This window comes from Gymnogyps californianus, chromosome 17 (genome assembly GCF_018139145.2).
Source record: "Gymnogyps californianus isolate 813 chromosome 17, ASM1813914v2, whole genome shotgun sequence".
Lineage (NCBI taxonomy): Eukaryota > Metazoa > Chordata > Aves > Accipitriformes > Cathartidae > Gymnogyps > Gymnogyps californianus.
The window spans coordinates 8402863-8546231 of record NC_059487.1 but is presented as its reverse complement, the minus strand read 5'-3'; the positions used below and the strand labels follow the sequence as shown (position 1 = coordinate 8546231).

General features: G+C 44.6%; 3 protein-coding genes across 5 annotated transcripts; 2 read left to right on the top strand and 1 right to left on the bottom strand.

Moving 5' to 3' along the window:
* Positions 1 to 69425: 69425 nt before the first annotated feature.
* Positions 69426 to 70844, bottom strand: CEBPB (CCAAT enhancer binding protein beta). Its single transcript, XM_050907355.1, is given in 2 exon segments — positions 69426 to 69908; positions 69911 to 70844. Coding segments are annotated over 2 exon segments (984 nt in total). The 5' UTR covers positions 70632 to 70844; the 3' UTR covers positions 69426 to 69645.
* A 9197-nt stretch (positions 70845 to 80041) lies between these two features.
* On the top strand, positions 80042 to 103960 carry PEDS1 (plasmanylethanolamine desaturase 1). 2 transcript variants are annotated; one of them, XM_050907066.1, is made up of 6 exons: positions 80042 to 80215; positions 83670 to 83789; positions 95202 to 95284; positions 96839 to 96983; positions 97644 to 97856; positions 102105 to 103960. In XM_050907066.1, exons 1-6 carry the CDS (start codon positions 80068 to 80070, stop codon positions 102224 to 102226), a joined length of 831 nt encoding a protein of 276 aa, XP_050763023.1. In that variant the 5' UTR covers positions 80042 to 80067; the 3' UTR covers positions 102227 to 103960. The 2 variants fall into 2 exon arrangements, with proteins under 2 accessions (XP_050763023.1, XP_050763022.1); XM_050907065.1 differs by having other exon boundaries at positions 95202 to 95293.
* Positions 103961 to 109119: 5159 nt separating this feature from the next.
* On the top strand, positions 109120 to 129041 carry UBE2V1 (ubiquitin conjugating enzyme E2 V1). Of its 2 annotated transcripts, none has more exons than XM_050907069.1 (4): positions 109120 to 109153; positions 121287 to 121435; positions 124786 to 124911; positions 125304 to 129041. In XM_050907069.1, exons 1-4 carry the CDS (start codon positions 109138 to 109140, stop codon positions 125448 to 125450), a joined length of 438 nt encoding a protein of 145 aa, XP_050763026.1. In that variant the 5' UTR covers positions 109120 to 109137; the 3' UTR covers positions 125451 to 129041. The 2 variants fall into 2 exon arrangements, with proteins under 2 accessions (XP_050763026.1, XP_050763025.1); XM_050907068.1 differs by having other exon boundaries at positions 109122 to 109159.
* Positions 129042 to 143369: the final 14328 nt, after the last annotated feature.

Here is a 143369-nt window from a genome sequence, read left to right as displayed (position 1 = left end):
TAAAATCAGCTACTGAAGTGTTTTAATGACACCCATGATACAGGTGACCTGGTCTCTATTCCCAGCGTCCATCTGGTGTGTGACCACAGGTAGCTAGCTAGAGTTAACTTCATGACTCCTTTCCCTTCTTTCCCTTTATCTGTTTCCACTGTAAGATAAGGAGCTCAGTATTTGCCCAGTGCTTAGTGCAGGGAGCCCCTTTGACAGGGGCTTCTATACGCTACCAGAAAGAGAATGGAACAGAATCCCTATTTCAGCACACTTTTGATATGAATGCAGATGTTAATCCAAGCCTTTATGCTACAAACTAGGAACAGTTTCTCTAGTTTTATAAATGGATGTAATCCCACTGAAATTAATACAACTAGTCCCACCTGCAGAGTTAAGCACAGACTCTTTGCTCTTTTAAGATCAATACTATTAATCAGTACCTTGTTTTTACTAATAATTGACTAGGACCCCAATCCTGTAAAATTTCACCTAATTTTGACAGCAATCTCCTTGGCATACATATGCTAAAAATTTAGCTTAAGTGCCAGTGTTGGCCAAATCAGGGCCCTAGACTGTGCATGCTTGGGAGCAATGTCCTACCTCTGTTTAGCTGTTTCATTCATAACACCAGCAGCCCAGAACCTTGACTAGGACTAGAGATGCTGCTGTAATGCAAGTAAGTATGAAAAGGAAGCTGCCCTGTAGCTCAGTGAAGCGTTCTTTTGCCTTTGGCCTGAAAGCCTGTGTCTCAATTCTCCTGCCAAGCCTTGGAGCTCACACCCCATAGACAGACGCACATGGTTTTTTCCCATCAGTTTCATCAGAATAAAACTGTTTTGTGGTTTCTTGTTATAAACTCTTTACAGAAGCTAATTACTGTTGGCACAGAATTAACCACCAGTTGTATAAGTGAAATTTTCCTCAGCTTTGTATCCTGTGCTGCATTCACAATATGGTAAAAAGAATGTGCTGCCCAGCTGTGTGTGCTATTTGGCAGATGCTCTGCTAATGCAAGATCAATCCATCTGCCCATCAGGTAGAAGTTAAAAGTCCTCTTTTACTTTTTAAATAAAAAGGGAGTAAATCCCAGTGTCCTTGTCAACATTTCCCCTCTAAACAAACTAGATTCTAATGCTCAAGGCTGCAAGCAAACTACAGAAGCCTGCAAATGCATTGACATGTTTACCTGAGTATTTAATATACTTTGTTTCAGTGACATACATGTGGTATGGAAGACTCTATGTAAGACCCACTTGCAAGCTATTTTGCCTGCTAAGTGCTGAGCAGGTGTTTTTACACCACTTTGAATAGTTGCTTTAACTGTGAAAATGAAGGGAAAAAATCTGTCCTGTGGAGACCAATAAAATCTGTGAGGTTTGCATTTTATTTATGGAAAATTAATTCAGCAGGGTCAATGGGGCATCAGTTTACAGGATGCCCTAGCTCCACTGATGAGTAGTCTGCTAATTAATAGCTTTGGAAATGCTGCCAAGATCCTGCCAGAATGATTGCAGCACACCAACAGACCTCGCTCAGCTCCTGAACAGACATTCACATAAGCAACCATAGCTGTTGGGATGAGCAAGATGACCTCTTACTATTTCTTCCAGTCTGTTTTCTAGGCTAAAAGATGTTAGATCTTTTATCTGTCCTCAAATATAGATCTTTCATATTCTTGGCAGCATGAATCTCAGTAGCTGAAAGTCAGACTCGACTTCTGTTTAAGCAAGACCTCAGTGTTTTTAAAAGCTATAATAAAAATGCAAATAATCTGACAGCTTCCTCTTTGACCAACAGAAATTTAACAAATACACCTGCGCACTGTATCTTTAAACCTAGGAAGTCTTTATACTGAAGTTGAGGTAAAAAAGCTACCTGTTTATATAGGAAATAAGTTTGTACATTATGGCCTCTTATTTTGTTGTTCTCTTATTGTAAAGTAAAGGCAATACTGATTCAAACTGAATCTGTCAGTGAGACATACATACTTGAAGGATTAGTTTTATCGGATTCCAAGTTATATTGCCAACTGCTGTCTCCCCAGAGTCTTGAATATTGGGAAAATCTGTTCCAAATCTAAAAATTAATTTAAAACCCCACAGCCCCTTGTATAGTATCCTCGTTAGCAACTGATCCTGCCTCCTTGTAGACTGTACACTCTTTCTGTTTAGACCTGTGTTATTTTGTGAAGCATAGGTAAATCTGTTAAGGGAAGCCATATCTTAGATGTGTGAGAGGCTGGTGTAAGAGGTCAGAGTCCAAATCTGTATCAACCACAACAGCTCTATTGGTTTCAATAGAGAGAATCTGATTTATGTCAGCAGAGGATTTGGCCCACAATAGGCACAGTGTGTTCTGTTCTTCTGTCTGTTTGGGGTTAGGAAGATGAAGGTGTCTCATATCCAAAAAAATACATGCCAAAGAAAAATAACAAGCAGCTGCTCTGAGATGTGTCTGGCTTGTAGGGGTACTTCATATTTACTCCTGTTGGTAAGACTTATTTTATTCTACTGTGGCTTTGGCTTCTATACAATGCACTATTCCCAAGTTTGCTAATAAAAACCATTATAAGACTCTAAATTCTAAAGCTTGGGAAGTGGTTCTTGAGGAATAAGTGCAAGGAACCAAAAGCTATGTGCTTTTAAATGCTTCACTCTTCCACTTAGAGCTGCTGGCAACCAAGGGGCTATTCTACATAACAGAGTTTACTACTCTTGGTCTTGAGAAGAGATGCCTTCAATGTCTCCCTTTCCATAGTCCTCCTGAGAGTAAAGATGTACTTTCCCCACTTCCTCAAAGCCCACTGAGGATGTTGGCCTGAAGAAAGAACCCCATTCCAATGTTTTCTGTCACATCTGTTCAAAATTCACCCCTTCTTTTTTACTTTAAATGTGCTGCTTTTGTGCCAGACCTAGCTGCTGTAGAAAAAAGAATTTAAAATGGAGAAGAGTTCATGTATGGGGTGCACATAAGTTGGCACAGATTATCTGTTGTCAAGGACTTTGCAGGAGAGGATTAGCCATTTGATGCTGGACCTGATGGCAGTCATTTTCCTTTGTGAGTGTACATATGGAAATGTCCCATTCAATTTCTCATTTACTGTTGCTGTCACAGAGGAGCTAACTTGTCCTTCAAACCATTATACTAGATAGTGTGGCACTTTCTTCATGTGTTTCCAGATGAATTAAATTTTGCTTGTGTTCTTAGTGGGTGTGCACCTCATGCACTTAATCTTCCTCAGTGTTCCAGTGCATTTCTGTAAAGTGTTGCACTGGAAAACCTTGTGAAAAACAGTTTTCTTCTAAATGTAAAGTGGAAACTCATATTGTCAGAACTGGCTTTTCTTCTTTTAGTAAAAGACACAAAATTAACAGTAAAGTCACCACGAGAAAGCACACTATGCACCTTCCCTGTGGGAGTTACACTAAGCAAAACATGGCATTCCTTATGTAGGGACAGCTGAGCCATTAAAGCTGGAGAAGTGCAGTAAATGGCACACAAAGCCACAGCAGAACTGCATGGAGGGTATCTCCTTCCATCCTTTTCTCTAACATACTGCTCTCTAGCTTCTCAATGCTAACTATTTCTGATGCCTTAGTTTCTTGATATTAAAGAAGCTAAGGAAATAAAAAAAGGGGTCAGATGGTAAACAGAAAATCTAAAAAGAGCAGGCAGCAGCAGAGAGTCCCAAGAGGTTCCAGTTAGGATTTCAGTGATTTTTTTCTTTGTTCTTCCAAACTGTCCTGGTTTCGGCTGGGATAGAGTTAATTTTCTTCCTAGTAGCTGGTACAGTGTGTTTTGGATTTAGTGTGAGAATGATGTTGATAACACTGCTGTTTTTGTTGTTGCTAAGTAGCGCTTATCGTAAGTTAAGGACTTTTCAGTTTCCCATGCTCTGCCAGCAAGCAGGTGTGCAAGAAGCTGGGAGGGAGCGTGGCCAGGGCAGCTGACCCCAACTAGCCCAGGGGATATTCCATACCATGGAACGTCATGCTCGCTATATAAACTGGGGGGAGTTGGCCGGGAGGGGCGGATCGCTGCTCAGGCATCGGTCAGTGGGTGGTGAGCAACTGCATTGTGCATCACTTGTCTTTTCTTGGGACTAATTTATCTCTTTTTGTTATATTCTTTTTCATTACAATTATTATTATTGTTATTATAGTTGTATTATTATTGTTATTATTATATATTAATTTAGTTTAGTTATTAAACTGTTCTTATCTCAACCCACGAGTTTTACTTGTTTTCCTGATTCACCTCCCCATCTCACTGGCAGCGGGGAGGAGTGAGTGAGTGGCTGCGTGGTGTTTAGTTGCTGGCTGGGGTTAAACCACGGCACAGACCTACACAGGGAAGTATACGTTACTGCCTTCTAGATGTTTAAATGTTTGTCTTCATACTTCCCCACTCTCTTGATGAAATTCATTTGACAAATCAGGACTATGACTTTGGTGGAATTAAGATTGGGATGTAGAATATAGGTCCACAAATTAATGCTTCATCTGGAAAATATGTTCGGCATTTTGAATGTCAAATAGACCAAGGGCAACATCCACTTCTGCCTTGAATGTCCTTGTCACCTAGGAAAGTCCTGAAGCTTCCTAGTCTACAACCACTGGATAAGGAAGATTTGTACCTGCACATAGCACTTTTATGGATTAATATCATACTGCAAGTCAAAGCACTTTTGGAAAGTTTTAATCTCCATTCAGGAGTACAAAGAATGTCAGCTGTTTACTGGTCCTTAATAACATAATGCTATCATCAGTGACAAGAAACAGGCTACTGAGCCTGTTCTCAGTGGAGTTTTTTCAGGATAAAATTACCTATTTCATGGTTGTCTGATACTCTCCATCTAACTGTCCCAAAATGGAACTGACCAAAACCGGCTAGTCACTTATGGAAAAAAATGGCATCATTTAATTGTGAAGTTTGCTTGTTTGTGTCTAGTGAGCTCAGGAAGGCAGACAGATAAAAGGAGGATCAACCCTGTGAAAGGGTTGAGTCTATGCAAAACTCAAGCTAGTTCTGCTGAATCTAGATCACATTCACTAGAACCTCCTCAACCACTTCTTTCTTCTTTCATTAGTGGATGTGGGTCAAAGTCCCTGTTGATAAACTTTTCATTTTTATCATTGAAGTGCTATCTTTTCCTTGCTTCTGTCACCTTCAAGAAAGCTGTTACCCAATTCTGGGGGCCATTTGAGGAAGCAAAGATTAAGTAATAGGCAGCAACAGGGGATGTATGACACTGCACTGAGAAACTTCATCTCTGATTAACAGCAGGTTCCGTAAATGTTACCCATAGCAGAGGGACCACTGGATGCTTCCCTGTCTGAAGTTCCTTTCTGGACGCTTTCCCCACTCACTTAGTGTTTGTTCTTCTGCAACAGCAAGGAAATGAAGAAGAGGAAGGAAAAGAAGCAATGAGCACACATCTAATGAGGAAGGGGCAGATTAAGGTACTAGAGGTACCCTTAAAGCTTATGCAACTGGCCTGTGCTTGGCAATCACAGTGTCCAAACAAGGCATAGAAGCAGCTTTCCTGTTAGACAAAAGCCGTGAGAAGGAAAGGAGAAGTGGAGCTCTTTGGGTTACAGGAAATCAGTATGGACCAACCAACGCCCTGTCCAGACAGCACAGGCCCTGCCCTTTCCCCTCACCTACCATACTGTACGTCTTTATCAGTCATAGAGCAGTTTTGGGTGTTGTTCAGCATCAGCTAATGACGGGTATCTTTGTCCCAAGTGAAGCAATCTGAAGACCCATTCCTTTTGTGTGACTTACCCAGAGGCCTGGAGGCAATTCCAGAGACCAGTTTTTCAGCCTATTCAGACTGTTATTTTTGCTAAATGAGAGTCTAAGAAGGTAGTAACTTCACTTCAAACAAAAAGATAGAAAGGGCCAGAGTCCCTTCTACACAGAGACTTTAGCCAAGTTTAGTAAAAGAAAAAAGTACTGCTTAGCCAGGGAGGCTGAAGGCTACAGAGCAAGTGTGATGTCCAGCTGCCCACTGTCAGTGAGCCCCTTATCCCTCATCAGGAAGAAACTCAAGCCGTTGGCTGATTTCTTTGCACATTGCATCTGGACCCTGAGGATTTTCTAGCGTATTAATCACCTCCTCATGTGGACCTCTGAGCGAGATGAAAAACCTTTCCTCCTCTAGAGGTTCAAGCTGTATATAGTTGATTTGCGGTAACTGCTGCAACCATACTTTTGAATGGCTAATCAGATGTTTTGCCTTAAATTACATGATTTTTATGCACTGGGGTTTTTTTGCCCAAGTGTTTGAGCTTTCCAAGTGCCATGAATATCAGATCCAAAGTAAACAATCTTTTTTTTTTTCTGTTGTATATGTCACCGCAAAGTTTAAAATGGACCTGGGAACACACCTGGAGAACCACTGTTAAGACAAAAGATGTCAAACCTTGTATTCTCATTGGCTTCTTAGATGTTTTCTTTATTTAATTGTGTTGAATACAGTAATTCTTTGAAATTCTTGCTGTATTTAATTGCCACTGACAGAGCTGATGTTTTAGTTTCTGGGCCTGATGTTTTTTACAGGGTATGGAGTGTTATGTTATACTTGAGCTCCCTGCTCAGTGCGAGGGAATCTGCTGAAGTTGAAGGGCTGTGGTTTGAAATGAACTTGTTCGCAGCTTAGAGTTTCGAAAAAAAGAGATTAGTTTTGCATGCTGCTAGAACACAAGCCATCTTTATCTCCCAGTAAAGTCTGTAGGGCTGAGCTTCATACTGGGAGTGGTCAGCATCTTGCTAAGTTAAATTGTCATATATGATTGTATGCCGAGACTGGAGAATACCCTCCAATACACCTAAGCATGCATTTAAATTATTTGTATGTATTATAATGGTGTCTAAGAGTCCCAGCTGTTGAACAGTTGTGCTGGGTGCAGTACAAACACAGAGTACGAAAGCTGGTCCCTGACCAACTGGTTCTGTAAGCGTGTGCTTTGTTTTTGCACTAGGGAGATATATGGGGGTTTTTGAATGTGTCAACCCCAACACTGCCATTCAACTGAGTCAAAGGTACCAGCTGAGTGGGTGGATTTTTACAGAAGGCCTGGCTAATTTTTAGACCATTAGTAACATGTAGTTGAGGAAGATAAGATAATGAACAGTATGATCCGGTCTCATGCTGCAGAGTGCAAAGAGTTCAACTGCTAGAGTTAAGAAAGAATTATTTTCCCCATCTATGCCATTGCACAATAGTAGAGGTGCTTGAGCGAGGGGATGTCTGAACTGTTGGGTGTGGGGTTACAGCAGGAGGCAGGGTATCGGACATGCTGTGGTTTATTGCCGACCAGTACAGAAAATACATTTTTTCTTATGTTTCAGAAGTGGGAACTGTATAACTAGTTCTGGAAAGGTAACCATGCCCTTCAATTCCTAAACAGCCAACAAAGAGCATTAAGAGAGGAGCTGCAGACTGGGAACTGTATTGCAAGAGCAGGAGTCTATTACTATCAGTCTGTGCTGAGAATGGGCTAAGAAGATTGTCCATGATGACTTTGCTGAGGTGGTATGAAACACCTTTAATGTTTGTGAGCACTTCAGATGAGAAGGACAAAAGATTATAAAGAAAGTGAGCGTTTAATATTTGGATGCACAAGTATCAATTGCAGGGCTTAAAATAAGGGAGTCTTTCCACAGTGTGGTTTAGGTGGATGAGTGTCATCTCTTGAAACAAGTGATCTTCTAATTTCAGCCTTACCAAGCGTTAACATCAACAGTTACTGGGTTTCTGTATGATCATGGAGCTGTTATGGACTCACAGAAAAGGACAGAAATGTCCTTTGTTTTCTGTACAAACCTCAGTAATTCTCTTCTTAATATGTGTGTGTATGATTGAAAGTAACAATTATCGTGCAGAACTCTAGAGATGTTTTCCCAGCCAAGAAAAATGGTGTCCTCTACTTCAGCTCTAATTTCACCATCAAAAAAAAAAAAGGTAGAGAAGTTGAGTGGCGCAGCGCACATAACTCTCCCTACAATAAATATTTTGTAAAGGCAGGCTCCATTTGGGTACTAATTTATTTTAATTTTTGTATGCAGTACTATGCAGACCCTAGATTTCTTTACTTCCTTTGGATACACTGAATATATCAGCTAATACTCATATTTACAAGCAGTATATACATATGTGTTTAGATGCCTGTATATACTGTTATAGCACAATTTTTCTTTAAGTTAGATTATAGCATAGTGCAGGTAATTAAACAGTGATCTCTATACAAATTAAAAGGGTTGGTACATACTTTAATATGGAAGTACAATTACAATAATTTGATGTGCATACTGGCTGCATAAAAGCGCGCATGCAGTTCTGAAAACTTGGGCCTGTGTTTTGTATGTGTTAGTGCTGTTTGCACATGCAAATGTGAGGCTTACTCACATAGAGAGGCTGCCTTTGAAGCTCTACCGCTGCAGAATTGCTATGTAAATTTGCCTGCACTCCAAGACTCAGTAGATTTTCAAATGGTTTGGGAAACACTACTTGAAAATTAAGACTCTTCTTCCCATTTCCTGTTAAGCGTTGCCAGATCTGAGCAATACACAATACACAGCTGAATAGATGCATTTCCTTTTTCTTCTTTCCAGATCGTGCTGGAGTTTCACTGGAATGCCGCAGCGCTCCAAGCTATGGCAGTTACAGACTGTCACCAAACAAGCCACTTGTTCAATTTATTCCTAACTCACTTACTGTTCATTATAACTTAACCATTGTGCAGACTCAAGGTGAGCTGATTATATGAACAGTTCATTCCACATACTTCTGTGAACATCTGAGATTGGCGATCCAGTAGATGTAGCGTATGCAGTATTGGAAGGTGCCTTAATCCATTCATTTGGTGTTTGAGCATATTTTGGATTTAACTGTTCCTCATCCTACTTTCCTTGTGATAATGTGAATGCTTGCAACCACACTCACAATATCTTTTTCGTCATGATCAGGCTCCAAGCCAGAACTGATGTCAAGGATCAGTGTAACGAGAACAGCAGGTTTCTGTAAAAGGGATTGCCTGAATGATGGCATGCATGCGGCAATCAGCAGGGACATTAGAAATATTAAGACACTGTTTTGTTTTTGAAAGTCTGAACTCAAAATCAGCTGGGAAAGCAATGTGATTCCAAGCGACTGCTTACAATGTAGGTCAGTTGAATGCAAAAGTGAAAGCACATGTACCATCAGATTCCCACGTCTGGAGGGGGAGGGGATGTCAGCCTGCAAGCGCAAAAAGCCCCAGAACTCATGTGTGACTCGTGTCTTCCGGTGAGTAACAAACGCGGCCATCCTGCGTGGATGGGAAGCAGCAGAACGCAAGTGCTGGTGTGGGTGTGAGAGTACAACTGGAGGGGCTGGATGCACGGCTGGGAGAGATTAACTGCGTGTGTGTGTGCATACACGTACTCTTGAAATCCACAGGCTTTGCCATGTTGAGATTTGGGTGTAGCACCACAACAAATGTCTGCGCCAGCAAGGCTGTGACTGCCGGTAAGCCCACCGGCTGTGGGCTGCCTACTAGGGGAGCACCGGAGCAAGAGCCCCCCGCAGCAGCAGGCCCTCGGCGGGAGCCGCTCCGCTGCTGCCGCTGCGCGCAGGCTCCGCTCAGCTCCTTCCCAGGAGCGGGAGGAGGGAAGCCCGCACCGCTCTCCTTTCCCCTCCGCTGCTGCCCGGCCTGGCCGTCTGGCCGGCAGGAGGGAGACGGGGAGGGCTCGGGTCTGGATGCGGCTCGCCAGCCGCGACGCGAAGGCCGTGTTTTCTGGAAGCAGAGCGCGGCTGTCAGCGGCTGCCGGAGAGGCCGAGCCCTAGGCGTCGCGTTGCAGGGAGTTGCTTTTCGTGCTGCTCTAATTAGGCGATGCAGTTTCAGTTACCAACAGACTTAATTGCAGTAACAGTAAGCAGCCTCACCACTCACAGTCATGTGTTTCTGGTTACAAGAAGCTGAGTGGAGCTGGGCCGAGGGAAATCCCCGAAAAAGGCCAGAGCGCGGCTGTGCGCGCCGCCGCCGGGACCGGCAGCGCCGGCCGCTGCGGGGGCAGCCGGGGCAGGGCGGCTCGGCAGCGCCGCCATCGCGCCCGCCGCGGGGCCCGCCAAGGCCGCGGCTGCAGCCGCCGGGGGGGGGGGGGCAAGCAACAGGCGGCCGAGTGGGCTGCGTGTGCCCCGGGCCCTGGCACCCACGGGCTGCGGCGCCCGCGCGGGGACAGGAGAGGGTGCTGCCGCGCCGGCCTGGCGGGGCTCCGCGGGGGAAGGACGGCTGCGGGTGGAAACCGAAATGGAGGGGTCCGGGACTGCGGTGTCGAGATACGGACGAGGCGAGGGGGTGGTGGGAATGGCCGGAGTCGCGAAATGGCGTGGGGGATCATGCTGAGCCCGGCCGGGCTGGGCAGGAGAAGCCCGGGACCGGAATAGCAGAAGCTGCTCCGGGGCATGATTGAATTGCATGAGCGGTTGTCAACAAGTTTGTACTGACCACACTACGCCTGCTTGCCCCACGCAGACGTGGCAGGGCTCACTGGTTCGAGAGGTTTTTTAAAGTCACCTATGAAAATGATTTGGAAAACAAGTTATGTTTTTTTCTCCCTGTGGCTGAGTAAAAATGATTTGTTTATACGGAGTCATTAATTTGGATTAAGTCTATGTATGAATTTTAAATGGATCGCTATTCCTCAGTGGCATGGATACTCTTCCAGGATATGTGTTGTAATGCCAATTAATTTCACTTACTTCCAAAATGGATTCCAAATTAGCATCTACACAGGGAATTAATCAGGAGTAGCTTTTGCCTCTACAAAAAAAGTCCTGAATCCCACAGTTTTTCAGAGGTCACAGAATGCTGCTGCAAGATGGGAGTAAGATATTTTAAATGTACCGCTTACATCATAGTCATTGCTTTCAAAAAGTCAGAACACACCGAGCATAAAGGCTTTCTTCATATTAAACCAGAGAGATAGATCACCCTGTTTTAAACTTCTAGACAGCATAATGTATTATTAAAAATTCCTAAGGGGGTATTAAAAATAATTATTTCTAAGGGTATGGAGATGTGAATATGTTACTGTGGGGTGGGGTAAGGTAAGGTAAGGTGTGAACTTGCTGCATATCATTATGCTGTGGTTTGCCTTGCGTGCTTACTTTTACCCTGTGGTAAACGTGAAGCTACCCCAGTGTGAAAGAGGAAGTATCTCTCTAACTTGAGACGTCTTGGTAAGCACCATCCGAAACAGTAATATTTCTCCTTAATGACTTGAGGATGTTTCTAATACACATACATCTAATGCACGAGTGCTGTCAAATTCTGACTACAGTAGTATCCTATGGCAACGTGTTCCTCCATTTGACCAAAAAGAGCCGTCAAAGCAGGTGATGAATGAAGAGTTCAAACTTCAGTGCTGAGAGAGGCCAGCCTGTGAGTAATGGTCTGTCACTGGCCTCAGATCATGAGCTGTTTGCATAACTTTGGCTCAGGACAAACCCAAGCCGAAGATGACAGATGATGCCATATAAGCTTTCCCAGTTGCTCCAGTTGGCTCATTCCAGTCTGATCCAGATCAGCTGGGCCCCAAGGTCATTAGCACTCTAAAGCCATTTATTGGCAAGGGTGATAGAGTTTGTGGCCTTCCTCCCACTGTTCTGAAGGATGACAAAAGGGAAGGTAAACAAATAAGGAGTTATCTGCTACTCATGGCCTACTCTGAAGCTTTAGCAGTAGGGAGGAGAAGGGATGAGACCGTGGTAAGTAACGTAGGCTAGTGCTGTTCCTTCACAGAAGCCACCGCCCAGCTGATGTTCCTGGTGTGCATGTGATTGCTGAATGCTCAGACAAGAGCAGTAGCACACTCTCCTCAGGATTTAGCCACTTCCTAAATTTGTGGTTTGGTGAGCAGAATAATATGTTGTGTTTGATGGCCTCAGAAAGTGACTAAAATTAGAAATTGAGCTGGATGCGATTTCCAACTTTTTTGGACCAACTCTCATGGCTGGCATTTCCCCCTTATCCTTCCTCCTTGCCCTGCACGTTAGCTGCTACTTACTCATGTTGGGGGGCTCAAAGGAAAGGCAGTGGTGTCATTGTACCTGACCACTAATTGACCTCCTATGAGTATACAGGAGGAACATATATATAGGACTAGAGTGTACTTGGACATACAGGACTAGTGTTCAGCTAGCTAGCTCATGTTGTGCCTACCAGTAATAGCAGGAGCCTGACTCAGTGACACGGGAATACTTTCCAGTCCTGTGTTCTCTGTGCTCAATTCCATTCTGCTCGGCATAGCGTTAGCAGTTTTGACAGACACACCTTGCCTTTTCCCCCCTCCCTTTTATGTATTTGAAGCATTCAGAGACAGTAGCGCTGAGGTGAGCACACATTAATTGGGTTTAGGATCTCCTACAGGTAAGGTGTTTTCTTCATCCTTAGGGGAATTCTTCCTGCTCCATGCAGAACCTTTTTCCTTGGCAGATGGTAGCAGGCTGCAGTACATCTTCCCTGTCCTTCCCTCTCCCTTCCCTTTGGTTTGAGATTCAAACAAAAACAGACACTGAAGTCACATAGACCCCGATAACCCAATTTTCATCATTAATCCCCGCTCCTTATTGCCTGGCTGCTTTCTCTGTACTCCCTTGGAAACCATCACATGGGAGAACCATGGTCATGGGGGAACTGTCTGAGTCTCACAGAGGGTTCTGGTAATGTACCCACCCCTCTTCCCCATGGTCAGGCTTGGGCTACTCCTCTTTGCTATATTTTCACTGGGGGAAAAAAAAAAGGAAACTGTTAGGTCAGCAACTCAAAAAATGAGGGAAGGAAAAGGCTTCTCAGTAAAGGCAGGGGCCTCCAGCAAATGAAAAGGAGAAGGAAGAGCAACTGTACACAGCCTGTGACTTGGTGAATGCTGCCACACATGCGTCTGAGTTTCTTGGCTGAAACTGTGCATTACAGTGGGTGGGGAAAGTTCAGAGTGAGGAGGGCACCCTGTTGTTTGTTCACACTCTAGTGTTGGTAAGGGTCTGTCAAATCATCTTTTCCTCATGCTCACATCCGCTCCTTTGGGCACAGCACTGATTGTCTGCAGTCAGTGTCAGGACAGCTATGGCCTCCCTCCTTTTATCTCTTTCCCATTCTTTCATGCATCTAAATGTGGCAACACTGGTTTGAGTGTAATCTGCTCCTAATACTCAAGTCTAGGACCTGTTACAGTTCAGTTTGTTTCTTTCAGGATCCTGCATGGCATTATTACCATTCTGGAATTCAGGCAAAACCTTCTCTGTCACACTTTCCTGAGGAACCTCCTCCTCCTTCCAAGGATGCCTGATGTTCTTGGGACTGAAGGCCATCTCATCTCAGTTCTGCAGTAAGTCCCTCTCCAGACTGTCTGACCTGAACACTAAAAGATACTTGAGGGGAGATTTTTCATTCTGCATCCCTAAGTGTCAGTAGGGTTTCATAGTCCATCTGGATTTAATCCCTCCATTCTTCCCTTAGCTCTCCACCATCCATTTTGTGTTGAAGGTCCCAGTAAATCCAGAACTGCAGTTCTGCTCAATTCTGTTTAGATGGGAATTTCTATCAGATCCTTTGGACTCTGAGGTTAGGTCCTTTGGAGAAAGGAGCGAATTTCAGTCAGTCTTTCCAAATCTCTGAAATTTGTGCTCATGTCAGGACCCAGAAAGGAAGCAAGTTTCACATGGATGGGGACTTTGCTGAAAGAATGTAACCTGTCTCTTACCTCAGTGACCCCATATTTGGGGGAGCTGCAGTTTGTAAGCAAACAGCAGCGCTAAAAATAAGTATGTTTTGCCCCCATCTCCACGCTCCTGGTATTTTGTGTGAAAGGATGGCTGAGTGGGTGGACTGACTTTTCCTTGTTCCTTTTTCTTTCCGTTTTCTTTTTTTTGTTTAGCTTAAAAATACATTGTTGTCATTTTCACGAGGCATGACCCAGCCTGAGGCCTTTTCACTTCTTTCTTTGTTCTGAAGTGGGGCCATAGTTTCCCCCTTTCAGGCAGCCTTGGCTTCAGGCATCTTAGTAGAGTGAGGGTTTGCTGGTCCAATTTATCTGTGCAGCTTCTTCTTTCCAGCCAGTTGTTCTACTTTTGGAATACCAGTACAAGTCTCCCCCATTCTCCTCCCCACTGCCTTATCGGAAACCCAGCCTAAGACCGGTATGGGCCACTTGCCAGCACATAACTCTGCTCTAACATGGGATGAAACTCTTGATACTGCCTTTTTTAACTTGTTTTTCAGGTAGTTCCTACCCTTTGAACATTGATATTTTCAGACTGTCATTCAAACAGTTCATCAGGTCTCAACCCCAGCATCTGAACTTAACAAATCTATATGCCTAATTTTTGTGGACTATAATAAAACAGAACAGAACTTTCCAAAGTGCCTGAGGTATTCTACCCCAGTGAATTCCTCTAGGAACTCCTACACATGTACAAAACATCACTTCCAAAGTTTGGGCACAAAAATGTTATGCTTCCTCCATGAGTAATTAAGCCTGGATCTCCCTGTGACAAGACCTCTGTGAGTTCCAAAAGCATGCTGGCATGGCTGCATGTCCTAAGGTGGGCCAGGGTTATCGGAGTTAATGGTAACAAATGGATTTTGCAAAGGATATAAAATCTTACATTTTCCAGTTAGAATCAATCTGTAGGAAATTGGAAAGGTCCCTTATGTGGAAGATCATGTCTGCCTATGATGAGAATCATGTCAGCCTTTAAAGTACAATACTACACTCTGTGATTAGCATGTGCGTTTCTGGAAAGAATGAAACAAAGCCCTGTTCTAGCAAATTGCCAGCCTTGGCCTTGCCGTCCTCCATCTTCAGCCTCATATCCCGCAGGCCACAGTTCTGTGGCACTGTTTGAATGCTTACTAGGTGCATCGGTGGTGGAGCACATCCCTTCATGAGATTCTGTTGCAGAATGGCAATTACTGTGTTCATCTGAGACAGGGAGGCCTAGATTAGAGCATGGAGGCATGAATCACTGCTGTCCTGATCTGATGTCCAGTGATAATGCTAGTTTCAGTTCTGCTTGTGTGTCTAGCCTGTAAGTGTCTAGCCACTAGTTCTTTGGTCTCCTCCCAGAAAAAATGATATTGCTTTGTTTGTTCACTCAGACCACTGCCTGCTTTGGGAATAATGCACAGTAGAAAGAAAAGAAGGTGTCCTGTCAGTTAGAAAATGGAGTCTTTCAGTGAAGTAGAAAATAATTCCAGAGAAATGTCCATATATGTCGAAGACTTCTGAACAACCAGCTAGAACAAAGCAGTGAAACCTGATCAAAGAGAACAAACTCCATCATTTAAGCTGGTTTTGTAATTGTAGTACTTTATCAACAAGTAGATATTGCTGGAAGGGCTGGCTGACTGGGTTGTGCACATGTGTAACATCTGTGCACATTTGGCCTCTGGAAAGTGTCCTAGTGACGATTCATTCCAAAAATGTTATTGGTTTTCTAGCTTTTCTCTTGACCGGATAAAGGAAGAATGCTTTTTCCAAGGTCATTTCTGGTGAAAGTGTTTTCTGGTTCAGATCCAGTAGACCAGGGGAGGCAGACAACAATAGCAGAATTAGTGTTCAGTTCTCCTCAGTAAAGTAGACCACCAAAGCCTTGTCACAAGGTTATGTCATTGATGACAGTCTACCTTGGGCACACAGTTGTGAGCGCTGCTGGTTAGCCGACAACACAGAGGGAACAGAACTCCCAACCCACTGTTTCAGTTTAACTTTTTTAGAATGTAAAGAAGTCAGGAGTCTTGGTCAAGAAATGAATGCTGCTCAGAGATGAGCATTTTGATATATTTTGAACAGCACTGGTGAAGGTTAGGCCTCCATCCCAATGTGCAGGGCTGGCTATTACAAGTGCACAGGATCAGAATGAGAAGGCAACAGCATCAGTTGCGTGCCATTCCAAATCAGATCTGCACGTAGAAATGGGCAGCAGACCTTGCTAGCTACATTCAGCAAAATAGGGGGTGTGAAGGTGATATATCCCCTCATTGTCATGATATTGAAATGTGACTATGTCCCATTGAAGTGTGACATGGTGCCATTAGGACAAGCTTTATGTTCAGTAAAGAGAATTTCTCAGCTCTGCTCAGAGACATGAAGCCATTTCCTGAGGAGGGGAGGGTATTTCACTTTTGTTTTTGCTGTGAGGATCCGTATTTGTGAGGCGCTTTGAGTAAATGACTGTGCTTTCCCTTTGAGTCTAGATTTTTCCCTGATGTAAAAAGAAGAGGCCAGATACCAACTAGCATAAGAAAACCCTACCTATTTTTTCTCCTTGGCTACATTGTGATCTCAATATGTTGACCTTCAGAACCCAGGGTATGGTCTGTATTTTCCTGAGTTTTACCAGTGCAGACCAACTGTATAAAACATGCATTTGTCCACATACCTGCAGGGAGGAGAAGAGACAATGCAAAAAACAGTGATTTTGCTGCTCACCTTCTTTTTGATGAGTATGTTCCGTGGTTTCCAAATTCCTTCCACGTGCTAAGACAGTGGACAGGTCCCTCTGTTAGTAAAACATGTATAAAGAGGTTTTATTCGTCTGTGCTCGCCATCCAGGTTTGGATGAGTATCTTCTATGCAGCCCCAAAGGGATACGGTTCATGACAGGCCTCTTTCTCAGCTCCAAAATTCAGGGAAACCTGAACTTTGTACAGGGGAGGGGAAATTTATCCCCCAACATGTTCTTCCCTGACAAAGTCTGCTTTCCATCCCCCACTAGCGGTAAGCTGAATGATCTTTTATGAAATACAGACTTTATGGGTAACTTGGTTATTGATTGTTCAAGATGGCGTTTTTTCAGAATGTTCCTCTATGAGCTCGAGGTGGGGAGAAAATAGCAACATATAGGCCAGCTTAATGAATAATTTAATACAAGTAACTGTTTTAAATGTGCACACTTAACTTACATTTAATCCAAACAGCTGTAAGTGCTTTATAAAAGGTGATATTCCCCCATTTTGTGGAAAGAGAAACTGAGGCACAGTTCAGCTCAGTTATTTGTCCACTATCACTTGCTGCTGGGAATAGAAAACAGAGTTCAGTCTCACATGAGAATCATAAGATAATACTTATTATAAAGGAAATAGATTCCTGTCTGAAATATTACTGAATTTTGGATCTTAGGAAGAGGTAAAAGTTTTTTAAGTTGGGCAAGGAAGTTCTTAGCTCTTCCTCAGCCCTCTCCGGTATGTAATGTCTAGTTTAAATACAGCAAGAATATTAACTGGAACTTAACTCTGTCCTTTTCCTCCTTTTTCCTTCTCTTTCAAAATCCTTAGATTTGGTCTTGTTTGTATGAATCACCCCTTGCACTTGAGGCATTTATCAGCTGCTGTAGCCTTTTTGTTTCTTGTTAGTTTTATTCATGGCGTGCTGATTTCTTATAACTCATTTCCCTGTACTTTCATTCGCACTATGCAGTTCAAACACTCGGGCATTCTGGGAGCACGTAGCCTGCGATCCAGGGAGGGGGGTATATATTCAACACCTTTTGAACGGCCCCCACCTCCTTGCAGCGGCTGCCCATAAGTTCTGTGGTTTCTTTGTTTTAGCCTGGCAAAGTTCCACTGCGGTGAAATCAGCTCAGCCCCGTGAGCTGGCAGATGGCATGGATGGTCTAAGGCTGGCCTTAGCTTTTGCCTTGTTTATTTTGTTTGCTGATGGATGAGCACTTTGTCCCCTTTGAAAAGCTGACCACTTCAAAATCCAACCACTCTCCAATACCTGATTGCACCACAAGTCCTGGAAAGTCCACTGACATTAATATGCATCTTGAAAGAAAGTTTCAGGAGGTAACTTTGAGCTGGTTTTTTTTGCAATTCATGTATGTACCAGTGAATATGACTCCAAAGACATCCTGACTGTATCCATATTTGCACAGTAGCTAGTTTGCACAGTGAGTTTTCAGATCTGTTTGTCACCACTACTACACTATAAATGTTAAACAGTAATGGTAATCATAAAAGCACCATAAAATAGGCTACAAATTACTTTGGCTTGGTCAGATTCATTTTGGGTTTTGGATGTTTTGGGGTTTTTTGACTTAAAATGGTTATCTTTCAATATTTAACATCTCTCCTATTTTAGCTGGCTTCCAGCCAAGACCTCTTCCCACTGTAGATAAAACAGACCCGCCGTTGGGTTGACAGCCTGCTGTACTCCCTATGAAGAGTGTGGCCATCTCCCCCTCTGAAAGTGGGACTTTATCTCCCTAGACACAAACATATGGCACAAGATCCCATTTTAAATGCCACATGAGATTCTGGGAATACTCGCCCTGGTCCCAGAATACTTTTAGAACTGTTTATCTAAGCTCTCTAATGGTATGCCAAACCACCAGGTGTTCTGTATGCCTGGGGCCCCACTTGTTCTGGAAGGCTTCCTTGTTTTTTGTTTGTACAGACAGTTATCTTGGTCTGGATAGTGGGTTCAGTGTGCCTCTCCCAATGCTATATGCGTATTCCTATTGATTGAGAGAATCTTTTCATTCTTCCCCACAACGAGCCATGTAAGGATTACTATGACTGCATTTCAGTGTCCACTTCCAAGGACTGCAGTGGATGTTGGACAGGACTGCGTAATGGCTCTTTAAGCTGTGTCTGCCTTGATCGTCTTAAATACTACCTGTGGGCATTTCTTGCTTCTATACAGCCCATTCCTTCTCAGGCACGTGGGACCTTAGCTGTGCATTTCTAAACATGTTTCTGTTTAATGTTATACAGCAGCCACCATGTTGTTGTCAAGATGAGCTTATTACAGTGAAAACTGGGTGAAATTCCATGGCCTTGTGTTATGCAGAAGGTCAAACAAGATGTCCATCACATCCAGGAAACTATAAATAGAAACTGTACAAAAATCAGCGGAGAATGACTAGAGGAGAGGTGGTCATGTGAAACTGCCCAAATTTATGTACCCAGTTTGGGAACTAAAGGTTATGTTCCCCATATGGAGAGAAATAAATTTCTTTTGAATTGCCCTCTGGAAGATAATTCCTCCTCTCTTTCCCTAAGTGCTTAAAGCAAAAAACCCCACCCTAAAGTATACAATAGAAGAGTCCAGTTCAGTCCACACATCAGCAAAGTCATTCTTTTTCAGCTCCCAAATGAAACAACCATCTCTGTGGTGCTGTCTTTCTCAGATGGTTCTCATACCAAATTGTTACCAGATAGAAACCAGAAGAATTATGAGACCAAGAAGAACAAGTAACACCTCTTGGGGTACCACATCATGCCCTTCATTTTTGTCCTTTAGAAAAACAATTAACTGCTTAATTGTTTTGTGCAGGTGACCACCACATGTAATAGACACAAGCTGCCCTTTGATACCTGGGCTAGGTGGTGGTTTTGATGGCAGTGCTCTGCCTGCTCCTCCGTATTTACACACATGACTAGTTTGTGCATTTGCAGCGATTACTCTCCCTTTTCAAACAGAAAGCAATGACTGGATCAAACCCAAGCATTGTTTAAGAGTGGCCTGTGACTCTGTGATTTGTTTTCTTGTTTTGTTTGTAAAGGTCAAAGACATAATGATATTTTTTGGAGGTAGAAGTTAGCTTGTACTCGGGTCTTTCACAGGGCTGAGCTGGAGAGGAAGTGAAAAAGTAGGTCTTGGTCAAAAGCATGATATTTCTTTGGTAATTTCTCTCATCAAATACATGCTCGAAGTGGAAGCTGATCATGTCTCCCTGTCAGGCCACATTACCTACCTTTAATAACACAGTCTGCCTGTCTAAACGTAACCACCTGGATTTGGGTTTAAATCTAATACAAATTTCTGTTTCTGACCTGATTTTTTAGGAGTGCCAAATTGCTGTAAACTTCAGTGAGGCGTGTTTCATAGTAAGCACTTTCCAATACTAGACCCCTGCCGTATCTGGGATGTGAGCGAGCCAGGCAGGAGGATTTCGCGTGCTGGAGACTGGAAGGTTAATCTGCGTCGCAGTGTGGATTTTGAATTGAGCAGCCTCTCTTTAGGTACCTGGCAAAGTGACAGAAGGAAGAAACTGGTCGTGACTAACAAATCCTTCCTACTTCACTGGGGTGAAAGAGACCTTCAGTGGATTATTCTTAGCTGTTTTTCAAGGTAATAGCCAGTGTGACATTCTTAGTAAGGGATTGGTTGTTATAGGCAAGTAAGTCTAAGTGCCAGCGAAATGTTCTGCAGGGTCTGATACTTCTGTGAGGTCTAGGCTTTCAAGGTTGTTTACTTGGAAATATCATAGACATTGTACATAAACACTGGTACAAACAGGCAAGAACTAAACCCCCCGTTTTTACAGCTTTCTGTATGCTCAGTTAAATGATGCAGACAGACATTCAAAATAAGAGTACAACTGTTACTGAACAGGGCATCTTACTCATCTGAGTATGTCAGATTTTTAAAATGGAAGTATTCAGAGGTACAGAATTGGTTTCAGTGAATGTTTTGTCTTGGAAAAAAGTAATTAAGAAAATGTTTTTGAAACAAAATTTTTAATTGACCCATCCCTTTTTTTCCCCCTCAATTTTCAGTTTGTGAAAATCATTTTTCCAAGTAGGTACCAGGAAGGTTTTTGAAATCTCAAAAATGTTTACAGGAAAGGAAAAGCATTTCCTGCTGATCTCAGCCTGGATGCTTGGGGGAGTATGACATTTTCTGCAAAATTGACAGAAACCAGGTAGTTTTTCACTGCCTGCCAGGCAGGTTTGAAAACCTGCTTGATTTCCTTCCAGCTCACCTGCCCAGCTCCTAGGGAGCCTGCTGACAGACGGACAGAGAGCTGAAAGCCAGAAACCCATCTCTGTAGCTCTTCAAATCTCTGGGCTGTCACCTGTCCTCTTCTGGAGGTCTAATAGAGATGACTGCTATAGGTCTACGCAGCCCATCACTGGACTATTTCAAGCTAGGTCTTCCAGACTAATGGATCTCCCATAACCTGCTGGGTTCTTCAGGATCTCTGGCTCCTGGGCAGCCTGCCAGGCTTGGGCTCTTTAGCAGTCTTTAACACTGCCCCCTCCGCAGCTCTCCAGGCAGGCTGCATGGGACCAGCACTCCCTGAGGGCTCTGAGCTCTGGAGGCTGGCTTGCTGGTTCCCATCTGTCGTCTCCTCCAAGGGTCAGGCAGCCATTTCCCCTGGAGGGCAGGTATGCAGACTCTCCAGCTGCCCCATGTCATGTTCAGCTTCAATTCAAAGTATCAGTTTTTTGCAGGAATGTGAATTTGTCCACTAACTCATGGCAATTTCACTGAAGTAACTTTTGAAATTGAAATGAGACCAGTTGGGGAATATTCTTTATGGTGTAACGAGGAGTGTTCTGTGAGAAATATTCGTCCTTCTGGAAGTTATAGACAAATTGAATCCTGGATCGCTCTGGGAGCTGATCCTTCCCATCTTTGAACACCGTCTGCCCTAAGCAACAGTGTTGAGTCAAAGCTCATGTGGGTCAGACTTGCAATATTCAAACCATGGTTGCTGGTTCACGTGGAATACATCATCATCAGTAAAAAATGTTAGGATAAAGAAACCTGGTCGTAGGGCAGTGTAAATCCTTGATTTCAGACGTGAAATTTTAAATTTGAGAAAGTTATCTGATGGAGAGCCTGGTAGGTCAGGGTTTTTTTCTGTCTTTGTTACACCTGTTTTGGTCAACAGAATGGCACACTACATTGCCATGAAGCTCATCAGCTTTCAGGCAGCTGAAGTTCTCTTTTTGGGTGTCAGAGAAGGCCAGCTTGTGACATCTCTGCTGAGCCTGTGAGCTCTGGCAGAGGCTTTGCCACATGCTCAGAATTGTGTTTGGGACCACACTAGCTCATTTTGTCCAAACGGTTTCATTAGCTACTGAAATGAGCTGGAGTGAAGGGTTGAAGCCTAGAGACAAAATTTCTATATAGCTCTACCACTGAGTCACCGAGATCCTGTGGAATATGGCTTGCATTCAGAAGGTTGACAACATTTAACCTCACAGAGCTCTCAGGCACTGGGACCTGAGTGCTTTAGCCTTTACTAAACAAATACTTTTAATGATTTAAGCCTTAACAGGAAAGTCCCATGGGGGCTGTTGAACTCTGGAATTCGCTGCAGGGGGGCACAGGAGAGATTAGACGCCATGGCTAATCAAAGAAAATCTGCTTTACATTGTACTGCTGCTTGCACAGCCCCCAATTCATATCTGTGACTCCCTTCTGCCTTGGAGGGAGCTGCATGTGTAGACTGACCCTTTCTTTGCTGAGCTTTCCTATCAAGATCTTCCAGGACAACCGCTGTTTCTCAGGCTGTGAATTCATGTCAGTTTTTTCAGTGACCCCTTCTCTCCCCGCAGCTAGTTGTCCCAGTTTTTGCACTGCCCCTGTTTTGAATCAGCACACCTTTTTCCATGGTTATGGGGTAAACTGAAGTGTCAGCTGAAAGGAATTTTTCAGCTGTTCTGGTCGACTGCGCAGCCGCACAAACAGCAGTGCCAGCAGCATGGTGAGTGTGGAGGGCGGAGGTTGCCTGCACCACTGAATGTGAAACCACAGCCTCCCTCATTACAACTGAAAAATGCTGTGATGCCAACAAACCACTAACGGCAAAGGCATTGGCTAGTTCTTCATTTTTCTTGCAGGTAGTGGAAGATAAAGATGGGCCTTCAGATTCTGTAGAGCCAGTAGCTCTTCAACCCAGTAGGTCCAGATATTTAAAATAAAACGCCTCCAAACTGAAGTGTAGGTGATCAGTTGGTTTGTTCTGAGATTTATTCCAACCCAGCTCTCCCTAGGGTCTCATGTTAGCATTATGGGCCTTGGAGGCCTTGGATCTGTGCATGATCGTGGCAGATAGAACTGTGGAGATGTGAAACATCACTGCCCACAAGCTGTTTGTTCCCACATCGCTGCCAAAGCTCATGCATCTGGAACTCAGCTGGCAGGACTTTGTGGCATTGCTGCACATCCACTTTGGGCAAAGTCAGCTGCCTTACTTTAAGCTGTTTGTGATAGTTGGAGGCAACCTGGATGACTTTGTACTGAAGCAGATGAGACAAATGCACGCTGTTCTGCTAACTCATCTTCCCTTAAAGCACTGTGGAGCAATAACTTTCAGAAACAAAGTGGTAAGATGTAGCCAGAGTGAAATAATATCTCAAATAGCTTCCTCTCTTTCTGCAGTGTTTAACCATGTTTGCAAACAGGTTTGAAAACGCTTAACCTTGTGCTGTGCACCCACGCTGATCCCCCTTAACTCTTCATTGCTCCTGTGCAATATTCAGATTGATGGACCCAAGCACCAGAGCACAACTACACTGACCAAACTATCTTTTGGCTGCATCTACATCCCAGTTGGAACACGTCTTTTAAAAGGAAGCCTTTTGCAGTTTCATACTTCAACTACCAACTAAACTCCTTATCAGTGTGATTCTATCAACAGGAAACTGGTAAGAGAAAAAGAAGTACCCAACCCATACACCACGATGTTATCTAATCTCTATCCAATCTGCTTTCTGCTTGGGGACACATGCAACAGACTGCAGTAACTGTATGTCAGAAGGTCAAAGAATACAGGCAGGGGACAACAGTACAAATAACCAGTTGGGACTCAAAGAATCCAAAGTTGAAGTGGATTTTTAAAGCCGCTTAGTAATCCAAGTATCTCACTGTGCAAATCAGCATTTTTCTTGTGGTCTTAGCTCCTCTGTTTTGTACTCATTGGAATGTTTGTCACTGTATCAGAGATGTGACAAGAGTATTATGAGCACAGAAAGAAAGATGGAAATAGGGTTTTGTCTTAAACCACGTACCTGTACTTTGCAGATACGGAAGAAAGTGGTTTCACTTCTTGTGAAAGAGACTTCTTTGGAGTGCAAAAGTCAGCTCCTGAACTGTTCAACTATTACAGTTGTGTGGGGATATAAGACTTAGCTAAAAGCTCTTATAAAAAAAAGACATAAAATGATATATACGTTTACAGTTGCTACAAATTGGTAATTGTTACTGTTTGTAATTACAGTAGACTGCTCTCGGCACCTGGAAGATGCTATAGAACTACTTTGATTAGAAAAGGTTCAGACTACCTCTGGTGCTTCTTTTCAGTTGAGGTTGTGCTCACCAGAGACTGAATGCCAGCTACAATAGTTGAAACAAGGCCCTGATGTCAGATGCAGCCCTGGCAAAAAGGAAGACTCAAACAGCAGATCATATCCCTCTCCTGCCCTCCAGAAAGAGGTGCAATAAGAATAACAGAATACATGCCAAGGCAACTCTGCCAGCTGAAACAGATGGCACAACAATCTTGTCATCCCTTCCCACTGACCCCAGGGTTGCCTAAAACCTCTGCAGTCCCATTATTGGTTTTAAGCTGGTTGTGTTATTGCACTAAGCATATTATTTAAAGACTATACAGGTATGGTTCGCTGGAATATGTGTAAGGCTTGCAAATTAAATGCATTAATGAAAGTGGACATGGGTGCATGTCAACAATCCATTTACGAAGAGAGTGAGGAGCAATCCAAGTGGGAAGACTGAGAGTGAGAATTTAGAGTCAAACAGTTTCTTAGCACTTTCTTTCATAGATTATGGAATTAACTAATTCCTGGTTCTTGGACCCTTTTGGAACTGGTGGGGGACATCCTGGTAACAAAAGAGGCTAAGGCCAAATGTGACTCAGCTGGGTCATGTACATAATGCTGCTGCACTTAAGGTGTGAAAAAAGGAAGTGGGAATAGGTCTTAAGTGTATAAAGACCGGGGAAGTTTTTATTCGGAAAAAGTAATAATTGGAAAAATTTCCTTAACTGGTCTAGGAGTTTAGCAGACTTCACTAGGAAAATCTGTTACTGCAAAAGCAGCAATCACACACTCTGAAGAACTTTAACCCACCTGTCTCTCCTCTACCTGGAAAGACTGATTTTTTTTTTTTTTCCTGGCTAAGGCACTTCTTAGTATGCTATTTGTAAGCAAGTAGTTATTTCAGTAAAATATGCCATTGATATCTGTTTTAGAAGGAGAGATCTTAAACATTGAAGATTGGTCCGGTGCAGAGATTAGAAGATGCTGCACTCCACATCATTGTGATGCTGCTGCTTTCAGCTCTGCCAGTATCACAGTCACAGTATGAATACACAGTGGAAATCACTTCTTATTTAGTTTGTCTGCTGTTTCTCAGTGAAGAATTGTGTACACAGAGAATTGGTGCTTTTCATTTTTAGATGAAGTCTATGAGCTGAACTCATCTGATGATGGACTTTAAGCGGTCCTCATATTATTTGGATAGCAGACCATCTGGAAATCTTGGGTATAGCAGATACAAGCCAAGGTATTGAAAACGTGGCCATATTAGATCAGGAATGGAATTCCAACTTGTTGCTGAGTTGGGGAATAAAAATGAAATGTATGTATCTTAGAAGATGCAGCAAATAAATAAAGATGATTTAGCCTGCAAATGCACTGCTGCTCCATATGTAGAGAACGGAGCTGACACAGGGATTTAGGTATTCCTGCCTCCTTGATCGCTGGTGTCTGAATGAACTGGAACAAATCGCGCTGACTTTTTTTGGCCTCCGTTGCTGACTGCAAATGCAGATGGTGCATGTTTGAGAAGTTCTGTAAGCTCTGCAGGAGCAAGAGTATAGGCATTCTAGGGGGGTGTGATGTATATAATCCCAGAATGGATGTTAGAGCAATGTTTATGGGCTAAAAAGGATAACTTTTAGCTTTAAATATATGTGTCTTTCTAGAATTTTGGCCTTTTGTCTTACGGTTTCTTTAATTGCATAATTGTTTTCCCATTTCTCTCTCTTTTTTTTTTTTTTTAAATCAAAAACTCCACAGGCTGTTTGCAGAAATGCCCTGAGTCTATGCTGGATAGACTTAGGTTTTGCAATCACTGAAACCTATGAAAATCGTCTTGTTGTCTGTTGCTGTGTTTGACAAGCAACGTTCAACCTGTGTTACTGGTGTCATCTCCTTGGCCTGGCTAGCTGTGTACTCACTTCCCTTCAAGTGGTTAAGTTAGTGGTTGTTTTGTGTCTATAATTGAGCTATGGGAAACAGATCTTCCTAGCAATGTGGTACTAGAAAAATCCCTAGAACTATTTCATGTTTTTTCTTCCCACTCAGTATTATGAAACATTCATGATAAATTACTGAATGCTACCAAATGCTGTGTTATGAACATGTGTGCACAACAATACCAGTATATGCTTTTTATAGCATATAGGTCTATAACAAGAGCATGTAAGAGAACCATCTGCTGTGGGTGACACAGCGGGGTGGCACCTTGCTCTGGCACCTTGCTCTTCCCATTTACTGCTGTTGTTTCTGCTTGTTCAGCCCACTATAGGTAAAGGAACACCTAGAAGACATGAAGAGGGAGGAACGGAATTAAAACAGGGATCATTTGTATCGCTTTAACTTAAAAGTTACACAGCTAAAGCAAGGATAACTCTCATTACACTCATGTAAAGGTGCCTTTATCAGTGTAACTTACCACGAAAAGTTAATTTAGGCCTGGTCTTTGCAGAGCACCTGCTCTAATTCAGCAATGTTTATGGGTTTGGATATGAGTCTTTATGTAGAGATAGTTGTATGGGTGTGAAAATGTAAAGTGAAATGGTTATACTAAAATAACTCATACAGCTAATGGTATCGGAAACAGCTCTTTCAGACTAAGGGGTAGGATTATATCCATGTCTTGGAGGAGGAAAAGAAGAGAAGAGAAAAAGCGGTATCATTGCAGGGCCTAGCTGAAGCATTTCAACTTCTTTGTGTAGATTAAGCCTTTTTAACTAATGCAGTATTCTGTGTGTAACACATCCTTCCTTACTCTTACTTCTTGCTCCTTACAGCTTGGATAGACTCCCACCAGTCAGAGCAGCACGGTTTCACAGAAACTGTCTGCTGGTCGTGAGAATCAGCAGAGTCAGAGCCGGTCCTGGGAAGCTTCCATTTCCTAAAGCATCCACAAAGACTCAGGGCCAGCTAAGGTGAAGAGAAAGTTGAAGAAAATTAGGTGCTAAACTGTCACATTCCAGCTTAAAGTAGGTCTTTCTGAAGTTACCTCTGACTGAGGTTAGGTCCTTTTCCAGAAATTCTCCAAGCTGTGCTGTTACCCAGAGTAACTTAGAAGCATGGACCTCCTCAAAAGAGCCTCCTGGAGAGAGATGTGTTGGGATGGTTTGAGCCTCAGCAAAAAGCAGTGGTTATATAAACAAAGCATCCTGTCCCCTGCATTTGAAAGAGACTATTTATGAAAGGAATGTGCCAAAACCCACAAGAGGTGAAGGGACATGTAGAGCCGCCTACACCCTCCGTACTCCTTACACAGTCACTGCAAAAACAAACAAACAAGACAGGACTGGCTTTGCCAAGATGGTTATAGAGACTGACTCAAACAAGCCCAGTGTCCCGGCTGTAAACAAAAGTGAATATGCATTATTTGGAAAATGAAACAGATTGATACGAAGAGCTGTGTGCAAATAAAGGATTAGGAGAAGGGAGGAGTGGCGGCAGGGCATATACATGTTACCACTGAAAAGTGCATAATGGGATAAGTGAGACTGTGTGTTTGTCTGGGCTCAAGCCTGTGCTCATATATGTGTCTAACTGAGTGTGACTGCCTACACACAGATAGCCACCCTCTCTGAAGGGAAGGACCGCAGGACAGGCCTTGTCATAGCAGCTGCAGGGACGACTCCGGGTCTTGCAATCTTTTTTTTTTTTGGCTCTGCCATAGGCTGATGGTGCTGCCTTGAGCAAGTCATGGGTGTGTACTCGTATCCATGTGAGCACATATGTGTGAGTACCCATGTGCATTTCTGAGAATGCTGCATGTCTAAGCTTGCATGCAAGTGTGTTTATACAGGTGCGTGCATAAACACGTGTGATGCATATGTTTGTGTGCACACACTCTGAATAAATATGGGTGTATCTGTACATTTATGTGTGACTTTGTAGGTCAGTGTTTGGTGGAAGTTGTGTGTTATACATGTGAGTATGCAGGCAGCTGGTTTTGTGTGTATGTGCTTCCTGCATGTATGTAGGTGCTTGCCCATCTGTGGATGGGGCTTTTCCATAACAGGGAATGCTGTTTCATTTTCTACAGACCAGTGGCAAAATAATAGTGCCAAGTGAAAAGCTTATGCAAATCTGAGCTACTGATTGGAGCAGGATACTTGCAGTTCTCTAATGCAACAGTGAGTTTTTGCCTCACTTGCTTTGTTGAAACCTTACCTGCATTTACATCAAACTCTTTGCAAGAGTGGAAGGTGTCAGTTTTGATTCCACCTGCACTGGGATTCTTTAATCTGCTCTAAATGCAACATGTCCTTTGGATACAGTTATACCTCAGATGTTATGATAAGGCTGTATCTTTTCTGCATCACTTATGATCAGTTTTATGATCAATTATATTGGCTTAAATATAGAGGTCCAGTAGCAGCCCAAGAGCTGAAAGCAACTGGGAGCTCCCTAGCACTGGACAAGCAGACATTTGGCCAGAGTGCCTCTTAATCTCATCTGTGACAAATAGGATGTATATACGGAAAGATCGCGGACTCCTTGGGCACAGCAGTTACAGTGATTGAACTCTGAATATGGGTTGATAGGGGTATTTGAAGTTATTGTTTTAAACAGGCCTGTGATTCACCTAGCCCATCTTAGTGATAGAACAGGTTGCCTAACTAGGATGCTTAAATTTATTTCCCCCTCTTGTTGTTGTTGCCATTTCCTCTTTTAGGTATCTGGTTGTTTCAACGTCTCTAAGAAGCTTATATTACAACATCTAATTTTCAAAGAAAAACACTTCTCTATGCCTAGCAAAACTGTTCTTCCCTTCAGACAATACTCTGTGTGTGTATATAGATGTATGTGTATATAGATGTATGTGTATTTATGAAATAATACTCTGATTATTATCTGCACTATGCTGTGTACTGCAGTATCCAGTTATTATGTCCTAGCCACATCTAATAGGTGCTGTGCTCAGCAGTGTTGCATTTCATGGCATTGGTTGCTCTTGTATGATGACACTGCCTTGTTGTGGGTACTCAGTGGTACCTTCTGTTCACAGATGGAGTGCCATCGTATATTGTTTCCTGACGATGTTTGCTTTTAGCAGTGGTATCATCTAGGGCCAGTACAGGTAACAGAGTTTACACAATTTGCACTGTTCAGCCTGGCCTGCTTTGTAGTTATGCTTGTTGCATCGGATTATGGAATGTATGTTGAGAGTCCAGGTTTGCCATGTAATGATGTCCCTGTCCAGTCTTGCAATTTCTTATTGGAGCTGAGAATTCTTCTGTTTGAGAAATTAATCGTTGAACTTCATTTGATCTGCTGAATCTGTTTGTATTGTGCTATATTTTAAGTATACAGTGCCACTTTGGATCTGAGTATAGATCTATATGGTTTTGGACTTCTTGTGAAATAGCTGTGATTTCTCTGGCAGAAGGGTTTCTTCCTTGGTTTCCCCAACTATAAAATTAAATAAATCCTCAAAAATAGCAAGTTAATTGCCAAGGACTGCATAGTAACTATGATCAGTGTTTAATTGGCTTTAGATTCCGGACAACGTGTAACAAATTAGCGTCTGTCTAAGGAATCCATCTTTCTGCAGGCAAATTAAAAAACTGTACCAACATCCTAATGACATAGCAGTGATGTGGTGTGTCTCTTTTGTGTCATTTAAGTGCACAGTATTGTGGTTCACTTCTGACTTTATAATTAAAGCAAATCAAAATAATTTTTAATAATTTTAACTATTTTACCTGAGTATTTGTTCAAACAGTACCTGATTCTTGAAAAAAAGAAAGTTAAAAGCATGACCACGTGTACAAAATACTTATTGCACAATGTTGCATACACAATTACCCTGATGGCAAATGCAATTACACACTATGTATCACAGCTGCATGCACAAATTGGCATGCGCTCAGCTCAGGATTTTTACGTAGTCTGGTGAATTTATTTGGCATGAGAAGACTTCAGGAATGAAGTCTCAATCTGTGGACACAAGCTAACCTTTCCGTAGGATAATGCCTCTATCCTAGCTTCCCTCAGAAGTGAGAATTGAATTCCATCCCCATTGCCTGTTCAGACATTGACCTTTTCCCTGGAAAGCAGTGATGAGTTTTGAACTTCATTATATGCCCATCTGTCCCTATGGAGCAAACAGCATCGCACTCTAAATGATCTGATTACCTCTGATATGATTTGATCCTGCTGAAGACTGTGTCCTCCATTAGCAGAAATGACCTAGATCTGTTCTGATCTTTGCTATATGCTCTGGGGGTGTTATTTAAGCTGTTTTCATGGTTTCATTAGCTCTTGGTGTTTTTCAGGGTCCTCGTATTCTTTGCTGGTCTTTTACTCTGGCTTAGTCAGGACGTTTTTTTACTTTGACCAGAAAAGCCTTGTTGTTGCTAATGCTCTGTGGCTCTTGCCCAGCCGGCGTAGTTAAGTACTGATAGCCCAAATTTCAGAACAGGCCAGATCCAGATTTCTAGTGTTCAACAGTTGCAATTAGAGGCCACATTGTCAAAGCAGCCCCCCTCTCATTCTGAGACTTTTGTAATTGAGTGTCAAAATGGCCAGTGCCTTGCAGCTCTTTCTGCAATGCTAGTGGCTGGATTTTTCCAAGGGCTTGGCAGCTTCTTGAAAAGCTGAACGAGGTCCTCAAAATATTTAAATTCATACTACTTCTCTTCCAGAAGGTAAAAAATACTGTGTGACAGCATGAGTGTCCACAAAACTATTTATTAAGTCTATCTGGCACAAGCTGGTAGAAAGCAGACTGGGCTATGGGTGAAGCTGCAGCTTCTCTTCACCCTGCAGGTCAAACTGAAGATCTGTAGCAAATCAGTAACCTGGGGGGGAATTCCTGTAGAAATCGCTTCTGTCCCTTCAGTGTATTGAAGGAGATGAGGTGGGGAAGCATCATTATTATTAATTACTCATCTCTTACTAAGGTAGAACTCACTGACTTTTGGTGACCGATTTCAAAGGGAATCCTGTGTAAGTAACAAGTGAGTAAGGAAGCTTTTAGAGGGTTGAAAGCTTGCTATGGGTTAAACTGTGTGTGTTCGTTTGCTGCCTGTGGCTGAAAGGAGCTAGAGGGGAGCCAGAAAGTAATTTTGCTCCATGGGAGAGCTCTAAAATTATTTTTCTGGCTTACACAATGGATCTGATTCTCCTGTCACTTATGAAAGCTTTGTAGCTATGTAATCTTATCTGAGCTGCTTAATTTACTTCAATGCAAGTGAAAAGAGAATTCAGGGTATTGCTTCTATGAAAAGTGAGCAAGCAGGGGCAATATGCATTTGTCTCCATGTTAGCCTTGTTCCTTTTACTCAGACCTTTTGTTAAGCTCTTACTTCTTGAGCGTCTTCTATCAGTAAATAATTGTTTTCAATATGTGAAAAGAACATGATTGAGATGAGTCTTTGCACAAGGATATGGTAGGAAGAAAGTCCTCCCGTTTGTGAAATGACCTTAAGCAGTCAGGCCTAGTGATGGACTTCTTAAGGGAAAGAGGAAGGAAATTGCAGGGCTACAGCCCCCCTCCCATGTTAGAGCACTCAGTTCCCATGTGATGGAAGAGCATCTGGTTGATTATGCAACCTTCCCTACCAAAGCACAATTCTATATGCCCTGAGACCTGTGCTATATGATTATTGCTGTGGTCTTACTGTATATGCCTTACTTTGTCATTCTTCCCTGCTTGTGACTTGCCTCTATACATCAGAAAAGCAGAAACATCACGTTAAAAACTTGCATCAAGTCACTGTAGGGGGGCAGTGTGAACTGGAGACTCAGGGTGTGAATCCAACAGACACAGGTGTGTTGTGGAGGTGACACTGTCTCTGTCCTAAGGGGAAGGTTTGTCGTTTGTCTTTCTGCATGGTGAATCATGGAGCAGCACTCCAGCTGACAGTAGCAAAAGAAGTCAACAGGGCGAGAACATGTGAGAACAGAAAAAGTTATTTAAAAGAGGCAAACAGTAGACAATCCCTAACTTAGCTGCAATTCCCTGTGGCTGGCAATATGGAGGGGAAAAAAAGACACTATTTTTAATGCTCTCCCAGCTCAGCATTATAAATCAGCAACTGATCTGATTTAGTTATAGCACAAGTAGAAAGTTTTTTTTCTCTTGTTGCTGTCCCAAGGAATTCACTCTGAGATCTAAATGTCAGCGTCTGTCTTCTGTTTCTTGCTTGAAATCTGCACTTATCTCCAGATCTGAATGGGAAGTGTTTTGCCATCCTGACAAACTTCTCAGAAATTAGAGAATGTTCCTGTATTCACACTGAGTTGAAACTCACATCTTTTCATGCTTTCTGCACGAAACCCGAAGAAGACACCCATGCCAGTGTAAGTAGTAGCCTGGTGATCTGGCAGCCATTTGGGGTAAGGAAGTGCTAGGTGCCGATCTCGGTTCTCCCCTACCCCTAGCAAGTGCCTGGCTGCTGGAATGCTAACTATTCAGGGGCTGCTCTTCCTAATCCAGCTGGGATCTGGGAAGCCTTTCTTGACAAACACTTCCTTAAAAAATACGTACGTGACTGTGAGTACCCACAGGGGATAGATTGCCAGGTGGAATAGGTCCATTATGACCAATAGGTCATATCTGTTTTCTTTTCTATATAATCCTACTGCTGTAGCTCTTCTGGTCAGGAGTGTCACAAGTTGTAACCCTGACCAAGACAGCTAGGCTGACAAGAGTCCCTAGTGTAAATACAGTCCAGCTGAGACAGAATCTGAGTTCATGCTGGGCATGTGTTACTGGCATGGTAGGTTGACTTAGCTGTATTAGTGAGGTAACAGACCCAGTTCCTTAGTGTCTGAATCATACACAGAGGATTTGTTTACAATATGAACAACAAAGTCTTTGCTTGTCCTTTTAGTCAAAGAAGAGGCACTATGTCAATTGAATAATTTACCACTATTTAACTATATATCAGTTTTTCACCTTCAAAGACTGTCCAAGTGGTTTATTTACCATAAATTTAACCTTGGACTAAAGCTGAGATGCTTAGATACCACAGTGATAGGTACCTTGGAAATGCTAAGGCAGAGATAAAGAGAGTACCGTCAGATTGAGTGAAATGAGAAGAACTGTCTGGCCCCTTCACAAATACCGAGGATAAACAATAGCGATCTTTGTACTTGGGCTGTAGGCGTGTTGTCAAGGTAAATGAGACCTGGCAGAGGGCCCTATTGTCTCCTTTCCCACAACTCATTAAGATTTACTTGTTTTATCATCAATGAGTATAATAACCAGAGCTCTGATTATGCCACAAGGACATCCCAGTGCCAATGATTCATGAAACAGAGATTGCATTAGTCATCACAAGGGTCTTCTCAAAGGTTTCCTCCTTGTCTAGTAGGAGGTGGGAACATTATTTTTAGAGTGGGCTGCTCAGCAGGGAACACTAGGCTGCTTTTGCACACTTGCGTGAAGTCCTTTGCATCCTTTATCCAGCCCTCATCCCCTTAAGTTTATCCACCAGTGACACCCTTCCCTAATGTGCAGCATCAACACCCACACACAGAGGTTGAGTTGCAATAGGGCTGGAGGCTACTTTACTTCAGAGCCTTTGCCAGCAAGGATTGCAGCACGTAATGAATCAGCTGGATTATGCTTACCTCGAATAGGTCTGCCAAAAACTCTGACCTGATTTCCTCTCCCCCCACTCTCATTTCATTGTGAGGAGCCAAATGGGCTCTGGATGCAATACGGTGCCACTAGCTAAGTTGCCAACCCACAAAATTTTGCAATAATACACCTTTGTCTTTCAGTAGCATCTCTTATCAAACAGTTCATAGTTATTGTTACAGACCTCAGTGCCTCAGTGGAGCAGATAAGTGTTATTCCCCAGCTACAGAAGGACCAAATGAGATACTGAAAGATGAACAAGATCTCAGAGCAACTCAGTAGTAAAAGTAAGACCATGTTGGGCTGCTCTGCCGCATTAGATATTTATGAACGTACACCTAGTGATTCCCAGGTGCAAATACAGTACATGAGATCTCAATACTCTAGTTCCTCGTGCTACTCCACAATTCACTTCTTAAGGAGGCAGTGAAAGATCTGTGATACTTAATACAGTAGGGCTTGTTCCTCAACAGATGGAAGTTCAAGTACAGTTGTCCCAGCACTTTCATCTTGAGCTCAGTTCAGGAGGACAGTTACCACTGGCCATGTCAAGCCCTTGACAGAACCCATTATAGATGCTAATTTAGAATACATTCTTGGACATACATCCTATGATATTGGAATACTGCATTTAAACATTACTCTGTCTGTGGAAGAGTAGTAGACCTATTAAGACTTTAGTCTGTTAGACTGTATTTGTATTCCTGGTGGTTGTTTTGCTGGAGATAATGCTTGCAAAACAGAAAATATAACATGCTTATCTCTCCTAGTTTCTAGTTGAACTAATGGATGTACCCTAGCTATTGGAGAGTTAATTGCATAAGTAATGTGTTGTAGGGTTTTGTTCTCATTCCCTTCTAACACGGAAAACTGTGTGCAGCAGTGTCCTGTTTCATGTTTATTTGTTTTTAATATACGTGCAATACATAACAACATTCATGTAAGAGACAGCAACATCAAAGTGGAAGAGAGTGGAACATAGTGAGAATTGTGAGGATTCTTAGTTCCCGGGGAGTTTTTTCCATACTCTTGGACTGGACCACAAAACCCAGCACTTCAGGGTCTCTCCAATTCTGTGGTCCCACATACCAGATACAGGGAGCTGGAGAAAGCCTGTGGCGCTGTGCAGGGCAAGAAGCATGTGATTCTCCCTGTCTGCAGTCCTGTGCCTGAGGCCTGTGCCTGTCACACAGTACAATGTGGAGCTTGCCCCCATCATCTTGTGGTATGGGATAGGACTCAACCCATTCCACTGAGACCTGGGATGCAACCACCCCTAACTAAATTCTTCATCTTTAAACTCTGGGCAGTCCTTTGCATGCCTGACCTCGGGTCATGGGCTCACACAGAAGAGGGAGCAGAGCTAGTATTCCCTTCAGAAGCATTGCAGACAAAGGACAGGTTCAACGTGTTCAATTAAACAAGTGTTAACCCGTGTTTGAGTGCAGAAAGTTATTTTGTGATACTACTTCAGCATGGAGGAACTATGGAAGTAACTCTTACAGACTGATTTTTATGAGAGACGTGGAGGATATTTTTTTAATGAAATGAGTATAGGATTTCCTTTGGTGTTTCTTTATTTAGAGGAGATATTTAATACGATGTATTGCATACATCTAGCTCATACATTGAAATAATATATGGTGTGTTAGATATAAAGACTATTTTTGAGGATTAACTGTCTCCCAAACATCTTTAAGATCATGTAAGTGTTCATAACTTAATTCTTTTCTTGAATAAGATAAATTACTTATTTGCATATATTTGGAATTTTAGAAACAAGTTAATTTTTGAGGCCAGTGCTGCATAGCTTTGCCAAAGAAAAAACTGACTAATCATAACAGCTTTTTCATAAGTGAATTTCTACATCAATTATATCAGCAGAAGTGAAGTAACTATCTGAAATGGCCATACTGCCACTTGCAGAATTTTACTTACTATAAGCCAAGCACTTGACAGTTTCATTGCAAGCATATACTGCATTTGGACCTTGTCAAAATTAGTTCAGAAACTGAATGTGAGTATTTTATCCATAGAACCTTAGCAACACAGAGCTTTTTAGAATAAATGTCATCAAGACTATCTGCAGTAAAATCATAACAAGACATTTTTCTCCATGTACATTCTAAAGTGTTTTTATCAGTAAGACTCTATCAATGTTTTTTTTTCTGTCAGTTGAAAAACATATTGGTAATAATATGCAAACTATAAGTAGGCAACACCTTACACAATGCAGTATACAATGCACCAACCACCTTAGCTCCCAGGATATCCAAAAAGGCTCTATAAAACAGTGCAAACTTGAGGCGTGTTTGCAGGACAAATCAAATGAAATTTTAGGTAAAGATTCTGTTCAACATAGGGCAGAGCAAAATTCTTCCTGATTTTCCACGGGAAGAGATGGCCTTTTGACCAAGCATTCTACCAAAAGTTATAATTCTGGTGAAATACAACAATCAGTCTTAAATACCATCTTTTTAGCACCTGGGTAGTTTTTGCCATTTCATCCCAAGTCAGATATATCTGTATATAGTACTCTTCATTGGATGGTTAATATGAATGTGTTTCTGCCTATGGATCACTTTCAAAATATTTGCCCCAGCTTAATTAGTGGTGTAATTTACACTGGTCATCAAATACATGGCTTTGTGGATGGATAACTCCTAAAGACCCTTCAGGATGGCTGCCAGAATATTGCTAATAGAATATGCCTTTGCCAGAGTTTTAATAATGTGGGTATTCCTGTGCATAACCTAATGAATCTCAGATGTTTTGCAAACTTAAGAGAGTTCAAATCAAAAAAGTAATAGGGCATTTTGGTGGGGAATGGGGACCTGTTTTGCGAGGGACCTTCCAATCTGTTGACTCCTCAAGGTTTTGCAATCTCCATGATGCATCGCGTACTCTTTTCACTGTCTTCTTGTCCACTGACTGTGTTTATATGTGAAAACATAGGAAGAGTTCTGTACTGAGTCACCCTGCAATCTGCTAAGAACATCAGGCTGGTATGCCAGGTTGGTTAAGTTCTCCTCTTGATAAGGGTAATAACAGAAAAATAGATAGCCAGAAAAATGAGGGACGGGGAGTGGGATGGCGAGTGTCAGGCTTGCAAGTGGTGCAAGACAGATGGCCCAGCTGGCTCCTCAACTTCAAGATGAAGATAACCTGGATCGGACTTGAACTGGTGACAGTCTGTCCCAGGCCAACTCATCTTATAAGCTGAATCACGATGAACCCCAGTAACAAGGTTTCATTTGAGCCACACAAGTCAGCTCCATAAGTGGAATGAGATAAAACAAGATTGAAAATGCCATGCGGAAAGTGCAGTGAGGCAACAGAAACAAGGCAGAGGAAGGCAGGGCAAGATCATGCTGACCCAGATGGCAGCAGGTCACATCTGTGACCGTCTGGCATGTGTCTGGCCACGGGGGTGTTGTTAACACTCCAGCCTATCAAACACCTTCCCTTCAGGTTAGGCCATATGCCTCAAATTTGTGCTTTTTATTCTCACCCAATTGTAATTTGAATTGTTATCCTGAAAACTAATAGGAAAATCCCAGCCAGCTCTGTAAGCTGAGGCAAGGTACTGGTTGGCATAGTGAGACAGAATCAATTGACTCTTTTAGAGTTGCACTCACTAGTGCCAACAATGTGATTTGTTTTATTAGTCTGTATGGGCTTGATCTAACTCTTGCTAAAGTCAAGGAGTGAATGCAGAGCCTGTCCTGACAGTCAGCCTTATCACCATCAGGAGAGATGGGGCTCATAGCATTTTATGTCTGCTGCCAAGAATTAATTGTGTTCAAGTTAATGCCTGAGTTAAGATTAAGCTCTGCTTGATTGACAACCATTGCTACGGCAGGAAGCATAAACCACGAGGAGCTAACTAAGAAATTAGCCGTTTTGTCTGGATCACCTGCAGATGGGAAAAAAAGAAATGCTTTGCTGTTCTGTTGAAATGCAACACAGTGTGCATCAGGGCTGTAAACAGATGTCCACTGCACAGAAAGTGTTGTCACGATTAACAGTAAGTAGCTGTTGGAGCTGTGCTACAAAAAGGCAGTTAACAAAAAGGGCTCCTTTGGTGACAGCCAAGAAATGGGCAGAGCGTGTTGGCAGGGGTAGAGAAAGGAGGGCATGGGGAAAAAGGCAGGGAGTTCAGCTGGTGTAGCCTGTGAGCCATCTGGGAGAACATGGCAGGCTGGGAGCGACTGGCCATAAAGAGGCAGATCAGTTGGGGAAGAATTAAGACTTGAATCATCAACGTATCTGTGTGTATGAACAGAATCCCCAAGGGATAGCATAGGGCCTGGCTGAGGGCTAGGCTAGGAGCCTGGAGAGAAGGAATGGGAAGAAGTAGCAGCAGTGGTTTAGGAGTGGGCAGTGGGTGGTGTGAACCTTTATGCTGGGTGTCCAGTGAGGTTTCCTCATTGCCTTACAGGTTCTGTCATGAGAATTGCTTTGGAGTTCAATAATAATCAGAACATTAACATCATATCCCTTAATAATATATTAGGTGTGCCCCTATTCTTAGTATTTTCTTGGGTTTGTGCCAGGTCTAAGATAGGACAAATTAAGCATTCAGAAACTTCAGCAGTGTCTGCTCAATGTCTTTGTGACCAAATGGTCGGAGAACGTTAGAACATTGGAACATAGAGCACTGGAGGGAATGAAAACAGCTGCACTTCTGAGAAATGTTTCCTGCATTGTAAATGTATTTTGTTGGGTTTTTGTTTTGGTTTGTTTTATGAGTTATGAATATAGATGCAGGGACAGCTTCTGGCTCAGAGCTTTCTGTTGGTAAAAACTGGCCAGGGATCCCTCTCTTGTGCTTAGACACACAAAGGACCTAAAGTGGTCCTTGTCTTTGTTTTGTTTTGGTGCAGTTGTTCAAAATGATGCTAGGTGTACACAGGGCGTGTTGATGCTAGGCCTTGTGGGTGAGCTTGTCCAGAGGCTGAATAAGCCTGCCTGACGCCCTAGTACTACCTAAGGTGTCTATATTGGAATAAGCAGGGATTTTTTTTTTCATTAGAGATTACTATTAATTACAAGTATTACTACTTCATTTCAAAGCGCAGCTTAGGAATTGCAACATTTTCCACGTCTCCCTTGGCTCGGTATCTCATGGCATTTCAGATTAGACTGGGAAGCACTGTCAGGAGGGAACAGAAGGGACCTCACAGGCGAGAGAAGGCATCAGTCTCAGTCAGAAGAGCATTTATGAACCACATATTCCTCAGTGCTTCCCAGCAGTCAGCTGTGTAAAGGCGTCAGCACACTATGCGCTACCATGCTCCTGTTTTCTTTTGAGCATTACAATTCCACCACCTCGGTTGAGTAGAATGGTGCATTTGAAACAACGCCTGTGGGATGGTTGTCTTGTACAGGAGCAGGATGGAGCAGCTCCTGCTGCATTTCTGCAGGTGGTACCGCACCGTCTGGCTCAGACAGAGGCAGCATTGCTGATCAACTGATTGACAGCAATTCCCTGATAGCGCCTGTGAGAACTTGGCAGGAGCTGGGAGCTGCTACCCCACCAGGAACAGCGGGTTGGACATTGCTTTCTGAGTGGTAGGTACCAGCTTTGAGCTGCAGCTGATTTGAGAAGCACACCCTCAATGAAATCCCATTTCTCCCAGTCCCCTGCCTTGTGAGTGTGACTGCCAGCCACAAATCTTTCTCCCACAGCTGCTGTGCATAGCAGAACACGAGCTGAGGCACAGCTGGAGGAGCATGCTGTATCTCTGATGCTGCCTGGTCAGCTGCTTGTTGCCACGTCCCATATCCCTTCACAGTGTCCAGCTGCACTTGAAAGGAATTGAGAGGGGAAATTGCTGTAAAAGGGCTGCGCCTTCCCTGTCTCTCCTGAGGGATCCAGTTCAGAATGTCCAGCCTGTTTAAAGCCTGAGCTCTTCAGGCAAGGAACGTGTATTATCTAGTTTGTATTTTATGGCACTATATGAATGTTTTGTTATAATAACAACAACAACAATAATAATTAGGTCTGTGAGAGCCCTGGAGGGCTGGAAAGGAACCAAGCCCTGCAGGTTCTCTCGGATGTTCAAGTTTGACGAGGTTGAACCATCCAGGTTTAACCCCCATCATTGGTGCCCTCTCTCACCCTACCGGCTACCATTACGACCAGGAAGTCTGCTCCTGTCCTCCACATGTCAGCTGGGAACTGGGATACCCTGGGGCTTCTCGAGGGAGGAACCCGCAGTCACTGAGGAGGATGTGAGTGAAACTCACTGAACTTTCATGAATGTGGGCTGAGGGTCGTGAATCATCAGATCTTCAGCCGAGGCCAAGCCTGAGTGGGTCTGACAGTCTGCGCAGAGCCATACTGTGATTTGAGATTGCAACACTGTCCTTTGTCCGTAGAGCGCTCTGAGATCTCCGGGTGAAAGTCCCCCTTCTATGTCATTTTAAAAACACTGTGAAGGCACTAAAACTGAATGTGTTAGGTAGTGCTATAGGTAATAGAAGCCGTCCTCTTCCAGAACCTCAGTCCCAGTGTCTTTCTTTGGATCTCCTGTCTGGGTGACAGCAGGATCTGGAACTGATACTGCAAGACAAAAAAGAAAATTTTTCCAGATCTCCACGCAGAAAACATACATGGACCTGGAAGGAAAAGATGTTGCTGATGCACCAAAGGGTCAGCACTGATCGTGTTCAAGATACTGTGCTGAACTGAGGCACCATGTGCATTTCCCAACGAGGCAGCCTGGCAATTATTGCGTGGGATGGGGGTCCAGGCACTCCTGAGTTCTCCTGAGCTCTAATCCCAATTCCCACAGTGTTGCCTCAGCTAATCGCTGCCTCAGTTTTCCTCACTTGTAAAATGTGAGGGTAATAACTGTGCATACCTCACAGAGGGCTGTGAGGATTCATTAATTAAACGATGTTCGGGAAGTGCTTTGAAGATGAAAAGCCCTATATAAATGCTGGGTGTTACTAGTGCTTAGTGAGTACCTTCACAGCCACAAGCAGGGTGTGCCTGCAGGAAGCAGAGCTATAGGCTGAGACTTATGGCTAAGTGCCTTTAAAAATAAATATGATCAGTAAATGCACTGGAGGTCAGCTTCCCTCTCCTCACCCTTGGGGTGAGCTCCCACCTCAAAGGAACTAGGGTTTTTCTTTGCCTCCTCCACTTCTGGAAAACACAAAAGAGGATTGGGAGTGCTGAGGAGAGAATTGTACTTGTACTTGTGGTGGTGATGCTAGGAGTTAAGACATCACAAGCAACCAGTTTACTCTAAATCAAACAGGTACAAAAATCTGCATGTTCAATGAGAAGTATTGTCCTAACAGGTACCAGAAGTCTTGGGCAGCACGGGGTTAGGAGAACAGCAGCTCTCACAAGTCCACTTTGCCAGGAAAATGTGTGTTTCCATATGTTTAAATGCTAGAGTTCCATGCACAAGCATTGTCACTATTAAGACAACCGCCCAAATGACATGCAGGTGGCCAGTCATGTATACAAATCTCATGACTCCCTGTGCAGTCATACTAATTACATGCATACTTTAGGTATACGAAGGCGAATCTGTACTTGCTCCTTCATACGCATGTTTGAATGAAAACATAGATGCTGATTTCCTCTTCTCTGTGCCCCTGGAAAATGTAGTATTTAATATTCACCTGACTAAGCAGAAATAAGAGAAAAGGGATTTTTGATTAGGTTAATTGTTTTTAATGACAGCCTGCCACATTTGACAGATCCCTCTTGTGAAGCCTCAAGACAAGCAAACTTTTCTTTCAGATGTGCATGTTTCTGTATTTAGTAGGCTGCGCTGAAGTTTCTTTTTCTGAATTGGGCAGGGAGGTCACTTCTTTCACAATTCTCCTCAGGTTTGTCTGGGAATGACATACCTAAGCAATAATGTGTGACCTAGTGGAGATGTCCAGGTGGAACTAATGGCAGAAACTGATAAGGTAAAAGCTGCATTTACTAGCCTAAACGAGACTTGATTATAGAAAATTAACAACTTAAGACCAAACTTTGAACCAGACTCAAATGTTCCTGTATAAGAGATTGAGGCAAAAGCTGGAAATTCTTCTGAGACAGATGTATAAAGTGCTTCAAAAGCAAATGCTAGTTATTAAATGATTTATAACACTAAAATTCATCAGACGTATCATTGGTTCTTTATATTCTAACATTATCCAGAAAAGAAGATGTAAATACCTGAGTCATAGCTAAGGCTGAGGCCAGAGTCTATCTGTCACGTCAGGAATACTGTCGGACTGCTGAAGGGAACATACAGAAAGATCAACAGAAACGTATCGATGTTACAAGGGGAGGACAGACGTCGTGGATTTGAGAACACAGAGACCTGCAGGGAGCAGCTAGTGATTAACAGGTTCTGCTCTGTGTGCAGTCTGGAGGGAGTTTTATTTCATTCATCCTGGAATGCCCTCTTGGTTTGTTCCTACTTATCATAAAGCATATCAGATAGCTTGGCCATACACTGTAACACACTGAACACCAGGCAGGGACACAAGAGGACTGCCGCTGGCAGATTGTGATACTTAAATCTTTGTGCCTCAGTTTACCCATTGATTAGAATGATAACCTTCCCAGAGTGTTGTGGTGATTAATTATTAATGTTAGTAAAGCATTTTGAAGATGAAGAGTGCTACACGCTGGCTAAAGATATTAATTACCTCAGACTCATGATGAAATTTTTATATTTACATAATGAACCAGTCACGGAAGAGGTGCAGAGATGGTCTCTCCTGGTGAACAGATTCTTCTAATTCAGCTATCTCTGCCATCGTCATTATCTAAATCAAATCAAATCCTTTTTTCCATGGGGAATCTGCTTTTGGAGCAAGCAAAGCCCACATGCTCCATGTGAGACTCCCAGGATGGCAAGCAGCCACGGTACCTTTGCTAATTTCAGTCCCTGCCCATGAAACTCACCTCACCCAGAACTTGTTTCAACTTCTCCAGCTGTTCTTGGCATGTGTTGAGATTTCATAAAGTTGATGCCATCAACTCCCACACATATGGCAAGAGAGAGTGAGAGAGAAAACCCACACACAGTAACTAATATATAGGGAGAAGAGGTATTTGCATGGGAGAGCACAAACATGAGGCTTTTCTAGCTGGCTCCAATGGCTCTTGACTGTTAATGCCAAGATGCAAAGGGATATGCAAGTTAGGAGGATGACTCAGAGAGTCCTTTCCAGTGCATAACTGCAGGAGGACGCATGATGCTTCAAGCAGGGCCACTCGATTATTTTTTATGGAGGTCAGCTGGGTAATTTTTACTGCAGTCCACACAGTAGTGCGAAGCAGTGTCATCACTTGGACTCTGCCAGACTTGGCAGGTAGCACGTGATGGCTTCACGGCTGGGAACTGTGGTTGCACATTACAGCTGCTTCCTGAGAGACTGGTGAGGAATGTAGAAGGTGACACATGTCTAGGCCACTGCAGAAGCTGGGAAGCTCTTATTCATGGTCCAGATTCAGAATGCAATCTACCCTTTGAGTTAGTTTTGCTAAGACATTATACCTGTGATACAGTAGTTTTATTCTCCTTATATGTCCTTTTTCTTTTTCCTTTTCAGGCAAGTGCATACTTTTTTGAACTTTCTCAGCCTATGAGACTTGTTTTCAGTCCATAATTCATTATCAGGATGATACCTAATTGTTTGATAGATCCTCTAAATTTATAATCTCACCCTAGTTTCAATAGGAAAAATCTGGAAACTGCAGGCAGGGGAGAGTTTGAACACAAACACAGAGTGCAGGCAATAACACCCATTTCCATACTCACATTTAGATCTGGGCAGATTTCCAGGGGAATCCACATTTGTCTCCTAGAGCCAGGACTTCAGGAGGAGCATAGTTTTTTCAGCACTGAGCAGTCACACAAAACTTTTGCTTGGGGTTTGGTCTGCCTATTACAGGACAGCAAGCTGTTGTACTAGGGATAAGGCAAAAATGGAAACAATACCAAGACTCAGTGCAACACACAGTTTCTTACACTGAATGGGGATGAATCTCAAGTTCCTCTGCTCACTTAGCCTGAAAATCATTGGGTGTGAATAGACACTGGGCATGTATCGAGACTCACTGCCTCTGTGTTAATGTGGCACTTGACAATGTTCATCCTTGCCAGTCTCTTTCACTAGCTGAGAACAGAATCACTTCTTTGGAGCTTCTCAGCCTCTTATGCCGGCCGTGCAGTTTAGCACTGGTTATCTTCTTTGCTCTGCCTTTTTTAGTGCAGGATCCAGCCTATCAGCTGCAGTTCCTTCATTAGTCACTAATGGGCTGCACACTTAGAAAGCATTTAAATGTATTTTATAGTGATTGAAAGACTACAATGACATTTTGCTAATTATCTAATTGCATACCCAGAGAGCCCTGCAAAAGCTTGGCCACATCGTGGGGTTTATTGGACACCAAGTATCGGGCCTTCCATTTCCTTTTCTATTTATATTCTCTGTTCTAATGAAAACCACAAATCTTTCCAGGTGACTTGTTTATTAAGTGAATTTAGAACAGTTAACATTTGCATTTATTAATTTTCTAGAAAAACTGGTATTACTAGTTGCTTAGGACTCTAACTGCTATCTCAGATTTCGTTGGATACCAGCTGCAAATCTTGGTAATAAGACTTTGTTGATGATTAAGCCAATGACGTGATCTTCAGTGGCATGGAGCACCTGCGGCTTCCTTCAGCTTCACAGTGACCTGAGGAGGACTCAGCACCTCGGACAACACCTCTGCAATGCCTCTGCAACGCAAAAATACATGCAAAAAATCTTTAGGACCACATTTTCACAACTGCGCGCACAGAAGGGTAACTGTATAACCTGAGCATGCATCTGCTCTGATTTCCGATACCTTCAAGGTAATGGCACATCTGAATTATTCTTACGAATTGCATGTTTAAGCAGGATATGAGAGCCAAGTCCTGAAGCTACTCATGTCCCAATACATGAACATGAACAGATTGTATTTTTAATGTGAATGCGTTTCTGAGCTCAGGCACTGAATTTTGATATGCCCTTATCTGAAGAAGTATCTGTAGTACCTTCTCCCCAAGGTAGTACTCACAGATCCCTCTGTGCCCTGGAGTTTTGTTCTGTGTTTCCTTGATTGCATGATCAGAAATGCACTTTCAGTAATTTCACCTCATTTCTTTTCACTAATGACAGATCTTTTGTCTCTGCAAAACCACCTTCAAATTCTTGATTTCTTTTACTGGGTCACTGTTAGCTCTTCTATGCTCTACGTAATAATGCTGGAGATTTTTTGTAGATAGGCATTATGCCAGTCTCCTTCATAAAACTGAATTACATCTTGAGCAGGTATGAACTTGGAACAATTCCTACCTCCCAGGTAAAATAACTCATCTGATGCATAGGCATACTATGAATCCTGCAGAAACTGAAGAGGCTGGGAAGGTGAAAGGAAATTTTTCTAATTCATAGCTAAATTTCTACTGATGAAGGATATGTACAACCAACTGCAAGAAAACAAATGATTGTTCTGATTTATTTTCCACTGTAGGAATAATTGGGAACATTGTTCTTCTTGGCAAAGATGAATAGTTGGAACCAGACTATTTCACAGAGACAAAATATCCACAGGGAGAGATTTTTGAGGCAGTCATAGGATGCACCCTACAGAGTGTGATTCTCATGACATTAAAGCAGTGCTAATGGCATTGCGATTAACTTCTAATGGAAAAAGAAATGAACCTGATAAACACAGCATAAATGTTCTATGGAAAGGACAATAAAAATGTTAAATTTTAGGCAAGGTCTGGCTTTCACTGAAGCCAAAAGAGTTGAGCTTACTGAACCCATCCAAAACAGGAAAAAGAATTTATGACTGTGGAGGACGAAGAAATACTGCTATGAATCTGAGCTCTCTATACCACAGAAGAGATCCCCCAGAGTTTTGCAATAGTAACTGTTGTGTTACTTTGTGGAATTTTCTGATCCTTTGATATTGTTTCCTCCTTTTAACAGCAAAATCCACACTGCTTCTTGAAAGCTTTTAGAATATTTTTCCTTATGCTTTTATCCTAGAGGAGAAGGCAGGACTACATTTGGTATTTAGGACAGGGAGCTGGCAATCTGGATTCTTTTCAGCTTTGTCACTAACCCGTGGTATGACTTTGGTCTACTCATTGTACAGCACCATGGCTTGGAGAAGCTATGGGGAGTCTCTCTGTGCCTCAGAAAGGGTTCTGTTTGTGCCTACTAAAGGGACCGCCTTTGCAAACTTGGCACTTGGCATTCCCAGCTCCTGCGCTGGTTCTTTGCAGCCTGGCGGAAAGTACTCCCACTTGCAGAACCTTGTGAAGCTGTGCTGAGGTACAGGTTCTCAGGGTTACCCACACGTGCTTCTTTGAGTCAATCTGTGATCTCCATGGAATTGTAACACCATAGCTTTGTTTTCATTTACCTTACCCCCAATGTCAGACACGCCTCATAGTAAAGCAAGTGTTTATTTAGAAACAATTAAAATTGAACATTTAGATACTAGACTGGGAGGAAGTAAACAAGTAAAATGTAGAGTAAACAAGTAAAAATTGTTTCAATTCTGGCTTACATTTTGCAACTAGAGGCCAGTGTTTTAAGCTATCCTCCCTGGAATCTCAAAGGATGTCCACACGCTCAGGCACTGGGATCCATTAGTCCCAGTCCTGCACATACACCATGCTCCATCCTTCTTTGGGCAACTCTTTGAAGTTCTCCACACTTTTATTCCCTAGAAATTAGGTTTTATAATATAAATACGTCTCTAATTGGCTTTTACCAAAGCCAGCAGCAATGGATATTTTACCAGTGGTTCCTCTGGGTTTAGACCTAATTGACCAGAAGGTGTGTGACCTCTATAAATATACCTGCTGGCCTTTCCTGGGAACTAGGTGCCTTATTATTTCTCCCTTCCTCCTAGCCAGCCTGCTGGCTACTGCTTCCCACCCACTCTGAGCTGCTCCCTTTAGTTCTTTATACAGAGTTATTAGTGTTATTCAAGACACTGGTTATACACAGATTCTATTAAGTTATGATTTGTGATGTGTTACCGGTTTCCTATAGAGACCTGTATATGCTAATCTATAGGAATACAGATTATTGATTGATAACAAGTTGCTCTGAGAGGACTTGTCTATGAGAACAAGAATTCCTCAGCTTCATCCTCTGTCCCAGTCACTTAGGCTAAAATTTTCAAAACCCTTCAAAGATACTTCATTTTTAATGTCTGCCTTGAAATGAGTCATTGAGCACCTCGAGGTTCAATTGACCTTATTTGATTTTGGGTGCTTGTCTTGAAGTGAGGCAACCATCACTGGGTACCTCGAGATTCTCCTGACTTTATTTGGATTTTGGGTGCTTGCTCTGGGGGATGTACACACTGGAAACAACAAGCTAAATAAAAACATGGGGTTTTGGTAAATGCCTTCAACTTTAAAATGGGACTTTCAGTTTCTAAAGGCTGGCAGGGAGTTAGTTTTGAGTCAGTCTTTGTGTGGTCATTTTTATTCTGGAATGAGAGTGTTCTTGCACAGAATTACACTAAAAAGTTTTGTCAAGAGACATTGTCTTTTGTTTCCATGAGTCTGCAAATATTCCCAAACAAGTTTGATGTAAGCCAGCAAGACCCAGCTTTTATCCTACTGAATAAGAGCACCTCCCTGAACAACATAAACCCTCAGCTAAGTCAGAGCACAGGGAGCTGCCAGAACGAAGTGCACTCCTGACCTCACGGTGCCAGCAGCCGTAAGGCCCAGGCTTTTTGCCATGGCCCAGACAAGGTAGTTTACGGCTGCTTCAGGGGGTCTCCGTATAATACTGTCACAACATCACGTTTTGATGAGCCTTTAATAAACTTTCTAAGTTACCTGCATTCCTCTGATGAAGGGTATTATATGTGTACAGTTTGTTTGTATTGTTGCCTAATTATGAACAGCAATTAAGAATTCACACCTACAATTTGTATTCACAATTTGTAAAATTCCCTTGCCTTGAGTTCTCTACTACTACTACCAGCAAGGCATACAGCAAATTTTATTCTTTATCCAAGTGCCATAGAACAAGCCACTTCCATCAGCCTCACGTCTTCAGCTGACAGCAAAATGGCCCAGACCTGAAGCAGCTGACTCGATGCCACTGTGATTGTGGCTTACGTGTACCTTAACAGAGATTGTACACACCTTAGCAAACTAAATTAAAATGATAGTGCACAGGCATCCAGCACATACCACCAAGCCTGATTCTGCAGATCCTCAGACCATGAGTGAGCTTACCCACAGGAGCAGTCCAGTCTGGGGACTCCCACTGATTGCAACACTGCAGTGAGATGATTTGCATACAGAAAATTATTCGTGTGGATACATTCTTGTATTTATTCCATCCTGTAGTCCCTAGGTACCATCAACTTTCAGTGACCTTCCTGGGAGTTGGCAGTGTTTAGGACTTCATCATATCCCATGCATCAGTCCTAATTCAGCGATTCATTTAACTATGTCAGTGAGATTCATACATATCCTTAAGTGATTTGCGGAATGGGGAACACATTGAATATGTTTATGCACCTCTAATCTGCAATTTAATTGCACGTTCAAAACATTGCTTTGAAAACACTGCTCTTGGTGAAGAATAAAGCCGCTGCTTTTTTTTTTTCCCCCTGATGCTATTAGGATGGGTCAGATTGGGAAATCTGTGTGCAAGGGAGTGAGTAGGCAGGTACAAGTAGTCAGTCCAGCTGGCTTTAATGGCACTATTTCTGAGAGCTGCCCAGAGCTGTGCACTGAGGCCGGCGATGTGTGACACACAGCAGCCAGAACACAAATGTCTTACTCAAGCGTGGCAGTTACTCATGGAAGTAGTTACCTTGGAGCCAGAGGGACTGACCAGGGGTTCTATGTTATATTATTATTTTCTTGCTTATGTCTGTACATTGCGATCAGAGTCGTAGGCAAACCAGAACACGGCCGCATTGTTTGGACAAACAGAACAGCGACAGCCCCTCCTTCACAGACTGCATCTCTTGAAAAATGCTCGTTTTCTGACTCTGCTGGGGAGTTTTGCAACAGTATGTAGTGAGTATATTCAAATGGGAAAGTCTCCAAATGGTGACTATAACGTTAGTACAAAGTATTATTAATAAATGAATTGACTTTGTTTTTATTAGCTGGAAAAATAAACCTAGGCTCATGTTGTTTGAGTGAAACTCAAAATAGGACAGACAACATTAAGAAGACTACTAGTATAAAAACTACCACACAGTAAATCAAAGAACAAGAAAAGTACACGGCTATTAACGTTCTACTATAACATTCCTCACAACCTCTCTGCAGTGTGGAGAACTGCAAGCCAACATTTTTCAACTGTCCTAAAGAATGTGAAATGTAAATGTTTAGAAGAGTGTTTTTCTTGCCAAGCTGAGAGCAATCATAAACATCAGCTTCTAATAGAAACATTTTTAAAAGATGCACTCCTTGCTGCCAGCTTTTGAGAGCAACACCATTTAAATTAGATTGGAGTCTCCCTGAATTCTTGACACTCCATCGCTGCCTTTTATTTGCCAAAAATTGTTGGATTGATGTTATGTTTTAATTTAAAGTATGAACTGCAACTGTATTAAATATGCTGTTTAAAAGTCATGTGTATAAACAATAAATTACCTGCCTAGGATTCATTTTGAGGACAGGCCTAAAGAAAATCTCGAGGGAAAAGAACCATTGTTTTAATTATGATACTTTATTTCTGTGGCATCGCAAATCTGCATGGTATTTTCCTGTCAAGTGGAGTTTACGGATTTTTTGGGATGTAACTTTGCCATAGCTAATAATATACTAAAAGCGAGCCATGACTTACTCCTTACTGTACCCACTCCACCTTTCAGCTGAGAGGTCTGTAAATATCATTGATAAAATAGTGCAGTAAACTGCCATTATAGGCCTGTATTCGGTAATACTGAAATCCTGATTCTGACAGCACGTTATTTCTTCACAGTAACATCATCCCATTATTTATCCTCAGATAATCTTAGCCAAAATGTTCACATCTAGGAAAACTGAAATGCTTTGTGAACTAGAACCAGTTTCAACTGACTGTTGTAGTTATATCACCCTGAAATTCCAAACAAATCAAATTATACAACTTTAGCATTTTCTAAGTGAAACGTTTTAGCTTTGGGATTCAGAGTTTCCATTTTAGTTTAGTGCTTAATTATATTTTTAGAAATGCTTAAAGCAAAATTAAATATTTGAATCAAAGCATTTCCTTATGAACCAAAACATCTTTTTTGTCACTGCTGCTAGTGAATCAAATTCAGTATATTTTTAGAAGAAAGAGCCATCTCTGATCACAACCCAAAGCATCTCCTTATATAATCAGTGTTTGTATTCTTCAAACTCCCTCATTTTGCACTATGATAGCAGATCGACTAGAGATGACATGGTTATTAGTGGATCATGGTTATGCATCTTTGCAGTTTTTATTTTGATAAAGACTTTGAAATAACTTAGGAGAAATCTATTCTTAGATAAACTTTCCGGGTTTTATGTGTCGCCCGCCACTTGTTTGGAACCACTTTGTTAATTTAACAGAGGATTTTGAAAGGCAGAGAGGGCAGTTGTAGGTACCAACCCCAGGGAAGTAGGTACTTAAAGAAGGACCACAAAGTTAGTACTGTTTTGAAAACCACAGTACTGAAATAGCAGTGCTACGTAGTGAAATCATGAGATTTCATTTTCAAAAACAGTAATACATTTTTGGTTCATTCTTTTCTTCCTTTTTTTATTTGTGCTTTGGAATGATCACATGCTACATTTACAGACTACTTCTGCAAGTATGGCAGCTAGGACTGTCCAGCTGCCCTATTCTCCTCCATAAGCCCCATCTGAGAAAGCTGAACTTGACTGTAAGGCTTATGATGAAAAGCAAGGAGAAAACACGTTGTCACTATAAGCAGGAGATGTCTTGAATGGATGCAGAAGACAGTGTTTGAATCAATTGCCTCTTTTTCTGTTTTGGTTGCTACAGGAACAAACATGATCTTTAGACGGAGTTAACAACTGTTACCTGTGTCAAAGAAAGAGAGACCAGGAATGAGCATGAGTGGGGAGAGGACCAGTCAAGCCTCACAGCATGGAAAGACGTGAAAAAGACCCAACAGCAGAGAATAAGAGGATGTGAGCTGTGCTGTGCTCGCAATGAAATCATTGGGAATTTTGCCATGAAAGCAGAACGGAGTTGTTCTTTCAGGTATGAAAAGTACAGCAAATTACAAATACAGAACTCACATTAAGAGGTTAAGACAGGAAGCTGTCTTCTTCCTAGGATGAGCCAAGAAGCTGCGAAAGCTGGTCCCTAAACTTGTGTATTCTAGCCAAGCCTTGGCAGAAGTCTTGCTTCCAGCATCCCTTGAAGGTGTTTTTACTTCCCATTAATATATATCGTAGTTCTCCCACCGCTTCCTTGAGTTCTAGCGGCCTTCCTTCTCTTTTCCATCTGATGAAGAGCCTGCAATGTAATCTAAAGTATACTGGAGTCAACAGATGTCTTTGCGTTGTCTTTAATAGGCTTTGAATCAGAGCAGAGAGGTCATAGTTCTTAGGTTTATAATTTGTTTTGCAGATAAATTGGGACATTTTGCTATTGTTTTGATTTGAGCCTCAGATAGCCCTAGAAATAACAGAAGTGGCAAATACATAAAACAAGGTTCACGCCAATGGGACAACCAAAAGAGTTTATATATGTCATCCCAATACAAACATGATCTTGGTGGCAGAACCAGGAATGAAGGCTAAGAGTCCTGACTTCTCTCCTTGTGCTTTCACCATTCGATCATGCAAACTGCCCAAAATTATCATAAAATTGTGCGAAGAGTAACATCCAGCAGAGACCAGCTCTGCTTGGCTCCTATGAGCTTGCCAAGGCTGTTGGGATAGTGAGGGAAGAGACACACAATTCATTTTAAGAAGGTTTTTTTCCCCCTTTTTGTCGTCGTCTTTGTGGTGGTTTGTGAAATGCTGGGAAGGAACAGTACAATGAACAGAAAACGTTCCAAGGAAACCAGCCTTCTCCATGCCATTGCCCAACAAGCACCCAGTGTACCAACTGCGGAGCTTTGCATAGGAGTGTATGACACACATGGGGACTATGATTTCTGCTGGCATGAGGCCTCTCTTCCCTTCTGAATTCACAGAGCAGAGAAAGGGCAGAAAATCAGAGCCTCTCCCTGCCTGGTTGAGGCTCTCCCTCACCTCCAATACAGATGCAGGTGCAAAATTATCAAGTCCATAATTTTTTTGCATAATTTAGAGCCATAAAATGGAAGCTGCCTTTGAGCATTTGGCTCTTCCTCCCTTGCAAGTTAGGGCCAGATGCAAAAGAGGACTTAAGCACCTACAACTCAGTAGGTTCCTCCCTACTCAGGATAACATTTCTTCCAGTACCAGCAACTTTATGTCCAGACATGCCCAGAACTGCTGTGATCTGAGCAGCTTAGTACAGAGTTCCCACCTAAAACCCACTGGGATCCTGAAAGAAGTAAAGGAGCATCTATTTTCTCAGGACAGCCAGTTCAGATGGAATATTCTGAACAAGACTAATACGCACCAGCAGAACCAGTACCCTCACATGATACAGTCGTAGCTACTTTCTTTTAAACTTGACCAGGTGGAAGAGGTGCTATCTGGCTGGACGGTTTGGTTTTGACTGACAAACCTGAGCAGAGTGAGAGTCATCCTTAGCCATTTTGTGTAAGGGTCCAGGCCTGCCCCAGTCTTGTGGGGATTGTCTAGGAGAATAAGCATTCCCTCCGGGAGTGAGATTGTAAATCTGAAAGTTTCCAACACAAAGAAGAAACAAAAACGCAAGCCCCTTTCAAGGAAAACATAAATGTAGAGAATTTAAAAAAAAAAACAAACCAAACAAAAAACTGAAGAAACCACAGTTATTTTGCTGGCTAATATCATGAAGACATGATAGTACTTGCAGCTTCCTGCTTGGACCTGGCTTGCTCCAAAGTTATTTTGTGTGTTAATCATGTGGTTTAGATGATGAAGATTAGGTCTGAGTGAGCTGGTTCAGATAAAAGGGGGAAAGGCAGCAACCAAGCCTTCACCCAAAACTCCAACCTAAACTTTTCTAAGCTTTGAATAATAAAAAAAAGTATTAACTTTTCTTTATTATTCCTTTGTTTTGCAATTAAGATTTTATTTAAAGGTACTATTATTCATTAGCTACAGTTATTCATTCAAAGCTTTGGAAGTGCACAATGCTGTAAGAAGGACTGCTGTTATCACTGCAAACACAAAAGTACACATTTCAAGTTCACAAAAGTACATTTCTGTCCCTTTTCCTGAACTCAGCCTTTTAATGTAAATAGGTTTTTTAATTCTTTTTACTGCTTCCAGTGTAACTACCACCAGTGTAACTACCACCATACTGTACAAGTTTCTGCCCAGTTTTGTTTTCTATGCATCTTGGCCTGGAATGCTCAATTACAGATTTCCTGATAAAGACTCCAGCTGACAGCTAGCAATTTGGCCAATGTTCCTCAAAAAATAGGTATATAAAATCATGTTCCAAAACCTAAATGGAAATGTGAGAGTGATCTGATTCTCAAAAAAACCCAAGAGCTGCTTGCTGTTTGGCAATTTTGAAAATTAAAACTATGTTCTTTAGCACTTTACTACGTAATACTTTTAGATATCTATTTTTAAATGGTTGTCGCGGCTGATGGCATACTTCTGTGCTTGATTTGCACATATTCGGCATGCGGTGCACAAGGGAAATACACACCTACTCCATTTATGCACAAGCTGGACAACTCTTTGCAGATGTCAAACACATGCATAACAAGCGCGATATTTGCTCATGCAGACATTAGGCATATAAGTACAATTGTTGTAACTACTGGCCTCATCCTCCATTGCTTTTAAGTTATGCAGACTGAGAGCCTGGCACTTCCAGATGTGCTAGACAGCATTTTACACACCCTGTGGACTTGCTATGAGTCCATGGGTTTGACTGCACAGTCATAAGACAGTGGGGAATCAGGTATATTGTATATGAACACTTCTGTTTAGAGAATCAAGTCTCCTGTGTTACATTATCGTACACCAATGTGCAGGAAAGCTGAGCTGAAATATCCCGTAACGGACTAGCTATGGGAGACGGGTTACCGGTCAGGGAGATACCGTAACATCAGGCATTTCACAAGACAGCTGGACCTTGATCCTTCCAAAGTACAGGCAAATAAATGAGATGCTCAAATTAGGAGTCTAGCTCCTTCACTGTAGTCACTGGCAAGAGGCAGGTACCTTCAAAAAGAGATTGAGCTTCCCAAATGTTAAGGAAACGGGGATTCTAACAGTTCAGTAAGATTAATCCAAGCCTTCAAGCCTTAGAGCCGAGTATATGCAAAAGTAAAATGTCACAGAAGGACACAAGGCTGTGGCAAGCGCTGTCTGGAGCTTGCTGCTCAGTCGGTTGATTTTTCTGCACACCTGCAATTACTGATTTTGAGTGGGTATGAAGGAGGGAGCTGCTTTTCGTGACAGCTGCTGTTTGTGCAGCGGTTCAAACCCAACTTCAGTCAGGATATATTAAAAACGGAATGAGTAAGCCAGCTCTAGAGAGTGACTTCCATCATTATAAACTAAAGAGGCTTGGATTAACATTTGAACTTTTTGAATGCTTATTCTAATTCAACCACAGAATCCTCTGAGAGCTTCAGCCATCACTAATTAAGACATGCAACCATTTATCTGTGGTTCATCCGTGCACTTAGCAGTTTTTGCTTTAGTGGGACTTAGGGGTGCAAAGTGTCTGAGCTGGGGTGAATGCCACTCAGAGAAACACACGGACTAACAATCTCTACACTTTTGTATTAACTCTCTTACCCCTTCCGTAGTTGGGAATACTACTGTGGCCTCAGATTTAGAGTGAAAACAAATAACCCACTTCAAAAATAAAGTGCCCTAGGAAGTGTCTTTGAAATTTTTTTTAATGCTGAATTAAAAAAACATAACGTGAATGTAAATAATTTTCCCTGCCATGAATGCAGTACAAACATCCCAGTGTTTTGCTAGTGCCTGAGAGCTGCAATATAAAACTGTCTATAAACAATAGCGAATCTGACAGGTCTAGTTTTATTTCTCTTCCTCCTCCATCTCCCCCTGGTGTAAATTAATAAATATTAATGCAAAAGAGAAGCAATAACACTTATCTATTAATTTTTCTCCTTTTATTTTCTGATCATGCTTAATTTAAAAGTGTTTTGGGGTTACGTTTAGTCATATATATGGTTGTTTGAGCCTTTTATTAGCCATGATTCATTCTGCATATCAGCATAAAGAGGTGCTCATGCTTTCAGTCTATATCTGTTCCATGATGCTCAGTTATCTGTCTGCCCTTGAGCTATCGGTAGGTATGGATTTGCATGTACACTGTTCTCCTATGACAATAGTATGCCAGGAATGACCGGTCTGGTATTACCTGGTCAGGTGAGGTTCCATTCAAATAATGTACATGCCACCAAAACAATTCAGATCAAAGGCCTGTCTTTCAACAGAATTAAAATGTAAGGACTTCTAAAGCAATTTTAGCAGTTGGCTTTACAAATGAACTTATGTCAGCTGCTCTGTATGATGACTGACTAAATTACTTATATATCTAATCTTATCTAGCTATCTGTCTGTCTGTTTTTCAGCATTTCAGTACCCATCACCATATTATCTAGGCGCCACCATAAGATTAAGAAGCTCTGCAGTGACATTCTCAACATGATCTGTTCAAAGGTCATTAGCAGAGCCTTTCATACTGGAAAAGATCGGAGGAGAGTACAGAAGTGAGCCGCAGAAGGAGAGAAAAAGGAAAAGGAGGCGGTAAGCTGTTGGAGCCATTTTGGTTGTGCTCGTCCTGTGTGGCTTGCTTAGCTAGTACTGAAGTATAGGAGCCTCATGTCCGCTGCCTTTATTCTGCTACGGGGACTATAGTACTTGTACGCTATTGTCACCTCAGAAAGTTGTCTCACATGGCCTTGAGATTGCTGTCCCTGTGCTTTCTTCGGATGCTGTTTATATGCTTGGTCTTTATGATTTCTGTATATTACTGCCTCAGAGCAGGATATTTCTCTCAAAAATTCCTAGTAGAGAGCAAGCACTGCAACTCAGGGAACCACCTTCTCTAAACTAATATATTAGTTAAAATTTTATTTTTAGCTTAGCGTGCAAATCCTACAAACTCTTTGTGTTTGAAGAAGCCAAAAAGGGTGTTTTTCAGTGTACACAAAGTTACATAGGACCCATGGAATCAGGAGAGATGATTTTGTCCCACGAGGCCCAATCCTGCTTCCGCTGAAGTCGGTTGCTGTAGTGTCTCTGATTGCTGTGAGCGTGTGCTGAGGACAACCTGGGGAACATGCATTATGGAAAGGTGGCACTGGCCATACTGTGTTCACTGATGCAGTCTGTTGCTACTGTTTCAAGAAGTATACTGGTAAGTGAAAAATTTGCCAAAGCTCTTTTTTTCACCACTGCAATTAGGAAGCCTGGTTGAGTCCTGAGGAGGCCAATGACCGTATGCTGACGTGTTGCTCAAACAAACCCCCGGAGATCTTTTGTACCCCTTTTGGTACAAAAACATTAGGGGATTTACACTAGAGGATAAATAGGTGGTTCCAAAGCGAGAAGGAAAGAGCCAAAGTTGGAAGCTAACCACAATACGTGGGTGTAAACGATTACCAAAGGCTTCCAGTAACTCTGCTATCATCAGAGACTGGCTTTATGGGTATGGCCTCAAGAAGTTTCCCTCCACTTAATTAAAGAGGCAGATAAGTATCTAGGTGGAGTGTGCAGATAGGTTCTGAATGAGTTATCCACTAAGGCTGGTTCACTGCACCTATTGTTAAAGCCAAAATATAATATCAGATTAATGCATTATATTTGCCTATTATAGCACTATGTCATCATTATATGACATGTTATAATTAAAGCCCTGCGTTAGAAACAAAACTATTTGGCTTGGGATAAGTTGCCTTTATGACTTCTGTGGTTATGATTTCCTCCTTTTCTTAACCCCTTAAAACTGCATAATATAGCTATTTGTAACTGTATAAAGAAAGTTTCTAGTTTCAGATTCTAATCTCAGGTAATTCAGTGTAAATAAAGTAAAAATCTGGCACATAGTCTTTTCCTGTGTCTGAATATTTGCTACTAGAAGGAAATCCACGTTGTTTGGGTCAAAGGAGTCACAAAGATGGGCATTAGATTAAAGGAGAGCACGCACAACTCACCATCCAGCCCTCTCAGTTGTCATTCAGCTCTCCACGTCAGTTCCTGATTTTGTACAATTCCCCATTACTTTTCAGGAGGGGAAGCCACTCAGCATACTTTCACTCTTGTTTTTCCTTCCTGGAACTACATGAGGAAAAATTGGTTATTAGACTAGTTTCTGGACCTAGCTCTCGGGAAACCATGCTCACAAATGCAAATCTGCAAAATGGGTGTGTGATTGCATGCTTAACTTGGAGATACGATTAAGATTACAGTTTGGGTAACTGACTATGCTAATATGTTTAATTAGTGATTTGCATATGCAAGCTTTTAAATTTCAGTAGTTGGTGATTCATGCAGTTAAATGCCAACCTTAGCCTTGCTGTCAGATTGAGACAGAGAGAGTATGCCAGCAGTACCCCCTCTCCCCCACATCAAATGCACAGAGCAAGTGTCACCAGTCAAGGTGTAATTTCCCAAAAATAGCCAGGCTTTGTCTGTTTGAGAAGCAAACGTTGCAGGCCGATGAATCTTCCTGCTGTTGTTTGGTAGCAGCCTTTATTATTTAATATTTTGCAATGCTCTTATATAAATCTAATTGATGTCTTTTCTATTAGTAACTGAACTGTACATTTGTTTGGTTTGGAGATGACCACCTCAATGAAGGTTAATGCTGAGAAGACAGTTGCCAATAGCTAGGGGTGATATCCCACTGTCTTAGTCAATCACTTGGTGAGAGTTTATTCTGTTGCTGCAATGCTGGTAACTCAATAATTTGCTTCCTAATTCGTGGATGACCTTTCACCTAGACTTGGAGAGAGCTGGATTTGGCCTTGGTAACTTGCTTGTGCAGTTTCAGGGCTTAAGCCACCAGGAACTATTTTGTTATTTCTGTTTCACTTAGATCTTGGAAATGTGCATTCTCTTCACGGGGGCAATTTCTCCTGTGCAGGAAGGCCCCAAGCGTAAGTGCCAGATGTCTCAGATCATCAGTCTGGGATACATACAGACTGCTGATTTATATGGCTTACTGGAGCCACGTTTTTAGCATTTCATCTAAAATAATAAAATTCCTAAAGCGAAAAGTGAAAAAGTAATAATACGCAAAACTGTGAATTTTTTTTGCCTGGAAAAGTTATTTCACCAGCTTTTGCCAATGGTACCCTGGCCACTGCTCAAGGGGAAATTTCCCTCTATGGCTGCTTACTTACACGAGTAAGTCACTAAACTTGATCCGACTGTGACTGCTCCTGTTCGCACTGAATGAGTGGCTGCGAAGGGATGACTCAGAGGGCAAAACGGGATATAATGGGCCACACATGGGCATTCCAGAAGAGTGTGTTCTCTCCAGTGCTGATTAATTTTCTGCTCTGCAAAATACTTAACAATACAAAACACTGCTAGTTTCTTTTTTCTTAAACATTTCCATCAGCCTCTTAAAGGTGCTTTTATGAACTCCATTCAGTCCTTTTCCATGTTGATTGACGAGTCAGGTGTAATTACGTGGACCGTTTATTATCATGACATGTTGTCCCTGGACAGCGTGTTATTACATACTTAATAAAACTGCGATGATACCCACCAACATCAGGAATTACATACTGTCAAAGGGAAGGGAATTTGAAAGGAAAATGCTGAGGACTCATTGAAATTCTGTGGAGGCAGAGCTCAGATTCAAGGGGAGAAAAGGGAAGACAGTATCCAGCTTTGAGGGTGATTTCAAATACCTTGAGAAGTATGAGGCATGATAAAAATACAGCCCCTGCAGAGGATTTCATCATGAGGGATAGGCTTCTCTACTCACTGGGTGAAAAAAATTACTTTCTAATAGCATCTGCCTATTTTACATACATAATGAGCCAAACTCTGTGTAGTCATCTTAATGCCTGGGAAGTGTTTGGAGTGAGGGACAGTTGTGTTTCCAGTCATTTTCACCAGAAGACTTTCCCTGCTGAATTCATTCATATTTTTAGCTTTTAATATAAACTTTAAATAATTAATATATGGTATTGTCAAGGTCTCATATCTCATATTTCACAGTTCTTTAAACAAATAATACCTGAGACACATCCAGGAAGTATCTGTCTGCAGATAAAAGAACTGAAGCAGAGAAAGGTGAAGTAACTTGCCCAAGATCCCGAAACAAGTTTGCAGCAATGCCAGATACAGGACTTTGCTTTCCTTACTCCAGAATCACTAGGTCATCACTCCTACCTCCCACTAGTTAATGTGGGGCAGATTCTCTGCAGCAGAGGCTGAAAAACAACCATCTGGGCTTAACATTTAGCACAGAACAGTGCAGCCCCCTCCTGCACCATGCCAGGTCCCACCGGCTTACTTGGCTGTGCAGTGTGGCCAAAGCCCTCCTGAGATCCCTAGCTAATGTTTAATCCTTGGGGGGAGGCTGGAGGAGAGCACAAATTAGCTGAGAGAGGTGTTTATTTGGAGGTCACATTCACCTCCCTTCTCCCCTCAAGACATGGTGGTAGGTAGAGGAGGGAAGAACCTAGTACTGCATTTGTAAAGAAGCTTATAGTAAGTGGGCTTTTCTGCCCTAGATTTGTACACAAGAGTGATTTGATTATGAACAACCATGGATCTTGACAAGCTGTGGATGCAGGAGGCTGAGTCAGTCAGAGTTCCCAGGACCTAAGAGAGTGAACGGCAACACTCCTCACAGGCGAGCTTTACGCAATATGAAATGTTTTTTACATGGATAATTAATTTTCCCATTTGTCCTCTTCAGTTCCTAAAAAAACCTTCCACATACCCAAGTGCCAGTGACAAACCCTTCTCAGAATAAAGCCTGTTTTGAAGCAAGTGAGGGTCGCAAAGGTCGGAAATGCTGATAGCAGAAATGCTTATTTTGGGACAGCAGAGACTAAATGTTTCAGTGGTGAGAATGGTTCATAAGAAAGGAACACAGGGCTGTTGGGAGATGGTCCTCACCCTCTTCTTCTTTGAATGCAGATGAGGATGAAGCCAGCTTGTGCTTTTGCATGGCAGCACAGCATACCCGTATTCTCACAGGCAGAAACACATGCTGCGAAGATAACTTTTCTTTGAGGAAGAAAACCAACCCCATCATTTCTGGCCTTTATAGTAACCAAGATAACCCTCAGAGAGGGAGCAGTGTGCAAAAAATAGAACAATGTCTGCCTCAGTCTGCAGAAACCAAGAAGTAATAGACCTGAGATGTCCATATTGCCTCTTCATTATAGGATTTTGTTGATCAGAAGATTAGGAAGGTACTAACTTGAGAGCACAGGTACTACCTTGATTAGCAGTTTCGTAGTCTTGTAAAAGGCATCTCATTTTGCTCTCCCAAGTAGGTGGAGCTTTGTTGGCAGGTGGAGCCTAGGAAAGAGTTACCACTATTTTTTTTTTTACGTGTAATGCTACCTTGAATGCTAAAGTGGGATTACTGCAGAGGAGAGGGTGCGGCGGGGGACTGCAGACTGCATCCTCCAGCTTTACTCCACAGGCTCCCTAATAGACAGTCACTGCTGGAAGGGGGTACACAAAGGCGTTAGGAGGTATGTGTCCCTGAGCTGCTCTGTGTTGCAGAACGCTGCCCTGCTCCTGCCTGTCTGGGCTAGGTCAGGTACCCTGCGGAGTGGACTGCTGCCCTCTGTTACCCCTGCTCTGGGAGTTAAATGTGTTAAAGCAGGATTTTGCCTCTTTTTTTTTAAAAGAGAAACATTTTAGTTTTACCTATCATAGTAAACTGACTCTAATGCCAGTAAAGCATGCCTAATTGGCAGGATTTAGAGACCGATCATTTCAATTTATGCCCAGAACAGGTAGGGCAGCAATGAAAGCCTCTCCCACCCAACCCCACCCCTTCTCGCCAATGTGCCTCAACCCTGCCCTGAAGGGACCACCTGGAGGGCTGAGAAGGGAGTTCCCTCCCTGTGCGCAATAAAAAGGCACAGTCCTACAGTAAATACCAGGTTAAGCTTATGGCTGTTTAATAGTTAGTGTACCTTTGGTAATAAAGCTCTTGCAGGGCTCGTGCAGAGGAGCACCTGCTAGTGAATTAATGCAAAAGCAGAAGCCATTTGCTAAGGTTTTGCCTTTAAGGACTTGGCAGAAAACACTAGAGTGGAATTTTCACTTCATGTTACCATGAGGTCAGTGGGAAAATAGTTCATTGCCCCTAGCCTGTCTGTTGGAAACGGTTCCCATCACTGCCACAGCTTGCAATAGCCTTCCCAGAACCATGTACTGTTTGGTATCACTTCCTTCTTTTGAGGCCTCTTCACCACATGGCGATCTGCCTTCTTGTCCCTTTCCAATCTGTCAGCCTCGCTCGTGAACTGTATCCCCTACAACCAGGCACAGGACTGCATTACAAGAGGTTTGAGTGCATCATTCCCACCTGTTCTGAGTGCCCCATCCTTCACAAGCCAAAATCCACAGGAGCTAATTCTGGAGAAAGGCGCAATTGACCCGTATTTGTTATTGACAGAGGAAGAACTACCAAGGAGTAGTGGTTTTCCCCTGTAAAGTGCGAGCATCTGTTCGTCTAAATAAAATGATAAAATGCTTTGCAAAAAAAAAAAAAAAAAAGTGCAAGCCCTGTACAAACGCCATGTCACTGTGAGCCTTTAGCGAATCAGGCTTATGCAATTGCAGAACTAAAATAAAAATAACATTTTCCAGTAGCCATTAGTAGCACTCAGATTGCCCAATGCAGGCATCATTGCTTTTCTCAGCATCTGCTTTATCAGTTGTCTTCCAGCCCAAAGAAGTCCATGGTTCTTGGCAGCAGCTCTTGCTGATGTGGAGTGGGTTATTGCTTAAGAATCCTTTGATCAGCAGCCAGGTACTAACACCATGCTCTGAAACAGTGGCTTGCCAGACCTGGCCAGCATACAAACTGGATGGGCTCCTTCAGTACAGCAGGAGGAAATCAGGATTCCTTTTGGCCTGTTTGAGTGCATCTCATTCACCATCTTTCTGGACATCCAGATTTTCTATCATGTTTTCTTTCCCAGGACTTACGCCCATGCCACAGCTGCATCACAGCAGTATAATGCAGAGGCCAGGGAGCTGCAGCTGAGGCTCTGGAAGGATGTGTTTCAGCAGAGTACTTGGCACATCCAAAACTTTAAAGCTTGTGTTCAGCATTGTTTGGCTTCTGCTCAGGTAGTACTCAAGTACTTTGTTGAATTGGGACCCAACAATAGCTGTTAGAACATAGGCTGTATCCCACTTGTCAGATGTTTTGTTGTTTGGGGTTTTTTTTCCTGGGAAATGCAAAAATGCTGAAGCCTTTTGTACAGGAAGAGACAGCCAAATCAGCCCATGTGCATGGGTGGTGCTCTCGAATTTGAAAACACATGAAATGAAAGTGCTCGAAATTTGCTAGAGCATGTGCTGTAGAACTGAGCAAGGCACAAAAATTTTCCCAAAGACACTGTGATCTCAGATCCATGTATATACAGATCCATGTAAATACATCCATGTAAATACAGATCTATGCATTTATCATTACTCATGCAAGTAATAATAGTTCCACTGAAATCACTACAGCTACATGTGTAAAATGAAGCACATATGTAAGATCAGGATCTAAATATATAATAGGCAAATATACCTGCAGCTATGGCAACTGCACTTATAAGTGCACATATGTGCATACAGCTTCTATTACATTTAGGGGCTAACTGATAATCTAAAGATATATGATAAACTGGTGAAAGAGCCAGGACCAGAAACTGTCTCTTTTGTTTCAAAGCTCAATATTTATCCCTTGCATCTTAATTTCTGTCAGCGTTCTGCACTCATTAACTCTGCAGCTATGTAATTTGCTTTGAAAGTGGTTGAGGACACTGCGCACCCAATAGCTGAAGTCATACATAAAGGCCTTCTGCCTTCTCTTCTGCTCCTTCAGATTTGGGGACTCAACCCAGCAATCAGCACTGTTCTTAACTAAGCACAAACATATTTTCTGCCACCATAAGTGGTCATCAATAACTCAACAGCAAGAAAGCAGTCCTGCTCGGAAGTTATCTTTCTTCACAGAGCTGGCACGAAAGCTGGCTTGTGTGCTGAAGTTGAAGAGTAAGTGGCTATGGTCCAGCTTGCATTCCTTTAAGCAACCAAACTCCTTGATAATCACTCCTTTTTTTGTAATTCTACTCATCTCGTTGTGTCAAGTTATCCCACATATTTTATTCTGCTCCTTGTACACTTAAATGTTAGACACGCTTAAGTATCTTAATAAATTACATTCTAGGTTCATTTTCTGGCCTTTTGTATTTCAAAAAACAATAGAGACAGAATCTGTATTTTACAGTTTCGAGTAAGACACCTAGGCTCAGAGAAGTGTGGCAAATCACTGTCAGAAATGTCCACCCCGAGTTATGGTCTAGATGGCAGAGGCTGGGGTAATTAGCAAAGCAATGTTTCTGCTAGCGAGCCACCACTGCTCTCCTTCTGCTTCTCAAACCGGCTCCAGGCACTTTCTCTTGTTCTTGTGATTCCCTTCCTGAATTACTTCAGCCAAGTAATTGTTTCATCATGTTGCACAGAAATATTTTCCCATCGTGTCACCATGACATTCATTTCTAAAACCAAAGCTGCTCCGATCGCTTATAGAAAATACATCGCAAAACTTCTGTGGACCCAGATCCCAGGTGAGCTAACAGAGGAGCGGAATACAGCAGATGAGGCATTAGAGGGATTTTTGCATTGTTTGAAGGAGACTGATTCCTATTGCTGTAATTTCTAGACAACATCAATGAGCTACTTACCGCAGGTTTAATGAACTGCTGTTGCAATATGCTACCAAACCCAAGGTATTTATAGAAAACAAACAAGCCGTTGCGCTTGATTTGTATGGGGATAGGGACCATAGCATCCTGTAGCCTCTATCAAAAATTCACTTCTTTACTCTGACTGATATGATATACAGAGGTGTCTGCGTTCAAGCTCATCAAAACCAGGTCTGCTGACCAAGCCAGCACTTCTACAGTGTGCCTTACAGAGGGGATGTGTGAGTTCTTAGAGGATTTATTCTGCAAATTGTATGAAATTATGAGACCTAACGAAAACCTCTGATTTAAATACCCTGAACTCTGAGAAAGTGCTTTGATAGCTATGTAATGTGTGATACAGGAATCCCAGAGGTAAGAGCAGATAGGACAGGGCAAGGTGAAAACTGGATGTAGATCAAAGTCTTCCTTAGCTTTTAATTAGCTAGAAAATATTATTGGCATTTATTATTATTTATGATATGAATCATTTTAATAGTAAATATATAAATTAGTGAAAATTTTGAAACAAGTGAGAGTTAAATTTGGCGCTGCTCTGTGAAACTGTGGCAACCAGCTGGAAGGTTTGGAACTAAATGTGTCCCTATTGTAAATGCAAATCAATTAGTTTCAGCAACTATTAACCCATTTATCCTCGTTTTGAATTCCAGCCCTATTGTTTTTCACATCCAGGCAGATGTAACCACCACCATTTCTCGGAGAGGAGGAAAGCCTTTTATTCCAAACAAAACATTCGAACAATTTAGCAGGTGGGAAAATGATCACGAAAGGCATTTTGGTTTCCAATAGAGTTTCCAATAGATCAAACTGACCAAATCAGAATTACGCTGTGCCAAACTTGAGAGCTGTGCTTTACTGCAGCTCCCGAGGACTGGTGTGCTGGCATCAAACCCCAGGGGTGGTGCTCCAGGCAGCCCCACTGCGGCTTCCAGCATCATTTCAAAGAGAAACTCTCTTGAAATTTCACGTAGTTTTGCATCAGGCTAACACCACATCATAAATTTCACATGATCCTGATGTCAATCCAGGGCTGTATCTAATCTTTTTAGGTGTTTACATACTCACCATAGATTGTGCTGCTCATCTGCCCAGGCTGGGGCAAAACAGCCTCAGTTCACGTGAAAGAATCGTGAACCTCAGAAAAGCTCAGGATATGATCCAAGTGTAGAGCTTCTACCAAAGTTTAGCTTTGTGTTGCAAAGATTAAACTCTCAGACTATGTTTTGGGTCCCAGCAAAGAGTTAAATAGAACTTCATTCTTTTAATGATTTCACTTGTCTGTTCAGCGAGTATCTCTCAAAAGAGAACTAATTCCCTCCCATATTTAATGTACAGTTTTGGCCCCATGGTTTTATTTTTACTTTATTGATTGATTTTAAAAGTGTTCAGAATTTGAACGGAATTGTTTCCTTGGGAGCAGTTAACTATATTCCTAGTTTTGTTTGGATTTCCTGATTAATGTGTTAGGACCCTTTCAACATACATGCATCGGTTTACATTTTTCTTCACACTTCACATTAATATATGACGTTTGCCCTAAAATTCTGACTGTTAAGCATTTACCTAGACTTAAACATAAAAAAGGCTAACACTCAGGAGAGCAGTAATAAAAAGTTTTTTGCATTAGCAGTCGGTAGCAGAAAGAGTTAGAACCAAATTTGTCACTACCCCCCGTCCACCATATAATCATCTATATCCAGTACAAACCGAATGCAGAACCCTGCCATTCCAGTTTGGTGGTGCTTTAGACTCACTTTGTTTTGGTATGAATGACAGGAAAATGCAAGACAATGCTTATTGTATCTTAAGCGATATCACTATAAATAACAAAAGAAGATGTGTGATTTGGCCTCATATACATTTTTTCTCTTTATTAAAGCAGATACTGAGTTGCATTGACTTTTATTCTGGTCACAGCTAATGAAACATTGCTTGAAAACTGGCTAGCATGAGAGTAACTTTATATTTTTATACACATCCACATCAATGACAGTTGTTCTAGCAATGAAATTGTAAAGGTAAACATGGTGCACAAAGCTTTTTTCAGGTTGTAATTTCGGTATCTGAAGGCTATTGCAGAATTTCAATGCGGAAAAAACCATACTATTATCAAATGTGATCAAGACCCCCGCCCAATAACCCTTTGGTGCATGTGTGCAATTTGGGTGATTTTATTTGATAGAGGAGAAACCATTAGTATAGAAACAAGTGTAAATTTTCCTGCACCTTCCAAGAGTCACTAATGGAAGGCAGTGGGAAAAGCGTGAAAGCAACACCACAGTGCCAGAGCTGCACGAGGTTATCCATGCTTTAGGCAGATAAGCAGAGAGTAATAATTTCTATTAATAGATAGAAGAACTGCTAACAGAATTATAATTGTATTTTTAAATATTTTGTTTTAAAATGATACATATGATTCCTTTTGCAAAACTAAGCACAACTGAATTCAGACACCTAGCAAATGATAAAACAGTGCTAGACGCTTTGGAAAGGGGATGTCAGTGCTAGAGATTTGATCTTACAGACTTATTTCTACATAGGAAGAAACTTTGTTATTTTAGTGGTAATGAGAAAGACCTGTATGAATCAGTCAATGTAATAAATAATTTGAAAGGGGGGGAAAGCCCAAACAAAATGCTGTTTATAAACTTCCATAAAATTCAAAACAGACTACTGGAGTAAGTGCCTTAACTTCTCTGCATGGTTTGCCTGCATATAGACTGCAAACTCTTAACCACAAGCCGTACTGAGTCGCTTTTGGAAAAGAAGCTCAAGAGACCCTGTCAGAAGACAACCGAGACGTACCAAGTACTGCTTTCAGTCAACAGAATCTTATTTGTAATGGGAAACTATATCAATATTTGGATCTGAGCCACTGTTTGGACAGGGATTTTCCAATTCCCCCACTGTGATTAGAAAAGGTATTTGGAATCTTTTGTCTGCTTTAGTGCTTGGAGTTTTCTCAGATTCATTTCCAAACTATTTTTTTCCAGACTATTTTTTTCTAGGAAATGCTTTAATTACAGGGGCTTTTTCATATGCTTGTTTATAAAGCAGGGTATTTCATGACCTCCATGCATTTAATAGCGCTACAAAGCTCCTAAAATGTAAGTTATGTGGGTAATACAAGATTAAGAACGAAGGATTCGGGAATTCTTTCCGACTCTTTCACAGATTCCTTCTGAGACTACTGTAAAGTTGGTGCATCGATGTTCTCAATTTTCCTGTCTGTAACTGCATCTTTCTGACAAAAACTCATTGCTGCACAAGTTTCCTCCTGAATGAGAAATCTGTAATCCTAATTAAGAGATACATTGGAATACAGAAGTAATTTAAACATCATTCTTTAAATTGCAGCAACACCACGCTGGCTCTCCTGAACTGTGGCAGACAAAGTTTAAGGATGGGGATTAGCTCATTCATGCCTGATAGAGCTCTATCTCCAAAACTGGACTATTATTTAAACAAACATAAATACCTTTAGTACATCTTATCTTTCAATCTGCCCTGCCTTCCAGCCCCCACAAACTGAACTTTTGTTGGAAGCTTTGTCATTTAGAAAGAATGAGAGAAAGAGAGAAAGAAAGAGAGAAAGAGAGAAAGAAAGAAAGAAAGAAGGAAAGACGGAAAGAAGGAAAGAAAAGAAAGAAATGTATCTGAGGACGTCTTCAGTCCTCCAGCAATTCCACCCTCAGCAGCACTCAGTTCTGACTGGGAACACTGCTTCTAAGTTTGGGTAACATTACATGGCCTACAGCACAACAAGAAAATAGGATCTAACGATGTGGATAAGTTTCGTAACTAGAAGAATAGTAGAATAAACAGCCACAGGAGGCTGGAGTAATCATCGTCACGAGGGACAGTCAAGACAAGATCTAACGTCTATCTTGCCTGCAAGAACTTGAGTCATGCTGGTGCAGGAGCTAGCTCACCCAAGAAAATCTATTCTTAGGGTCTCATAAAAACAACTTAACTGCACTGTACAAATTAAAAAGCAAACGGGTAAAATCTGTATCAGGACTAACACTCCACTACTTACTACTGCACAGCTCCTAGCAGGAGCTATGGAGGCATTGCAGGAGCAGGGAATGCGTAACAAATTTCAGTAAGAGCTCTGGGAGATTCACCCGCAGGAGGCTATGATCTTAAGTGTCAAAAAAAGCAAAACAGTTCTTTCAGGAGAAAACACGCTTTGCTTAAAGAAACACTAGAAATAAGAAACAAATTGAAGAATTGTCCTTCTGCAATCTGTTTGTATTGGAATGTACAGCAGCAAATTCAAGTCCACTGTCTTTATACTGAAAACCCCTTCTGTGTTCAGCTGTCAAACAGAGCATAGATGATTAAGGAGTTTCTCTTCTGGGGCACTGAGAATCTGGATCTAAAAACTTAATGCTTAAATTTGGCCTAACAGGAAAATGGAAAATGCTGAGTAAGACCTGATCATTTGCCCAACTCCCTCCACGTAACCAGCTTGAGACTGTTACAGACCTCGACACAGCAGCATACAGCAGGGAAAATAACACAACCTGGGAGCCCTGGCAAGGCTGGCTTGTCCCATCGGCAGGCAGAGCCTTAGTTCTCTTTGAAATAAAGTTATGGCCTGCTACAAACTTCCTCCTCCTGGGCCACCCCCCCCCCCAATCTGTCGCTTGCCCCCAGCAAACATGCATGCACACAGAAACAAACACCTTTCATCAGAGAAACTCTATCTACAGTTTTTAGAAAAATATCTCAAGAGAAAAGATAAGGGAGTTGTTCATATGCCTCTCACCTGGCCGGGTTTCATGAGAGCTTCCTGAGCAATGACCGAAATTACCGACATCCAACAGAAATGCTACTTTCTCATGTTTATTCCTGTAAACTACAAACATAAGAAATGCTGAATCATAACTTAGAGAACAGAAACTCTGTAAAGAAAAAAGAAAAAACAAACAAAAACTCATTTCAAGCTTCCTCCCTTGCTTTCTCTTCTTCCCACTTCAGACTTGGTGTTACTTTGCCAAAGATTGGTCATGGTTTGGATAGCACATCTTGCTCTACACGTTCAGAACAGCAAGAAGTGCAAAAAAAACCCCAACACAAACACCTCCTCCCCAAACAACACCCAAGCGGCAGCTAAAGCAAGTGATTAGAGGAAATAAAATGAGGCAACAAGAACTGGCTAAAGCTTCCAGCTCTGCTCTTTGCTGGGCTTCTCTTGGGCTTTTTGGTTTTGTTTTTGTTTTTGTTTTCCTTTCTCTGAGTCACAGAGAAAGCCGAAAGACCAACAAAAATCCTGATCCCTGATCACAGCATTGAGCTAGATTCAGCTAGAATTTCAGCCCTGCGTTTAATCTAACTTTAAACGTGCCTTCAAAACAAAACAAGCTACTTGTTTTAACCTAGTCATAAAGTTTATTAAAATTGTTCATTAATGCTTCAAATGTAGCAAGAATGCATAGATCCCAAAATATACATATGTATTTTCTTATAGAAATAGATTATTCTTTATAATAAAAAAAACTGTAGGAACATCTTTAACAGATTACTCAATTCATGACTGACAGTTACACGAGATTGCATCATGTACACAGCATTCCCAGCCATGCTTAAAGGATTGCATCACTTTGCGCTTGCTCTCCTCTCGCTCTTTTAAATAACCCCAGCGCCCAGCAGCCTGCAGAGCCCGCCCGGGGCCGGGGCCGGGGCCGCGGCCGCCGGCCCCACCGCGCCCCACCGCGCCGGCCCCACCGCGCCGCGCCGCCCCGCTGACAGCCCCCGGCCCCCGGTGAGGTCCCGCGCGGCGGCGGGGGCCTTCCGCCAACACGTAAATAAAGACAAAACAAAACAAAACAAAAATTCAACCAACCAACCCACCCGCCCCCCGGGCTCTCCCCTCGCCCCGGCCCGGGAGCAGCGCTGAGCAGGGCAGGGAGCTGGCGGCTCCGCTCGCCCCGCGGCCCGGCCGGGGGTCAGCAGCGAGGCGAGGAGGCGAGCAGGGGCTCGGGCAGCTGTTTGAACAAGTTCCTGAGGGTGCTCAGCTCCCGGGAGAGCTGCTCCACCTTCTTCTGCAGCCGCTCGTTCTCGGCCGTCAGTTCCAAGACTTTGTGCTGCGTCTCCAGGTTGCGCATTTTCGCTTTGTCGCGGCTCTTGCGCACCGCGATGTTGTTCCTCTCCCGGCGGAGCTTGTACTCGTCGCTGTGCTTGTCCACGCACTTCTTGGGCTTGTTCTTGCCCGCCGGGGGCGCGGAGTAGCCCCCGCCGGCGGCGGCGGACTTGGAGGACTCGGAGGGGTTGGGGGTGCCGGGGGGCTGGAGGAGGACGAGGTGGACAGGTTCCCGCTGCTGCCGCTCGGCACCGACTGGTAACCCAGGTAGGAGCGCACGGTGCTGCCGTAGGGTGAGGACATGCCCCCCGGTCCCGGCCCGGCTCCCCCTTCTTCCTTACGGGGCCCTTTGCAAGAGTCCAGGGTCTCGAAGACCGGCTCCACTTTGGTTTCCACGATCTGGGGCGGGAAGCAGCCCGGCAGCCCTCCCGGCTTGTGGCTCTGGCTGGCGCAGGGGTGGCTGTGCCGGGCGAGGCTGATGTAGGTGTAGTCGGGCTTCTTGCTCCCGCCGCTGCCTTTATAGTCCTCGGCGAAGAGATCGGAAAGGAAATCTTGGCCACCGCCGCTGCTGCAGGGAGGCTCAAAGTTGCCCCCTGCTGCTGCTGCGGGAGGAGGCGGCTGCGCCGGCTGCTGGGATGCTAAGGGGTCCAGGTAGGGGCTGAAGTCGATGGCTCTCTCGTGGTCCCCTACGGTGAGCTCGGTCATGGAGCGGCCCCCGGCCGCCCGCGGGTGCAGCTTGTTGAGAGCAGCCAGACAGTCCGCCTCGTAATAGAAATTAGCCACTTCCATGGATTTAAAGGCGGGCGGCTGGATGGGGAGGCATGCTGCGTCCCAGGCCACCAGGCGTTGCATGAAAGCAAAGGGGGATGCGGGGAGGAGAAAACGACGCAGGGGGGCCCCCCCGGCAGAGGATCAAGCTGCCGCCGTCGGGGTGGGGGGGGTGGGGGGGCTCCAGACCCTGCCTCAGTCTCTGGCGCTGGGCACGGCCCCCGGCTGCGCTGCCCACCTGGGCTGGATCAGTTCCTGCGGCGCGGCGGGGCTTCACCGCTCCGGGTGCTGCGGCGGGAGCTGGCGCGTCTCCTCCGGACCATCTGGTTCTGGGTCCCGTGTCCTAAAGTCTCTGACTTAGGAAAGTTCCTTTCCTCAGTTATTTATAGGGGCGGTGGATCCCATAGCAACAGGCGCGTCACCGCCTGGCCGCCTGCCACGCTGCACGCTCGGTAACTGCTGGCCCCGGCCCCGGAGGAGGCACCCGGGGCGGGTGTGCCGGTGCGGTGCCCCGCCGAGCCGGCCGCAATAAAAGCGGGGCTTTGCCGGGGAGGGAGGGGAGCGGGCTGCAGGGCCCCGCAGGTGAGGGGAGGATCGGGGCTTGCCGTGGCGAGGTCCGGCGGGGATGGCAGCGGGCCACCGCTCGGCCCCGCAGGGGCCGCGGGGACACGCGTGTGCCGGGACGCTGCTGCCGCCTCCGCGCCAGCGTGGGCTCCGGCGTTCGCACCTGAGAGTGGGGCTTGGTGCCCGGGGCTGACAGTGCCGTACGGAGGTGGGCGCAGATCCCGCCTGGGTCCCGCGGTGCCCGCGGGGAAGTCGAGGCAGGAGGGCTTTTCCCAGGTCCTTTTGGCAAGGCAGGGGAAAAGCTGCAGATAGAAGACAGATCCCGTTATTCCCCGTCCCGTGGTTGCTCAAGTTAAGTCCCACCGGCCGGCAGAGCTGTCCGTACGGACATGCACAGAGCCGCTTTGCAGCGGCGAGTAGAGAGCCGAGCCAAGAGGAGTTGGAGCAGGGCACGGCGCTGCTCCAGGCTTCCTTCTCGCGGCTGCGAGCAGCCGGAGAGCCGAGCAAACCCAGAGCTCCCCTCCCCAGCTCTTCATGCCGGGATGATGGCCTTAAAGTTTGTCTTGGTGTATTTACTTTCCATGGTATGGTGCAACCGTCAGGGTACACAAGCGATAGGGAATCTGTGCGCTGGAACCAAAGGGGACCGTCTGTAACGTGATTCGGAAGGAAAGTGAGATACGTGCATAGAAACATGGAATCCAAATGTTTTTAGAATCGCGGGGTAAGTTTGGGAAGGAAGACTGAATCTTGATGTCCGTTTTAATTAAAGACACCCACCTTGGGAATCAAACTTATATTTTCACTCTCTTACTCCCACATTTACCTGTCTACAAGCTGGTGATTCATCCCCAGAATAAAGGACATTAATTTAAAACAAAACATATAATTAAAGGAAGTAGGAGTGTCCTTCGCCTCAGTAAAGAAGACCTAGCACTGCAGGGAAAATGACACTGCCTCTTAGAATAATGTGAAGCAATCCTGCGGTGTGGGAAATATTGTAACGTTAAGCCAGAGGAACAGGTATTGCATTATACGATTCAAACAGTCAACTGTTCATAATGTTCAAACCTCAGAACTTTGAAAAGAGGAAGAATTCAAGAATCAGTCAGTGGATCGTCGGACTTTTTCTTTCTTTTATTTTTTTAATTTGCTTTTTCTTTTCACGTTTTAAAAGGATTTTTTCTTTCCATAACAAAAGTACCCTAACAGGTTTTCAGGCTTCAAATATTTCTAGTTCCATCTTTATCTACCAAGTTAATCTTTGGTGAATGCACCAGAGATTAAATTGGACCTGGGCCTGGCCAGAGAGCTGGGTCTGGAGGTTGTAGTTGGAGCCCATATCTTCATAAATACAAACATCTGTATTGGGTGCAAATACTGGCAAGTTGCAGTGAGCCAGGGCTTGTTCTTCTGGCTGTTTACTGCCTCATTCTGCGTCTTTATCCTGCATTCTGATCTGGCAGTTACATCCAGCGGCTGCCCTAACTGGCCCTTGCAACTGAACTCTTAAAATCGGTCTCATGTGCTTCCTACCTCCAAAACGTCTCAGGGACCCACAAGCAGAAGGTCTCCTGCTGTGGGGACCTGCTGAAATCCATGGCTGGTCTTTCTTGGCATTACCCCGACAGGTCTTCAGCTTGCCACGGCCATTGGCTAAAATGGAACGCTGAAGCTGGTCGGTAAATTTCCTGGGCAGTTTTTCAAGATATTTTTGGAGATCTAAATTTGCCCTCTTCAAATTTCTGCCCTATTCTCTGCTACTCTGCAGCAGAAAGTTGTACTCCTGCCCGGGCTGATCTTCCCTAACAAAATAAAACGTCTGTGCAAGTGTCATGTGAAACAGATTATATCAGGGATGGTGTGGCCCACACCTCCTTTCCAGGCCAGTGCTGAGTAATCCCGTAGTCACTGAGATCACACGTCAGCTGGGGTGGTAATTGAGGCTGGATGCCCAGCTTGTCCCCTCCTTCCCTTCTCCCCCCTCACCTCCCTGCTGTACCTGGAGCTCTTTAAACTTCCTCCAGCTCACCTCAAATCCCAACATCCACTCTCATGGAGCCGACGTCCGCTCTCAGCTTCTCATGGGAACCTTGTTGGCGGGCCTAACCACTTATCCAAAACCCTAGCATTCGGCAAGCAGGTTTGGAGCTAACTCTGGTCTCTTTTAAATTGTTTCTGCACTTGTCATAACAAATGCATGGCCAGAAATGGGGTTTTTGAAATGGGAACAGGTGCAGAGCGAGGCTCGCACCACAGAGGACTGGGTGGAGGTCTGGGCACACCGAGCTCTGTCCTCGCGAAGTGCCATGGCTTGGCCTGGCCAGATGTGCAGAGGCTGCTAATAATCACCCTGGAAAACCTCCTCAGAGAGATGCTTTAGATAGGAAAAGAGATGCAGACATTCCTGGTGAAGGGATCCGGGCACTGGTCTCACTCTGTGAAAAACCCGAGGGCAGCAGCCGTTCCACAGTGTGTCTCGCAACAGAGCAATTTTCAGCAGAAAGGCAGCACTTCTGTGAAAAGCACCTTCTTTCTAGTGATTTCATGATTTCTTTTTTTCAGAACTAGTCAGCTGAGGAAGGAGACAGCATAACTCACAAATTACTTAGTAACAACATCAACATTTTTGAGCAGAAAAAAAAAATTTCTGATGCAATAGAATCCAGATTCCTCTACATTCATATGTGAAACAATATAGATACTGGGAGGGTAACAGAAGGATACCAGAACGGTGAAAAGGTGGAGGGAAGAATCTCATCCTCACTGCTCATTTCTGTCATGAATTAAATTCTGCTTTCCAGTTTCCCTTTTGTACTGTAGAAGCCACAGCTTCCAGCTCCAGGCTCAGACCTACAATAAAGCATTGCAGAGGCATTTTCTTCCTGGAAATTGTCTTCTTTTCCAGGATTTCTTGCAAGCTCTCCAGCTCATGCGCTCCAGGTCTACAGCAGCTGTCCCTGGAAGGACACCAGCTTTGGGGAGATGCTATTAGTTTAATGGTGACAGCTCAAACACTGAAGTGTTTATAAGAAGGTCTGTGGACTGAGGATCATACTCTAGAAAAAGGCTGTCTGTAAATTCTGATGCTTCTTGCTGCAGACGTGTCTCATGTATTATTTCCCTTGCAGTAGCTCTTAGCAGATCAGTAAGATCAGAGCTGCATCACGCTAAACCCTGTGTGAACACAGCTGCTCACCCAGAGACCCACAGTCTAAAACAACATGGAGGGGCAGAAGAAGGGCAAAGAGGAAAGAAGTTAATGCCAGACATTGACAGTTGCATCAACGAGCAAGATGCTGTAGGTAGTATGTTGGCGGTGAGCTAAAGAGGAGAATGTGAGGGGCTCCAGGGCAGAATGGTACCCATGCAAGCAGGCAGGCTGGGAGAGAGCACGGAGGTGGTGTGGGAAGGTCTCTGGGGGATAGGAGGGGACCTTGCCTGAAAGACTGACTTAAGTGGAGCAATGTTGCAATAAACGCTGCAAAATAGAGAAGTAAAATTGAAATTTATTTCTGAGCATGTCATGCGCTCTGTTTTTTCTTCTTCCTAGCCCCAGGTCCCTCTTTATACAGCCACACACCTTACGCCAACAACAACTCGTAAGTTGTACCTGGCAGAGGCCAGATTTCAATCTATTGCTCTCCACTTGCCGTTCTCCTCTGTAAAAAACCAGCACTTATGAAATGTCAGACAGGGACAATGTCTCAACTCGGAGAGAGGTTGGCTCTCCTTCCATCTCCCCCAGCTCTAAGACCAGGCTCGAGACTTTGCCTCATTTTAGCACAAAAAACAATTGCCACATGCTTTCCTCTCTTCTGAAACCGCAGCTGCGATACTCTGCTTTGCAGTCCCCAGTGGCCTGGAGCTCCCCGGGCGGTTGCAGGCCATGTCTCCTGGCCTACTTTGGTTCTTTTGTTACAGACCAGAGTCCTCCCCCTCCCTAAGTGCTCCTTCACCCCTTGTTCCCATGTGACATGGTGATGCTCGGGTATTTGTTGGTCTTCTGCTGATTTTCTGCTCACCTCTGACCTAGCATGCTTGGCCTTTGCAGTGCTGGGTTGCTCAATCCCCACTTTATCTACGTGTTGCTCTTTGCCCTACCGAGTGCTGCAGAGAGGATACCTGGAGATTGGCACCACTGCCTCCAGCCGGTGGGACAACATCAGCGAAATACCTTCCCCTACCAGACTGAAAATTTTCCAGAGCAAATTGGAGGTCAGAGCACCCACCCTGTGGCTCTGCGAAAGAAAGGAGGGAGAGCCCGAGTGCACACAAACGTCCGTGGAAGGGAACAGTGATGAAGCAGAAGTTAGTCTCCAGTCCTGTGTTGCAAAGTCCATGCTGAAGCCATTTGGCTGGCCAGACATGGGCTGTCTTTCTGAGCAGGGACAGTGAAAGGTGACTTTGTATCTTATGAGTAGCCTGTTTCCTTGTATTCCAAAAAAAATGGCAGAGAAGTTGCTGTCGACTAACTTTCCAGAAGTTCTCCATAGTTGTCTGACATTTCCTAGGTAATTGTAGCCTCCTACTTTGATGAATTTGTTACAGATCACGTATTAATGCTTTTTTCTAGCATATCCAAGCTTTCAAAAGATCTGTCAAGGGAACAGGAATCCTATTCTTCCAGGATACCCTGCCAAGTGTCAGAAATTCCCAGTAACAGAACTTGGTAATTCATTTAGGAGATTTCTAAAAGAGGATAACTGTTCAGAGGTCCTGAGGCTGCAGGCCAGGTAGCTGGAACTCCACGGTGTGTACTGCCACAGGCAGCAGAAACCAAGGGAAATCTTAGAGAGGGTGACAGGAGAGTGGGCTTAAGTGAAGAATTAAAAGATTTTTCTTCATTAAAAGCATTAAAGGTCTGTGCCCTAGACCGTACAAGTACTTTTTTTTCATCTGCTCTCCTCTTGTGTCGAGCACCACGGGGAAAGTGGGGCTGCCAGGGAATCAGTTAGGACTTGTTGGTTGTGAGTACTGGCATCTAAGAACAGCCCCTGGGCCGGTCTGTGTCATCTGGCAGCTGGCCTTGGTGGACTGGGTACCAGGTGGGGATAGCCACAGCGTACCGTCCTCCGCATACCTTGCTTCTTGGTCCCTGTCATCTCCCTATCTTTGCATTTACAGCTTTGGACGGGAGCCGTAGGAGTGGCTATTCCAGCTCTCCCACCCACTGACACTTTCCCATGCCAGAGAGAGTCCAGCAAGGGAGCTGCAGCCAGTTTCTGCTCCCTTCGTGCCTTGTGGCTCAGGAAGAGACCGGAATTGCGTAAGTGAGGGTAGCGGGTGAGAGAAATGAGTCTGAACGCTGCTCTGCACTGCCGAGCCCATCTTGGTGGTGGGCAGCTCTCAGGTGCAGAGGTGTAAGGGGGAAGCGTATAGAAAACTAGAGGCGATCTGACAGGTGTGAATTCGCAGGGTGAAACAGCAGCCAGGGCTGTGCCAGTTGAAGTCGTTGTCATCATTTAACGTGAGGCGGGAGGGCCAGCCGCCCTTCTGTCCCTGCTGCTCTTGAACACACCGCTGAGGCCGCAGCCGCTGACAGCAGGAGGCTGGTAGAGGACCAGGCGATGAGTTTTATGAGGAATGTACAACACCTCGTTGTTCGGGTGATGTCTCTAATACCCATTGGCGAACGGGCTCTGCAGCTGGAAGCGGGGAAGGTTTTCCCGTGAGTGGCGCTGCCCCGTGTCCTGTCCCCGGGGTGGCTCCGGCGGGGGCCGCTCGCCGGGGCGGGGCTGAGGCGAAGCACGGCAGTGTCGGAAGGGCACGGGGCCTTACACACGTCATGCTCCTCAAGACCTCGGAGACCTCCGCAGCTCGGGCCTCCCCGCTCCGCCCGCCGCCGGCCACAGCCTGGCCGCTCCGGGGCGGCCCGCGCCCCGGCCGGGGCAGCGCCGCCGTCACCGGGCTTGGAGCGCCACCTAGCGGCGCGCGGCGGGGCGGGGGCGGGGCCGAGCGGCGCCGGGGCGGGGCGGGGGCGGGGGCGGGGCCGGTGGCGGGAACGGGCGCGCCCAGAGACGTGGCGGGCCGTTCTGTTCAAAATTCTCTTTCTTGAGGACGGGCGCGGTGCCGGCCGTACGGCGGAGGTGGATGTCTGCGCAGGCTTCTCAGAACGAGAGAGAGCAATCTGCCCCCGCCGCCCGGTAAGGAAGCCCCCGCCCGCTCTGTCCCCCCCGGTGCCGCCAGGGCCTGGCGGACGGCTCCTGCCCGGGGTGCCTGAGGGCAGCGGGGACCTTTCACAGGAGAGCAGGGAGCCGAATACAAACGGCGCGGCAGGGGCCTGGCTATCTGCTACCCCTACATAAACTGGCCAGGGGTTTAGCTCTCTCAAAGGCCTCCTGATGGTAATGTGGCCTGTCGTGTTCCGATGTGGTCCTTAGCTTCTCCAAACAGCATCAAGATTTTCCTGCAGAATTACTCTCTTAGTACAGACTTCTGTTCAGAGTCTCAGCAGCCTTGTCCTAGCTATGCTGATACCTGTACCAGGTCACCAGTAGGTTGCCTGGTACATCACTTTTAAGGTGGTGTTTCTAAAAGCCATTGCACCCATGCAATGCTAAATCCTCATGGCTCCACCCTTTCTTGGGACGTGGTACTACGGCTGTACCAGCTCTTGGAGTTTCACCAGAGCCTATGAACTAACTTGCTGTTTCTCCCTCCTCCCCCAGATAATGATAAAAAAAGGAACATTCTTCGGATGTGTCTGAAGCGTTGGTTTCTCTCTAGGAAAGGCCCAAACCCTCTCCTCGATGGTCTGCTGTCTTGTCACATTGAGGTGAGATTAGAAGGGGCTTCAAAGCACCTTTTTCCTTTTGCAAGGCCTGTCTTTAGGCAGCTACACTGACGTTGTTACAGAAAGATGTGGCTTTATTCCAGCCGATACCAAGATGAAACTAATAACCATTTTCCAAGAGAATTTGATAACCCATCCAAAGCCAAACCTTGCTAGCGATTTGCTGCTTTTTCTTCATGCTAACAGCCCCTTTGCCTTGACAAAACAAGATGACTAACAGATGATGAAGGTAATTTGGGAAACACTCCCAGGAACCGTACCTTGATTAAAATCGTTTCTATCTTTCCTCTAACTTACACATTCATAATGGGGACATACGGTCACATATTTCAAAACACATTCGAAGGTGCCACATCCTACTGAGTTGACATTAATTCATTCACATTTACACCACTTCCATACCAACATTTTCGAGGTCACTGTGACCCTAAGAGGATCTTAGCAAAACCCCTAGCATCAAGAGCAGCCTGACCTCACAAAACTTTAATGAAAACATCGGCATCCCTTGATGCCAGAACATTCCCATCCCTCAGTCCAAACACAGCCCGGTCCAACAAATTGAGGCACCCCAAGCTAATCCCTTTTAATTGGCTCACTACCCAATTAACAGAAACCCGCCCCCCTCAGATAAATACCTTCTTCTGTGTCAGCAGCAAATCTTTATCATTTATAGTTTCCAGAACTTTTGAGACACAGAGATATATATATAACTCTTGATGAGTCCAGGACTCATTGGCTTCCTGAGCCATTTTTTCATTAAGAACCGCTCATCTGAGCACGTGATTCCAGCTAATTATTAATTAACTTGTGATCCTCCAGACAGCAGGGCAGACCCTGGGAGGCACACAGCATGCCTTTTAGCCTGCTTCAGATAACGCGGTGGTTTCAGAGCCCCGGGAAGTGACAGCGCGGAGCGGTCCTTGACCCTCAAGTTTGGGGAGGTTCCCGGGTGGTTTGGTACCGCTGGCGTTTCTCTCGCGGCCCTGGAGGGGGAGCCCGCAGGGCAGCCCCCGGGTCGCGTCCTGCAGGCACGGGGTCCGCCGTTACCCCCCGGGGAGGGGTGCCCCGCCGGGGTGGGTGCAGCCGCCGGGGTGGGTGCAGCCGCCGGGCGCAGCCGGCGCCGGCCCGGGGTTGTACTTTACAGTTTTGGCCTTGCTGTCAAGGCACGGAGAAGCATTTTATTCACCGTGGCGTATCGTTTCCAAGCCTCTGGATTAAACAGACATCTGGTTTAGTATTTCGCCCTCTGTAAAAGGATCGAATTTTAATGTCTAAGTGAAATCTATTTCATTATTTGAAACACTGCTTATTTTAGTGCTATTTTATTTGATATTCGAATAAATCTGTCGCAGAAATTATTTTTTTGTAGACATGATGTAGTACTTAGATATTGCGAGGGGCTTTTTTTTCTGTCTGTGTTTTTCCGTGCCGGAATGTCTTTATTCGGGAGCAGTGAGGACGTCGGTGAGCGGCTTTAACCGCCTCTCTGACGGAACGCGGGCTGCATTACCAAACAACGGGACCGAAAATGATTTTATTGGCACGATTACGGCCCGGGCGTGTCGCAGTCAACGCAGGGGCTTCCAGAAACCGAATTAACGCCTGGCCGCTGCCGGCAGCACGCGCTGGGACCGGCTCCGCGCCCAGCAGGAGAGCACGGGGCAGCAGCGCCGCCAGGGGGCGCGCGAGGCACCGGCCGAGGGGGGCGGCGCGGGGAGGGGCGGGGGGGGGGGCACTGCCGGGACCTCCCCACCCAGCGCCCGCGGACACCGGCGCGGCCCGGCCCCGGCCGCCGCCAGCGCCTCCGCCCGCTCCCGCCGCCAGCTGCGGCCCGCGGGGCGGGGCGCCTCCAGATGCGCCGCCGATCCTGCTACCACGCCATTGGCTCCTCCGCGCCGGGCGGCGCTGCCCATTGGCCCGGCGGCAGCGCGGCGGCGCCGGCGATAGGTGGGAGGCGGTGCCGGGGCGTGGCTAGCCGCGCCCGCCCGTCCCGTCCCCCCCCTGCTCGCCCGCCGCAGCGCCGCGGCGCGGCCCCATTTCCCGATGCTGCCGCGGGCCGCAGCGCTGGCGCCGGGCCCCTCGCCGGGGCCTGGGCCTGGGCGCAGCTCGCCGCTGCCCGTCGGCCTCGAGGAGGAGGAGGAGGCGCCGCGGGGCCGGGCCATGGCGAGCGGCGGCGCCGAGAGCGTCCCGCGCCGGGCGGAGGCGGCGGGGCCGCAGGCGGAGGCCGCGGAAGAGCCCGAGGGCGGCAGCCGGCGGTGGGGCGCGCAGCACGCCGGGGCCCGCGAGCTGGCCGAGCTCTACTCCCCAGGTGAGGGCGGCGGCGGCGGGCTGCGCCCCGCGGGGGCGTTTGGGGAGGAGGGCGGGCGATTCCCCTCGGGAGCCGGCTCCCCTCAGGGGCCGGGTACCTCGGGGGGGCGGGGGTGGCTGCCCTCAGGGGCCGGGTACCTCGGGGGGGCGGGGGAGGTGGCTCCCCTCAGGCCTGGCTCCCCTTGCCCCCCCCGCCCTAGATGGCCTCTCTGCGGTGAGGCAGCGGTGTCTCCCGGCGCGGCTTCAGGGAGCCCCGGAGGCGCGGGGGGGGGCCGGGCTGGGCCCTGCCGGCGCTGGGCCCTGCCGGGCGAGGCGGCCCGGGGCTGTGGGCGGTGGGATGCCGCATGCTGGCGGCCTCACGTCCGTCTGCTGCCCGCCCTCATCTCGGCCTGGGCAGAGCTGGTGAGCGTGGCTACTTAAAGCAGGTCTAATAAACGGGCTGTGCTGCTGGGGTGGAGGCTTTCAAACTAGAAACTGCCCAGCATGAATGCTCTTCCGTTTAAAAACAAACAAACAAAAAGTTAACCTTTCCATCCAAGAGCAGATGTACAAATTTGGTTGCTAAGCAAGGTAACAACAGAAGCTTTCACTTCAGAATATTTGTTCAGTGAACCACTCTGAGATACCCAGTCCTGTCACCTCAGAAAGGGGCAAGGGTTGTTTGAATTTTTGTTTTGGTCTTGTCTTCCTGAAGGTTGCTGTTTGTCAGAGCTCAATGAAGTGACAGCAGCTATTCGATTATGCTATGGAAATAACTGCAAACTCCTTATAATAAAATATGTCATTTGTTTTTAGCTCACAGTGTGAGCAATGCTAGGTATTCTTGCCATTCCCAGTGAATTCATTTGCAGGTGAAGGATTAGGAAAGGGAAGACATGTTTTCAGCATCTTGCAGTTTCCAGCAGGTCAGCTGAACAGCTTAGCTTTGCACGTTCAAGGCAATTACTGGAAAAGCAGGTGCTCTTACTTGCACAGAGCCAAGTAATGATAAGAAAGCAAAGGCATTCATTAGTTTATCAGTTTTCTAGACTGTTCAGGGCAGGTCTGCCCATTTCAGCTTGTATTGGTCACCTCTTCCTTGCCTTGAGAGAAGGTGGTGTGTGATGTCTTTCAGCTGGTCTAGATGCCCAGTTCTGATCCAGACAGTGACTGATTCCTGTGCTTTACAGAAAAGCAATCACTAACTTTACTATTGCACTGTGCTCTTGCTCATAAGGAAAAGATTTTCCTCCCCAAACAACTTGCTACCCTTATCTATAGCTGTAGATGGAGGTTCCTGGGAAGTCTGTGAAGTAGTATATGTATGGTCATATCTATCAGCAGTGAGCTGTGATAACACTAGATGTGCAATTTTCTTCTGGCATTACATAAATAACTTACATAAACAACGTCAGAATATGTGTTAAGGTGGAAGAACATGATGTTGAACTAATGAATTCTTAAGAAAGGGGATTACATATAGTTGTGCAGAGTGAATATGACTCTGGAGTATTTCCATGACTTCTTTAAGCATATAATTTGTGGCTTTGGCACCTTATTCCTTCATGCAGGACATACTTTTAAATTTGAGTGCTCTTTAAACACAAGTTATTGGTGCTGACTCTGCTACTTTGACTGATTCGCCTTCCTGGTCTGTCCAGAGCTGAGGCTGCGTTTCTGGACTGAGATATCTCCAGACAGTCGTCTTGGGATCCCTGTGTTCAGAGTACAGTGGTGTTTGCATAGACTGAACTCATGGGACCTGCTGGGAAGGAGCCTAGTGTTTCCCCGCAGTCAGCTAATTGTTCCGTGAGGATCTAGCTACTTAGCTCTTCTAATCAGGGGGTGGTTTTCTTATGCAGGAATTGAGCATTAATTAACTCTTTCTTTTATTACTCCAGGGATCTCTTTATAGAATCTCCCACATTGTGACCTGATGCTGTCTTGAAATATACTTGTTCATGTGTCTTAATTCAATTTTACAATTCTCTCCTCTGCTACTGCAGAGGATGTTAATTTATAGACTCATGGTCTTTCTAGAGCAAAACTCTGAACTGTAAAAGTCTTTGTTCATGCATCTTTAAAATACTGCATTGTAGGCACGTTGGATATACTACTGATCCTCCTTTGATGTTCCTAGTTTCCTTTTCATTGCATGGTATAGTTGAGAAGAAGGACTTGATTTAGCATTTAGGAGGAGAAATTTAATCAGGCTGTAGGTCAACATAGGAGTAGTAGGTAAGAAGCTCCTGTCCTGAACACATGCCAGACATGTGAGTATGCCTCTGCTCCTGTGAGAGGATGCGCACCTTGCATGTGGTCCTTATTGATTGTTCCCCTGCACGTTGCTTTGCCTCAGACTTGAGTGGTGCAAAGTGAGTAAGGCTGCGGGAGGGAGTGGCGAACGGACTGTGGGGTTAACTGCTCTGGGAAGCCCTGGGCAAGAGACAGCTGTGCTGACTGGCCCCCTGAAATAGGTGAAGACTGGCCTGTCTGCTCTTGAGCATGTTAAGAGCTAACTACAGCCAGGGCCCTTCTGGGCCAAGGTGGCAGCTCAGATCTCCTTCATGGATTTAGGCATTAGAGGTCTGTTTCTGATGCCTTAATCCGTATGGGTCTCACATTGAGCGTTCCCTTGCTCTCAGCATCAGTGCCTTGTGAGGCTCTAGCAGTGATTGACAGGCAGAAGCTTTCCGCTGCTAATCTGAATACTCAAAGTGTTACCATACTCTGATGTGTCTGTTCTCTTTTTATAGACAATAAATGAGGTTTTTGTAGAGGTACAAAGTAGCACAGCAAGGTACAAGAGAGAATTTGTGCCAGTTCTTTCTCTTTGCTTATTCTGTCTCTTGCCATCTCGGAATGGCTGAGAGGTTGTAGCCTTCTGCCTGGGAGCAGGAAGGCAAAGACAAGACTGCAGGAGTTAGGTAAGCAAGCTTAAGAAGTATACTTGCAATGTTAGGAAAGCAATTCTAGGGCCACCAAAATACAAGGTGGTGCTTTTTCCTGTTAGTACAACAGCTTTATTTACAAGCTCTGAAATTTTAAATATTACAGATCATAAGGTGATTTAACTACAGGGCATCTGAGGCCAGAAGTTTGTTCCCAGATTCAGCCATACCAGCAACACTGAATATTGAGTGAAATGCAAATTTGAAAAAAGATGTGATGCAGAGGAACGTTATGCCAGCAACTGCAGGGAAAAGGAAACTAGAACAATGTGAGATGATGTCTGATTTGTCCCTGTTATTTGGGGAAGGGCAGAGGGAAGGGGTTAGTAGTGGCTTGGGGAAGAGGGATGTCATTTAACAAAATATGCACACCTCCCATGGATAAATAAGTTTCCATTTCAGTTCCCTGTCAGACAAATGGAGTGAGTCATCCAGGGAGTAGAATAGTCTGTCTGTATTATTTCAGACTTCAAAATGTCCTCTCGGATAAAAGTAAAACATGCTTTTTTCCTTTTTTTCCAACAGGAAAGAGACTACAAGAATGGATCTCTGTCATCTTATGCTTCTCTCTGATCTGTTTCAATTTTTACAATCTTCTCTTCTACTTGCGACTGGAACACACGCCCTCTGTTATTGTTGGGATATGTAAGTAGGAGCTGTTCACTGCTGTGAACAAGGCAAGACTGTTGTAATGCTGGAAACAAATGTGTGATCTTCTAGGCTTGACTTCCTACTGGAAAAGGAGAGGGACGTTTGTGCATGTGCAGTTGTAGTGCCTCTGAAACCAAGACCATCTGCAAAAATTGTTACTGCTTTCTGTCTTTCATTTCAGTGGCTTCACAGTATCTCAAAGGTGAAGTTTTTAACATAGCTATTGAAGTTTGGTGTTCTTATGTAGTCATTGCAAGTGTAAGGACTATTGAGAGGGGAAAATAGCTGTCAGGACTGTCAGAGTTGTAAATATTTTTGTCGATCAATGTATTTTTTTTCCAAGAACTTTTCAGAAAGCAAAAGCCCAAGAGAAATCTTATAAAAGGTGTTTCAGGCATCAAACTGGCTTGATTTCAGGGGACTGATAACTAAAACCGAGTATTTTGGAGTATTATGCTTTCATGTCAGGATGTGAAGTTTGGCCTTTATCCTGAATGATGACTTTTTTTCCAGCAATATAAGAAAGTCGCAGCTTTCTTGTGGTAATAAATGTGACTCTTGGTCTCTTATTACTTTGTTTGATTGGAAGCGTAGGCAAGCCAGCTCAGTCTTGTATCTTTGCCTTAGATGTGTAGAGGTGTGTAAGTTGGCCGGATCTCGGCAGTACAGAGCTAGCTGGTCTAGATGCAGTGTGAGTTGGTGATTTTACCTTTTCAGTGAAGAAGAGGAAGAACTAGTAAAGGATTCTAGTTTGATGCTGTACAGCTTTACCGATAGAATCGGGAATTGCGTGGAATTAGCTAAAGGAAAAACTTGTCTTGGAATAAGCTGGCTGTGAAAAGGGACTCCGCAACATTCGTTACACCATTCAAAGCCTAAACCTGTGTACAACTTGAATGTTGCTTAACACTCAGAGCAAAAAGTGTCGGTGTTTACCTGAGCTTTGTGTTATTAGAATAGTATTGAAATGCTGTTGCACAGAAACTTTCTTGAGAACAGGCAGAAGAGAGGGCAGTGGAGCAGGCTGAGCTGAAGCAGGTGGCCATCTGTGGCTGACCCAGTCTCTTGGCATTATCTGGGCAGCAAATGTTACTGGTAGCTGTGTGGCCATGTATCTATGGGAGGGGATGCGGGAAAAGGAAAGAGGGTTAAATTTAGAAATCGGAAGAGTCAGCTCTGCAGTGCATACCTTTCATAACTTTCTGGTAAACTTCTAATATGGGATGAAGGAGGGAAGAGAATAGTAACTAAGCATTTCACCAGTCTTCTACTGTACTTGCGACGCACATTGAATGCAATATTAACTTCTTGTGGAGTGTGTATAAATGTTTATATATTTTTTATAGGAATTGCCTTGTTAACTGAAAGGAGAACAAGTGGTGTCATTCATTAGGACACCATATAAGCTAGCTACAGATGTTCAGCTTCCATGCTTTATAATAAAAGTAACTTTTCTATAAAGTGTGTGAGGTGGTATATGTTTTAGAAGAGAATGGTACCTTTTCATAATCAGTGTTGTATATTGCTAATGATTAAAAAAAGAAAAAAAAAACCAAAACCAAACCACAACAGCAGATTCAAACAGTGATATATGATAGATCCTATGAATTTTTGCCAAAGCTGAGAAGTGGTAATTCGTGATGTTTGTTTAAAGGTTATTGGCTTTGTGTTGGGGCCAAGAGGGAGCAGTGTCCTCCCGCTATGAATCATACCAGCTCACTTGGCCTAACTTAGTCTTGCGTACTCTCAGCTGATGAGGTGGAGGTGTTGGGAGGAATGGAGAAGAACATGGCATGAGAACTGCTCTGTAATGATGAGGACAGATGTAGACAAGAGAATCAGTAATGATAGTTAACCTGTAGTGCAATCTGTTTGCAACTGGCTTTCATCTCAAAGTTGGTATTGATAAAAGCTTGAGTTCTCTGATATCCTGGTTACCAGTTTAACTGATAAAGCAGCCAATTCACTGATAATATTATTTAAGTAGTAGTGAATGATTAAAGTAGCAGAATCTGGATTCTGTGTAAATAAAGGAGTGTGGAAATAACTGATAGTGTGTACAAAAATGAGTGCAATAAAATAATAAGTGCTGCACACTGTCTTGTTTTGCTGTCTTCCTTCAATACATTATTTCTCCAGGTAAAGTGTGAATGATGTCTATAATTCATGGTGATGATTAGGTTTTATTAAGTTTTGTGAAACTCATCTCCATAAATGTCCTGATTCCTAAATACCACATGCAATACAATGGATAAGATAGGGAATATTGAGTCACAGGCATCGTCAGATGTGTTCCCATTGAGAGCTTTCCTGAAGCTTAGATTGGCATATTGACCTTTGAGTTGAGATCACAAAATAAACATTGTGCTAATAAAGACATAGCTGTAGATCAAGTTCGCATCAGGTCTTTGGAAATCTGAAAGTGATCAGTGATCCAGTGGGCTGATCTGATCTACTGCACAGTTCATTAAGATGTGTTCTTGGGACCCCCTGTGTACTCTTATGTAAATATATATTTCCTTTAAGAAATAGGGAGTAGTTTGAACCTTCTGCATCATTTCACCTAGCCTAAACCCTATATGTATAATTAAAGGCTGTGTTCTATCTTTTTTTCATGCCTTTAAAGGCACACATAATTGTAACATGGGTAATACTGTAAATCTTAATCTAGAAGTTCTTGGGACAAAAAAGATCTGATCCTCCTCTTACTGGCAGTCCGAAAGCACTCACTTCCTTGTGTGATGTGAGCAGGCAGTCTGCTAAGAAATGAACTCACATGGCATGCTGTCATTTGCTGTGCTGAATCACCTACAGGTACTCATGCTGTGGAGTGAGGGAAGAACTGTGAGGCAAGAACTTTATAGTGTTGTTTTAGAATAGCTTTTGAACTGGGTTGTTTTCTGCTGACTAAAGATGATCTCGCCGGAAAGGAAGAGGCATGTGAGTCTCTTGTCTTCTGGGCCGGTTTAGCAGAGATCAGACAATTCCCTTCCCTTCCTCACTGTGCAAAAGAAAAAAAAAAAAAAGAAAAGAGAGAGTGGGCAGAGGATGGATTTCTTTTGTTGTTGTTGTTTCTGTGTTAAATCCAGAGATGCCCTATTCTGAATATCTTCAGCTGCTGAGGAGCTATGAAAATTTTCCTCTTCGTGCAAGCTGACAATCATGTAGATTGAATTTGGTATTTTATTTGCACGCACACATGCACACGGTTAACTCCAGGGCAGCCTTGGTTAGGAAGACTGGGTGTGATGGCGGTTTAATACCCCCATTTTTTCAGCTGCAGCTGAACCGTCCCACTGCAGCGGGGCACCATCCTAGCAGTACTGCAGAACCAGAGTAGCCTCTGCCACTGTAATAGAAGCTCACTAGTGCAGGGGACAAGGCTGGCATAGGTATTACTTGTGTGATAAGCAGAAAAGCCTCACCAAAACATGTAAGATTAAGCTTGAAAGCTCTTACACCTTCAGGTGAGTTTGTGGTGTCCAGCATATTATTCAATATACATGAGTTGTGTATATATAGGTGGTATATTAATAGCATCTAGATAAAAAGTTTGGCAAGTTACACCATGGATTCTGGTTTTCATTTTTTCCCTCCCTCCTCATGTCTTTGTATAGGGTTTTAAAGCCTTTTTTCCAAATTGGTTGACTTGTTTCTGACATTTGACTTTTATCTGCAGCCATATTTGTTCTTAACAGATACTGCTTATTGCAGTCTTAAAAAAAAGTAGTTAAGTTTGTGTTGTAACCTGTTTATATTCATAAGAACTGCCCCACGTAGGGCAGATATCTTTAGAAACATCTTGTGACACAACACAAGATACAATTAATCATTGCTGACTTCAGAGATGGGGAACTAATTTTTTTAAAACCGTTTGAGGTACATGTTTCATTATTGCAGATGTGGTGGGTTAGCCAGAGAGAGCATGCAGAAAGAAATTGCTTAGTTCACTTTCAAAATAGAAACTTGTTCTGATCAAAGCCCCAAACCTTTTTGTTTCAAGCTTGAGTAGCTCTGCAGAGCTGCACTTGGTTAGCTGCATTGCAGAGCCAAATGAATGTGTAATACATATGAAAGCTTTGGCACACATTGGAGTAAAAGTGCTCTAGAGACCATCAGTGCTCTATGAAATGGACTGCTCTGCATGTGGATCAGCTGCTTCAAAGTCCTGCTGCCTTACAGTGAGAGACAGAACTGTAACGATGTCACTTCACTTTGGATTTACTTTGTACATTAAAATGAGTTTCCACTTGAAATTTTGATTTAAAAGGTCCTTGAAATTACACCAAGGAAACCTCAGTTAACAAAGGAAAATTATCCTTTACTTCAGTGGTAGTCCAAATAAGCCAAATCTTTGTCACCTGCTGTCTCACCCCACCTGAGGTAACTATCAGTTACTTCAGAGCTGTAGGTAATAGCTGTGTTTTCTGTCCTAAACTGTATCATCTCTTAAAGATGGAGACCTCCCAAGTTGTGATTAAATAGGCAAAACTTTGATTCTACGTTTTGTTGCACTTTGTATTGCACAAATAAAATTGCATTGCACTAACGCAATTTGTATTGTATCTTCTTCTGTTGATCCATTTTGTAGTAGTTGTGTGTGTTAAGAGCTCTAGGCCTTTCCAGTGCCAAAGGATCCTGGAGGCTGTTGGTCTTGGAAGTGGAATTATGGAGTGCAATTGCTGGTTTGCACTCAGGCAGGTGATGCTGACACCAGTTATCTGTTCTTTGTGTGACTTTGATTAGGGGATTAACTTCTCAAGTGTGCTAGCAGCTGTTCTCAGGCAGGGTGGATGAAGGCTATACCCTGATGGGGAGAGGTGAGCCCTTCTCCCTGCCCGAGACTGCTTGCCCTGGTAGTGGAGGGAAGCTGGTGGCACGGCCCCATCTGTGCTTTCCCACTTGTGTGCATAGTGGACGTGCTATTGCTCTTTATGTCAGCAGCGGGGACTGGGACAAAGAACACTCTGTGTGCTTGCCGAGTTGTCAGGGGATCTCTTAAAGTTGCAGGGGACTTTGGCTCGAGGATTTAAGAACTATAGGTCTCAGTGGCCCTGATTCACTCAGAATAGTGCCTCTTGCAGTTCAAAACATGAACACATGTTGGAGTGTTGCCCTGAGGGAGTGGGTTATAGTGAGTGGTGACAGAGTGATCAGCTTCGGTGGAGAGAGTGCAGGCCTTGAACAAAACCAGCATTATGGCTGCTTACGTCCTGCGCTGGGCAAATGTTCAGGTATTAGGTCTCCTCTGGGTGCCAACCTGCATGCACAGAACTGCCCCGTGCTCCCGAGAGCTGAGCTCGCCCTGCTCGATTCCTGGGAGCGTTTTAAATGGATAAAACTGGAGGATTAGTTTGACTAGTCATACTAATGAAAGTATTGGATTTTTTTTTTTTTTAGTGAGGGAAAATTTGCTCTTGGTTTTCATTTACCATCCATTGTTCTCTGTTCTTTTAATCGCTTTCTTCTGGGATGGCTTAATTGCTTTTTCTAGTAATGCATTTTGGGGGGAAAGTACACACAATGGTACTTTTTGTTTAAGAACCTGAGGTCTAGGTAAAGTTGTCAGGAATTTGTAATTTAAATGTGAAGGGTGCTTCACAAGCACTCCATCAGCTGGAGAAATAGGATAGGATATAGGAATAGCTAGTAGGAATAGCTTCCTTTGTGTTAATAGACTAAGATTAAAGACATGAAAATAAAATTTGGCAGTTCATATCGTTAAGTTTATCAAGTAGTGATTCTTAGCCAAGTCATGCTTTTGGTAGATGAATATTTGCTTTAGGATCTGCTGCTGTTCAACTGCAGGGGAGATGGTACCCTGATTCCTTGGGGATCTCCTTTTACTGGTAGCTTCTGGCAGTGTCGCAAGCTGCGTGGTTTCTCCTCCAAGGCTGGTGTTCAGGTCTGTCGCAGTTAGAGGTGTGGCGAGAGGTGTGCCCCATTCTCAGGCGGCATTGCTGGGAGGCAGTGAATTATATGGCTTTCCCATAGTGGGGAGTAACTGGAGTATATGGGGGAAGGAGAAGAGATGTCTGCTATATGAGTAGCCTGCCAATCTTGTAAAATAAGCTTGTGTGACTTAGGATAGACTTTTCCCGTCTCTGGAGTGCATGTGTTACAGACATGGCTTATCTGAAAACCCAATTATAATGTAATAGAACTACTATATATAATAATACATATAATATCCAGGCCCTTCTTTTATTTCATAGTTCAGCTGTGTTCTCTGCTGATTTGCACTGTTAGGTCCAGTTCTGACTGAATGTTTCTCAGCTTTAGCCAAAATTATTAACTCTTCTTTTTTGGTTTTAAGTTGCTACACTTTATACTTGTTGAAATGTTCAGGGATTATTTTCTTAGCCTCATAACTTGCCATAGTATCAAACCCCTGCCTTCACTGTACTGAAAGCCACTAAATACGGAATGCAGATGACTAAGGCATTTTATTTTTATAAGCATATAAGTAACAAACAACTGTTACTTTAGCATATTGATTTTTAGAAAACAAAATTTTTTCTGTTGTGGAATTAGCCACTCCTCCGACTCTTTAGTGCTGTAACATTCAACTAGTTCGTACAGTCACTGACTAAAAATGACTGTACTTCTCAATGATGTTGCACAATAGCATCGAGTTATTTAATAACATCTTATGCTGGTTTTTTTGCCTCCAGAGACTCTAACTGAATTTTTACAGTAAATATGAAACTTTATATACCCTACTGTAAGTCTTCTCGGTTACAATTTGAGAATTAGATCTATGCAAAGCCAGGCTTACACTTGGCTCTGTAAAATTTTGGTGAAGTGCAACTTTTTGTTGCAAACGTGCAAAATAGTTTTATCTCTTGAACACCTTGTACCTCAAATGTCCTGCTCTCATTTGGCTTCCTTCCGATTGTGCCTGGGAGCAGCCAGGTTGCAGGAAGTGGTATGTGACTTTCTCACAAGAGAAGCCCTTTGTTAAGGTTGCAAGTTGTAATCTCTCAATTTGGTACTTAAGCAAGGAAGAGGAGGAGTAGGGGCTTTTCTGTGACACAAACCCCTACATATTATCTGGTTTCTGAACAGAATACAAGCGGGAGCAAAACCATCTTGTGTCAAATATATGTTTGGGCCAGTTGCTCTTCCAGCCCTGCGACCCACCGCCCGGCAGGTGACTTGGCTGTCTCAGTGCCGGTGGTCATGTTCTGGCATGTCCCCTGACTCAGACGAGAGGCACTTGCTTCCTCGGAGGTGTCCCGAGGGTGCTGCTGTGCCTGTAGGCATGCCTGCACCTGCAGGCATGCCTGCACCTGCAAGTACGGGGTGGCTGGAAAAGAACAGCCATTCTAGCAAATGTGTGTGTCAGTCATGTGTTCACTTATTTTAAAACATCTGCTACTGGTTGAAGTTCATTTGTACACCTTTGGTCTCCCTGTCTGCTAGGCCTTTTTCTTTTCTCCTGATTCAGCAGTCTACTTCCAAAACAAAGAAATCCCGGTGTTGGGAGCAAGTTCTGCAGCTTGCTTCTTAACTGCAATGCCTTCTTCCCCTCCTCCTGTGTTTTCTGAATACTCACTTCCTCTTCAGATATAAGCCATAGATGGGCTGATCCTCCATCCCACTGCTCAGCAGACTGGAGTAAAACTAATGAGTACAGAGCAGTATTTCTCTAATGCTTTACTGATCTTGCTTCCAATGAGTGTGTGAATCCACTGTTTGCAGTTCATATATATCTATACTGTGGATATCCTGCTTTTTCTGACTTTATGATTAACTCTTAATTCATATTCAGGGCTGTCAATCTTATCTCGCCCTCCCAACCTTGATGACAGAGCATGAAGATCTTATACCGCCTTAGAGAAGCAGCTGAACACCTGTGCCTTGGCTTTCCCATTTTAAGAAAAGACAGTGCCAGGTATCTGAGAATATTGAGTTCAGCTCATTGCTGTCTGATGTGCCTTCTGAGTCTGGAGATAGAATGCAAACAAAGTGTTACAATGCTAGTCATGTATAACATTTGGTACAGGTTTTGCTCTTTTATTACAACTCATCGTACACAACTGCCGAAGAGTGAGCAAGCCCTTCTGCAATACAGCTGAAATGTGATTTCTGGTAGTTAGGTTTTTTCAGATTGTCTTAGTATAATGCACTGCTTCAGGCACCCTTCATTCTTTCCTCTTAGCTTTCTACCAGCTGACATCGAAGTAACATGAGAAATATCTATTGAACTGTCAGTATTTTGCCTCTATTTTTTTTTTGTTTTTCCTGCTGTTATTTCAAGCTCTAATAATGCAGTGTGCTGCAGGCGATGCGGGTTAATAGGGTGATTACCTCAGCAGGAATGGTATTTTAGTTGTTGCAAAGTGAAGTGTTTTTTGTATATCTTTCCCCTGAATCAAGTGTGTTTGCTCTTTCAGCTGCTAGGTGCAGATCTAAAAGCTATTGTGCTCCACCCTGTCTCACTGTAGCTTACGTGTATGGTCTGAAACAAAAACAAGTGTACAGAATTTACTGCTTATAAAAAAAATAAGCTATCTTTAGTACAATAAGGTGATACATAAAGAATGAAGTGTCGCCTGCTGTATTTAAGAGTTTGGGCCAACTAGATAATGGATTCAGCAGTGGGGATTGATTTATAATATGAAAAGAAAGCCTTTTGGGGTAGTAGGTACCACACTAATCCTGATTTTATTTCTTCTCCCTTTTTGAAAATGCAAGGCGAGGGGAAGGACTGCAGGGGTGAGGGATCGGCTAAGCAAAAGGCAACCACAAGGAGGGGTATATCTGAAATATGCTGTGCTGCAGGCACTGTAGGTAACCTTCACCTGAAGGTGAAGAGCATTTGATCAATAGTAACAGAACAACCTTGTCCTCTTTCATGTTCTAAAAATTACCTGCTCTTTAGCAATCCTGATAATGTTACAAGAACTTAATTAAACTGGACTCTCAAGGCAGCTGACCTAAGTGTCCTGAGTGGAGTAGGAAAATCGGGCAAAGTCCAGATCATGACCAGGGTAAATAAGAGTTGTGTGATTTTATGGGGAACGATGCACATTTGTTGTTTTGTTTCCTGGCATATCTCAGATTGCTTTGAAGTTTCTGTGAGAGAGGGAGGAGTAACAAGATGCCTTGGAGTCAAAACAAGATGAACCAATATAACAACAATTTTAACTTTTGGTTTGGATTACAAGTGAGTTGGAATTGTCTTGCCTAACAGCAGGCAGAGGGGTACTTGCCTATCACAAAAAGCCTCAATACTATAAATGAGAAGCTGTGCTTGAAGAAAGTCTTCAGACACATAGAGAAACAAATGCTGGCTAGTGGAGGAGTAAGCCAGGAATTCTGCTAGCTTCACAGACGTCTGAAGAAGAGTTGGTGAGGCAGGCAGAGCAAAAAAATAAATTTCCTGCATCACCTCTGTTTTTGCAACTCCCTGCTGTTTCTGGTGCAAAGACTATGTTACAATGGGTGACTTCTGTAAACAACCCAATTTTTGTAAACATCAGCAGGAAAAAACTAAAGAACTATGTTCCAGCTGCTCTGACCTGGCTGTGTGACTACTACTCTGGTTTGCATGGACTCACAGGCTTCTCTGAGAACTGCCAGACATGCCAATAGTAAGTGACTGTGCCTTATGCTCTGAGCACCGGATGAGAGTAGGGAGTTGCTAACTGAGCTGCTTTGAACACATAATCTTTGTATTTCTGTTGCTGTGACTCATTTAATAATAGACTGCAAGATCAGTATATAGTGCTTTAATTGGCATGAACTTTGTGTATGATTTTGAGGGATTTGCACTGAGATCAGACGCTGTCAATTCCCAGGTATATCGTATTTGCACAGTACGCAGTAGCTATTTTGAAATCTGGGTCGTGCTTCTGCTGAATTCTTTTAACCAGACCTGCAGGTAAGAAGAGTGTGCTGCCTTCCCCTTTCAGAGCCTGAATGCTGGCTCCACAGAGAATCACCAAGTATGCTTGTATACATATTCACCCGGTGGTTGATCTCAGAAAAAATGAACAGAAAGATCTTTCTGATATTTTTATTAACCTGAAGGGACGACACTGCAGTGAAAAAGGATCCCGATTCTTAGTCTGGTTCGTTCTTCAGCAAATCTAGACTCCATCCAGACCTGGTTAATCTCTCTTGAAACCTGCTCAGAGCAAGATGTGCTGGCTTGAACTGGTACCTTTTGGGGTCTCTGTTCTTTAAGGAGCAGGGTCTGACAGTCCTAAATCCCTCAAGCATAGAGATCCCAAGGCGGTATCTCGCTCTTTGCTGTGTTGCTATAGCCATATTGCTATGCTGTATGCCACATTCCCCCAGCCTCTCTGTTAACAACAAAGGAACTTCTTTGGCAACCTTCTCTGAATTTTCTTCCTCAAAAGCATAAAGAGCCTGTCAGTAGAGCTCATGCAGGAGGGTGTCTCAAACTGTGTTGGAGACTTCATTACTAAAGGGATTGGGAACCTGGGCGTCAGACAACTTCTCCAGGTGAAGAGTGATAGGTGTCTGTTAAACACAGTCTGACAGATCTGTGACTAACTGGAAAATATACAGCTGTTCTGATCAAATAACATCTCTTACATCCTTACTTTTAAATGTCAGGAGTAACCAGAAGCTTGGATAGATAGATTATCCAGAACATGAAGGCAAAAATAGGGCTTTATGTGCAAGAACTGAAAATCACCTTTACTTGACCGCAGTTTTAAAGTTATTGTGGTTGGCAGCTAGAAGAATCTTTACACTTGTTCCAGCAACCTCTGTTTAATGGTATATCTAATGTAGCATGCAAATATCACAAGTGTACAATGTTCCTTACAGAGAATCGTTAGCATGGTTTCTGGGGCCTTGCCTATAGCTTTGCAAATGCCACAGTCTTGAAGTTGTTTGATGTTCCAGTCTTATTTTGTAAATAGTATTGCTGTACCCAGGAGTGGCTTCTTAATTAGTGCTTATCTGTAGTCATCGGAGTTCAGTGCTTCTTCTTTACAGACATAAGGGACCAAGGGAGAAGAGGAAGGGTCTGCAGATAGTATTATCTGTTGGGATAGCTTTAACAGCTATTTTATAGCCAAGTAATCTGTTAAACACTACTGAAGAGGGTAGGCAGATCTAAGTGATTCAGTTCTAACTTACTAGTATTTTCCATACCAGCAATTGTAAAGCTTGTCAAGCTGTTCTGTAGAAGACGGGCTAAACGCAAAAGTTGCTATAGATTTAATGAAGATTGTAACCGTCCAAATGGTGTCTTGTTAACCTCTTTTTCCTAGTTGCCAGACCTTATGTTTATTCAGATAGATCTCATGTGATTGTAAATATCTAAGAGGTAGATAAACAAGTAAACTTGTAAAACAAGTATAAAATGTGAATAAATCAGTAAAAATGCTTGTGTGTATCTAACCGTCTCTCTCCTCATTCAAGTTGCAGGAGTTATTACGGCTGACTTTCTGTCAGGATTATTTCACTGGGGAGCAGATACCTGGGGATCTGTGGAGCTACCCATAGTTGGAAAGGTTTGAGATTCTTATCCTTAAGCTTGAAAAAGTTATGAAATACTTTTCTGAAGCACTTCCAGTATTCCCAGCTGTGTTGGACAGTGTATATAAGCTGTATCGTTCTTGCAGTCTTGCCAATGTAACCAGCTCCCCCACCCCCAGAACCCTCCTCCACTACATGGCACAGTATATTGCTGGTGAAGTGCCGTGTTTACGCTTGGCCTAGGTGACCTGTGCAAGGTGACCCTGTTCCATTTTATCACTTTGTTTGAGGTTTGCAGTTTTGCAATACCGGTGTTCGCAGACCTTCCCAAGGTACTGTGGGAATGGCCTGTGACACCACAGGTGTAGAAACCTGGCTAGACTAGAGTAGATCTTCCAAAAGGCCAATAAACACAGAGATACGGAGAATTGTTCCTGTAGCTAAACTCTCTAAAAGCTGTCTTGTAAAACATGAAGACGCTCCAGTAAGGAATCTTTCCAGTTCTCTGTGCTACTGGCCCCTATTGTAAATGTAGTAGTATTAGAGTGGTGATGACTGAAGGTTTAGATTTGAGATGTATTCTACATCTGCAGCTACAAATGCCAGATGCTTAGTGGAAGGTGCACTGACTTCTATAATAAGCAATAATCTGTTTTTTAAAATAAACTTCTTCATAGCTACCATTAATTACTCCTCACAGTGCAATATTAGAAGGATCTCTATTAAAAAAAAAGTATATGGGATATTCCTTGACATTATGCAGAAATACATGAACTAGAACAGCAGAATTAAGACTATTGGTTTTAGGCTTATTTTTGTTCACCTTCAATAGACTTAACAGTCCTTGAATCCCTGTATCTGTGGACCATAGTTCAAAAAAAAAAAGGCACTGCAGGAGTCTATACACTAAATAAACAAGAGTTCAGACTGATCAGGACACCTTTGCATAGACTGTACATGATGTATGTGTTAAAGGCAAGTAAATATACTTGTTTTGCTGTCGCAGTCCTACCTATCACGTTTGCTCTGTCTCTGCTGGGATTGTGTATTCAGATGTGATTTCTACTCCTAGAGGAGACTGCTGTATAGTCTGTTTGATTTACATTGGTTTGTCTAGTCATTTAACTTGCATTCAGTCTGTTAATGCTGTCATCTGTAGCCCATACAAAATGTTAGGCTGAATTTTCATTTTTCTTAGTGTTTTCTTGGTTTATGCTGCTTAGCAAGTGAATTTGTGAATTTCACAGGCTTATTTTGTCTGTGAAATTAGGATGCTGATGCTTTGGTTTTGAGATCTTGAGACTAAAGGTCCTAAGTGAAAATTAAGAAGAATAAAACTGAAGCAATGAAAAACTGGATTTGAGTCTGGGAACTGAATTGCTTTGCAAATGTAAATCAAATTATTTGAAGTGTTGTCATCACAAAAGTTTGAATCCTGCTTGCATGCTTTGTACTATGGAACTCTCTTAAACTCAGTCATCAGATTAGAATGCATGTGAGGTTTTTTGGGTTTTTTATATTTTTCTTTCTAAGATCATTATTGAGCCATGGTGTCATGTTTATCAATTTGGTTTTTTCAGGCTTTCATCAGACCCTTTAGAGAACATCATATTGACCCCACAGCAATTACCAGACATGATTTTATAGAGACCAATGGAGACAACTGCTTTATGACACTAGTCCCGTTGGCAAACATGGCATACAAATTTGTTTCTTTTTCCCCAGGTAAGCTGTTACTTCTGACTTATGTGGATTTAGCATTTGTGTTGATATTTAAATGAACTTTTGTCTGTGTGAAGCTAGGAGAAATCGATGAATGTGAGATGACAAGTAATAGCTGTTGGAAGCATGATGCTCCTGGGAGGAGGGAGGGAAACTTTTTTCTTGAAGGTGGGGTGACTAGAAGGTGTGGGACAGCTAGATTCTCTAGCTCAACAGAGAATCCGTGGCTGAAGAGTCTTGCAAGGAAGCATTAGAAGTTACAGTAAATATTCTTTTTATAAGAGGGATCAAAATGTGTGCATATAGGGAAACCTCATTGTTCTAAAGTGTATAAAAATGCTTCATCTCTGTGTAGAAGTACTTTATTTGCAAACTCAAGTGCAAGAATTAAAGGATTAATTTAATTTTATAGATGGTAAACTCAGAGTTTAACTTCCTGTTTATGGCAAGTTGACAGACGTCGGCACTTACCGGCTGTCTTGTGACATTCTGGAATTGCTTATGGCTCACTGGCTCTCGTGACACTTCTGCCGAAGCAGCTTCGTTGAGGCCTTTGTTAGTTCCTGCAGCACCAGGCAGCTCTGTCTGGGCAAGACATCATTTTCCTGGTAGAAATTTACCTTTTCATAAATGGTATTTAAAGATACACATCTTGTTTTGCAGAGGCATTATATGAAACATGTCCTTGGGAGTGTTATGTCTTTGCCCTTATCATCTTCATAACCATGACGAACCAGATTCACAAGTGGTCTCACACGTACTTTGGTCTTCCGCGCTGGGTCATATTTCTACAGGACTGGCATGTTATCCTGCCACGGAAGCATCACAGGATCCATCATGTGTCTCCACACGAGACGTACTTCTGCATTACAACTGGTACTGCCATCTGGTTCATACTGCAAGCTCTCTTTAGTAGTCTAGTGCAATTCACCTGGCAAGATGTAATTTAGTGACAGCATGTTAAATACCTAGAAAATGGTGAAGTTAACTGTGCTCTTAGCTGCACAAGCTCTTAGCAAAACAATAGTTGGTTTTGTTGCATAAAAAATGTGGGGGGACGATTTGTGATTGGATAAAAGGTAACTTTCAGCCTGACGGGGTAGTCAGTGGTCCTGAGATCCGATTGCGTGATATCTTGGTAATCTCATGCTAGTAATGGATTTTGTTCATTACAGTCTTAAAGCTGTGGTTCCTTCAAAAGAGCGTGTCATCTGCAAGTGCAACTTACGCTTGAATGCTCATTTCTAAAGCAAGGCTTCTGGATTTTCAGCATTGATTCATTCTGATTTGGGCAGAGGAGTGGACAGGCTTGCAGAAAACTGGCTTTAGGTTCCTCTTATAGGTACATTCCATTTTATGCCCGCTGTACAGGCAGGTATACTCAGTCACCAGCGTTGCATAATCCTGTGTAAGTTACCAAGTTAGACAACGGGAAATAAACCACTCTGGTTCTTCACTCTGTCATTGGCTTTGACAAACAGTTTATGTCAGTTTTGAAATCTCTGCCAAGAAACAAATCTAGTTCCCATGACCAGAATGTCATGTAAAAACACGGTACAATTAAGAAGCCTGACTTGACAGATGATGGCAAAAGTCAACAAGATGATGGCCACCCTAAGAGCTTTTTTTCCATCCTACTACGTCCTGAAAATTTAAGCCTGACCATTATTAGTGGTCTTGGGCTAGTTGCTTTTTTTCCTCATTAAAAAAAAAAAAAAACCCAAAACCGCATGTGCTTCTGTTCACTCCATGCTTTCTGTAGGTGTTCATACCATACTAGCCTGACATAACCCAGCATGATAGATGGTATACTTGGGTTTTCCAGTGGAGCAAAGTGTTTCTGCAGCCCTAATTCTCTTTCTTCTAGGGTAGAAGTGAGGAGGAGGACAGAAATATGCAATCAATGTGCTATTTAAAAGGGGCCTTTACTGAGTAAAATAGGAGTAGTTATTGTAATACACTTGTTAGGGACTTAAGAGTAGATAGCCAAGTCCAAGGAGCATACTTGATTTCAGAGCTGAGCTGTGTACGTGAAGGTCTGCCACTGTATCATTGCCAGGGAAGGTGTCAGATAACAGAGCTTTCTGGCATTCCCAATGTTAAAGCTTTTGGACTGACTGCCATTTTTAGACACCAGGAAGGAGTCATCCATTCCTTGAGGGGTGATGGCTATGTTAATGAGAATTGCATGGGCTGACTTCCTAAAGGGCATCAGTATACAGGGAGTTGAGTGGAGCTGCAGGATCGCAGGTGAGCTAGGAAAGGTCATGTCCAACTACAGAAGGTGGCTGAAAACAGTGCCTGTTCAATAGATCGTTAAAGCTGTAGTTGTGTCTGATTAGGAATGATCTAGCTCTCTAGAAATATGATATTTTTCAGCAGTGAATATCCTGAATGTTCTCTCTCTTTAGTATTTCTGTCCCGTAATAGCAATACACATAGTCTAAGACATCACCAGCAAGAACAATTGTTTTCGTTCTGCTGGCTGTGTCACTCTGTGGGGATGGTACTCGGGTCTGGCAGAGCTGGCTCTGTGGCAGCTCTCGCGTGTTCTAGTCTTTCTCCTGCTATCCTGCGTTTTAGCTCTTTCCTCTAACGTGAACTGCTGCTCCTACCTTACTGTTTCCATTATGGTAACAACTTCTTCGTTCCTGCATCTCCTTTGGTTTTGTTTTCTTATGCTTTTTTTGCTTTTCCAGAAATGTACATGGAGTAAAGTATAACATGGTTACAGAACAGTTCTGTAAGTGTGGGATAACTAATTGTCCTGGTTTTGGCTGGGACAGAGTTAACTCTCTTCTTAGTAGCTGGTACAGTGCTGTGTTTTGGATTTAGTGTGAGAATGATGTTGATAACACTCTGATGTTTTAGTTGTTGCTAAGTAGCCCTTATCTTAAGCCAAGGATTTTTCAGTTTCCCATGCTCTGCCAGCAAGCAGGTGTGCAAGAAGCTGGGAGGGAGCATGGCCAGGGCAGCTGACCCCAACTAGCCAAAGGGGTATTCCATACCATGGAATGTCATGCTCGGTATATAAACTGGGGGGAGTTGGCTGGGAGGGGCGAATCGTGGCTCTGGCATCGGTCAGCAGGTGGTGAGCAATTGCATTGTGCATCACTGGGTTTTTTTCCTCCCCCCCTCCTTTTTTTGTTATATTCCTTTTCATTACTATTATTATTATATTTCATTATTACTATTGCTAGTATTATATTTTATTTTAGTTATTAAACTGTTCTTATCTCAACCCACAAGTTTTACTTTTATTTCCTTTCCTTTTTCCCCTCCCAGTGGGGGGGAGGGGGAAGTGGCTGCATGGTGCTTAGTTGCTGACTGGGATTAAACCACGACACTAATATAACCCTGTGTACATCCATCTCTTCCTTGTTGTAGGAAAACTTCTACAGGGAAATAACATTTCCTGGTGCTGCTTTCTTTTGGTTTTCCTAGTTTTACAATTGTTGTGGTTTAACCCCAGCCGGCAACTAAGCACCACACAGCTGCTCGCTCACTCCCCCTGCCCAGTGGAGGAAAGAAAAGGAAGAAAATAATAATGGTAATAATAATAATTATGATAATAAAAGAATTAGAACATGCAAAACAAGTCATGCACAATGCAGTTGCTCACCACCTGCTGATCGATGCCCAGTCAGTTCCTGAGCAGTGGTCCCTGACCAGCTTTCCCTCCAGTTTATATACTGGGCATGATGTCGTATGGTATGGAATATTCCTCTGGCCAGTTTGGGTCAGCTGTCCTGGCTGTGTCCCCTCCCAGCTCCTTGTGCCCCTCCAGCCTTCTCGCTGGCTGGGCATGAGAAGCTGAAAAATCCTTGACTTAGTATAAGCACTACTTAGCAACAACTGAAAACATTAGGGTGTTATCAACATTATTCTCATATTAAATCCAAACCACAACACTATACCAACTACTAGGAAGAAAATTAACTCTATCCCAGCTGAAACCAGGACAACAATATTTAGTAAGAGGCCTAAAATTACTATATAATACATTGTAATAAATGCCTGTGAAATTGCCTCTTCATACACTCTCCTGTCAGTTATATGTAGTTAGGTTGGCATCAAAATACAGTATCAGAAAATCAAGTCAATGTACTAATTAATATCCTAAAAGTGAGACAAAGCCCTTCTGAATTCAGAGCACAGGCTATTAAGCTTGTGTGAGTTCAGCCTCACAGTCTGTACAGTGCAACGTTTCTACAAAGCATTCAAAATACCCTAAATCTGTAGGCTGGGAAGGATGCATTAAACTCCTGTTGCATGCAGAACATGATGGCAGTTACTGCAATTTTTACATAAAATGGCAAAAGCCTGTCCTGTTACAGCCTTCCTGGTTACTTGGAAGCAGAAGTGCTCTCTTAGCTGAGTTGCACAGCTTTGGGAGCGTGCTGCTAGCGGTGCTGCCCTTTTAATCCAGGAAGTGTCCCATGTCAGCTACTGTTAAATGCAGCGTGGAACTACAATAAGATTTCTCCATCACAGGCTTCATTAGCAACCAGTTAGGCAAACTTTAATTTTGCCCAGGGAGAGCATAATACATTTAAGTACCTTAAAAATGAAAACTGGTGTTGGAACTATCTAAACTTGAGGCTTTATTTAAGAAAAAACTTTTAGTTTGCTGAGCCTTAGTTAGTGGTGTTTATGTCCCAAACAGAAATCGTGATTTTTATTTTTTTAATTATTTCTTTTTTCCTAGAAACTGTGGCAGTGATAATGTATTTGAGACTTCAGAGCTGTGTTGTGTGTATTTACTTTCTTGCTGTACTACCTAATGAGAAACACAGGGAGAAGCCGAGCTGGCTTTGTGAATGGGGAAACTAATCAGGGGAAAATAGTTGAAATTGTTGGGTTGAGGTTTTTGTTTGGTTGCTTAAATTTCAATACTAAATCAAGGTGCTACTAATACAAATGTCTTGCTTCTAGCACAAATCATTCAACTTTATGGTCCCTTTTCCGATAGCTTTGTGATGGCCATAGAGTAGTCCACCTCTGAACTCCCCTTACATTTACCTTGTGTTTAATTTAAAGAATGTTATTAAATAAACATTGCAAGACATTGAACTTTGGATGCTATGACAAACTAATCCATTTTTTTCCTTTGCAATCACTTAGGTTGGCTGAACTATCCATTAGAGAAGATAAGATTCTGGAGGTGTTTGGAGAACATTATCCAAGGAGTTACTGGGGAGAAGCCAAGAGCAGATGACATGAAATGGGCTCAGAAAATTAAATAACTTTTGCCAGCCTTCTGCAATCCTTAACTTGTTGCCAATGTTTTTTTAAAAAAAAAAAAAAAAGCCATCAGCCAAATTCAAGACCTGCAAAGAAATAACAGACTCTAAAGCACAAACTAAAAAGTGCTAACACAGACTGTAATGAAAAGAACTAATTCTTAAAACAATACTTGAAATGAAGATGGTTACTCTTACTGAGCACCTTTTCGTTTAGCCATGTCTGCTTACATCTTAGAAAATACTTCATCACTGTATCTCATAAGGCTATCGGGCAAGCCAGAAGGCAGGACAGTCACTCCATTGGTACATGGTGGCATAGTAAACGTGTTGTATCAACATTATTTAACACTTCAGAAATAGCTTGTTGCCTAAGACCTATAGGGAGAATGGTGACAACAGTTTGTCACTTCATGTTTGAGTCCAAATACACTGCATGAAAACAGTGTGTCAGAGTAATGGAAGCCTATAAAATCATCACTGTTCGATGCACTTAGTGATTGATAAACTTACAGCTCTATCTTCGCTATCGTGTTAAATCTAATTGATGTAACGTGGAACAGACTTCGAGAATCCCACTCCACCAGTGGGCCACGAATCCTCAAGTGTCTTCAGTTTCCCTTAAAATAAAATTGTTCTACTCTCTACATGGAATTGAGCAAACCGTTTCTGCGTAAGCCTTCAACTTAACAAGCCTCTGAGAAGAGGGAGGGCACCCAGTACAACACATGCTCACGTTTGTTCGTGTGGAGTGCTCACTGATGAGTCTTCTATTAAGTGTTTCCTACCCTGACAATAAATGTTTAAAATAGTTCTAGCATTGGGCACATTGCAAATAGCTGTATTCAAGAGCTCAAGGTATCAAACTTGTAATGTTAGAAGGGAAATGTCAATGACTGGTGTTTTGTTCTTTTTTTTTTTAAGGTGCTTGCTTGTTTCTGTAAATAATATAAAGCCTTAATCTCTTCTGGTGTAATGGAATAATATTTTAATGTGATGTTTGAATGTATATAATATATTTATAACAAAGCAGTTGGATAATACTAATCATGTTTGTTAAGTCTTGTTGCTGTTCTTCATTCATGCATTGTCAGCACTTAGTCCAAGAACTTGATCACTGGTTGCAAAATGCTTCGTGCTATTCCAGCCACCTGAAACACTTTGCAGCCTGTTAAGTCCTTGTTTAGGTTGAAGTGATCAATTGTTTGTCAGCATTGCAGGAGCTTGGCACTATATTATGCCAGAGTTCAACACCTTTCAAGAAGTGCAAGTGATTCTGCTTTGAATGCTAAGGAGTAACTCTGCTGGATTGCGGGGGAAGAAGTTCCCCTAAGAACATCCAACAGGCACTTTATCAAGTTAATGTCACTTGGATCTTGTTTAATTCTTTCCTAAATGAAAGCTTACTGATGGTCAAATCTAAGACTGTTTTCCCTTCCCTAGTTGTAAATTGTGTTGAATTCGAACTGTCTTTTCCTGAAGATCATGGTAAGGTGTTTTTGAGTCATAGGTTTAGACTGACCTTGATCTCAACTTCTTCAAATATGATGGACCACAACTTCTGAAAGGTTGGGACCTGGCAACTCTGCCTCAGTGGAAGCTGCTGAATGGAGAAGTGTCTGAGCTGGGTTCTGCAGATTAAAATTGCAGTTAGTACCTTGGTTACAAAATATTTAATGTGTTTAAATGATTCAGACCCTTGGAGAACTTTATACCATTACATGAAACTATTGTCTATTCCAGTTGTCACAGTCAATATCAGGTCTCCGTGTAGCTTTGACACAGTAAAGAATACTTCCACTTTAGTAGGAGTCTCAAAATGCATTTAGTTGAAATTGGAGGAAGAGAGAGGAATACTCCTTTAATGCTGCTATTGTGGAAGACAAGTGTGTGATTTCATACTATCTTTGGTGCAAAGAACAGGTTTTCCCCTTTTTCTCCCACAAACGCCATCAAAAGCCTTGGCAAAGAAGGCCATGTATAAGAACACACCGTGTGTAAGAACACAGAGCACCAGGGGAGCAGCCAGGAGGTTGCAGGCTTGGTTAGGGAAGATTGCAAGCTGGCAGGTTCTTTGTTAATTATTGCCTACTTCTCCCAGATCTGGGTGTTTAAGAGGTGCGATTCTGTACCAAACCTGTTGGCTCAAAGTTGCACCTAGAAGTAGTTTTATCTCTACTTGTTTTAATTTCCAGGCACTGACTGTTTAGCTTTATATTAAAAAATTGAGATGTGAATATAAAGTTGGGTGGGAGGAAAGGTAACTTCCGCTATCGTGGAAGTCAGTGTGGCGATCAGTACTCTGAATCAGTGAAGTTAGATCTGTTAATATTCGCTATTTGTGGCTGAAACATATTTTATATTTCTTTGGCATAACAGGTGTGACAGGTGTTGAACTGAATATATGCTGAATGCTGGTGAGGTGGGGATGCAAACTACCGTGTGTCCAGAGCAAAGAATGCTTCTCCTTCCTCTTCTCCCCTTCCAGTGTCAGTGTCCTGCAGTTTTAGAGGTGTAGGAGTGCTTAGGAAACAACATCTATTGCTGTGAGTACAAAGAACTGCAGTAGTTATTTCTGCCATCTTGACAAAAGTTTAAATTCACGCCTGCTTCTACCTTGAGACTGCTATAATCCATATTCCAACAGATTTGTAGTCCTTGGTTGTCTGTCCCTCCTGCCCTCATCCCTTTCTTCCCCTTTCCCTCACCCTCACCCCAGTTTGAGTTAAGTAAACTAGCGTCAAAGCCCAGGACAGAACTGGGTGGATGCTCAGGACTCCTGTGTAAAACAGCCTTAAGCACTAAGTCCTTTGAGATCTCATCTCTAACTGCAAATTTAAATGCCAAGTGAAGAGCAGTGGTGCAGTGTATATAACAAATAGATTTGAAGTGCATAAATTATTAGAACTCGTACTTCAAGAGTGCTGTTAAAGGCAATTGCTGTTGCCCAAACCGCTCTCAGCCACTTGATCTATAGTCTTATTGGAAACAAATCTGAGCTACTAATACTGGTGGCTGCTGGGACTACCTATCTCTTAATCTTGCTTAATTATGAGAAACTGGGACAGCAGTTAATCTCTGGATGCTGTTTTACATGCTGATGCTGTGCTTGACTCCTGAGGCAGCTCTTGCTCAGAGCGACTCAATGCGTCCGACATGGCTGGCATCTCCCAGGGTCCCGTATTCATGTCACTGCTCATAAGACAGCAGCAAGGGGCATGGCCTGTGAGCAAGTTCTGGTTTTGTAATCCTTGATCTTTCCGTCACTACTGTGAGTTGAGGCGTATCTTGAAGCTTCCTACTCCTTGGAGGAGGGTTAATGAATACCTGTATGAATTGGCTTGTTCTTTGGTCTTCAGTTGGTTTCTGGAAACACTTCCACCTATTTCAAGTAGTGGCTTCCGTAAAACCAATACAGCAATTCTGGAGCAAAAGGCTACGTGGATCCTTCTTAACAGATGTAAATCTGGCTTAAGATAAATTTGTCTTAAGTTGATTAGGAACAGATTAGAGCTAAAGCAGGCACTCCTTTTAAACTCCACAGAGATGGCCTGCATTTCAGTTTAAATGCTTTTAGAAGCTATTTGATTTCAGTCTCTCACCTCCACAGAAAAATGTGGTCAGTCTCCTGCTCCCTGGACCTTCAGGAGAAGGTCTTTCAGGCCTTCAACTTCTGCTAAGTCTGTAGTTGCCCTCGAACAAGCCGGCTACTCGTGGTCATGCGAGGGCCTAGCAGGAGGATGTATTTCTTTATGTGTATATGTGGCGTTGCAGAGGTCCTACAAGCAGAGCTGTTTGGGGACTTGTCTGCAAGGGTGTCCTGGTTTCAGCTGGGATAGAGTTAATTTTCTTCTTAGTAGCTAAGATGGGGGGGCGGATCGCTGCTGGGAACTGACGGCATCAGTCGGCAAGTGGTGAGCAATTGCATTGTTCATCACTTGTTTTGTATAGTCTAATTCTTTTAGTATTGTTATTGTCATTTCATTATTATCATTATCATTATTTTCCTTCCTTTCTGTCCTATTAAACTGTCTTTATCTCAACCCACGAGTGCTTTTTTTGATTCTCTCCCCCATCCCACTGGATGCGGGGAGTGAGCGAGCGGCTGCGTGGTGCTTAGTTGCCGGCTGGGGTTAAACCATGACAAAGGGAAGCATTGCACTGTGGTAAACTGAGGGAAATTACTACAAAGTGCCTTAAAATCCTGCTTGGCCTTTTCTTAAGCCAGTCTTCAGGACAGCCGGATGGGCTGTTGTGGTTTAACCCCAGCCGGCAGCTAAGCACTACGCAGCTGCTCGCTCACTCCTCTCCCCCACAGTGGGCTGGGGAGGAGAATCGGGGGAAAAAAGTAAAACTCGTGGATTGAGATAAGAACAGTTTAATAACTAAAATAAAATATAATTGTAATGAAAAGGAAGATTTAAAAAAGAGAGAAATAAAACCCAAGAAAAGACCAGTGATGCACAATGCAATTGCTCACCACCCACTGACCGATGCCCAGACAGTCCCTGAGCAGTGATCCACCCCTGGCCAACTCCCCCCAGTTTATATACTGGGCATGATGTCATATGGTATGGAATATTCCTCTGGCCAGTTTGGGTCAGATGTCCTGGCTGTGTCCCCTCCCAACTTCTTGTGCCCCTCCAGCCTTCCTGCTGGCTGGGCATGAGAAGCTGAAAAGTCCTTGACTTAGGATAAACACTACTTAGCAACGACTGAAAACATCAAGGTGTTATCAACATTATTCTCATATTAAATCCAAAACACAGCACCATACCAACTGCTAGGAAGAAAATTAACTCTATCCCAGCTGAAACCAGGACGTGTGCTTGGGTTTGGTGTTTGCCTTGAAGTTCCCATGGACGTATTTCAAACTGCTCAGCTTTCTGATGTCTTTTGACTTCTCCAATTTTGTTTCGTTTTGCTGCTGGATCAAGTTATCTGTGTTCTTTCCGCTCGTCTGCAGCCTTGACCTGTCTGCTGCCTCTGTGAAATACTGGGGACAAACAAGGAGAAACCCTGCTCAGAGCTAGCGTTTGCTGGAACAAACGTGAGGCAGTCGCACCGCACAAGGAAAGGGGGAACTCTTTAAGCCAGCCTACAGACCACAAGTGCATTGACAGAAGTGTGTCTTTCTGGCGTGGTTTTGTTCTGTACTATTTAAAAAGAAAAAAAAAAAGCTCAAGAACTGGTTTGGCCCACAGCTGTTTGCACAAGACAGCAGGGTCGGCATCAGCAGACCTGCCTGTATGAGATAGGACCAAACTAGGAGGTTTTGGCTCAGGTGCAGTGTCTGAGTGTCTGTCTGTCAGTAGTCCTCCTGCAACTTGACTAGCAGCAGGCCTAGAAAGTGGAAGGGGAGCTCTGGTTGGTAGGGGGTTCGACTAGTCCCCCACCTTGCCCCCCAAAGCTACCGACTATCCTGCCGGAGCGAGAGGGACTCTGGCTGCTTGCTGTCAAACATCACTAGCCTGGGGAGCTCAGCAAGAGCAGCAGCAGGGACTCTCCCGCGGGCTGGTTCCCCATCTCTCAGCCAGGTTTACGGAGCTGTTATGCCACCTAGCTGCTTTACTGTCGTCTTCATCTATTGCCGCTCTCAGCCATGTCTAAAACGCGGCATTAGAATTAAATGAAATAAAATCCAACCAGTAAGACCAATGTTGCTGTTTTGAAGTAGCTTCAAAGAATAATTGATAGAACCAGTACCTTGGCTCTGTTTGCTGCTAAAAGCTGAGTACATTAAAGTTGACTTAACTGAGTAAATGGCTTAAAATGCAATGGGTCTCTCAAACATTTTGCTTTGTAATTGTTTATGCAAATTTTCATATGATCTCTTGGGGCACAATTTTTGCAATATGTGTTGCAAGACAAAGGAGAATTCATTACCCTCCTTGTTTCTTTTTCTTTCTTATTACTGTATTAACTGGAGAGGGATAAGGGAAGATGTGCTGTTGATTAAAACACAGCATTGTAGATCTTCCTGATGTTCCTTAAGTCTCTTCTAAATTCCTATCAGCTAGTTTAGGCCTGAAAATATTTTTCATTGCAATGTATCAGACAGCAGCAACCTCCTGAAACACAATAAGCAATATGTGGATGTGCTTCATGTCCTACGTTCTGACGAGAGGGTGTCCCAGCCCCTGCCCTCACACCGTGTACCTGTCTGTGTGCTGCTGCGCTCTGGTCCTGGACTGTAATCCCACCAGGCTGAAGCCCCTTACCCCCCGTTTGCATGTTCCCGCACACCAGTGTCGGGCTGTGTGCTGCTGGAGCGGAGGTTACTGTACGTCTGTAAATGTTGGGGGGCGACAAGCAAAAGGCAGCAAATTAAATTACCCTGCTCGGTGCTCCGCTGCGTCCTGGGGCTTCCCCTCGCTCAAACGTCACAGGAAGAGATTGGGGATGCAAATACAGAAGCAGGGTCAGAGTATTACAAGGCGACTATGAATATTTGTAAAGCAGTAGGAGCGCTAATGCTGCTTGTGTTCTGGCCGTAATGAACATAGTTCGCCAATTATTCATATTAATTGCATTTGAATTTTATGGGCTGTTAAATGCTTGAGAGCGTGCTGGTGTTTCAGAGCTCCCCGGGGAGCTCGCTAGGGTTGCTTTCCCCAGAGTTGCCTGCCGGAGCGGGGCAGAGGCAGCCCCGGGGCTGCCCCGGCCGGGGGGCTCGTCGCCTCGCCGGCAGCCCCGGTCCGACCCCCCCCGGGGCTCCGCCCCTCCCGGGCAGCCCGCCCGCGCGACGGCGCTCCGGAGGCGCCCTGCGTGCACCATAGAGCTCTCTGTGCAGCCGCCCCGCCCCGCCGCGGCCTCCCCTTAGCGCGCCCGCCCGCGCCGCGCCTTCGGAGCCGCACTTCCCGCGTTGCGTTGACGTGTGGGAGGGGGCGGGGCTCCAGCGGCAGCGGCGCAAGATGGCGGCCACCACGGGTGCGGGTGAGCGGGCGCCGGAGTCGGCGGGGCCGCGGGCCGGGGGGGGCCGGGCGGGGCCGCTCCTCGCCGCGGGGCAGCCACGGCCCCCGCGGGCGGCGGCGCGGCGGGCGGGCGGCGGCCGGGAGGCCCGGCTGGGTGTGTCGGGGCTGGAGGGGCGGCGGCGGGCGCTAGGCCGGGAGGCGCCCGGCGGAGGGGCGAGGGCGGCGGCGGCGGCCGCGGGGAAGGGAGCGGCGGCAGCGGTGCCGGCCCGAGGGGCGCGGTCCGGAGGGGGGCCCGGTGCCCGGCCAGAGGTGGCGGTGGAGCCGGTCCCCGCTCCTTCGCCGCGGCTCCCGGGCGGGCCCGGCCGGCGCCTCCCCGGGGGCTGCCGAGGCCTCGCGGTGGGAGCGGCCCCAGCGGGGCGAGTCCGGGGCCGGGAGGGGCGAGTGGAGCCAGCCCGGGCCCTGCGGGAAGCCTGCCCCGGCTCTCTGCGAGCTGGCACCGGGAAGCGGCGCTGGCGCTGGCCGGGGCGGCGCGCTGGGCCGGGCTGCCGGGGCTGGGACCCCCTGCCCGGGGCCGGCCGGGCCCGCGGCCCTTGACTCGGTCCTGAGGTACGGAGCTGGGGCGAGGACGTCCCGGCCGCTGACAGCCGCCTGAGCGCACCCCGCGCGGCGGCTTGTGCCTGTCCTCCCAGAGCCGCCGTGCAGGCGTTTTTCTTAACGTGCTCCTCTTCTGGCGAGTGCTGCGTGGTCGGAGCTGACCCTCGGTTCTCTGGTCTTAGTAGTCGCTGAGCCACGACTGGAGTTACATGGGGGAAATTAGCTGCTTTAAAAATCTTTTTCACTAATAATATCTTGCTGTTACATCAGAAGGATGTAACTTCCTTGTCAGGACGTGTATGCTTCAAGAAGTCGGTATGGTTTTTTTCCCCTTTAAAATTGCTCCTCACCTGCTTTGAGTAGTTAAACAAATCCTGTGTTTGCATTTATCATTACACATTAAACAAAAATACTGCAGCTAGATTTTGAATGTTTTTTTTTTTCTGCTGACATCCTCCAATGAACTTCAACAGATCGAATAAATTAGTTTCACTTCTGTTTAACCAGTTTCATTTTCCTGTTTTCATAAGTCCATGTAGGGTTTCAAATGTGCCACTCTAGTACTTGTTTTCAAATTGCTTCCTTTGAAGTTTAAATATGAGATCACCAGAAGACTGCCCTTGAAGACATAACAAAAATATTTTGGAATTCTTTTTGTACGGATAGGTCTCTATCAATGACCACTTTCAACTTTTAAGAATAACCATCACAATGCAGATAATTCATAGTAATGAAGTTTATAAAAACACTTTTAAAATGCAGTGGATGCAGTCCTGAGAATTATGTTTCACAGATCTGTGTTTGAACATACGTGATTGTGAGGTGTTGAAACACTTGATTAAAATACACAAAAAATGTAGTGGAACCTTCTTCCCCTCTTAATGTCACATTATTCTGGCTACCATACTTTCTCAATAATCCTTTCAAGCTGCTGACTTTTCATTTTGTATTTGGCTGGAAGAACAAGGCAAATATTTTTCTTTTTAAGCCAGTGCAGCTTTGTGAATTAATTGTCTGGGTGGTCACGGAGGGGTATGTGTGGAAAGGGACTTGGACTGCGGTGATAAAGTCCAAAGCTAGTCCTACTGCACAGCTTTCCTTTTGCAGCAAACAGGCTTTGTGATAAGCCGTCGTTAACCATCATCTGCTAGCCACATTGTGTCTTTTGGATTGCTTCCTATTATTTCATGGATTTCTGAAAGCTGTCTTGTTTCTTCAGTGCTGGCAGTGTGAAGCAATACGCAGCCAGGTAGATGTGAGTAGGGGCATCAGTTTCTTGTGTCTACAATGTGGGCATTTGACGAGCACTGCACTTCAGCTACTCATGAGATCCTGTGTGTTTAACTGCTTCTGGGGGGAGAAAAAAAAAAGAAGAAAAAAATCAGTGTGTGACTTATACACACATGTTGCAGTAACACTGAACTTTTGCAGTAAACCCTAAATTCAGTGTGGGAGAACCTGCAGATACAGACCAGCAGCTTACATCGATGGGAGCCTCAGAGCTTTGTCCGACTGTAAATCATAGGCTGCCCTACCAGCAGTGGTCTGCGTTTTCTTGTTGTGTTAGTAAAGGATGGAGATTTTCCTCTCCTGATAAAGAGAACAACACAGTGTCCAGTTACTGATAGTGGTGGTGGCACTGCAATGCAGTTTGTGTGGTTCCTTCTTGACACTGCACTGAAGGCATTGCCTAGCCCATACAAATAGAGCCTGGAAGTGACGCCTTCTTGTTCTCCACTACGATTGATTCGCTGTGGGGCTTTGGGCAAGTAGCTTAGTAGTATCTTTACTCATATGTAAAACAGATTTTTCTAATACTTGTTTCATGGAATCTTAATGTATTCATATTTGTTTATAAAACACTTGAATATCTTTGATATCCTGAGTTTATAGTGGTTCAGCAAAGGAGCTTAAACAGACACTGAGGATGAAAAATACTCAGTCTTTCTTTAAAAGCAGCTACTGACCCAGAGGAAGAAATGGTAGCAAATGTCCCTGTAACTTAAAAAAGTCATAGGGCTGGTCTTGGGAATTAGACAGGTAAGCCTTATATTTGTATCTAATAAACAGGTAGAAATAATTAACAGGGAAAAAACCAACCCTCTCCTGGAAGAAATGTTATGATGTGAGGTCCACCAGTATCACTTATATAGAGGAGAATACTGTGTTGCTGATGATGTGGGTTCCCCCACACACAATTAATATATGAATAAAAAGAAAGGGTTGACTTTAATCGTTCTAATAAGGCTCTTCCTAGGAGAGTACACTCAGACTGTAAGCGTATGTCTGTCCATCCTTCAGACTGAAATGTCATGCAGGAACGCTCGGCTGGCTCAGGTACCTAGCCGAGAAGTCAGGGGTTCCTCAGAGGCTCACGTACTCTGTGGCCATGCAGGGAAGTTGGGCTGCGTGGAGTCTGTGTTGCAGTTAGACTATAGGAGCTTGCTCCACGTCGCGGTCCTGCAGACTCTGGTATTATAATGGGTCAAAACCTGACCATATTGCCCTATGGAATCCTGTTTCTCTAACTTTAATCCTGGGAAAAGTTTAACGACCTCATTTAACCCACTTTTCTCTCATGGGTCCATTTAGGGGGTCTGTTGCAGGGCTGTGGTAGACACTGTGTTTATGAGCAGCGTGGAAGAACTGAGTATTAAAATGATTTGCCCAGATTTAAGTTATTCAAAGTCAGAGGAATGTGAAGAACTCCAAAAGGACAATTCATTAGGCGTACGTGTGGCTTAATACTCCTAACAGAGGGAAGAGCACAGATCAGATTTAGTACGGTATATTTAAAGTATATATTTGTAATTGTTGGGGGACCCATAACATCACTGTAAACTCAAAGTTATGCTTGTGAAAAGCAAATGCGACATTACAATGAAGAGGAAACAGTGTATTGAAGGATATAGAAGGTGTACCCTGCCTCTGCAAATGGACCGTGATGTCTCCTTTGGAGTGCACTGCATACAATGTCATTGTTATCTCAAAATAAATATTGCCAGCCACCACGTACTTTTTAAGTCTGTAAGTAAAATACTCAAGGGTAAGGAAAAAGTAATTGAAGAGAAAATGGGAAGATAAATTATGCCTTGTTAAATAAGATGGACTATAAGAGCACATGAAATAGCAGGTGCTAAAGGAGTTGATTGCAGAGCTTCTTTGTGTATTGTAATGGAAGGATGCAGTAGATTAAATAAAAAGGTAAATAGTTCAAAACTCTTACAAGAAGATACTTAGTGGAATCTTTTCACGTATAATGATATAAATTACATAATATATTTGAAAAAATGCCATTATGGCCGAGAACTTAAAATTATCCATTAGGGTATTAAATATGTAAGTAGGTAAGGATCATAGAAGATATAATACTGACAAATTTTGTAAGGTGTATGAAGGTTGGGATTTTCAGGTCGTAAGGGTGTTTTTTAACTATTGCAAGTCCAGATGAAATTACTCTGTTTCCACCTACTGACTAGTTTGTGCACTTTCCTCCCAAGTCTGACCTGGGCCTGGCCCAGAAGCAAAGCCCGGGGCGGCGTGCATCCTGCCTCTCCCGCTCCCTGCCTGTGCTTGTCAGCTCTGGTGTTACAACTGGAGTCCTGTACTGAACAGGTAACTTTGCCTTAGTCTGTCAGTGTGGCATCTTGCTCTTCAAAGCTTATCTTAAAATCGGTGAACCTACTTGTGCATTCACCTTGTGGTGGGTGGTGTGAATTTAAGAAAACCTAGTGATCCTTTGTGGGTAGAAGAGGCAGCTGGTGGAGAGCGCTCAGCCTTCGGTCAGTAACAGCCGTTTCTTTTCACAATGCAAAGAGGAAATGGTGGGTTTTTCTCTGGTGAGGTTTAGTGTAAAGATTTTGTCCAGGATGCTAGTTCAGGGTGACTTATTTTCTAGAGTAACTTCTAGATGAGCTGGTAATGTTTTGCTTTTCAGCTGTGATACAAGCCGCAGAATGCATCTGATTTTAACTCTTCTGCTGCTGGAAAGCTTTATTTGGCTTCAGACCTCAATGATACTGCCAGTCTGCCTCAGACAAATGTTTTAAAGTGATCTCTTTCCTAGTAACGTTCTTGAAGTATTGAAAGACAGAACCAGCGCTCTAGCTTACACAGAACAGAAGACACTTCAGATTGTTTCAAGTGCTCAGGACGTTGTTTTGGATCTGCAAAACATCGCAGTACCTGTCTGCATTATCAGAGTGGAAATCATGACTATAAAGACGATGCAAGAAATCTAAAGTTCCCGTCTCCTGAAAGTTTTTGTGACAGTTGCTGAAAGCCTTTTATTCACTTTAAATATTCCATCACTTCAGAAACGTTATATACCATTGTGAAAAGGAATGATTTACTTATTTTTTTACAATTGCAGTGCTGCAAGGGCAAGCTATCAAATTTTCAATAGTTGCAATCTCTGCAAAGAGATGAGAAATATATTGGAAAAGATGTAATTAAGGCTGAATATCAAATACACAAAAATGAGCAACAGAAGGGGCTTTAACATATTAAGCAACAGAGGTGTTTAAAGCTATTGGATTTCAGTTCACTTGAGTTACTATAAATGAGGAACTAGTACAGAAAGCAGAGTTAAAATTGGCCTGAAAGGCCCATTTGATAAGTTGCCTGTTATCGGTGAAGATGTCAAGAAACCTTCAGGAAAAATACGGTTCCTCTTTTTAGAGCCCCTAACAAGTGAAGCGCATTTTTTGTGTGCCTTGCTGAGATGTTCTGTGTGGTATATTTGTGCTTTAATCCTGAAGAGAAATGCTTGTAATGTGATTTCACTTTAGAAAGGAAAGCGAAATGTATTCTTGAAGTTTTTGTGAGAGGTGTATATTTTGTTCTACTGACATTGATGAAAAAGATTCAAGAAGAGGATCTACTCTCAAAGGCATATTGTCCACCTTGTTTCACTGGTTTCACTGTGCTGTTTTCAGCTTGATAAGGTTTCTGAATTTGGAATTGCTTCCGCTATATAACTGGGGAAAATTAAAAGATTAAAAAGTATAGTCTGTCAGAAAGTGTTGTTTTTAACTTGTTAAAAACATACCATGTACTTCACATGAATGTAGATTTAAGATGAGAAAAATCTCAGACTGGTAAGATCACTGTTAAAACTATCATAAGACACATTCAGTTGTATCTTTGGTAGTGCTGTGATATAAAGTAAATCTGAGAGTGCTTTAAGGTCTTTAAAAGTCCAAGTTGGCATTTAACTGTTCAAGGAATAATTCTGTTCTTTCCTAGTGCAGAACTTTCCTTAGTGAGATTCTGACCAGACACGGTCAAACTCCTTTTGTCCTCATTTCAGCTTGCTGTCTCTCAGTCTTGCAACTCATTGCGTAGAAAACAGCTGGGTTGTGAGGTGCCGTGGTAGCGAAGGCTCCTGAGTACCGGTCTGCCTGGCTGCACTGGTATTAGGTGAAATTTTGGACAAGGAAAACAGAAGGTCCTGATTCTGTTTGAAGGCTGAACAGGATGTCACCAAAAACCTAGCAGCTTCTTAACTGCAGCTTCAGATTCTGTAAGGTACACATGCTGACTTTCTGGAAAACTCTGTGGTTTAGTTTTGTTCTCTAGTTTGCCATAAAAATATTTCATGAACTTTTTGTAACTGCTGAACTAGTGTGTGGGGTTGAGGCTTCACAAATGCATGTTTACTAAAAGGTGAACTTTTAGAAAGACTGTAGAAACCTGTGTCAATGGAAATCTTACCTTGTCAGTACAGTTATAATTTAGCTTTCATAGGTTTGCTGTTGCGATTAATAGTAAATATCTCCTTTTGCTCTGAAATGTTTTTTCAGTTCCGTTTCTGGAAGTATTTCTGTGCGGTCAGGCAAGCTGCAAGTGAGGCAATTGTCTAAATATTATTGTATTTTTGTATCAAATTAAGCTGCTATTTGAGAGTCTTCTTGAACCATAGTGACGGCTAAATTAAAATGCATAACAAAGTACTTTCGACAACCTGATTACTTTTTAATTGCCTCTTACTTTATTTAGGTTTTCTTGTGTTAAATGAAGGACTCTTAGAAAAACAGGTTGGTTTGGTTACTGCCTTGAAAGTCTCCATTGCTACACTGAAAAGATTATGCAAGGTATTTATTGGGAGGTGGGAGGACGACGTGCAGTTGACTCATGGTTGTGTCAGCTGGCGCAGGACATCTCCTAACTCTGAATCTGCCATGGGGTAGCCATGGAAGTTATTTGGCAAATACTGTGTATGCCTAGAACAGATCGGATCACCTTCTAGGAACCTTGGTGGACAGCAAACATGATGAGGAGATGTTTGTGTACGACCACAAGTGATAAAGTTTGTGTGGTTTCTGAGGTTCGGGTCCCAGCAGGATGTGGTAGCTGACCATGAGTGCTCCAGGCCATTGCAAATGAAGAGGAGATGGGGTTGGCTTAATGGCTTCGTGCATCTTTCCAGGCTGACCAGAAGCGTGAATCTGGTCTTTTATTCTGCCTTGCTTAAGAGCAGGTTATTTAGAAATTATTTAAAGCATTTATGAACATATGGCCATAGTCTTTCATACGTATATGTGTGTTTTTCTTCCTGTTTAATCTCCTGAGAACATGTCAGGGAGGGAGCTGAATTACCATCTTTGATATGACTCTGAACTTGCCTTCTGTAGTGGCTGAGGTGCTGGTCTTCCATGTTACACCTCTGAGCTTTAGCATAGGGAGAAAACATTTTTAGAAGGCAACAATGCTGTTGGACAGGGTGGTTTGTTGTAAAGTCACCAATCATCTCCCATGATCATTTTATTTTCTGTGAAGTGCATAAAAACTCGAATATATGTACTTCACTTTTTGCACCTCCCTTTGCCACTGATGCTCCTGTAGTGCTCCAAGTGAGCAATTGCTGTGGAATTAATAATCATTTATGTTATCTTTTTCTGTGTGATAGGAGCCAGTGCATGATATGACCGGCTAGCTCTCTGTAGACCTCAGACTTGTCAGAGAACTCTAAAATCCTGTGTGACTCTTTTATGGCTCTGATTCATGCTGAATCAGAGCAGCTGTATCTGGGGAGAGCTCAGAAATAAAGTTGCCTTCTCTTCCTGTAAGGTTGTAAAGCCAAACCTAACTCTGGTTAGCAAATGTCAGAATTAAGGCTGCCTTTCAGCCTTGGTTGTGGCCTCCTCAAATATATACGTGATGATGTAAGTTTTAATTACATGATCACTTCATTTTCTTCATGCGGGATTCCTGCCTCACTCGGTGAACAGGGTGTGTGATGCTCAGAGGAAGGGTAGACAGGCAATATGTTTGGTTTCCTTCTTTGGTGTGTGGCCTGTGTCTGCTTACCATAAAGCTGATTCCTTCTGGGTTATTTGTTTTGGTCTAAGTAAGTATCAGTAAATTATCTTCACACCACTGACAAATATGAAGTGGTATTACCAAGTACTGAAGTACAGAGACTGAGATGATGCTTGTTAAGCATCGCAATGTTGTGGTCCAGAAGAGAGTATTTTTTGGCAACGCAACACATTCGAGGCAGGTCTTCCGCTGGCTTCAGCTTATTGCTTCTGTAAGCGGGGAGAGGCTCAGGTTGGGTTTCTAATAATAGCTGCGGACGGTTTCCTTTGTGGCATCACCTGCATTATCAGAGAGCTGCTGTGTCAGACCGAAGGGTGGAGTTCACCCTCCAGAAGGACCTTTTGTTTGTCTTTTTGTTTGTCCTTCTTCCCTGCTTTCCCAGGGCACCAGCAGGCAGGGCTGAAGCGCAGACAGCGGCTTCAGGCGTCGCACAGCCGTGAGTCATTCCCCATCACCAGCTCTCCCGTGCATCCGCTGCAGCAAAAATAGTGAAATAGGTAGTGTGTGTTTAAGTAAAGGTGGCACTTTGTCCTTCAACTCATACTCCATCTGTTTCTCTTGTCCCCCAGCTCTCTTATCCCCTGGCGTTGGAGCTAGACTGCTCTCTTCTCTGACTCCCCTAACTACAGTATGGAGAGCATTGGGAATATAATTAAAAATGGGGTGGCTAATCTGTCATGATTCAGGTATGAACTGCATACTTGAACCTTCATATGCCCGAGGTACACAAGATACATACTTTTAACACTTACTGGGAGGGGAAACGCTGGAGTTTTTCATGCAGGGGAAGTGACAGTGGTCCCCAAGAGGTCCTGTTACCACTAAGGGTTTGGGGCTTGGTTAATCTTACGGCGATGGCTTCACTGGCCCCAACTGACTCATTTCCTTTCGCAGCCAAAGATTTGTATTACTCAGCAGCCATGGTAACAGCATGGTCTCGCTGGGAGTTGAAGATGTAGATTTGGCATGGAGTTGTATTTGAGTCGTGCTCAGCAGCCCCCATACGTGTGGTTTGGTATAGCCAGTGCAGGTCTGGTGTCTTCTGACGCCGCTTTTCTCATTCTGGGTTTCTCTTCATACTGTTGCTACAGCTGTGTTATTGAATCATGTTTCCCCAGAATATTCTTAAACACGATTATATTAGATGTGTATCAAACTGGCCAACAAACTAATTCCTTCAGTAATTTGCTCTTTTTGGTTTCTTTTACGCTTGCTTTGTAGTGAATGAAATTTGGGCAACTCTGATTCAGCAGCAAAATCATCACTGATGTTTAATTTCTTTAGGTCATTAATGTGTTTAAAAGAGATTTTAAGCACTGCTACATTTCACAATGCCTTAGATCCTCTGTATTTCCCACATTGCCAAGCAGCTACAGAGATGATTTTCAAAGCCCTTGGTCCCTTTCTGACATCCTCAGAGTTCGGTGCCCTGGCCATGCTGGAAGCACTGGCTTCTGACCAAGAAGTTTGCTGCGTTCACTTTATACACTGAAAGGCTGGTTTCCCGCTCTCCTTCTGCTGCACTAAGTAAGTGACAGTGAAGAAGGGATTAATTATGATTTTCTGTTCTTAGGTGCTGGTGAATAGTTAACTTTGTACTATTGGAGGGGGGAAACTCTCAACCCCAAATCCAACCTTTGTGTATGTCAGGTGAAGATAACTGTATTAAATATATCCTGGCAATAATTTTGCTGCTGTTGGAGAGGGACGTGCTTCACACAGGTACCTGGAAGGATGTGGTGGGTTGACCTTGGCTGGATGCCAGGTGCCCACCAAAGCCGCTCTTATCACTTCCCTCCTCAACTGGACAGGGGAGAAGAAATACGACAAAAGGCTCATGGGTCGAGATAACGACAGGGAAAGATCACTCACCGATTACCGGTAATCAAATCAGAGTAGGGTAATGAGAAAGTAAAAACTAAATCTTAAAACACCTTCCCCCCACCCCTCCCTTCTTCCTGGGCTTAACTTTACTCCTGAATTCTCTACCTCCTCCCGCTCTGAGCAGTGCAGGGGGACGGGGAATGGGGGTTGCGGTCAGTTCATCACACGTTGTTTCTGCCGCTCCTTCCTCCGCAGGGGGAGGACTCCTCACACTCTTCCCCTGCTCCAGCGTGGGGTCCCTCCCACGGGAGACAGTCCTCCACAAACTTCTCCAACGTGAGTCCTTCCCACAGGCTGCAGCCCTCCACGAACTGCTCCAGCGTGGGTCCCTTCCACAGGGTGCAGTCCTTCAGGAACAGACTGGTCCAGCGTGGGTCCCCCGCGGGGTCACAAGCCCTGCCAGCAAACCTGCTCCAGCGTGGGCTCCTCTCTCCACGGGGCCACAGGTCCTGCCAGGAGCCTGCTCCAGCGTGGGCTTCCCATGGGGTCACAGCCTCCTTCGGGCATCCCCCTGCTCCGGCGTGGGGTCCTCCACGGGCTGCAGGTGGATATCTGCTCCCCCGTGGACCTCCATGGGCTGCAGGGGGACAGCCTGCCTCGCCATGGTCTTCCCCATGGGCTGCAGGGGAATCTCTGCTCTGGTGCCTGGAGCACCTCCTCTCCCTCCTTCTTCACTGACCTTGGTGTCTGCAGAGTTGTTTCTCTCACATCTTCTCACTCCTCTCTCCAGCTGCAATTGCTGCTGCACAGTAACTTTTTCCCCTTTCTTAAATATGCTATCCCAGAGGCGCTACCACTATCGCTGATGGGCTCGGCCTTGGCCAGTGGTGGGTCCGACTTGGAGCCAGCTGGCATTGGCTTTATCAGACATGGGGGAAGCCTCTAGCAGCTTGTCACAGAAGCCACCCCTGTAGCCCCCCTGGTACCAAAGCCTTGCCATGCAAACTCAATACAAAGGAGAAGTGGTGACCTAGAGTGCATTTGTGTTTTGTGATGACTGAGGAATGGATACCTTGAAGAAGAATGAGTAACTAAGTCCCCTGTGGCCTAGGTTCAAGATCCTCCTTCGCTATGGACTTAGTGTGTGACCTTGGATATGTCACCTAAACTCTCTATGCCATTTTTTTTCCATTAATGTAATGGGGTGTCATGGTTTAACCTCAGTTGGCAGCTAAGCACCACACAGCTGCTTGCTCACTCCCCCCCCGGTGGGATGGGGGAGAGAATCAAAAAGTGAGAAAACTCATGGGTTGAGATAAAGACAGTTTAATAGGTAAAGCGAAAGCCGTGTGCACAAGCAAAGCAAACCAAGGAATTCATTCCCCACTTCCCATCGGCAGGCAGGTGTTCAGCCATCTCCAGGAAAGCAGGGCTCCGTCACACGTAATGGTTACTTGGGAAGACAAACGCCATCACTCTGAATGTGCCCCCCCTTCCTTCTTCTTCCCCCAGCTTTATATGCTGAGCATGACGTTCTATGGTATGGAATACCCCTTTGGTCAGTTGGGGTCAGCTGTCCCGGCTGTGTCCCCTCCCAACTTCTTGTGCTCCCCCAGCCTCCTCGCTGGTGGGGTGGGGTGAGGAGCAGAGGCGGCCTTGACTCTGTGTAAGCACTGCTCAGCAGTAACTAAAACATCCCTGTGTTATCAACACTGTTTTCAGCACAAATCCAAAACATAGCCCCATACTAGCTACTGTGAAGAAAATTAATTCTGTCCCAGCCAAAACCAGCACGTGGGGATAAGAAAATTGCCCTGGTTTGCTGTGTGTTTTGAGGATACATGTGCCAGCAATTTAGAAGTGCTGAAATTCCTTGGTGGTGGAGGTCATAAGTACAAAGGATGCTATTGCTGCTGACAAAGCCCACTTAAATTAACTTCAGATTAACCTACTAATGTTATGAAAGAGTTTCATTTGCTTTGAATGGTATTTTTTAAAAGCTCTGAGTTGAGTGATGTCAAGCCTCTCATGGTGTCATTTTGTAGAATCTTCTAAATTTTTATACTATAAATCATATAGACAGGTGCTAATTAGAGCTCCATAATACCGGGTGTATCTCTGAATGGACAGAGATTTCCTTTCATTGTACTGCCTGCCCTAATGCCTGGCCTGTCAGCCTTCTAGCGTGTTTAATTATGGATACCTTGATTTTGCTTGTAAAATCCAAGCTAAATATGGGGATATCTTTTTCATAGTGTTGAAATATCATCATTCAAAAAATAGTGATATTTTTGTGTTTTTACCCAAAATGTTTTCTGTAGAATGACCAAAAAGTATCAATGAAATTACTCTAGCTTTATTTCTTTACTAGATTTCTCAACTCAAAATATTTTTCTGGTTGTTTTCAGGAGTAAAAGTTCCTCGTAATTTTCGTCTGTTGGAAGAACTTGAAGAAGGTCAGAAAGGAGTAGGTGATGGAACAGTTAGCTGGGGCCTTGAAGATGATGAAGATATGACACTTACAAGATGGACAGGAATGATTATTGGGCCTCCAAGAGTAAGTATCCACTTAAATATTAAAATAGTACTGTTACTTTTTTTTTTTCCCCCTTTTCTTGTAACGTAACCACTGAAGTAGAAAACAAACAAAACACAAATGAGTGAAAAAACACTTTAGCAAGTGATTTATGTTGAAGGTTCAAGTTCCGAATAATAATGGGTTTCATGTATCTATATGTCTTTTTTGCTTATAATTTGGAATATTTTTAGTGCCTTTCTCTGGTTAGTTCTGTTACATGTCTGCTTTATATTTACAGATTCATTAAGACATAACTTTTGAGATTCCAGGATTCTAGTATCCTGTACTCTTGAATACAGCAAGGTTTAAAATCCTTCGGCTAGTGATTTTACATATGGAGCTAATGTAGGTAAAACGTGGATGTTTTGTTCAGTACTGCTAGTCTTTCTGCTGCTTCTTGTTGAGTTTATGGGTTGGTTTTTATTGCAGCAGTACTGACTTGCTCTTGTAGAGTTTCAGCTAACTCAGGAAACTCAAATTTTAATGAATTCAATTTCTTCTCTAAATGTTCTCTCCCAAAGTAGCTTCTTATAATGCTACTGGTCTTTGTGGTAGTATTGTTGTGTTCTCTCTCTCTTCTCCCCCCAAGCCCTACTAAACTGTGGGTCTCCACTCTGGTAGTGAACTTGAGGATGTAATTGTGCATTGTATGTATGCATGTATTCTAACAACAAAACTTGTCTGTTGTCTCCAGTTTCACTGTGTATCTCTGTTCTCTTTCCTTAATATCCTTACCATGCAGTGCAAGTAGTTGATTCTCCTTCCTGCAATAGTAGATGTTGTCTTCTGTATCTGGTCTCAGTATCACTTCTCAATAATTCCAGTGTTCCCAATCTATTATATGGAAACCTTTACAGACCTTTAATCATGCTACTGCCCTATGTGTTTCCATTCTGTCAGTTGCCTTTTCTGATATACGATGAGGTTGTACAAGAATTTATATTATAATGGCATTACATGCGCAGTATTTTCTGTCTCATCCAGAAGTGGTGTTTACTTTTTGTCTGCCATTGTTAACATCTCCCCATTCATGATCATTTCATTTGTTTACGATATGGCCCAATCATTTTCTAGAACAGCATTTTATTTTAGAACATTAGGAGAGTGTTAATGAGCCTGCATTAAGACTGAAGAAGGCTCACTGTGTGCATGCACTTTATGGAAAATTTAAGCAACCTTGAAATCTAATTTAGAAAATTAAATAGAAACTGAAATGTGCAAACAGGCATGTGCTGACTTGTCAGCAGTGATAGAAATTTGTAGTTCATGTCATACTGCTAACCAAGGCTAGAGGACTGTCACAGAAGATGATTCAGCTGTGCCTCTTTTGTCTTTCTGATACACTTATGAATATAGATTTTTTTTTTTTCCCAAAAGTGTCCAAGTTGAGAGAGATTCTGGGAACTTTCAGTCATTCTTGTTTGCTAAGTGGCTGTCCTGTTTTTAGCACTGTTCATACTCAGTTTTATTATTACCATTTTTTTTTCTTAATAGGATGTGGGAATACTGGCTCTGAAAAAAAAAAAAAGTTAAAATCCTATTTCCTTCTGGGTAGAAAGCAGTCACACTTGTAGCAGGTGGAAGAATCTTATATTGGGCATCCTAGAGGGAAAAATGAACGGTGGTGCAGAGTTACATATGTGCTGCTGCTCCGAGTGTCCCTGCTACCATACATGGAAGCATGCTTCTCCTTCCCAGACTTTGTGCGGATGGTTTCGCAGCCAGTGATTCATCTTGTTTATACAAGCTATTTAAAAACAGTGGCACTGTCAAAACTTCAGCTTTATCTGCACGTATTTTATATTGGCTATAGACAAGTGAGCGGTCAAGGCTTTCCATTCACTAGTCTTAATGTGGTGCAGTTATTTGCAAAGACCCTAAAAACCTGCACGAACCTCTGGGCTGTTAATTGCTCTGTGCACAAGGCGTGCTCAGGGACTCGGTCAGGAGACCTGGGCAGGCCGCGCAGAGCTGACGCGTGACTTTTTTTTTCCCCAAAACTTTGTGACAGCATTCAGTTTGTCACTGCCCTGGCTGGGCATCTGAAAGGCTGTCTGGCCGAGGCGCTGCAGGAGCGACCGAGAGGTGCAACTGGCAGCCAGCACTGCCCAGGTGCTGGTCCCGCCACGGGTGGCTGCAGGATGGTTTAAAGCCACGTCATTTGCACAGATGAGAAGCAGCTGAATCAGGAAGTCAGTTCTTAGATTTTTGGTAGTGGTTTGCATGAAATATTAAGATGTTCAGGGGCATAACAGGCCCTTGAAAGGGATTGCGCGGGGTTTTATATTGAGAAGGTTTTGTACATCGGGCAACTGTTCTTAAGATCCTGGTGGAGCCGTGGTGCTCTGCTGCCACAGGTGAGCAGGAGCTGCTGGCTGCTTCTGGGCTTCTGCGCTCGCACATTCGCCTGGATTTTTGCTCATGGTTGCTGCCTTGTGAGTTCAATGTTCATTGCAATGTTGAGGGTGCAGGAAATTGTGTCAGAAGCTCTAAATCTGGAGAGCTTGTCTGCCTAAACTTCCCCATGATGCTGCTGTTCCTGTTGTATACTTCTGCCAGCTGCCTGCATTGCCCAGCTTAGCTGGAGCTCTGTGCCAGGCTGCATCAGATCAGCACGTCAAAAACAGTTATTCTCAGAATGCAGAATAACATTAACTGTTGTTGTTTCTTTTAATTAATTTTAAATACTGAAGAATCAACGTAGCCTTGTTACATTTGTCTCTCTTCTATACCCATTGATTGGTTGGTTAAAAACTCATGATCCGGGATTTCTATTAGCTGTTAAGTATAACAGAGTGTTACTGCGGTGGAGACAAAGTGATAATGCTGTTTGGGATCAGGATGTACTTTGCAATGGGTTGAATCTTGGAGCGTTCCCCTTCTGAGAACTGGCACATTGGTTTATGACCAAAGAATATTTTTCAAGTGCAGTTCTAGGACAGGCTGACTTTAGATAGTTGCCTAAGCTAAAGCTGTGGTTTCAATTTCAAGGTAGTGTGTCTGATTAGTAAACTGATAAAACAAAGCTGCTTTATAAAGATTGGTTGATTAAAAAAATCATTTTAGTTGGTGAATGGAAAGCAATGCCAGTTTCATTTCTTATATGAAGATTTGATGCTTAAAAGACCAGTAGAATTTATTACCCTGAAGAGGTAACGTTTGATACTCTGAGTATTATCAAATGAACCCAAAACAGAGGTAGCCAGCATAGTATATAAGTGGCTGCCCTTATGTTTGGTAGTTTACATGTCCCTAAAGTAACCACTGTTTTAACCAAACGCTTATTGAACTGCCTGATGTAATTGTTCCCCCCTTTCTTTTCCCCTCAGACAATTTATGAGAACAGAATATACAGCCTTAAAATAGAATGTGGGCCTAAGTATCCAGAAGCACCTCCATTTGTAAGATTTGTAACAAAAATTAATATGAATGGAGTAAATAGTTCTAATGGAGTGGTAAGTCTTTGGTTTTTATTCATTTTAACGTGGTTTTCATGTGCAGCTTCGAATTAATGCTTTGTTTATACTTGCAACTTGCTTAACTACTTATTGCTTGCTGGTGTCATTTTCTTTGAGTAGAAGGAAAGGGAGATAGAAGGGAAGTGTATGAGTCAAGTATGTTCTGAAATCAAAACGTAGAATTGACTTTTCCTGCCCTTTTGCAACGCACAAATAGTTGCATCATGTGGGGATTTATTATGCTTTTAGGAAACCACTTGCTTGCTTTTGCTTTCTTTGGTTTCTCCCACTCAGATTTCTTATAGGATCTTTAGTTGGAGGGTGTGGGGGGGAGTTAAGTATATCAAACATATTGATTCTGACAGGAATGGTGTTTTTGTCTATTTTAGGTGGACCCCAGAGCCATATCAGTCCTAGCAAAATGGCAGAATTCTTATAGTATCAAAGTTGTTCTGCAAGAGCTTCGGCGTCTAATGATGTCTAAAGAAAATATGAAACTTCCTCAGCCACCTGAAGGACAATGTTACAGCAATTAATTAAAAAAAAAAACAAAACATGCCCCCCTTATTCAACTTAAGCTGTCTTCATTTTCCACAGTAGTAAATTTTCTAGATGCATCTTGTAGACCTCAAAATACTGGAAAGGAAGTTCCCATTCAAAGGAAGTTTTTCTTGAGATACTGTAAATGATACTAATTTTTTTTCATTTGAAATATAAGTTGTGCTATAACAAATAATCCTGTCGTGTAACCACTGTCCACATAGCTGAACTTCTGGTATCAGGAAAAGTCTATTTAAATTTATTACTGTCAAGACCAGTGTGGCACATCTAACTTAACTGTGAAAGCATACATCCCACAATCACCTTGCTGTGTGTCTGGCCTGAGTTTTGTTTTTTTTTTTTCTTTTTCTGTCTTTTGCAATAGAGTCGAAGCTCAGGGCTATTTATTAGAGTAGACACAAAGGTTTTTGCTTCCAGTACTGCACTGGGCTTTATGGACTACTAATGGGGATGTGTGCTAACCTCAGTCATCCCTCCCTTTGTGCTATCTCTAGTAAAGGCTGAATGTGACTGTGGTCGTTTTTGGTTTTTTATTATTTTTTTTAAATGCCCTGATAATCTGGGGCAAGCTTTCCTTCTTCCCTTTGGCCAAGGCATAGATTGTATTTCTCTTCCTGGTCCCCCTCACCAGTGACGTGGGCTTTGGGTGAGGGATTCAGGGTTCTTTTAATCTCCTCCCTCTTCCCCTCTTTTTAGTGGGGGTGCTGCTTTCTTTTTGCCCCTCTTTGTGACTCTTCTCACCCCTGGCCAGCAGGGGTAAGCGTTGGGGCAATAACTTGACCTGTTCCCTCCTGCTTATCACTTTGGTTTTGCAACAAATTTAGTCTTCACCAGCCTGGGAAACAAGAGTATCTATTCTGCTCGCAAATTTGGATTTTCCCTGTCCCTCCAGCACTGCTGCCACACCGCCAAGCTGGCCACGGCTGATGTTATTAGATAGGCTTTTGACGTGGTGAAAAGAGCAGTAATTTACCAGGATTGCCGAAATCTTCTGCTGCCAAACCGTAATGGGGAAACTGCACACAGAGATTCTGAACACACACTCCAGCTCAAATAGTTGTATTTTGGTGCTTTGGATTGACCCGAGAATGTTAACTAACGAAATGTTGCACTTACGTTTGGCCCTTCTAAAGATGTGACGACTACAGACAAATCAAATCAGTGTAGTAGATTTTATTAGGATTCTGTAAGTCTTAGAAGAGAAATCTCTTCAGTGAAGATTTTGGGGAAGTGGTGCATACAGCAGATTAAGGACCTTTATTGGCTTTGCATCCTGGCAAATCACTGCCTTTTCTGGTTTACTGTTTCGGACCACTAACTGCTGAAATGTGGATGCAAGCTTACATACAACCAACCTAGTGTGTCCTAAGTTTTATGAAAAATTCAGTGTTTGTGTAAAAAAAGAAAAAAAAAAAAAAGAAAAAAAAAGAAAAAAGTAAAAATAAACACATTTTAAAGCAGCAGCTATCAAGTCAATGAACATTTGATGTTTCCATTAACTCTTTTGAGGAAGATATTAGTTGTAAGGATTTAACATCCTCTGTAATTAAAGTTTAACATAACAGTATTCCATAAGCAGCCTTTTTATTGTATCAGACCATTGCCTGATTTTAATATAATAAAAAGTGTGCATTAATATTAGAAGGCTTTAATTGTATTTATGTTTAGATTTTTGATCCCTTATGGAATTCTTGATTTGTTGGAAGTATCTTCCTACAGATCACGTTTAGTTAACAGTATGTAAACTGGTGGCGAAAGGCAATTGTCTTTATCCAGCTGCTGCTGCTGTGCCACAGAGAATCTTTAGTTTTAGTTTAAACCTCAGACTCCCATAGACTTGGCAGTTGGTAACGTTACATGATCCTAAGGAACCGCTGAAACGAATTTCTAGATACCTGTGCTGTCTGAAGGTGCTCTGTCATTGCAATGACCTTTATGTGCTGTAGTCCTGAGGAAATCAGATCCATACAGTTGCACGTTACACTGTCTGTCAAGTTCAAGCAGAACTTCACAACCTGAAATTTTACCTGTTTTCCCTCAAATAGTGGAGTGTGAAAAGCTGACCTTCTCTCCAAATCTGGATAAAAACGAGGCTGTGAAATTTTGGCCTTTTCCAAGTGTAAAGTGTCTCCACTTCAGAGGATTGCCCGAAGGTACTCGTTGTGCATTCACTTCAGTGTTGTGGTGAAACAAGGTTCTTCCTGGGTTTGGAATGAAAAAGGGAATGACCTTTTGTGAAACTTTGTGAAACTTGCTGCTGGCTTCTAGCCTGGAATACTACTCAATCCTTTGGTAGCTCGGAGGGTATCTGTGAAGACAATGCGACGAATACTTTGTCAGCATCGTGTGTGTGTGTTTATTTAAATAGCTTGGTATCTAAAGACGTTAATGGGAATTGGAACAATGCTTGATAATTATAGCGTGCTGCTTGATTATCTCTGTTTTTCAGAGCTCTTGTAAGAGTGCCCTTGCCCTGTTCGGGAGGATATGGTTGGTGCATGTTTGGGGCCTCCCCCAACCTTCGTACTTCAAGTAACGATTTTAAAACCTTGAAACTGGTTTGCTTTGCAAGTTGTACGGGCTAGAGCATTCCACCCTGACCTGGGCCATGCTCCGCTGGGAGCTGTGCTGGCAAGAGCCATGTGTTAACAACATTTGCCATACGAAGTTGGGTGGTGCTTTAAAAAAAAGAAGGGGTTCACTATAAATTTTCTCACCTAGGAGTTGCACTCTTTGAACACGTCAGCGCTCCAATGCACTGCTGTTCCGCTCTCGACCAAGTGGGAGTGGTATGGAAAAATAACGCCCTAAGAGTCAGCTGCCATTGAATCTACATGTTGTAGCTTTGTCAGTGTATGCAACCTACAAACTACGTAGTGGAAGAGACCGGTTGTCCCACCACCTGGTTGCTTGTTTGTGCTTCAAAAATGAGGTGGGGAAATGAAACCATGTCTTATCTGTATTTATCCTAACTCTGGCAATGTAAAGGCAAAGTGTTTAGTTGATCCCTGCTGACCCTCAGTTTATGTCCTGAACCAGTGTCTCTTAAGAGAAAGATATGAAGGGATAATAAATAAAATAAGTGGACTGGCCATAAAATAAGTGCTGTTCCTTGGAGCAGTGCTGCTGGAGGTGGCTGAAGCAGTGCTCAGGGAGGAGATGGGTTTGAGCAGGAGATCGCCATGCGGCTGCCCCTTACGGCTTCCTGCAGAGGGTCTGTGAGCCATCCTTGTACCAAACGTGCTGGCCACTTCCAGTAAAAACCCCTCACCTGCCAGTGCTCTCCGTGGGTGTGGAGCGAGCTTTTGGCTCGGCTCGTAGGGTGAAGGCGGTAGAGGGAGCTAGCAAGCTTTACAAGGCTTGGGTCTGAGTAAGGTGCAAATGCTGCTCAGTTCAACTGTTAAGTCCTCTTGTGGGAACCGCTTTTCATATTTATCCTGAATCAATTTCAATTTTAAAAGCCTGTTTATCATGACTTTCTCACTGTACAGGCATTAACTTGCTAGGGGGAAAACCAGCACTGCAGTGAGATTTTAATTGTTAATAAAGACTAATTGTTGTTTGCTTCTTGCTTTGTTGTAATTAAGCTCTGTGTGTGTATGTAGGGAGTATATGCTTAAATATGCCTTTTCTTTACTCTTACAACTTCTTGCAGTGCTTTGGATTTAAAATTTAAGGTTTTTTCCACTATCATTAGAGTAAGAATTTTTAAGCCAGAAAGTGTCATCAGCTGCTCTATGAGACGCCAGTGCCGTCTGTGGTTCACCCTAGAGTCGTACAAGGACTCGGAGCAGGAAAAGCAGCCGGTGAGTGCGGCCGTGCCCATCGGTCTCGGGCAAACAGTCTGACCGAGGGACGGGCTGCTCTGAATGCTTTATCTTAGCGCTGCTTCAGAGCCCTGATACCGGAGTTCCCCGTGGCACTACCAGGCAGATGCGATGTAGAGGAACAGTGTTAAGTTATGCCAGTTTTAACGAGGGAAACAAACCCGACAGAGATATGCAGTGGGACATGCTCTTACTCCTTTGCCAAATACCAGCCTTTGTAGTGTCTTGCCAGAATTGTAGGAGCTATTTGTGGCTTACCTTGCTGTTTGTGGGAATTGGCCGTTAGGCATTTGAGGTCGGTACTTTACCTACAGGACAGTGTTTCCTACATCAAGAAAAAGCACAGTGAATTCAATATTTTTTTCAAGCTGGCACCAGCTTACACTGAAACAAGGGAGTTCCAGTTCTGCACATACCTGTAAATATGTGTCTGCTTCAACCTCTGCCTACCTTGAGCTGAAAGAAGGTGAAAAGAATTTGATAGTGATATTCTTAATATCTAAATTTTTTTACATGTTATTTTATATTTAAGAAGCTTTTTCTGATGGCTTAGAGTTTTCCTAAGTCAGTGGAAATTGCCATATTGCATTAATCTTTGGCTAGGGTGCTTTCCAAAAGCATGCTAACCTTGCTGTTGACCACGATTCAGGTCCCTTAATAGCTTCTAATTTTCTCTGGTCTTGCTGTAGCAGATTGCTGGAGAATGTGTTTAACTTTTAAGCCTGTGAAGAGCCCCAGTGAAGTCAGATTTAAGTTAGGCGCATGCTTAAGTGCTTTGTTGGAGCAGAGCCAGCACGCTCAGCCTGTGCTAGGAAAGAGACTTTTTTAGCCTTTATTGAGCATCTTCTTCCTAGTCCTCCCTTCTTGGTGCTACGTCCTTGGTGCTTGTGCCTTTACTTTTTCCCCCATGTCTCCCACATTTTTGTAACAAAAAAGCAAGGAGCAGAAGATGACGTGGAAGATAAAAGAGATAAGCTAGATTCTCATCATTTTATATCTGTCACGCATCTTGTCGCTTTTTTCATCCTTATCTCCTTTTAAATAAAGCTTACAAAGGGTTTTCAGAAATGTGGATCCTGTCCTAATTTTCTGCCTCTTGAACCAGGTTGTTGGTGGCTTTGCCCTGACATGTCTAGAAAGCCCTGCGGTACCTTGATGGGGAGGGGAGAGTAAATGTCAAATGGTTTGTCTGTAAGTCCCTTCCCCCTCTCTATTGCTCAACATCTATTCTGTTATGTGGTCTTACTTCATTAGCTCTCCACTCACCAAAGAATGTTTCAGGATAGCCAAAGCTGAAGTTTCTTTTGGGAAAAAAAGCCCAAGCAGGAGTTTTGGAAAGAAAAAGGAAGCAAACTTTTGAGCCATCTTCATCAGACATGATGAGTCCATTTTCCCTTCTACTCGCTCTTTTTATAGAGCTGCTTTAAAACACGTGTTCATCATTGGCCTGATAATGGTCTCCAGATCTACAGAGAACAGGATTTTTGTTTGCCTTGTGCTGGAGGCTTTCTGGGGCAGATATGTGCTTGTTTGTTGGTAGTAAGTCCAGGCAGAGGGAAGATAGAGCAGAGGGGAGGCTGGAGGGCTGGCAGGACTGATCCTGCGCACACGCAGACTAGGGCAGGGTGATGGAGCGAGGGGTGGTTTGTGAGCTGGCATACAGCTGCTTTCTCTCCCCTCGCAGCGGGGGGAGCACACGCAGTCACACACCTTCAGGAGTATTCCTGGAAATTAGGACTAATATCTCATTACAGCTTTTTGCAATCATTGAGACTCGGATGCTGTGTAAATGGGATCGGGATGTACACCGGCTGTATGTGTCATCCCGGAGCGGTGAGTGGGACTTGAGAAACAACTGTAGCAGAACAGAGATCTCGGTAAGGTATCTGCCAAACTTCTGTCCCTCCAAAGAAACCTCTTAAATCCCTGGGCTACCAGATTAGATGTTGTCCAAGGTTAGCGGCCAGATGTTTCTCAGCTGTTTGGACTGGTTTCCAGCTGAGACGAAATGAGTGGCTATCCAACATGTAAATATTAATATAAACATTTTAGAGGCCTTGCCTTGAGCGAGCCATTAAAAACTTCCCACGATACTGTGAGCGATGCTGGCTTCCTTAGAGAGCATCAGTATTTTGTATATCACACTTGAATATCCTGAGCGGGTCAGACGCGGGCTGCCACCTGCTCGTGCAGCGCTGGGGCCAGGCCTCCCCCTTGTTTTAGTGGCGCCAGAGCAGTGTGGTCCCTGGAATTTGATTATTTGTGTTAGCAGATAATTTAGGCCAGAAGGCTGAGAGCGTTCCCTTCCTTCCCTGGATGTCGTCATGCTTCCCAGCAAAACACAGTCCCGGGTCCTGGGTCCCTTCCCCTTCCCTCGCCCCGCAAGTACAACAAAAACGCTTTCAGCGTCCCTTCTTCTGAAGGCTCACTGTCCACTCGTTTTAAGCTTGGTTTTGGCTTGTGCAGCCTGCCGGAAGGGGGGGATCTCATTAAATCCAGCATGTAGAGCCATGTTTTTAATTATTACGTGTATTAAAAAAAACAGAATGAGTTTTTGATGTGTGGTTCTTCTCCTGAAATATTCCTAATGCCACCCATGAGCTTTGGTGTTTGAACATGAGTGATGAGAAATGACCCTCTCTGGTCTCCTACTGGCGTGAAACAAGACCCTTCTAACACTCTCCGTCATTTTCAGCGGCTTTTAGTGCTTCGGTTCTCCAAGACCTGGCCTGCTCTAGCCCTAAACTGAATAGCATTTTACGCCAAAACTAGGTCCCGCTGGAGGTGCAGGATATTTATTTGTGGAGGCAGATGCTGTTCCACAGACGAGAGTGTACTGGGGCCGGGTCCCAGGGGATGAGTTTGCATCGCGGGGCTGGTGCCTGCAGCGAGTGCAGCAGTTGACCTCGGTCTCCTTCCTTTTAAGTTGCTGTATCACAACCTGAGAAGACGTCACGGGTCTGCCTGGGTTACTCATCGGCGTGAGCTGCTGCCGCAGCAGCATGGGGAGGGCGTGCGTGGGGAGGGCGTCGTGCTCGCCTGTCTTGTGGTGGCTCTGCTTCCCCGAACAGACCCTGCTCCCAATTGCCTGTTACCTGGGGTTGCTGCCGGAGCTGCTCGGCGTGAGATGCAGCGTGGGAGTTCAACTTATGGAGGTGTTTTTTCTTATGAAAGGTTTGAAAGCTACAGGTGTTAAGGGCATGGGCAAAAAGGGAGGATTTAACAAAAATAATTCAGGTATTTAGGCTGGATTTAACAAAAATAATTCCGGCGTTTAGGCTGGAAGGGTTGGTGTAAGGTGGTGTCTTCATCCAGCACTTGGCAGCTTCACTGGGGACAGTCAGCCTGGCCAAACGCTCACTGAAATAACGAACCCCCAAAACACATAGCTTATTTATCGCTCTGGTTGAACGAGCTGAAAATATCACCATGGGAGATGTTTGCTGTATTGGGCGCTGAACAGGAGCTCCTGAAATTGGGGGCCATAATTTCATTTACTGACAGCCAAAAAAATCCAAACCTGAGAAGGCCAGGGCAGCCTTTGGTTCTTGCTCATCAAAATCCTCCCTGTTGCTGCAGAGCAGTGGGGGAAGAGGGCTCTTAATGAACAAAATGCGTTCCCCTCGGGAAGGCAGCGCTTCCATCGGCTGCTCCGTTCAGTGCCCTCTGCTCCTGCCCGGGGAGGCACAGTCTTGCCTCTCTCTGCCAGGTTTCGGGTTGTTGGCACAGCCTGTGCGTGATCCACAGGTTGAATCCATCCATCTGATAGCCTCATGGCATTCCTACTTGGGGTGTAAAATTGCTTGTAATAATAATAATAATAATAATAATCTTTGGGAAATAAGACTTTTAAACCAGCTTCTCAGAGTAAGGTGGTGTCCCATCAGTTCGCATGCTGTGGTTTAGATCAGTTATCTCTGTTTACAAGTGATGAAATTTTATAAGGCAGAAATGTGCCGTTATAACCTATAATTTTTCAGGGTTTGGGCTCGAATGACTCTGATAAGCCCCACGTGAGGCTTTTATTGTATGACCCACAATCATGCAGCTCCTAAGTGAGAATCTAAGACCAGAGATTGCTATTTCTACTCCGGGCTTTTTGTGTTGTTTTTTTCCCCCTCTCCATTCCCACATTGTTCATGACCTGCCTACAAGCCAGCTCCTTCTGTGCCTTGTGTTAAAGTGTGAGACATGTGCAGCCCCGAGCCGGGCAGCATCATGGGGTCGGAGGCACGAGGACTGTGCTGGGACGCAGCTGAGGAACGGGCAGACGGGGGGATTTGTGCCACAGGAGGTTACCTCGTTTGGCCGAGAAGCGTACGTCCGTGTGCCCGCGTCCTTCGGTCTGTCTGCTGGCAGCGCATCTGAGCTGGGGGCATCCTTTATCTCTTCTTGTGCAGCACTTCACCTCAACCAGAGATTGCCGAAGTAAGCGGAACACAGTGGTGGCCTGTCTAAGGGCAAAATGCATGAGTTCATTCAGCATTCATGATGTGACGCTGGCCTGAGCTGTGGGGCGCGGGCATGTGTGTGGGCTCTGCCCAGCCGGGGCCGTGGGTGCCGCCTGGGCACTGCTCACTGCTGCCGGCTGTGGTCCCCTCGCCGCTGGTGCACACTTCGCTGCATCCCCCTCGGAGCATCATTTGCAGGATTGCTTTGCTGTATGTCTCCACTGGCTTGATGCAATGCAACTATGACAGTTGCATATGCTAGTTAGAAGGGAAACGAAACAAGGTGGACTGTAGAGTCAAATTGGGTGAAACCTGCAAAGTAATGAAATCAACGCTGACAAAGCAAAGATTCCTGTTGTTGCCTTGGTGAAAGCATGCATCTCTCCTGTATCCTGGGAAGCAGCAGTGTGGAAATGGGTTTTCAGCACCCTCTTTCTTATTAACAAGTATTCAGCCAGCGTCAAGGTGTGGATTTGTTACTCCTTGCAAAGACCATCCCGTTTTTCTTCATGGAGACCACCTGAAGGAGACGTGATCCAGACAAATTGACCTGCTGCTTCTAAAAAGATCCTCAACTCACTTTACAGCAGTGACGTTCAACGGGGCAGAGAGCTCCTGCACCAGGCGCTCTGTTCCTGCTGCCATACGTGCCCCATTGCTGAATCGTTTCTCTTTGTCATCAGTAGAAGTCAAACGCTTGAGTACAACCATGTTTGAGGTGGACTCCGTGGCATGGAGTAGTGCGATTCTGGTGTTGGTCTGGAGACAGGAGAGTGGCTACCGGAGTTCATTAATAGAGGATGAGGGTGGCTGTTGTGGTGGGTATGAACTGCCCTGGGTTTATGGAAGGGAGAAATCATCAAGCGATGTTTTTAATGACATTATCAGATCCGCTGGTAGAAGCAGCAGTGCTGAGATAATGTGCCCCGGCTCGTGCTGTTTCTTGCCTGAGAGTCTCAGCTGTCCCACCATCGGCAAGGCACTGGACTGAAACCTGGCTCGTCAGCCCCTGCCGTTACTAATGGGGGGACTCTGCTTTGGGGTGTCCCTACCCCCCGCTGAGTGGTGCCTCTCTCCTCCAGACCATTAATGCTCTCGGCAATAACTTGCAGTGAAAGGCAGAAGAGGGTGGGCGATGGGCTGACTGACTGCTTTTTAGCCACTTTGGAGCTCTTCCTCCAAGAAGGGTGATGTGAAGGAGCGGGTGGGAGCCCGCCTCCAGCCCCCGGGCAGGCTCTGCTGCAGGGATGCCAAGGGGGGGCGGGTGCAAGGGGTGGCACAGGCTGCCAGAGCCAAGGGGTGCTCTGGGCCAACCCACCCCGTCTGGCAGCGGGTGAAAAGTTGCCCACCCCTGTGTGCAGGCGAGCCTGAACTTACCAGATGCTTCACTGTAACTCGCACTTTGTGTCCTCCCATGTGGGAGCCGAGAGGTCTCGCTTTTGGGAACAATTCTAACTTTTAATTCCACAAGCACAGTTTTTTAGCATTTGTGTACAATAACACCTATATTTTTGACGTGTCCTGGTGTGAACGAGAGCAGAATGCAGCTTCTGTGTTTGTTTTTTAAAGATTTTTAAGAATGTCGAGTAATCGAGATGCTCTGAACAGAGCAGTGTAATGAAGCGGCCCGTTACCAACCATTTAACCCCCGGGTGTGCCTGCTGCTGCACCAGCTGGACCCCTGTCTCTGTCTGCAGCTCCCACAGTTCAGTTGTAACCACATTTTTTGGGGCTTTTGTTCTTTAATGTCGTTCCCTGTGCATCCTCTGTAATCCTGCACCCCAGTGCCAATCCCCTCTGTGCATCCCGGCCCTGCCTTCTGCCAGGAGGAGAAGGAAAGTCAGCACCTTGGGAGCTGCTCCCAGGGCTGCTCTGCCACGGGGGCATGGAGGTGCTGCCCCAGGAACCCTTTGAAAGGTGGCAATGGGTTTCTGGTGGTGTTTTCACCCATCGTTTCTTGCTCAGCCAAACCCCTGCTGCAGAGCTTTGCTGCAGAAACCGCTCGCCTGGCTCTGACGAGCCGGTGGGGTTTTCAGACACCCTCGTGGGCTCATGAAATGTGCTGGCTTTTGCTTGGTGGCCGGCCGGTTCACAGTGGGTGATGTGCCTGTGAGACGCCACGCTCGCATCCCTTGGTGGGAGCGAACGTGTGCCGGCACTAATCCCGGTCGGCATCCAGGAGCGGTCGGATCTGGGGCTGGGAGTTGGATCTGTTCCTCTTTCCATTCTCTGCAGCTCAGCATCCCCGGCTGGGAAAAGGATGCAGTTTGGTTGAAAAGAAAAATGAGAAGTTATTTTCCCTCTCTCTGGCACAGAAGGCATTCCTGCGAGCGGGAATTGTCCGCCCTGGATGCTGGGATGGGTGTTTTCAATCATTCCGTTTCCTTGTATTTCTTGGTCATTTTTTACCCATTTCGATTTATTTTTAATGGCCCTGACACCCTTGTTTATAATAATAAATAGCAAACGTGTGGACACAATGAGACTGTTTCAGGTTCAAGTGTTTTTAATAACCTTGCAGCGAGAAATAGACCCAAGCCGAAATCTGGAGAAACCCGATGAAGACTCTCTGCTGCTGCAGTGAAATACGATTTCGGAGTCGCTGCTGTGCAAACAGCCCCGGACAGCAATCGCTTCACCGCTTTGACTCCCAGCCAGTCTTTTCAGACAAGACTCCCCTTTGTATCACTCCAAAACCTGACTTCCAAGCAGTGTTTTTGTCTTCCAGACATGACCTGATTTAAGCAAAGGAAAGACAAGGGGGTAGGTAAAGATATTTTTTTATTATTATTATTTATTCGTGCCTCCACAGCCCTCCTCAGCGCACTCCCCATCCTGAGCAGGGGCCGGGTAATTCCCATCTGGGATGTTGCAGCGGTGTAATGCGAAGGGAAAAAGTGACGATCGGCATTGTGAGGCCTCGCACCGTTTAATTAAGTAAAACCTTATTAGCTATTTTCAATGGTTTAACAACTTCGAGGGAGTCGTCGTTTGCCAAGAAAAATAATCAGGCGGGTCTGCCGGCAGCCGAGGCAGGCTCCTCGTGCCTGTAGTTCGAGGCAGAAATCTGGGGCCGGCTGCTGGAAAAACGCTGCCCTGGGTTGGCGGCGGGTATCTGCCCTTTGGGAAAACAAGGATTTGTTTTTGGAGAACCACAGGATGGTAACGCAACCCCTGGGGAGGGGGCCAGCCCCGCACGGCCAGTGGGACCTCCTGGCAGGGCTTTGGGGGGGTGGCAGAGGGAAGCAGGGCTCGCTGGGCAGTGGAGGGGCTGAGCACGTGTGGTACCCAGGTCCCGGGGTGGAGGGTCATGTTGGGAGCCCTGGGGGGGTTTGGACGGGCACCTCCCACCCGGCCCCAGCCCCCATGGCTTGTCCTGTCTCCCTCTCCTGTGTCTGTAAGGCATGTGCCATGGTTTCCCTGCCTGTACAGGGGCAAGCCTGGGCTTCCCTGCTCGCTTGTGGTGCTGCAGCATCCCCATACCCGCGGGGCAGAGACCTGCCCGGATCTCCTCCCAGTGACCTCCCTGCAAAGAGATGCTGGGGGGGTGAAACCTCCTTGGCTGTGCCCTTGCAGGGCTCCCCAAAGCTTCCCTTGAAGGAAAGGCCCCTTTCCCTGAACCTGGCAGCTCTGCCGTAGGGGTTTCCCCTGCTTCTGCCCTCCCGCCTCCCTGGCATCCCTCCCGGGGACACGTGTAGAGGGTAGCTGTAGTCACACCACACTATCCTCTGCCTCGGCATCGAGCCGTGCTTTCCTGGCCACTTCGAGGAGGGGGGTCATGTCTTGTGCCTGGCAGGACTTAGGGGAGAGAGGGTGGTGATGGCAAGTAGCGGCCCCAGCACCATGGCTGGCAAAGAGACACTGGATCCTGGCGGGGAGGGAAGCGTGGGGCACCCCGCAACCTCCGCGGCTCCCTCCTGCGTGCCTGGTGTGCCACGGCCCCGCCACAGCGGCAGGAAGGAAAGGGGTGCGCGTGGAGCTGGGGCCCTGCTGTGCCAGGGGATCGCCTATCATCGTCCTTGTTAGCAGAGATGGAGCCCGTCCATGTAGCCCTGCACTGGAGCGGTTCCTGCCTCCGCCAGCACTGGGGTGGCCCAGGCGATGGCTTGGGGTACGGCTGGGAGCAGCCCCCAGGTGCATGCAGCGAGCTTTGCACGTCCTCAGCTAGAGCTGGGAGCCAGGAAATCCTCTCCTTGTTCCCTCTGCAGAGAACCGCCCTGTCCCAAGGCCGAGCAGGGCCACGCTCAGCCCTTTGTCTTTACAGGGTCTTCTGCCCTATTTATCTTCCCCAAATGACATCTCCCCTCCCCACTCCATGCAACACCCCCCGAAAAATAATAAACGGCAGCAGGCTCTGTAAACAGAGCCTATCTCCAAAGCTGTTTGAAATGTAGACAGGCTCAAGTGAATTAGTTCAGCGAGGACTTAATTGCCGTCCTGTCTGTCAGCGTGCGGCGCTGAGGGTTAGCAGGGGAGCGCCGTGGCAGGGAGATGGATGGGGTCCTGCGCCGGGGTGGCAGCCGGGGTCACTGCTCCAGAAACCACGTCCCGGCGTGACCCCCGCCGAGATAAGCGGTCTCTGCGCCGTCCCCATCGCTGGCTCGTCCTGCCGCTCTGACCCTCCCTGGCCTCCCCCGAAATCCAGCCTGGAATGAAAACGCTGGGAGAAGGGCCTGGGTTTGCAAAAAATGATCTGTCGTCCCTTCCCCACACCAGCCGGGGAGGGGGTTGGCCTTGTTGGGGCTCAGGGCTGCTGGTCCCCACGGGCTGCAGAGGGGACCAGGGGCGTAGTGGCTGCTGACGGCAGCATCATGTGTCCCCAAAGCATGAGGCACCGCAGAGCAGCTGGCCGGGAGCTTTCTCCATCAGGCAGGGAGATATCCCGGGCAGGAGGAATTCCTTCAATCATATATGAGAGGAGCAAAATATTCATCCCCCTGACCCTCCCCGAGCAGAAGCAGAGCTGTATTGCTCGTGCATTGCAGAACGATCCCGACAACCCCAGGCAGAAGCCCAGCCCTGCCAGAGCCGGCTGCATCCCTTTCACACGCTGCTTGAGTCAGCACGAGCGCAGCTGGTGGGCAAAGACACTGGAAAAAAATCAAGGATAACCATCCCCCTGCTTAGGCCTGTCACAGCGCGAGGGTTTTCGGAGGGGGAGGGCGGGAGACTTCCCAGGGAGGGCGGATGGGAGGCCTAGCTGGGTAACCGGCGGGGGGGGGGGCAGCACCCTCAGGGTACGGTGCAAATGGGGTGTCAGTGCAGGGAGCTGCTGCCTCGCCGCGGGGGTACCGGGCTTTGGTGAAGGCAGCCGTCAGCAGGGCGTCTGGCTGGGCTCTTCCCCACCTCCCCGTTAATTAAACGGCAGCCTCTTATGCATGTGGAAAAGGAAGGAGAAAAAGAAAAAAAGATCAGCAAGCCCGAGCCCTTAGATTACTATTTACCCCCTCGAGGAGCACAGAAGTATATTGTCCGTTTAATAGAAGCCTATAAATCACTGAAAAACATTTATAAAATAATTGAAGGTAATGGGAACCATTTGTTTAAATAACATCACGTTCATGCCCCAGAGGTGCAATAAAAGTTAGATTAATTGATAGGATTTTATATCTCACTGTGAAAAACCGAGTCACATTCTAGACACCGACAGTTTGGGAAAGTTGCAAATTCATCAGGCACCCAGCTACTATCAAAATAGTCTCTTCCATGCGAAGAGGCACATTTATATGACCCTGAAGGGTTTTGGGATGAGAACTATTTACTTAAACTGTGAAGTGAACTAGTCAGTGTGAGATCCTGACCCAGATTGGGGTTTTTTTCCTTCCTCTTCTATCTGCTGTTTCATTTTTTTCCCATTATGATAAAAAGCAAATAAATATCTCTAAACCAAAGGCTCATTCCTAATCCGGGGCTAAAGTGTCCCGCATCCATCCGTGCCCATGAGAACGGCACCTCGGAGGCACCGGGCGAGGAGGCTGGGGCTGGAGCAGGGCTGGGGGGCTGGGGGAGCCCTGCTGTGCCGGGGCCAGCCGCCCCGTCCTGGGCTGCTCACCCCAAACCTTGCCAGGTGCCTGCCAGCCGCCGTGCCGGTCTCCTGGCCGTGGCCCCGGCCCCGTGGCAGGGTTTGCTCTCCTCGGGCTCCTCTCCGCTGCCAGACGGGGCCAGCAGAAAGCTGCTTTCAGGTTGTAAACCGTTCCCCCCCCTTCACTTTTCCCCTGTAACCGTGTTTTGTGGTTTATTCGGTTAAAGGGCAGAAAAATGAAACAAAGCCTGGGTTTTAGCAAAAGGGCAGCTGGTGGGGTGATGGGAGCCGCAGGCAGGCAGGGACTCCCCAGCCCTGCTGCCGCTCTGCCTCCCCCGGTGCTCCCTTGCTGCCCATGCTCTGCTCTAGTTTTGTCCTGATTTTCCCCAAACTCCATTTTCACTTCTTTCCCCTCCTTTCAGCGACTCTCTCATGTGCTGGAGAGCGAGGCCAGCAGCGAGCCCGGGTTCTGCCAGGTGAGATGGTGGCATGTGGGACTGTCACCCCCAGGCCACCCCATCTTCCTGCAGCCTCATGGCTCCCCAGTGCCAGCAACAGGGACATTGCTTTTCTCAAAACACCCTTCAGGCTCGTCTCTACAACAGCTCAATCAACCCCGCTGCGGAGGTGCACCCGCAGCACGAGTGTCCTCAAATGCAGCCCCTTGGGGTGGGTGGCACAGTGGGGACCCACCTCGCTGGGAGCCCCATGCCGAAACATTTCCAGAAAGCTTGTCCCTGGGGAAGGACCAGCTCCCAGCCGCCCCTCGCCAGCCAGCCACGCCGAGCCCAAGCGCGCAGTGCAGCCGGGCTTCGCATCAGCTTTTGATAAAGGCACCCTGTCAAACAAGGGCTGAATAAATCATGATGTGTTACCAAGACGCATTACAGCTTTTAAAACAACCACCATGGCATTCTACCCCACGGACTGATGAGTCTGGGGATGCCAGATCCCTGGCGCTCCGCAGCCTTGCTGGAGCCAGCTCACATCTGGAGTGCAGTAAACGTACCCAGAAGCAAGAAAGCAGCTCTGTAAGGGTCAGGAGTACAGAGAGCGGCTGCTGACTCCAGGCGCCACCCCAAAACCCACATGCATTTCCTTGTGTAAACACATGTGGCCAAAAGGCAGCCATGGTCACCTTTCTCCAACGTGAGCCCTATAAAACCGCCAGCAAAGTGAGGAACAATGTCACTATTATTGTTTTAGAGGAATTCCTCCGAAGCAGAAAAGCATAGCCGGGCTGCCGACAAGGGTGTCTTTAAAAGCAGGGCTGACAATTGACTCCAGAGCCGAGGGGAGGAAAAAAATCCCCCTGGGGTTGATCATTTGCAGTTGTTGGGGGCTTCCAGAGCTGCCCATTAACCTGCTGGGTCCTGCTGCCGCAGAGGCGCAGCTGGGTGTGCAGAGCCCTTACGCGCTCATCACCCCAGTGGGGCGGCTGCCGGTGCTGAGGCAGCCTGCCCTGGGGATGGGGTTCTTTGGGGCCAGCCCTGGGGGGAACCCAAGGTGTCGGTTTTGGATGCTGGTGAAAAGCATTGCTGAAGCTCCTTCTGTCTTAGCAGTGCCTAGCGAATCGAGCCGCCGAGAGCCAAGCACGCCCAGAAACTGCTCCCAAACCTGCTGTGGGTTTATTGCCCATGAAAGAGGATTTCCCCCCCCATCCCATATCAGCCGCGTCTGCCACCCTGCTGATGCAATCAGAGCTCCCAGGGCTGGCATTGTTCGGGGTGAGAGCTTACCATACCTGGAAAAGAAAACCACTGGTGCCTTCTCACGCGGGCTGACCAGAGCAAATATTTGGGGTCTGGAGCTGCTTTCTCTTGGGGGGTCCATGATCAGTTGGATCGAGACCTTATAGCTGCTTCTCTTTGGGGATTTATTGCCCAGCAGCAAAGCCAGACATGGGCTGCCAGAAGCAGCAGGAGCGATAACCTGGGGCCAGATCCTGCCCGTAAACTGGGAATTGCAGCCTGGAGCTGCTCTGGCTGCAGCCCACGGCCGCTGGGCGCAGACACCCTCGGCACTGCCTGGGGAGGGTGGGGAGCTGGCAGCGGGTGCAGGGCTCCTGCCAGGGGGGCTTTAACCTTCCATCCAGAGCCCAAGCTGAACAGGGCTCCAGCACCAGTGGTACTGGGAAAGTCCCTGCGGGAGGCCTGGGGAGGAGGGTTTTGGGGACAGGACTGAGAAAGGGCTGTGAATATGTACCGAGGCTGGAGGCGTGCAGGTAGGGCGAGTCTCCACGCTTAACACCTGATTGGGATGACCTTGCTCCTGGATAAGGGGCTGTCCTCCAGTGAACACAGATGAACATTTGAATTTCAGTGATAAGCCGACCAAATAGTTAAGTGTGTTAGAGGCTGTACAAATGCCCCACAGAAAAAGTTTCTCCAGTGAGTCAGGGTCCCAAACCCTTTCTTTGGGGAGCTTATCTTATCAGTCAGGGGATGCAGCGCTCGGGGAGGAAGCGGGGCCAGCTCAGCCTGAGTAATGGGGCTCTGAGCAAAAGCATTGCAAAACTAAAGGTGGTTTTAAAAAAGTCCTGACATCACAGACAGAGGGGTGAGGAGAGAGGAAGAGGAGGCTTAGTCACGTTGGCCATCACCCAACGCCGTGGTGCTTCTGCAGGGCAAGGTCTTTAATGTCCTTCCTAGGACAAAGCTTTACATCTGCCTTCCCCCCTTTCCCTCTGAGAGCAACCTGGGGGCTGTTCCCAGCCAAATCCGCTCCTTAATTCCCTCCATCGGAGGCTGGGGCCAGTGAGAGGGATGCTGCCGGCATCATCCCGAGGAGCCGGGAAGCCCCGTTCCCCCACGGGGCCACTGAACGAGGGGTGCCGGTGGGGCTGGGGGGGGTCCCTCAGCCGCCAGCCACAGTGACGCTGGGCTTCCCGGGGACGCCTCCAGCAAAGGCACGGCCTGTGCCCTCCCGGAGGAGGCGGCAGCCGTGGGCGGACGAGATGTCGGGAACCACCGAGACAAGCAGGGAGTTTGATCCTGAGTGAAAACAAACCAGCTGGCCAGTGAGCTCCCTCCCACCCCAGAGCTGAGCCCAAGCCTAAGCCGAGCCCAAAAAGCCCCTGCGGTCCTTCGGGTCCCCTTGCCAACAGCAGCCAGGCAGCATGGGAACCCAAAGCCGGTGTAAATAACATGCAAATACTGGTCAAATTTTTAAAACAGCTAGAATTCCTGGGAAAGAGGAATATCAGTGTCCGAGGAATAAATACCCAAAACCATCCCCCAAAGGAGGAATATTAGTGTGGAAGGGTGATGCCTTCCCTGCTCCTCCTTTCTCCCCGTGTTGATGGGGATCATGAATTTCCACCTACTTGGGAAATTCATCCCAGGGTAAGCACCAGCATTAAATTAAAACCTCCTTGGAGCCTTCCCCTAAAAGCCAGCGTGTCCCAGCTGACATCTGAGCGTGCCCATGCGCAGAGGGGCACCTTTGGGAATGCCTTATGTATGGTCCCTATGAGCACGTGTTGGATAGGATTCCTGGGGGCTGGCGGGACGGGAAGCCTCCAAGCTGTGGGAAGCCTTTGGTTTCTGCCCACCACTTGTGTAAATCCCTGGACAGACTAGTCATGACGTGTTC

Bases quoted from the DNA above. Each gene is read 5' to 3' on its own strand.
- PEDS1 (XM_050907065.1), top strand. From the start codon at position 80,068: ATGGCGAGCGGCGGCGCCGAGAGCGTCCCGCGCCGGGCGGAGGCGGCG. The intron at 83,790-95,201 runs GTAAGTAGGAGC...TCCTCATTCAAG, and splicing joins CTCTGTTATTGTTGGGATAT to TTGCAGGAGTTATTACGGCT. The intron at 97,857-102,104 runs GTACTGCCATCT...GCAATCACTTAG, and splicing joins GTACTTCTGCATTACAACTG to GTTGGCTGAACTATCCATTA.
- UBE2V1 (XM_050907068.1), top strand. From the start codon at position 109,138: ATGGCGGCCACCACGGGTGCGG. The intron at 121,436-124,785 runs GTAAGTATCCAC...TTTTCCCCTCAG, and splicing joins TGATTATTGGGCCTCCAAGA to ACAATTTATGAGAACAGAAT. The intron at 124,912-125,303 runs GTAAGTCTTTGG...TGTCTATTTTAG, and splicing joins TAAATAGTTCTAATGGAGTG to GTGGACCCCAGAGCCATATC.